We start from the raw sequence: 130,159 nt of genomic DNA on the forward strand, positions 1-130,159 counted from the left end.
GATGGGGAGCCTGCAGGAGAGGGCTGCTTTCTTTTACTTTGGGAGCCAGACAGCATGCCTGGATTAGGCCTGTTTAACCAACACCCAAGGGAAATGCACCTGAGAGGTAGCACAGCTGAATTTTTATTTATTTATGCCACTTGATTGCAATACAAAACAACATACAAAAGACAATAATGCTGGGGAAAACAGAAGGGAGCAGAAAAAGAGGAAGGCCAAAGAGATGGATTGATTCCATAAAGGGTGGTTCCGAACAGGTGGTTTACAACAGATGCTATTGGAGGTCGCTGATTCATAGGGTTGCTGTAAATCGAAATCGACTTGAAGGTGTTACAAAAGGGGCCAGGCCTGGATGGAGGCCACAGTCAAGTGGCTCTCTAGAATAGCTGACAGTCATCATATTTATAGGCTATAGATGCATCACATACATAATATCAGAAATGCATAGCTAATCAAGAATACATCATTTCGGTGCCTTCCCATCATTGTTTAATTTCTCAGCATCTGTCTATTCTGGTCCACTTCTCTGTTCTCATCCCAAACTTCCTCTATCCTTGACCTTTGGTCCTACAAGCTGGGAATAACATTTTTAATTGCTAAAGAAGCAGATAAGCGGAAAACTCCCGTACTTTTCACAAAGCAAGGAAAGCAAGCATATGTTTCATTTTGCATTATTTGATTTCATTTTAGTACAACATTTTAATTTTAACTCATTGCAACAAAGGCACATCACAACAAGGCACTTCATAGTCAGAAACTACTGAAGTGGCACAACAATATGATCAAAGACAAAGACTGCAATCCAATATGCATCTACTCAGAAAGAAGCTCCATTGGATTCACTGGGACTTACTCCAAGGTAAGTGTGTATTGGATTGCAGCCACAGACTCTCAAAAACAAGATGAAATAGAAATGATGATGTTGCTGTTATTGTTCCACGTGCTCCTTGGAGGAAAGTGGAGAGAAAATTTTATTATTATTTATTGCTAAAAGAATTTCTATTCTGCCCTCTGGTAAAACACGGGGCGAGAGGGATATAAGCGTTGGGGGGGGGAAGCTTTGAAAACAGTATAAAAGATGATGGCATCCCCGGGATAATACAACTACTACTACTACTACTAATAATGACTTTTAAATAGAGACCTTATCTTAGCCTGCATCTGTGCTGGAATTGCTTTTTAAGATGTTCTCGAAGCTTTTTTTAAAAAAGATGTTTTTAAGGTATTTTCGAGTGCAGTGAGTGTTTTCGTTTGCCGCCCTGGGCTCCTTCTGGGAGGGGCGGAGGGAGGGTGGGATATAAGTTTAATAAATAATCTTCTTCCCTGGGCTCCTTGGAAGAGGGATGATGATGCGCTGGGATCGTGCAGGTCTCTCTGGAAGGTAGAGGAGAATAATAGTAAACAACAACAATAAATATTATTGTTATTGGGCGGCGGGGCTGGCTTGGGCTGCCGCCCTCCGAGCGCTCCCAACCGGGCAGTCAGCCGCCCGGGAAGGGGTGTGTATGGGAGACAGGAATGGGGCTGTGTCTCCGCAGTGCCGCCCCCCCCGGGTTGGGCTCGCTCGGGATGGCACCCCCACAACTCAGGCGAGGCCAGGGCCCGATCCTGCGCGCGGAGGGGACGCGCCTCCCGGCGAGTAAGGAAGGAGGCGGAGGAAGAGGCGGGCCGGCAGAAGGGCTGGGCCGGCTCTGGGGTAGCTCCGCCCGCGGAGGAGGCCTCCTAGGCCCGCCCGCTTTCCTGCCTCCCTCCGTCCCGAAATGGCGGCGGCCGCCCCCCCGCAGCAACCCCCGCAGGACGCGGAGCTGGAGGAGCTGCTCGAGAGTAAGCAGCGGACGGGACGCCCCCCCGGCCTTCCCTGTTCACACGACCCGTGGGGGGGAGGGGGATCTCGTGATTGAGAGAGGGGGCAGTTCCCCCCAACCTCGCAGTTCACGGGGGTCGGGGAGTCTCTGCGTGTGGGGGCGGGGAGGAGGTCCCTCCCGTTGGGGGCGGGCAGACTCCCCCCTTTACCACCGCCCGCCCCCCAAAAGGGTCTGACAGCGAACTGGTTCCCCACCCCCTTCCCTTCTTACAACCCGAAAGGAGCCTCCTGCAATGGGGGGGGGCAGAGAAAGAGGCAGACCTCCCCCCACTCCCTAAAAGGGAGCTGGCCCTGATCCTGTTTCTTCCTTCTCCTGGTTGGAAGCCTCTATGTGTGCATGTGGGAGGGAGAGAAGCCTTGCAGTTGGGGGGTATTGCAGAGGCGGATCCCCCCCCCCAGCACCCCCTTGACAGAATGGACCATGCACCCAGCGCTGATGCACTGTGTGGGGCTGGCCCAATGGGGTGGCCTGTCCTCCCTGCTCGCCAGGCTGTGGGGACCAGTTGGGCTGACCCTTAGAGCCCAGCCGCTTTCCAGAGAGCCGTTCTCTGTGGCGCCAGGAGCTTCCTGCGTGCAGGCGCATCCCGACATTTCAGGAATGGCAACCCACCCTGGTGACCTGCTTGGACTGTGCCACTTGCTGCGGTGCCGTCCCCTGGTGAGGCGCGGCTGGTCTTCCTTGGAACGTTGAAGCTGATTCCACTCTAAGCGTCTCCTGCCCAGAGTGTCCAAGGCGGTGCCATCCCCTCTGCCCCTTCCCCTGGGGTGGGCCTGGCGCTGCTCCTCCTATGCCAAGGCCCTGGAAGGCCAGCCAAAAATGGCCGAGGCCCTGCTCCTGTGTGATATGGGCAGAGGTTGCATCTTGGTGTTGGGCTAAAGGTTTGTGCCCCACCCTAAGCTATAACATAAAGCAGCGTGCAGGCTTCTATTATTACTATTATTATTATTATTATTGGCAGTAGTAGTAGTCTTTCAATGTATTCTTATTACTATTGTTCTTGCTGTTTAACATATTTTTATCTTGCTCTCTAGCCAAAAAAGGGTCCCAGCGCATCTTACAACAACTGATAATAACATTTCAAACATAACAATATCAGGTTTCAAAACTGCAAACACACACACAGATATATATGTTTTTTGGAACAAATGCAACCTGGCAGCAGAGAGAAGGCACACCACTTGCAGTAACCAGCGATATTCCTTGAGGCAACAGTGCAGAGGCGGCACCCTTCCCTGTTCTGGCCCTTGCCTCACAGTTCCAAACTTAATTGCATTATTTCGGAATGGCTTGTGTGTGCTTGTATGTGTGGGATGGCCTTTTTTTTTTTTTTTTGAAATTGGCATATCTCTGTAGGAGCCCTGCTAAAATTTAATGTCTCTTTGTTTCTGTTTTCTAACTTTTGGCCGGCCAAATGACAGCCGGGAACACTCTGCAGTTCAGTGAGGGCAGGAGCCTTGTAATGTTGCTTCCTGTCTTTGCACTCCGTTCCATGTAGTGTTGCCCGAAAGGCTGCTGGTTCTTACAGGTTTCGTTCCTTCCAGGGTGGAGTGTGGGAAGAGAACTGGCTAGGAGCCACACGGGGTGTTGTAAGACCAGGTTGGAAGCAAATTGGGCCCTGCAGGTGCTGAAATGGGGCAGCATGCCCTCATTAGTGGGCTGAGAAACCCTGTTGGGGAAAGACACTTCCTGGCTCCCCAGCAAAGCAGCCCTTCTTTAGCCTTCTGGATTTAGGGGAGACACGCCTGCCTGTGTGTGTTTGTTGCCGATATTTCCCCCACTCCTGAGGCCAGCAAACACACTGAGTGTTCTGTACGTTCCCCTAAGTTGGAGGAGTTTCCTCATGGGGTTTGACAATGGCACCTCTCTGCAGGACCCGGTATCTCTCTCTCTCTTTTCAAGGTGCCCTTGATGACTTTGATAAGACCAAGCCAGCCCCAACGCTGCCCCCTTCAACTGCTGCCACCGCCGAGGACAGCAGCAGCTCTGAGAAATCACCTGGAGATGCTGCCAAGGTAGGGGAGGGAACGTGAGCACCCACCTTTGCATGCGGGTTGGGTGGGACAATCCCTTTGGAGACTCAGGGTATGTGGGTGGGGAGGGAGAAGAGAACCTCTTGCTTCCAAGGACACAGAAGCCTGCCTTCCGTGCCTTTTGCAGTGGCCTTGGCTGAGCAAGGGATGGGAGTCAGGTGTGGCTTCACAGATCAGCCTCTTTTCGGTAAGGATCTCTCTGGTTGTGAGTCCTCTGGCTGCTACTTGATGGTTTGATGGCTGGATTTTGCAGCTGGATTTTGAGAACAGTTTGTTGTCTCTGTGCTGGTAAAATTGTGTAGATGGCAGAGAGAGCCAAGTGCAACACTGGATGGGTTTGCAAATATTTCCTTGCCTCGCAAGTGAGTATTGTTCCCAGGCGAGCAGATAGGCAAGTTCTTCAGAACAGAATTTTTTCTTTCCCCAGCCACAAAAAATGGCTTTCATGCCCCAGCCTTGTGATGGCAGGCTGGCTAGTAAAATGTTTTGTGGGCTACTCAGGTTGTCCGGTGGCTGCATTGGCAAGGCTGGTGTTACTGTTGGGCATTTCTAAGGGCCGGCTCTTAGAATCGTAGAGTTGGAAGAGGCCTTTAAGGCCATCTAGCCTAAAGCGTTGGAAGCTGGCCCTGAGCCCAGGTGCTCGTATAATGTCGTTCCTTGTTTCCTTCCAGGATTCCCTGTTTGCCTCGCAGGAGAAGTTCTTCCAGGACCTCTTTGACAGTGAGCTGGCCTCTCAGGCCACCGCCGAGTTTGAGAAGGCCATGAAGGAGCTGGCAGAAGAGGAGCCTCACCTGGTGGAACAATTTCAGAAGCTCTCTGAAGCAGCAGGCAAAGTTGGTGAGGGGGCGAGGGAGGGGAAGGTTTTTGTAGGAGCTGGCTGCAATACTTGGATTCCTGCACCCTCTTCTGCCTTCAGCCCATTCTTGGGGGAAAGCCAGGCAGTGGCCAAACCTGTCTGGTGTTACAGGGCGAGAGGAGTTGGCTTCTGCAGCCCCATGTCTGCCTCCCGTGGGCTTCTTGGTTCCTCCTTCTGGCTTCCTTTTTGCCGAATTCCTGCCCTTCTCTTATCAGTGGGTGCTCAAAGCAGCTTGGTCAATAAGGATGTCCAGGGGAACGTGCCTTGCACTGAAACAGACCTTTGGTCCATCTAGCTCAGTATTGTCTGCACTGACTGGTAGCAACTCTCTTTCAGGGTTCCAGGCAGGGGTGTTGGGCAGATTTCTGTGGTGGGCAAAGGGTTGGGCTGGAGACCTCTCGACTCATCGCATTCTTATGATTTCAGTGAGTCGTGCTCCTAAGGGGAGTTGCAACCTCTAAGGATTGTTTATAGAGAGAGTGGAAATAGATCTTCATGGTGCAGCCAGGCAGAGAGAGGGAATGCAGACCCAGGACAGAGAAAAGAAGGTCCTTCTCACAACATGCTGTTTGAACGTTCACTATCACTTTTTAAATTTTTATCTTCTCCCCCTCACCCTCATACATACACACTTTGTAAACCACTCCAGGGTATGCTGCAAAGCAGCAGATACACTTTAAATATAAAATAATGTCGGGAATTTGGAGCCGCAAGATAGCTCCTGGCTTAGATGGCTCTAAAAGAAGGCAAATTCCTGGAAGAGGACAAGTCTGTGGAAAGTTAAGTGGAACCTCTCTGTTCAGGGGCAGTCTACCTCTAAATATCAGCTGCTAGGAAACAAACCAGAGGAGAAGGAAGCTCTTGCTTATGGGCTGTCCGGAGCCACGCATTTGAGCTCCGTGGGAAGAAAGAGTCCCTTGTAGGTGAATTTATCTCCCACTCTTCCTCTAAAAGGGAAGCCTTGGTTTTGGTTGCTAGATCAGGGGGCTCATCATCTAGCCCCGCCTCCTGTTCTCACAGTGGCCAACCACATCCCCAGTGGGGAAGCCCATAAGCAGGAACTCGGCACCACAGCAGCTCTCCCCATTTGCTGTTCCCAGCACCTGGTATTCGGAAGGCAATCTTGCTTCTGACAGGGCCTGCGTTTACAGGTATCGTGGGTCTGATTTGGATTTTTTGCGGCTGTAAAGGTCTTTTCTGATTTACACAAAAAACAGAAACGTTGTTTAAGCAAAACTAATTTCACCTGAGATGAATGCAGGCAAGGCTGCAGTTAGAAAATTCATGGGTTGCTTTGCGGTGTTAAAGCATATAACACCGCAAAGCAACCCATGAATATATATATAAATAATCAATAATTTAGTGGTTAGATCTGTCTCTGAACTAGATGAATGTAAGGCAGTGTGAAAGTCACTGGTTTTAATATTTATATGTCTTTTGTGCAGATGTCTTAACTCCGCTTGACTGCATTCATACTGCTTTCTAACACCACACATTTATTTTAAGAAGCTTTTTTTGAAATAGGGTGTGAGTGTGGGCCCCCAGAGACGGTGCATCATGGCAAGGTTTGGGGGCGGTGTCTCCTTGAGGGCATGCCAAGGACTGGGCTCTTGGAAGGCCTTTCATCCTGCAACTTCAAGCAAACCTGTTGGCTTCAGGGGTTTCAGTACAGTTCAGTGCAGAATCACTGTATTGGCCAAGACAGTTTGTTGATGTTTTGTGACAGATCCATGGTTGCTGCTGGTCTGGCCAGCCAGCTTCTTGAGTACCTGGGCCTCAGCCAGTTTTTGACCCTTGTTTGCTCTGTCACTTTGAGTGCTTTTCCCGGCCTTTTCAGGACAGTGGCAACAACAGAAGTCTGAAGAAGCCGCTCTTCTGCTCTGCGCTGGATTGTTGGGTTTTCTGGCCTGCAATTGCAGGAGGTTGTACACAGCTCGCTCCAAACGGCAGTCGTAGAATTTCTGGTGCCTCTCTTTCCTTTCGGAGTCTCTTAACCATCTTCTCCCTCACTTTTTTGCAGGAAGCGACTCCACATCACAGCAGGAGTTTACTTCCTGTTTGAAAGAGACACTCAGCGGCTTGGCAAAGAACGCTAATGACTTGCAGGTAAATCCCGCTGGTGAGAAAGTAGATCCAACCACTCAGGAGGAAAAGTTGCCTCCTTTTTCCCATCAAAGATGGCAGCAGTCATGCAACCCCAAACCTCTCCTTGCTCCCTGGCTCTGCCTTATCCCGAGCGCTGCCTCTGCACTCCCAGCAACTGGTATGTCATGGCCTTAGACTGACAAAGGAAAGCTAGCTATGAAGGCATGCTGGAGCTTTGGAAAAGGATGATTAACTAAAGAAGCTCTATGGGTACAGAAGTAAAGCCCTGACCTGCTGGATCAGGCCAAAGGGGGACCCATCATCTAGACCAGCCTTCTGTCCTCACAGTGGCCAACCGAATGCCCCAATGGGAAGCCCTTGAGAAGGACCCGAGTGCCGCAGCAACTCTCCCCTCCTCCAGTCTGCAGCAACTGGCATTAGTCAGATGCAGGCTGCCTTCGACAGTGGAGGCAGAATGTAGCCGCTGATGGCCTTTTCCTCCATGAAAAAGTTGGCTTCCATGCCCAGCCTTCCTAATGGGTGCCTCCCGTTTCTCCCTCTGCAGAACTCCAGTGTGTCCGAGGAGGAGTTAGCGAAGACCATGGAAGGCCTCAGCCTGGAGGAGGGAGATGGCGAAGGCAGCCTCTTGCCCATCATGCAGAGCATCATGCAGAACCTCCTCTCCAAAGATGTACTCTACCCGTCCCTCAAGGAGATCACGGAAAAAGTGAGCCAGCTGGGTCCTCTGTGGCGTGGAGGTGTGGGTGTGGGCTCGTGGAGCAATTCAGCCCACTCCCCCATTTCCCTCTCCGTGTCTCCCTTTTCTCCCCCAGTACCCAGAGTGGCTCCAGAGCCACTGTGACTCCCTGCCCAAGGACCAGTACGAGAAGTACCAGGAGCAGCATAGCATCATGGGTAAAATCTGCGCGCAGTTTGAGGCCGAGCAGCCCACGGACGGTGACGTGGAGCAGAAGGCCCGCTTCGAAATGGTCTTGGACCTCATGCAGCAGGTAAGCAGGTGGCGCTGGGCAGCCAACGGTGCTGGGGACTTGAGTCGGCCGTGGTTCTCTTGCTGATCGCGCTGCCTGTCTCGTCTGCCTTTCAGCTCCAAGACCTGGGGCACCCTCCCAAGGAACTCGCAGGAGAATCGGTGAGTGTGTGCATGAGGGTCAGCCAGTAGCCCTTCTCTTCCCTCCCTCTCCCACGTTATGTTCTTTTTAAATGCATTTGTTTGTCTCTGGTCAAAACAAAACATTTAGTTTAACAATACAAAAGTAAGACGAGGAAGCAAAAACGGAAGGTAACTTGGACGCAACTAAACTACAACAGGAACAAGCTTAGAATGCTGAATTTCCTTGGCAAAAATCACACCTTGGCTCTTAAAAAGGGAAAGATTATTACTCTTAACAAATAATAAAATAAATACTAAATTATGCCAATCTGAACTAAAAGCGTGCAAAGCCCCAGGGCAAACTTTAAAATTCCGAATCTCCCTGGCAAAGTGCAGCCTTCTCTCTGAACAATTTTCTTATTCCCCAAAAGAAGTGTCATTTGCTTGACTACTTGGGTTGCTTTGGAGCCATCTGAAATTCCTCTAGGTCAGGAGAGGGGAACTTGCAGCCCTCCAGATGTTCCCCAATTTCAACTCCCAATGACTGCTTTGCCTTTTAAAGGGCTCCAACTCCCATCCCCTTGGCCACTGGCCATCCTGGCTGCTGAGAGCTGGGCAACACTGGGAGGGGGCACAGGTTCCCCACTCCTGCAGTCAGGATGGGTGGCGCTTGGGGTGACATCTGCTCTGCCAGCAAGGACAGGTGTGTGCTGTGCTGCCGGCTGGCAGCTACAGATAAAAGCGGCCACCTGACAAGCAGCCACCTCACTGCAAATGTCCTGTGTTCCATCTTTCTGCTTCTATAGGCACTTTTCTGCTTGCAGATCGAGAGATAAGAAGCACTGCAGAAAGAAAAAAAGGAATGTTTGTGTTCCTGCGCCTCTCCTTCCTGCTAGCTAATATTCCTTTCCCGCTTCTCCTCTTCCAGCCACCCGGCCTGAACTTCGACCTGGAAGGGTTGAATCTGCCTGACGCAGCCAGCTCTGGAGGGGGTGACCAGTGCCAGATCATGTGACCGCTTCCACCCAGACCAAACAGACCGAGAAGTGCACGGCAGAGGCTTCCAGGAGGGAACTGTGGGGGTGGACTCTTTCCCCCTCCTTTATTTTGATTTTCCTCAAATCACCAGGTGCCTAAAAAGGGCCGGGCTGACTCTGTGTTAATAGGTATATATGTGTGTGTGTGTGTGTGTGACTTTATACAAATCCAGATAGGATGACTGAAGTCGGAGGCTTTCAAAAAGTCTAGGGGGGATGCCTGGAGGGTTTGGGCAGTGGGCGGCGGCTGCCTCCTGGATCTAGCGGCCAGGCCCCACTTCCCTTTCTTCTTGCACTGGACCAATGAAGAGACCAGGCTCAGCTTGGGGGGCGGAGGGGGCATTGATGCCAGTCTGGCTCTTGTGGGAGCAGCCGGGTGAGAGGGCTGCTGCTTTGCAAGCAGAAGGAGGGGAAGAAAATGGCTGCAGTTGAGCTCTCCCTCCCAGCGCCTGGTGCTAGGCTTGTAGTTTTGTGGTAATGATGGGTCTAAAGTTGTGACGGTTGCTCTGAGGCTTTCTCTCGGAACTTGCTAGCTCTGCTGCTTCTCAGGCATGCTCTGGCTGCGTATCTCAGTATTGAGGCCTGCAAATTGACAGGCACTACCCCAGGATCCCCTCCGTGCCTCACACCCAGGAGGTCTTTGAGCAGATGGCAAGCAAAGCCTCTGTGTGGAGCCAACGGCCACCTTGCTTGCAAGTTCCGTTCCACCTGAACCTTTGGCCATGTCAGGCCAAGCTGATGGTTAAAAGCACCGATTTAAATAGCTACATTCAAATGTTTCTGCCCTGGCCGCTTCCTCCTCAGTTCAGTACAAACTGCCATTCGAGCTGTTCCCCCCCACCCCTTCTCACCGCTGCTCTCCCCTCTCCCTGCCCTGTGGTCAACACTACTCTTTTCTTGGCACTGGCTGCACTGAGGTTGCTGCACAGGATGGGGGGAGATTCTGCTTCTCTCTGTTGTGGTATAGTGGGGAGCCTCGGAAACGTGCGCTTTGCGGTGGAGAGAGCTGTGACAGCAGAGCCCAGCGGGCATGTTTCTTATCCCTGCCAGGACTGTGGGAGGACAGAACCAGGTTTGGTGATGACGGATTTCTCTCTTCTTCCTCTGCTGAGACTGGTAGAACTTCACGGAGTTTTTGTATGTGTGTGTAAGGCTAATTATTAAAATAAAGGTGGAAGTTGATCCTTGAACTCTTTTTTTGTTTTTTTGCTTCTCTGCCTTTCCTTTGGCTGAAAGGGAGGGGGGAATATGTGTGTAGATTAGCCAGGCCTTCTCCAGGAGCCCCATTTTTGGGATAGAAGCGCCGCCTCCTTGCTTAAGAGCAGCAGAGCAGGATTACCACAGAGAACTAGCAAAGTGCACAGACAAAGAGGTCACCTCCAAGTCCCATTGGATATCCATTATATGCTGGGCAGGTATAGGAACACACAGGCCATTATTATTATTTATTAAACTTATATCCCACCCTTCCTTCCAAAAGTGTCCAGAGAGGCAAATAACAAATGATAAAACAATAGAAACATCTTGAAAACAATTCCAGCACAGATGCAATCAGCAGCGGGGATCCACTTGAAGGCCTGTCCGCTGGCATGAGAGGAAGAGGCAGAGCCACCCCTAAGCCCTCAAGAACCCAAGTACCAAAAGGTCTGGGCCCAGCCCAAAAAGTGACAGTCTGCAGCTTCCGGATCCAGAGTCGACATGTGGCTCTAGAGAAGGAGAATCAAGGGTCACCTTCATTAGCAGCAGCTGACGTTAGGGGTATTGCTGTATCTAGAGAAAGCAGGAGTTATTAGACAGGCCTCTCCCTCGAGCCTTTCCGTTGCTGGAAACAACACAGTTCTCTGGCTGCTTGAATCTTGCCTGGATTCCCTTTGGGATTGACCCTGGACTATGCCTGGCTTTGCCTCTGGCTGACATTTTTGGACCTGGACTCGTTCCCTGTGCTTGACCTTGGCTTGTTTCGGACACTGCTGCACCATAATTCCATTTCTCCTTGTATACTCTTGGGGAGAGGGCTTAGATCTCAGACTGGGGCCCTACCTCCGGAGGGCACCTGCTGGAACGTGACAACTTCAGCCTGTTTGGGGATGCAACTGGGAAACATCCATCACTTGCTCTCCCACCCTTAAGGACAGGGGTGGGTCTGGACACTCCCTGCTCACCTGTTTGTCAACATGGCTTCCTCTGAGTTTCCAACTACAGATTTCAATGGCAGCAGCTTAAATGGGATGAGAGGGTTACTTTGTGGTCTGCCTTTGGACCTCTGGCTGCCTTGAGAAATAGTCACACTTACCTTGGGGTGCAGGCAAGTAACTGGGAGAGCAGAGAGCTCCCCTTGACCAAGGAATTTATTTATTTATTTAATTTATATACCGCCCTAAGCCAAAAAGGCTTTCTGGGCGGTGTACATAAAAGATAAAACAAGCACACACTCATGCTCTCTGTCTCTCACACAGGCCTGGAGGTCAGTGAAAAGGCTAATTCATTTACCCTTTCCGTATTGCACAGCTCCTCACGTGAGGGGCTGCACCATCTACCATGTAATATTTATTTATTGTTTTATATACCCTGCCCATCCTCTCAGAGACCACCAATAAAAAACCCATATAAAAATATCTCCACATGATACAAAACCAAAAGCTGAAGAATTAAAATTACAGTAAAACAATACCCATGTTTGAAATAGCAGCAGTGCAAATACTCTCGTGCTGGGCTGTGGGGTAACCCACCAAATGCCTGGTGAAATAAGTATGTTTAAAGAGCCAGTGTGACGTAGTGGTTAGAGTGTTGGGCTACGACCTGGAAGACCAGGGATCAAATCCCTACACAGCCATGAAGCTCACTGGGTGACCTTGGGCCAGTCACTGCCTCTCAGCCTCAGAGGGAGGCAATGGTAACCCCCCTCTGAATACCGCTTACCATGAAAACCCTCTTCATAGGGTCGCCATAAGTTGGAATCGACTTGAAGGCAGTACATTTTTTAAAGGCAATGCTGAAACATTCTCAAATGGGGGCAATCTGATCTCATTTGGGAGGGAGTTCCATAGACAGAGTCACTACGGAGAAGGCCCCGCTCTACAGACCACACTCATTGGTGGCACCATGAGTAGGGCCTTCTCAGCAAATCCTGAAGCATGATCCAGGAAATAATACTTGGGTCTGAGGCCACTGGCACTAACAGATACTCAAAGAAACCTTCACACCTTCACACATATAACCAATTCACAATTGAGTACGCAATTCATACACGTCTATTTAAACAAAATCATTCCTAATACCACTCTTATTTCCCGGGAAAATGCTACAAACCTTACACACATTGGAGCCTGACAACTGACTCCATTCCTTAAGATTCCATTCCAACCACATCTTGTGCTCAACCACCATCCTCTTTCTCTTTTTCTTTCTAATTTTCTCTTTTTCTTGCAAGCACGTGACCATTTCCCCTGAGGCCCCTTCTCCTTTCCCCTTTTCCAGTTCATCATCTGAATCTGGAAAGGTATCCTCCTGCCTCGCCTGAGGAGTTCCAGCTCCGAGGTTGGGAGGTGGAGGCGGGGCAGAGGGTATTATGGAACGACTCAAAATTGTTCCCCTCTCTGATTCTTCATCAGCAAAATAACTGGGAGGAGGGTCCTCACTGGTCAAAGATCTTACTGCCATAACTGTGAATCCTTTCCATTTCTGCGCTCCTGCCTGCCACAGGAGCCAGAAATCCATTTGATCTGGGTGGTTTACCTCAATCCGTCTCCTTACTCTCCTTAATGGAACGGCTTCAAAGGAACCACCTCTCGGCCACCTCTCACTACGGGCCGAAACTGCAGTTGTCCACGGCCAAACCAACGCGCAGAGCTCAATCATCTTTTTTTTTTTTATGCCTTTTAACACCGGCAACTTTTTCTCCTCCCACAACTTACACATCACCCCGAGAGGGCCTTCCTCCACTGGAATACTCCCCCTCTGTCCCATGATATCTGGCAGAGATTTCTCAACTGCTACTTTACCCACGTGCTGTCGACTAGATCCTCATCTCTAGCAACCGAGAGAATAACTCTCGTGGCGCCTGTTGCCCAAGGAAGAGTGGTACCTCCAGCAGCACGAGGTTCGCACAGGAGATCCCGGACGAGCCCCCAATTGTTAGGTCCAAACCCAACACGCAAGCCGTCACTGTCTACTCAGCTCACATCCACCAGGGAAGGTGCGGAGTTGAGAGCAATAACCCACTGCCAGAGATCAGGAAATAAGTTGCCAAAATTACCTTTGCAAAGGGGTCCCAAAACCTGCCAGCAAGTTGCCTTTCAGAAGTGGGAACCCTGTTTATTGAAATACAGTAGATTATATAGATTCCCCAGTGGTTACAAAAATGGGGAGCAGACGTCATAAACTACAAGAAAAATAACTGTAGACAAAGTAACTTTTAGATATGTAAAGAGGGGTGCTTAAAGTAACAAAGCTAGGAACATCTTGCTTCTTTTGCAGACATTCACTTGCGCTAGGAGCCAAAAGAACAAAGTACAGATAGGAAAAGGGGAGTATTGAAACAAGAGAGGCCCTTCAGTGGGGGATACATTCAGGTTACATTTCTGCATTTACAAACAGATACGTGTAGAAATCTACAGACATGTTAAAAGAAACATTAGCTTTCTTTGTGCTCAGGGTCAGCAATATGATACAATCTATAGGGTGTTGATATTGAATGCATAAGGAAGGAAGGGAGTCATCTCCAGTTTATTCAGGCTTTTATTTACCCAGCCACCTGGAGTGTGGGGTCAGGTCAGGGGGAAATAAACCGATATCGTGTTTATATCAACCTTCATTTTCTTAACCCAACATTCTTAAAGATTAATTTTACTGGTGTTTTCTGCTACTCGGAGGCCCTATTGTCTTCTTCAGTGGGGTTTACTGCAGCCTAAGCAGGCCTTTGGGGCCCAGTTTTGGAGCCTGGTTTTTCTCATGATGATGATGATAACAACAACAATCATAATAGCACAGAGTGAATAGGGGAGCCGCTCTACATGCACATCTCTATGGCCCTAATTCTGTATACCAGCAGAAGTAACAATAATAATAAAAATGGCGGCGCTGGTGGTCAGTGAGTGGAGCCGCTCTACACGCCCATCTCTATGGGCCTCCCCACTGAAAACCGAAGGGCCTCTCTACACAAGCGTCTCCATGGCTCTCTGAGACCCTCCCCCGCTCCGGCCGTTCCGGAAGTGGCTGTGCGGCGCTCCTTTTCCCCGCCCTCCTCCGGTCATCCCGTGGGTAGGAGACAAGTCAGGAAGTGTCGCAAAGCGGCGGCGACCGTAAAGCGCGTCGGGCCGTAAGGCGCGGCTGCCGAGAAACAAACTCGGCCTCGGCGGCCGCAGGGTAAGCGGCTGGGCGGCCCAATGGCGGCGGCGCCGGCCCGGCCTGGAGGAAGCAGCAGCAGCGGTGGAGGCGCAGGCGGGGTGGGCGGAGGAGCGGCAGCGGCGGCCTTCAGAGGTAGGAGAGCCCGCGAGGGGGTGGCCGTTCCTCCCCCATCTGAAGGCCCCAAACTCCCCCGTCTCCTGAGGGAAAGTGGACCCGACCCGCCTCAGGCAGCAGCAGCAGGAGGGAGACGTGTGTGTTGGGGGGGTCCTCCCCCTCCCTCCTCCCTCCCTCCGAGGGGGGGTCAGGGGTGTTGCTACCTGTTTCGTAATTAGTCATCGGTTATGCAGTTCGCGCCCCTCCCCCTTCGCCGCCAGGTGGGCGGGCCACGGAAGTGTCGCTGTGAGGAGCAAAAATACACCATGTGTCAAAAGTCACGGATCGGGAGCCACGAAGCAGCCTTGGCGGTGGCCCCCTCCCGCTTTAAAGTTGCTCCTCTCTCACCGGGGGGGGGAGGTCGCTCCTCCGCGGGTGTTTCCTTCCTTCTCGCTCTTCCTCTTCTTGCTTTTTGCCTTATCTGTGGCTCTCTATCCCATCGGATGTCTTCTACCTTTGTCTGTGTTTATAGTTCATTTCTATTATTTATCTGCATCTATTTATTTGTATTTTTTTCTTGATATCTACCTTTGTTGTCCTGCTGTCTGCGTGTTTATGTGCCTGTGCATCTGCCTTCTAGAGGTTTATTTCTAATCCCTATCATTCATCTTTGTTTTTATACGTTGGTATCATGTATCTGTGTTGCATCTCTGTTATGTTATGTGTTTGTTTAACTCTGTCTCGGTTTATCTGTTCATTCAGCTACCAAAATGTATAAAAATGCCTATTTTAGATAAAATATGTTTAGAAATGTCTTTTAAATCTATTTAAATGCCTATTTTGTGATAAAGCAAACAAGCGCATTCGTTTAGGATGAACGCATGTGAAACTGACACACACTAAAAATGAGGAAGCCACAGACCTGAACTTACAAGATCTGAACAGTGTGGTTCATGACAGATGCTCTTGGAGGTCACTGATTCATAGGGTTGCCATAAGTCGTTGAAGGCACATAACAACAACAATATATAAGGGCGGGGGGAGGGAGCACGTGCACAGTCACGCACGAAATCTGCAGTCATTCTTTTTGACTCTGATTGTTTATTTAATAGCCTTACATCCCACCTTTCAGGAAAAGAAATTTTCTTGCAAGGTAGCTTACAAAACAAAGTTGGTAACACTAAATGGCGGCATCTGCTAGGAGGCGTCTGGCACATAAATAAATGTGCATCTCAAATGATGTGGAAAAATAAATCTGTACCATGTTTAGTGAGGCCTTTGGGTCATTTTAACTGAATCCTTTTATGCAGATGATACATGAGTGTGTGTTGATACCTAGATATGCATGTCTGTGCTTTCTCTCTGAGTGTATGCTACTGTTATACTTTTAAAAAGCAACATAAAAATAAAACCAAATATCAGGGAAGGGAAACTATTTGCTGCCCAAGGTCCTTAGCAGGAAAGCAAAATAAAACTGAACTAAAACATATTCTATAATAAATGTGTTTATCTTCAAGGTGCCACAAGAAATTGTCCTTATATTTATGAATTTCAGCAACATTTTGCTTGTTTGTTTTTTGCCTGGAGGCCAGTTTTGCTTGGCTTTTCAAGTTCTGTCTTCTCCTTTTCCTCCCTCAGTTTGACGGCAGTTCTACAGTGCCAGTTCCCAAATAACTCCTGGATCTACTCCTGCTCGAAAAGAGGGTTGGGGAAAGGTGAGTTGCCACCTCGGGCTCTATTAGAACCTGCTTAAGATGACAGCAGCAAGTAAAAGGATGACTGAGTAAACTTCTTGGTCAGGGAAGCAGCACCCTGCTAGGGGCGGGGGGGGGGCATGCTGGGGATTGTTCTGGCTTCACTTGCAAATAAATGGCTCTGAAGGGGAATGCAACTGGTTTTAAGTAACACACTGCATCGTTGCATCCTACACTTACATCTTGTGTTGAGATGTAAATATTACTTTAATAGATGTTGAAGCCTTTATCCAGTGATGAACGTGAATCATGCGTGTGTAGTGCTTGGGGGCAGGGGGGAACGGCAGGCTGTCTTCCGGGGGGGAGGAGTCTTGCCCACCAGGGCTGTTTGGCGTTTCACTGGTTATTCTGCTCCTATAAAACCCGACGTGGGTAGTGACGCCACGTGAGTGGCCAGGTTAACTCTCTGGAAGCAAACGGTGACTTATGTGTCTGGCTGGTTCTTGGGATTGCCCTTGGCCCCAGCTGTGACTTGAATGCCCCCCTCCCCATATTTCCTTTCTTATCAGATTTCTAAGCAACCTTGAAAAGGGATCTCTCCAGCCCTATCAGAGTCCTTTCAAGCTAGTTGAGATGACAGAATTGCTGTGGAACAACCCCAGAATGAGCTCTGCTCTTGAGGGAGAGTCATCTCAGTGGCAGATTTTCTACATCTTGTTAGCCACGTGCCTTTTGGGCTCTGTGTGTGCGTGTTTTCTGGGCTAAGGCTGCAGAGGGTGCAATTGATTCTGTCATGTGTTGAGGGGGTTTCAGTTTATTTAAAGTACAGTATTTATATGCCAGTGTGGTGTAGTGGTTAAGGTGTTGGACTATGACCTGGGAGACCAGGGTTCGAGTCCCCACACAGCCATAAAGCTCGCTGGGTGACCTTGGGCCAGTCACTGCCTCTCAGCCTCAGAGGAAGGCAATGGTAAACCACATCTGAATACCACTTATCATGAAAACCCTATCCGTAGGGTCGCCATAAGTCGGGATCAACTTGAAGGCAGTCCATTTCCATTTTTCCATTTATATGCTACTCTCTAGCTGCAAAAAAAAGGGGGGTGCTCACAGAATGACTTACAAATGTCAATAATAAGAGAGTTCCTTCCCTCAGGCATGACACAAAAGGAATTGCGGGGGAAGAGGAGAAAAAACAGGCTCTGGCCCTTACAGCAAGGGTGGGGGAGGGGGGAACCTCAGGCCCAGGAGCTGAATACGGCCCTCCAGGCCTCTCTCCCTGGCCCTCGGGACTCCCCCCAGGCCACCCCTCACCAGCTACTGCTTTGCACCCTGCTTGGGTGTTTTTGCGTGGCTGGAGTGTCTGTGAACTCTGAAAACCCCTCTTGTTTCCCTTGGTGTAGGGTAGAGAGCTGTGTGTGTGTGTGTAGAAACTCACCTACTCTTCAAAGGTAGCATTTACATTTATTGCCCCACCCACTTTTGCCTGTGGCCCTCAGGAGGTGGCCCAGAAGGGCATGTGGCCCTCCTCCTCAGGCTGAAAAACCTCCCTGCCTCTGCCTCAGAGCTCTTGTAATGACCAGCTGTGGAGGAGGAGGAGGAGGAGGAGGCGGGGCCAAACGTGGCTGGTCTTTCAGCAGAGCCAAAGGGAGGCCCTGCTGTCTCTCTCCTGGTTGCCCTATGGAACGGCTGCTGCAAGCGGCCGTGGAGGAGGGGTTTTTGGTGCTCTGTGCCCTGGGGCCTTCAGGACAGAGCAGGCTGTAAATCTCGGCTGCGCTTGACTCTGGGGTTGAGCATCTTCCCCGTGGCTCAGTGCAGCCCGCGAGGGGGAATCCACCTAGAAGCTATCCCTAGAGGGGAAGGGAGCTTTATTCTTTCTAGGTGCCCACTTCTGTGTTGTGCGGTGTTTCTCCCTTTCACCTAGGAAGGCTGTTTTGTTCCGCTCTTGCTGTGCTCAGGCGAGCGCTTTTGAGCCAGGCTTTTAATAACACATCCAGCAGCCCAAAGCCCTTGAGGTTGCTGGTGACCTTGCGTGGCCCTTCTCCTTGCCTCCTCCCTCCCTCATCTGCTTATGACCAGCTCTGGGCTGCAGCCAGGATGCCTCCTTGCCTGGGTTGTGCTGCTGCCACAGAGTTTTCTCATCACTTCCTGGGCAAGCTGTTGCTCCCCCTTCTCCCCCCCCCAACTTTCCTCCTGGGCTTTTCTGTGAGTCGTGAACTTCCTCTCCGCTTCAGGGTGAAACTGTCCAGGGCCCCAGATTGCCACTTTAACCGCTCAGGTGATTTGCTGATAGGGTTGTCAGGTCTGTTGACTCTGTTGCTTTGCAAACAAAAAGAGAACAGGACAAAAAACTAGTCACTCTCCTTCTTGCCATGACTTCAGATTAGTTTGACTCGAAACCCAGTAGGACAGTTCACTTTGTCGGTGACATGAATGCCTGCCAGGCATACACTCTGAAAAGCAGGAGTAGTGGTTTAAAAAACAATGTTTTGAGTTCCCCATGTGGCTCTGCCCCAGGGAAAGCAGACTGTTATCTATGATGTCCTCTGCTGTTGACTGTTTGGCCTTCCTAAAACATCTGTTTGTTTCCAGCCCATTCAGGCTTCAGTCTATAAAAGCCCTAAGTGGCCAGGGACTCAGGGATATTGGCAGAGCCTCCTGAGCCAGTTTAGTCTACCCAGTTGGCTCTTGGGCCCCCGGTTGCCTTTGGAGGTCAGGTGGGTGGTAACTGGGTGGGACTTGTGTGGTGTGTTGTTGGCGGATGTCCCGCCCCCTCAACTCTTTGCCAAGTGCCTCTATTATTGGCATTTGGGCGTCTGATCAAAACTGGCACTTAGAGATGCCTGACAGGTTGGAGCATCACGGAATGAAAGTGTGGGTGGTTTTAGAGGGCTGCATGTTTTAATTGATGAGTTGTAAAGCCATCTTGGGGGCCATATGGCCAAATGCAGGGTGTAAAAACACCTTAAATAAGCAAAATACTTAAACAGAAAAATAAAAAGCAGAGTGTGGAAGTGCAGGCGTCGATGCAGGAACTTGCCTTATGCTTTCAAGCAGATTGTTATTCCTTCTGGCCTGGGTGGGGGCATCTGTGTCCCTCCAGACATTGCTGGACTCCCAGGAGCCAGTATGGCAGGTGGCCAGGGATGGGGGCAGCAGGAGGTGTAGTCTAGCCCCATCTGGAGGGCCCCCTCTCCAAAGGCACCAGCGGAGTATCTTTCCCCTCATCTGCTCCCTGACATGGGAGATGTTGTTAGGGATTGAACCTGGGACCAGCCATGTGCCATGTAGGGCTGTACCACTGAGCTGTTGTCCTTCCCTAAAGGAGGAACATAAGACGAGCCTCCTGGATCAGGCCAGTGGTCCATCTAGACCAAAATCCTATTCACACAGTGGCCAACCAGATGCCTGTGGGAGCAGCTGGTTGCTAGCAGCTCACCCTCTGACGAAAATTAAAGACCCTCCCCCCCCCCCAAGAAATAAAGCAGGTCCAGCTAACTGAGGAAGAGCTCAGAGTCCCTGCCTGTAATTCGAGATCTATGCCCGAGATCCTGCTTCCGTGCATAACAGTGAAATCAGTTAGGTTGGCAAGCACAGGAAGCAGGGGCTTTTTGGTGTTGGTCCCACAGCTGCAGAACTACCTTCCAGTTAACATCTGTTTGGCCCCTTCAATTCTGGTATTCAAGAAGGCCTTAACAAGAACGTTTCCCCATGAAAATATTGGTGATCTAATTTAGTATCTCCCAGGCATCTATTTGTCTGTATCAGGGCTTTCTGCTCTGCTTATTTCTCTCTGTATGTTGCTTTGTGAGGGCTTGGGCCTGGGAAAATGGCTGATAAATAACTGGAATACATATAAAGATGCCCTTCCAAGCCAAGCGTAGAGCAACAGCCAGGAACAAAGTGGCATGGATTCCAAAGGGTCTTGCTTGATCCTGTTGGAATCCTCATTCTCTGCCTCCCCCCACCCCAATGATTTAGAGCAGAGCTGGGCAGAAATTTGCTGACTTCAAAGGCTTCACTGCGTGGCACTTCTCTCTTGGAATAAATGTGGCTTCCAGGCCCCGGATACGGGCATCCCACACAGCTTCGCCCAAGACAAATCAGGATTGGCAGGTGGGCTCCAAATTCAAAGACTCACACCTTCATTAGCAGTTGCCTCTCAGGAGCCCCCTACTCTGTGCCGTGAATGACCCACAGTGTCCACTTTGTGCGCCCAAGCCTGTGCCTCTTTGACCCCTTGGTTGTCCTGTCTTTTAGTCATCTCCCTGCTCAGTCTCTGCCCCAAGCAGCTTGCATCAGAAGCCCATCTTAATCTCATTCCAGTGCTGAAGATGCTTGTCACGGGGGTGAATCAGCAAGCGAATAGCTGCTTTCTTCGGCAATTGGAGGCCAGCAGAAGAAGCGTGTCCAGGCGCTGCTGCCTGTTCTTCAGATTCCCCTCAAGCCCAAACTGGTTTACTCAGCCCTCGCTTTGAACTACCCAGCACGAAAGAAATGGCTAAGTGGAGTGTCCCAGTTAATGGTGCCAGAGGAAACGCTTGATGGAGAGGCGGTGGGGAGTCGAGCTGTTGCCTCCCTCCGCTCTTGATCGCTGGCTGGCTGCTTCTTAGGAAAAACGCTTGTCAGCCACCTATAGATTTACTTAGCTGGCGAATTTATGAGCCGCTCTTTGTGTAAGAGTAGAACAAAATCCAGTGTAAAGCCAAAGTGAACAACACAGAACCAGCAGCCCTGCTGCCCCATGAACCAGGTAGGCAGCAAAGCTGTTAATGCCAGCTGTCGAGGGTGCGGAAATGCTTGGGGAAGTGACATTGGCACCTGGTGCCCCAAAACATATAGGAGAAGGTGCCAGGGAAGTGGCTTTGGGGGGGCATGGGAAGGAGCTGTGACCAAAAAGCCCCCGCCCCTCTGGCCACCACCTGTCCAGCTTCGGATGATGGTGTGACTCAGAGGAGGGTGCGCAGTGAAGGCTACACGGTTTGGTTGGCTCATGTGGTGGTCAAAGGCGGCCCTTTAGGTGGGGAAGGGGTTCTAAGCCATTTAGGACTCGCCAGGTAATAACTGGCACGCTGACTTGTGGCTGGCAGTAAAAAGCGACCGTCCACCTGCCCACGCTTGAGAGGCAAAATGAATACTTTTTTGGGGGGGGGGGGTTGTGTGGAGAGCAGAGAAGGGCCGTTTCCTTCAGGCCCTGTTTAGGGGCTTCCTGAAGGCGTCCGGACTTGGCATCACTGTAGAAAATCAGCTGCTGCTGTTGCCTGCGTTAGTCTCGCATGTTGCATGTCAAAATACTCTGTGTCTGAAGTAGGGAGGGAGGGAGGGGTCTGTTTTGGGCTCTGAAAATCAATAGTATACTTTGCTTGGGAGAGGGGTGTGATCTGTGGCCCTCCAGACCTTGCTGGACTCCCATCTCCCATCAGCCAGCCTGGTCCGTTGGCAGGATGGAGGTGGGGGGGCTCTAGTCCAGCAGCACCTGGAGCATCACAGATATCCCCCCACCCCGTCTTGCCTGAAGAAGCGCCAGAGTAGAAGGAAAGGGAGTGTGTTCCTTTGGGGAATGGGAGGGGCAGTGCAGAGGGAGGTGGCTGTCTGATTGCCCAGAGCCAACACCCCCATCCCTCCCCTCCTCAGGCCTGGGTTTCTGTGCTGGGACACTGCCACTCTGTGTTGCTTTCGGAACAGAAGGCACCAGGCACTCTCTGTGCCATCGGAGCATGTTTTGCAGGGGAGTCCTTGTGGGCCGGGGGGGGGGAAGAGCTGGGCCGCTGTGACTCATCCCCTGCCTGTTGGGAAGGGCTGCCTGTGGGGCTTGATAGCCCAGCGAGGAGGAGGCGGTGACGGTGGCACACTGTATGCCCTCCTTTGCTATGCTGTACGGCGGCTTTGCCCTTTCCGAGACACTCTCTTCCCTTGTTGTGCTTTGAAGATGGCCCTTGTGCTGATGCAAATGAGGCAGCTGAAGGGGTCTGAAGAGTCGCTTGGGAGGCGTGGGAGGCCCTCCGGAGCTGCGGAAGGGCCATCGTAGCTCAGTGCAGAGAGCGTTTGCCTTGCATGCAGAAGGGCCCAAGTTCAGTCCCCACAGGCATCTCCAGGGACAGCCGGGAAGGGAAAGCATCTGACGGAGACCTAGCAAAGCTGTCGCCAGTCAGCATTGACAGTACTGAGGCAGATTGACCCCAAAGGTCTGCCGCTTCCAATGTCCCATGAAGGCAGTTGCCCCCCAAAATACTGCCACCGTCACGAAGGAGGACGTCGGGTGAGGCTCTCTCTGGAAGGAATAAAGATGAAGGATATCTCCCCGCCACACACACATTGAATTTTTCCATTTTTCCCCCCTACCCCTTCACACCTCTAGGAAGGAAGCTCCAGAGCCTCAGTGGCGATCTTGCTGGCAAAACTGTGGCATGAAGATGCTTCTGGGACTGACAGTGTTGGCCAAGAGGCCCGGAGTGGCTGCCAACTGTGCCCGGACATGCAGGGCCAAGGAAGCCAAAGGCCTCAGAAGGTCACCCAAAGCCTTGAGCTCTGAGGGCCTCCCGGCGGAGTTGGGTGGAGGAGTGAGAAGGGGTGCGAATTAAAATAGCCAGGGAGGTGGCAACTTGAGTCTTTGCCAAGCTCTGTCCGGGCTGCAGCTGTGCCGGGTTCCTAGACAGCCCAAGGATGGACGTAATAAGAAGGAACCGTGTGCACGTGTGTGTTGGGGGGCTTGGGTGGGCCTCACCTGCGCTTAACATTCCATGCAGAACAGTGACCGTTGGGGGAGGGCAGTTGGGCCCTTGGACTTGGGGGGGTGGCACATTGGGGGCCTAAGGGGGGATGGCGATGATGTCAGAGCTGTTGCTTGCCTGGTTATGCTGAAAGGGATTCAAACAAGCACATACTTTTGTCCCCCCCCCCCCAAACCTTATCCCAGCCCTGATTCTGACCAGGCATACTCCAGGAGTGGTGGTGAGGTCGCAGACAGGAGGGCCTTGCTGATTATCTTAGTGGGTCAGTTTGTACAGAAAATAGCCTGGCCCCAAACTGCGTCAAAGGGCTTTCGGGGCCACCCTCTGTGCTTTGAGCTGGGCTCGGAAATCAATGGGAAGCTGGTCTGCTTGCTTCAGGTGGGGAGTCGCGGGGCTGCTGCCTTCCGCGGCCTCCAGCTGGAGGGGAAAGAGCAGCCAGGCCATCTTCCCTGCATGTTCTGCAAAACAGATGCGTGTTGGCTCCAGTGAAGGCCTGGCAAGGGGGAGTAGGCATTCTCTGCTCGGGCCCTCTTTGTGCCAAGGGGCCCCAGTGCTAGGGTCAGGCTGCCTCTGTAGTCCTCCTCTGTTAGGACTCTAGGAGGGGAAGGGATGTGGGCTTCAGGCTACATTTGGTGGCCGGCATCCTTTCCGTAAGCCCCACTCATTGAGAGCTGTGTTTGTGTGTGTGTTTCAGCAGCCTCTTTGCTCTCCTCGCCCCCCAGCAGAGCCTTAGCCCTGTGCAAAGAGAAGCTCAGTGGCTTCTTCTACACAGTTGGGTGGAATACTGGGGGTGGTGGTGGAGGTATGGGCGATGTAGGTGTGTGGTGGAGGATTTCAAGGTGCGAGGCCATATTAACTGGTTTTAAGCCAGTAATACAGGATCATCTGTTTGGGCCCCCACATTCCTTTCAGGGCTCCTGGACAGGATGCCTCTCCACTTGTTAGCTGTGTCTCCCTCCCTCCCTCCGCTTGGCTCCCCGCCCGTCTGCTTGCTGAGTGGTGGGTGCCTCTCCTCCGAGGAGTGGTGGTGGGGTTGGAGCTTTCCAGATGGCTCCTCGGGGGCTTGCTGTGTTAGGAAGCCGGGACCTCTTCTTTAACAGGGTAGGAAACTGCAAGCAGAACGGAGCATTCCACTCCTGCAGGATCAAGGACGAGGCCGCCACGTGTCCATAGAAACCTCAGATGGATTTGTGCGGACTGATGTTTATGGCCTTCTTTCTCTCTCTCCCTCTTTACAAAACCTCTCAGGGCGAATTCACAAGAAAACAAGATGTCAGACACGGGAAGTAGCACAGATGGGAAAACGGATATACCCAACGGTAAGAGGAGCAGGATGGAGGGAAGGGGGGGGGGAGAAGCAGCCTCCCCCACCTCTTAAATATGCTGTAGCTGTGCTTTGGCCATAGGCTTTCTGAGCAATAACGGGACATTCGTGGCGGGTGCAGGGGTGAGAAGTTTCTGTGGCTTCCCGCCAAACAGCTTTGGTTGTGTCTGGATTTGCACATCCCTGATATGCAGAATGAGATGCCCAACTTGCAAAAAGGGCTGAGTTCCTCTTTCTCTCTCTTTCACACACACCCCTCCTGCGCAAGCCTCTCTGATGCTCACTTCCTTGCACAGGAGAGCCCCTCGAAATACTCTGACCTTTTTGCCCAGGCTGTGTTGTTCAGGTTTTGTTGGGTCAAGTCATGTAGTTCAACGAGTTCTTGGTCCTCACAGCAGCTTGCCCAGAGAGATGCTGGGCTGTCTTTGGATGCAGCGACGCCGAGGGAAACGGGAGCTGTGAAGACTGGTGGAAAGCCTTCCTTCAACTCGGCAGGCCCAGAGTGCAACTGCCAGGCCTGGGGCTTTGTGGTTTCTGTCTCCGTATTGGCAGGCTCTGGTTTTTAAACCAAAGTCCTGTTGCAGCTCCACTGCCTTTCTGAGCCTGCAAAGGAGCCACCTACCTCCCTGGTTGCCACAGTGATGGTGGAATCCAGCAGATGCCTACTAAGGGAGCGTGGTCTCCCCCGCTGGCCGCAAAAGGGCTTTGTGCGGACTCAGTGGGTCCCCTTGTTCACACGCCCCAGGCCTGCACGTGCCCCAGAGCGGCTCTGCCGACCCTTGTTGTTACTCGAACAGATCTGAGGCGCAGTCTGGCCTTCGGGTTTGGTGCTTCACCCTCTGGATCATGGTGCACAGCACACCTCTCCTCCCAGTGCTCCATTGCCTGCAGCCGGAGTAAGCGCTGCAGGAGCTCCAGCAGACCCTAGCGCAGCTTTTCCTCTTGCCTTGGAAGGGGGAGCATCGCTCAGTGGCCAGAGCAGCTGTGTGGCATGCAGAAGGCCCAGGTCCATTCTCCAGTAGGGGGGGAGCGCCTCCTGCCTGAAACCCTGGAGAGCCACTGCTGGTCAGTGTGGACTGGATCCAGCATAACTCCTGTGCTCCTGTGGAGAACGGGAGGGCTTTGCTGCTAAGCCCATCTCCTGGGGATTTCACCTCCTCTTCCTCTGCGCTTCCCAATTAGGCAGAGTCGGCTGTGCCTGCAAAGGAGGTGCTACTGCCCCACAGTCCCAGAGCGTGGAAGGGCCGTCGCAGCTCAGTGGCTGAGCTGCTGCTTTGCAGTGCAGAAGTCCTGGGGTTCATCCCCGACGGCACCACCAGGCAGGGCTGCCCTGGAGAGTGTCTGGCTCAGCACCGTCAGCGATGGTTCTGAGCGCTGACCCAAACGAGGCCCGGCTTTTGTGCCAAGCAAGCTGCACCCGGTGCCGACAGTGAGCGGAGCTGCGTGACGAGTTTTGGCAGCTCCGTGGACCCAGCCGGGGACGAGGGAGCGGATAGTGCCTCTCTGTCTCGTGCACTGGCTCCACGTGCGGCTCTGCCCCGCAGCAAGAGGTCCTTCAGAGTGGAAGTGAATCATGGGGAGGGCTGCGTTTTTGATTCAGCACCTCGCAGTTCTTGTGTGCGTGTCGGGGACAGCTCACGGATCCAACCGCCTGCCTGGGAGTGTGTTGGGGCTGACCCCCCCTGACCCCCACCCACCCAGTAGCTGTTCCCTTGCACACTGCCTGCACTTTCCAGCTTGCTGTGGAGTGGACTCCCTCTTCTTCGCACATGCTGAAACAAAGAGAGCAGGAGGGGGTTACTCTGGGCAGAGTTAGAGAGGAAGGACGTCTGCTGCCGCCGCTGCTGCTGCTGCAGAGGGTCTGTGCAGGCGTCCCCTCGGGGGGGAGGGCCGCAGTCTTGTCCCCTGTGGAGAAGTCTAGCAATGGCTCTGATTGAGGTGGGATCCTCTCCCCGCCTGGGCCATGGCAGAGCTTTGCAGGGGTCTCACTGGCCGTTGCTTGTGCCGTGCAGGAAGCTTGTCCAGCAGCCCGGAGGAAATGTCTGGAGCCACAGAGGGGCGCGAGACTTCTTCTGGGGTGGAAGTGGAAGCTTCAGACCTGAGCATGAGCCTCACTGGCGATGAGGTGGAGCCCAGCCGCACCTACACGGAGAGCTCTGCAGAGGAGAAGGACTCTGACAGCATGGATGACACGGGCCACTACGCCATCAATGAGCTGAATCGGACCTACGACCGCTCCCACTCGGAGGAGGAAGAGGAGGAGGAGGAGGAGCTGGAAGTGGAGGCTCAGCGCTCTCGCCGTCGGGCCCAGCGCAAGCGCCCGAACCAGGACAAGGACTCCTCGGAAGACGAGCGGGCCCTAGAGGACTGGGTGGCCTCGGAGACGACTGTCTTGCCGCGGCCTCGCTGGCAGCCCGTCCAGGCCCTGCGGGAGAGAGCGCTCGGCTCCAGCGCCCGCTTCATCTACGAAGCCTGCGGGGCCCATGTCTTTGTGCAGCGCTTCTGCCTCCAGCACGGCCTCGAGGGCCACACCGGCTGTGTGAACACCTTGCACTTTAACCAGCGCGGCACGTGGCTGGCCAGCGGCAGCGACGACCTCAAGGTGGTGGTGTGGGACTGGGTGCGGCGGCAGCCAGTGCTGGAGTTCGAGAGCGGCCACAAGAGCAATGTCTTCCAGGTGAGGAGGGCGTGCTGGGGAGGGGAGCATCCATTGGGGGGGCAGGCTCCTGAGGGCTCCTCTCTTGCCGCTGGCCTTTGCTTTCCCCTGCTGTGGTAATGGGAGGAAGCGTCTCTTGTCAGGCCTGGGCCCTTTGCGGGGGCAGCGCTCCTTTTGACAGCAGGATGAGCTGGAGGGCGAGGGAGGCTGTGCGGCCTTTTCCGCTGCCCGGAATCTCCCCTGCCCAGGTGTGGGGGCCGCTGGTCGGTGGGGCGCCCCCAGGAACTGAGTCCAAGAGGGAGGCAGGCAGGCAGCCTGACAGCGAGGCGCCTCAGCGTCAGAGCCAGTGCTAGTCCTACTCAGAGTAGACCTGCTGAAATGCCTGGCCATGACTAATGAAGGCCCATTCATTAAAATGGGTCAGCTCCAAGGAGGACCTAGTTGGAGACGATCCTTCCTCGGCGTCTTCCCTGTAGCAGCTCCAGAGTGGAGACTTTCCTCTCCTCAGGCTTTTCTTGGGGCTGAGTGCTAAAGTGCACCCTTCTGCCTCTCCCCTCTCCTTCCTGGTGTCAGAAAGGCCCACAGCTGGCTTCTTAGTGGGCTCAAGCTGGGCTGGGTCAGTTTTTGCCCTGATGCTGTGGGGGGGGGGGGAGGTGTGCGGAGAGTGGCTCCTCCTCTGAGCCGCGCCTACGTCTCCCCTCCCCTCCTGGCAGGCCAAGTTCCTCCCCAACAGCGGTGACTCCACTCTCGCCATGTGCGCCCGCGACGGCCAAGTCCGCATAGCCGAACTCTCCGCCACCCAATGCTGCAAGACGACTAAGCGGGTGGCCCAGCACAAGGGGGCATCACACAAGGTGAGTTGGTTGGGGGGGGGGTTGCATTGCGGGTGGAGGTGGATGAAGGCACAGCGGTTTGCAATGGGCGGGGGACTTTCTCTTCCTCGGGGCGATGGTACAGGGTAGTTTGGGAAGCCCTCCTCTCGGGGGCGGTGGTGGGCCTGTTTCACCTCTTGCCTCAGGCACCCAAAGTTCTGAACCAGAATGCAAAGAGAGCCAGTGTCTCCACAGAGCACTCCAGTCCTAAAAATGCAGCCTGACTGTTCTCTTCTCCCACTTGTGCAATTGAGGAGCAAGCAGTGACATTCTCTTGCCCCTGAGAAATGTTCGGCTGGGTCAGGGGCATGCACCTGTGGCCTGCAGCCCTGGAAGGCTGCCCATGAGGAAATGTGACCCTCAGGCCGGAGAGAGTCCCCTACCCTTGTTGCAGAGCAGGGGGCACCAATCCTTTTTAGGCTCATGGGTACATTTGGATTTTTGAGTGAGTGCCACGAGCACCACCCCCTCTGGTCTCCTCTCTCCCACCCCAGAGGGATGGAAAAAGAGCACGCACCCCCTTCACTTTCCCAAGGGAATTAATCTGCGCCTTGAAAAGCACATTGAGCTGACAGGGGAAGTGGGAAGGAGCGTCACCTTTCAGACTTCCTTCTTCAGCTCTATTTCTTTTTCAAGGGAGAGGAAAGGTAACCACTCTCTCCGCTTCATGACCAAGGGGGCTGTGAGTGGGGGCTGAGAGGGTTTGTGGGTGCCAGAGGAAATTCTCAAGGGCACCGTTGCACCCACAAGCACCAAATTGGCACCTCTGGTGTAACAAGCCCTGAGCTAGGTGCAGCTGGGTTCTGGTTGGCAGCAAGGCAGCTTCCTGTATCCTGCGAAGGAATATTGTCTAGCCTTGCAAAAGAGGTGTTAGCAAAGCTTTACACACTTAGCTACCTAAAATTCCCTGTCTTGATCTGAAGCCTGTTCCGGTGCTCTGGGCGGCTGGCAGGTTCCTGGGTTTTGGCTTGGGAACTCTGGCCATGTGGGGGGTCCTGATGCCAGCAGCACTTGGACAAAAAAGGGGGTTCCATGCAGGTGTGCAGGTGTGATAAGGGAGGGGAGGGGAAGCTTTGTTGCAGGTTTCCCTGTGAACCGCTGCCTGCCTCTCTCTCTGTCTCTTCCAGCTGGCCCTTGAGCCAGATTCTCCCTGCACTTTCCTCTCGGCCGGTGAAGATGCTGTTGTCTTCACCATTGACTTGAGACAGGATCGGCCAGCTTCGTAAGTTGGGGGGCAGGAGGGTTGGAGCTGCTGGGGGAATCTCTCTTGCTGCTTGGCACTCTGTCCCCAGCTGCCTGCTTCAGCCACAGATAAGTCTTCCCTTTTGCGACTTGCCCAGCCCCAGCGTGTTTGGGTGAGAGGGCCCGGAACAGGCCTTCAAATCTCTGCCACGACCTGTGAGCCACAGTTTGTGCTGCTCTCCTCTGAAGGCGTGAGCTGGGTTGGTTTTATTTTGACCACTGGTCCAGGTAAGGCCCTCTCTCTCTCCCCCACCCCCCTCGTGCTTCTTTTGGTCTTGCAATTTAATGCTCCCACGACGTCAGACCATAGCCAAAGCTGCCTTGCACCATGTCTCTTCCGTTTCTGGAAAGTGTCTGAAGGGTTCCTCTTCCCCTTGGAGGCTTTGGATTCGGATTCTCTGCCACTGAATTTCAGAGCGTTTGGGGAGGTGGCTGTCGTCATTGTTGCCATCTCCCCCAGGTGCTCTTTTCGGCTTTGCTGTGGCCAGTGTCCAAGGGCTTGTGGCATCTCAAAATGCTGCTGCCCCCCACCTCCCTGCCCTCCACTTCTCTCCCACAGAGTCTGGAGCCTGGGCACTCTCCCTGGCACCTGAGTAGGAGAACGACCCATGAGTCCGTCCATGGAGCGCTTCGTTCTGGAGTCTGGAGGGGTGGAGGAGGGAGCTGGTTGTTTTTCTCCTGCAGTGATTAATAAAACTGTGGAATGAAGTAACTCTCCATCTGGCCACTGTTGTGAATTCAAGCCTTCTCTCTCTCTCTCTCTCTCTGTTTTTAGGAAACTGGTTGTTACAAAAGAGAAGGAGAAAAAAGTTGGCCTGTACACCATCTACGTAAACCCAGCCAACACCCACCAGTTTGCGGTGGGAGGCAGAGATGAATATGCCAGGTGAGCATGCGGGAGTAGGGCATGCTCCTGGCCAGGTGCCAGAAGACCCCTGCTGGTGGGTGCGTAGGGCAGCCGGATCCCCTCGGCAGCTTAGCTGCTGAGCCCCCTCAGGCTCTGTCGCCCAGGAATCCTCTGGGAGCGAAGGGAGCGGCTCGTGGCGTCTGTGGCCGGCTGGGGAATTTGCACACTCTGGCCGTGGAGTCCTGGATGGGTGCGGGAGGGAGGAAGCAGCCCCTTTGTGGTGGGAGGCCTTCCCATGGCTGCAGGCGGCTTGAGGCAATGGCTGTTGGCTTCTCTGTGCCACCCGCTTGGGCACCCACCTCCTCGCCCTGCCTGCCTGGTGGATGCTAGGCCTTGTGTCCTCTGCAGACATTCCTCTGAGAGGCGAATGGCGGACTCTACGGAAAGAGTTTTCAGGCTGTGGAGGATCCTCCCCTGCACTTGGATCACTCTCCTAGCGGGGGTGGACCAGACCAGCTGGCCGCCCTGCCCACCCATGTGCTGGCCTGCTCTAATAATCATCTGGTGCGGCAGAACCTCGGTGTGTGTTGAACTTGTGCTCTGCCTTTGCCTCGCCACGACTGGGCCTGCCTGGAGGGAGGGAGGGAGCAGAGCCCAGGGGCCCACTGGGTCAGCCAGCGTGCAGAGGGGCAAGATGCTCTCTCCTCTGTCCCCCACGTCTCCCTTGCCCTGTGCCTGGTGCTGCTGCTGCCGCCATCTTAGAAAACAAGCCGAAACACTGTGGAAATGGAGCTTGATCCAGGCAGGACTCAAAAGGGAGCCCTCTCCTCCCCACACCCCACTTTTCATCACACACCAGTCTCTGCAGCCTTATTGGGGAGACACTTTTCACAAAAAAAGTGTTCTGCCGCTTAGCTTCCAGCTCACCTTGGGAGGCCGAGAGTTTGGCTACTCCAAGGGGGTTATCGGTAAGCAAGACTTCTTTCCGAAGTGCCTTCGGGCTCAAAGCTGACCAGCTTTTTAAAATTCTTTGCCTAGGATCTACGATCAGCGGAAGATCAATGAGAACGAGAACAATGGCGTGCTGAAGAAGTTCTGCCCTCACCACCTGGTACAGAGCTGCATGTGTCGGGTGGGAACCGCCTCCCACCACTCCCCCTGGGCACCTGGGACTCCTCTTGGGTGCCCTGGAAGCCTGGATAGTGTGTGTGTGTGTGGGGATTAGGGTTCCCCCTTTGCTGCAGACGGTCACTGGTCGCTTCCTGCACTCCCCCCCCCCCAGTCGTACTGGGCAGCCGTTTCAGTCTCTCTTTTATTGGCTTGATGGTGGCAGAGACTGGTGATGAGAGCAAGTGGGAGATCTTCCCCCCCTTGCAGAAGGGAGAGAAAGGTCTGTTCAATGGGCTTCATGAGGCTGACATGAAATTTGGCCTGAGGGACACAGGAGGGCAGAGAAGTGCTCTCCTCCTCCTCCCCCCCCCCGCATCTCTGCAGGTGCTTGGTTAGGAAGGGCTTGTCCTGTGGCTGAGCAAGCCCTTTGCAGGCTGAAGGCCCTGAGTCTTCGGGCATCTCCAGGTGGAAAGTGGGATCCCGGGAGCAGAGCTGGGGGAGGACCCGGAGAGGAGCTCTGCCAGGCACATGGAGCGATGTGTCTGTTACTGGACGGGCCGTCCTGCATTCATGCCAGCCTGCCCATACTTGGCGGCCTGCCTTGAAGGTCCCACTGGTGGGGGGGGGTGTCCCACTTGTGAGAGCTATTGGGGGGGTGAGGCCTTCTCAGGAGTGTGTCCAGTTTGCTCTGTGTGAGATCAGCCCAAGTCCCTGTGCCCACAAGTCTGCAGGCAGGCTCTGGAGGTGCGTCTGTTCTCTGCCGCTTCTAGAGTGGTTTTTTAGAGGGCTGTTCTCAGGGTTGTGTTCGGGTAAAGTGCTGCCTAAAGGCAGCAGTGGAAATCCTCCGGCCCTCTAGGCCTCTCTGTCTGGCCCTTGGGACTCTCCCCATGCCGCTGCCCCCATCCTGGCCCTACTTCATGTCCTCCTTGGGTGTTTCTTCTGCCCTGAACATGTCTTGGACTCTGATAATGTTCCTTGGGTTGGAGGACAGGGAGGCAGATGTGAGGAGAAACTGGCCTCGGGTTCCAAGGCACAATTCACTGTTGTTGCTCTGCCGACGCCTCGAAAGGGGATGTGACCTCAAGGCTGAAAAGGGCCCCCCACCCCTGTCTGATTTTTAATTTTTAATTTGGACATTTTACAAAGAAAGGAAAGAAAACAAAAAATTAATGAAAAAATGAAATAAAAATATTAACAGTACAAAAAAGAAAAGAAAAAAGAAAACGTATGAATACTACTAATCAATAAATCGCCATCAGTTTACATTACGGATGCAGTGCCTATCTTGAGTTCGGCGTGTAAGTTAATATAAGCCCTCCAGATGTCCAGCTGAATTGCTGTCATACGTTTATGTTTACTGCTTTGTGACAAGATTCCCCTTAAAAAGCAAGATCGACCCACACGGTGGGCCTGGGGACCTTTTGGAAGAAGCTAGTGTGAGTTGGACTCTGTCTCCTGATTCCTCCCTAGGTGAACAGCGAGTCGAAAGCCAACATCACTTGCTTGGTCTATAGCCACGACGGGTCAGGTATGTGAGTGGCTCTTTGAGGGGGTGGGGGCGGTTGGTTTCCCAGCTCGGGTGTCTCTTCCCCTGTCTCGGGGTGCCAGAGCAGCCCTTGAAAGGAATCTTCCGGGTTGGTGGTGCGCCCAGAATGGTCTTCCTCACTCTGGTGGCCTTGAGCCAGGGTAGTCTTTGGGTCCATTTGCTTTGTCTTCCCCAACTATCTCCCCCCTTTTTAAGCCAAAAATTATACCCCCCAGTGCTTGTGTGATGCTGCTGTATGTTACAATAAATGTGGTGAGCTCTGGAGGTTTTGTGTGAGAGACATAGCCAAGCTGCTTCACTCCAGAGGCCTTTGGACTCCAACACCCACCAGCCCCACAGCCAGCATGGCCAGTGGTCGGGGATGGTGGCGGGAGCCAAGGAGCCCAGCAACCTCTGCCTCTGTGGCCCCTTCTGCCTGTGAGCATTTCTAGGAAAAAGTGGGGCACGGGGAGGCTGTAGTACATTCTTGCTCTGGAGGCACCGCTGAACCATGAGTGTATTTTACGCAAACTGCGTAGAGGTTTTTACGATGAAGTGATATACCAACTAATTTAACAGAGTTGGTATATCACTTCATATTAGAAATATGTGGAAGCAGAGATGCCTGTGCCCGTCTAAAGTTCTTGTGTATTCTTGTAGACCTCCTGGCCAGCTACAACGATGAAGATATCTATCTCTTCAATGCATCCCACAGCGATGGAGCCGAATACGTAAAGAGATACAAGGGGCATCGGAACAATGCCACAGGTGCAGGCGCACCCCCTCCGGGCCTGTCCTCTCAATACGACGGCGTGGGGTTGACTTTCATTCTGAGAATAGGGGGCTGGCCGAGTGCCCAGCCCTTACTTACTGTGCTAATGTTTAAAACTCCCAAAGCTAGATTATATATATAATATAACTTTGGTAGAACAGTAAAAACCACTGCTTTGTTAATTACAGTTACGTGCATATGTACATGATAGGGTGCAATGCAGAGCTCATAGGGGAGGGAATGCCAGAGCTGTGGCCACCACTGTGTGGTCCTGTCTCTGGTCTTCACCCATGTGATACTTGGGGGGGGGGAGCCTGGATTAAGGGCTTCCATAAAATAAGGGAGACTTGCTATCTGAATGGGTGGGGAAGCCGGGCTGCTGAGGCCCTGGTCTTTTTTTTCTCAGGACCTTAATTTCCAAAGCGCTTTTCAGTACTCCAAACATTAAACAATTCTGAGGTTGGCTGAGAGTGCAGGCTGGCCTTGAGCTATTAGGGAGCTTCATCGCTGGGGGGATTTCATGCTGGCCTTGATGCCTATAGCCCATGTGGTTGGAGTGCCTGTGTACGTATGCACTAAAGTAGCCCCTTCCCCAACCTGGTGCCCTCCAGATATTTGAGTAGAACTTCCGTCAGTCCCTCTCAGTATGGCCGTATGATGCTGGGGCTGATGGGAGTTGTAGTCCAGCAACATCAGGAGACCCACGCCAGGGAAGGGTGCTTGAGAGGAGCGCTCTTTGGCCCTTGTGTCATTGCCAGGGTGGCAGCTGCTTATGTGGCGCTTTGGGAATGACGCATCAAGTACTGGCCCGGCCTGAGGACCTTTTCTTTCCTCCAGTGAAGGGCGTCAACTTTTACGGCCCCAAGAGTGAGTTTGTGGTGAGCGGCAGCGACTGTGGACACATCTTCTTGTGGGAGAAATCGTCCTGCCAAGTGGTGCAGTTCATGGAAGGCGACCGAGGCGGCGTGGTGAGAGGGAACGTGGCCAGCAAGCATCGTGGTTGGGCTTCTTGGTGTCCTGGGGGAGGAGGCACAGCGGGGAGGATGCCATGCAGAGCTTATGAACAGAAGGGGGAAGGGGATAGAATTCAAGGTTCTGTCAGCCAAAAGAGTTGCCCCTCCAGACCCCACTTCCCTGCAGTGATGGCCCCTAAACCGAACCAAAGTGGCGAAAGATGAATTCACAGGAACCCAACTGACAATGGAACAACATAAACAATGGCTATTTAAGCATAGAGAGCTAGACATGTAAATAGGTATGTATAAAATAGAGTCCTCCATGCTGTAGCCACAATGTAAGAAACAATGAAGTTCCCCAAACAATATAGATATTAACGAACGAGATCGCCAGCATTCTCTCTCTTCAGAATCGAACTGGACAATTTGTTGTGGATGACAGCGATTAGTTCCCTTATCGCCTCAGGCAGGAGGTGGCAGCAGAAGACGCCCGTTCCTCCCCCGGCATGTTGTCCTTCTGTCCTCTCACCTGTGCAGCTTAGCTGGGGGTGGCAGCAAGCAAGGGGTGCAAATGTTTTCAGCAAATTCCCCCCTGCAAGTGTTTCCAGCAGTCTTATGCTGCCATTTCAGGTCAACTGCTTGGAGCCCCACCCTCATCTCCCTGTCTTGGCCACCAGCGGTTTGGATCACGATGTCAAGATCTGGGCCCCGACTGACGATGTGCCCACCGAGCTCACCGGGTTAAAGGAGGTGAGGGCAGGATCTTGGGCACCACCGAGGCGCAGGGTCTCCAGTCTGTCCCAGGCCACCTTGTCGTCCAGGGGAGCCTTCTGGCATTGTTGGACTCCCAGCTGGTCAGGGGTGATGGGTGGGAGTTGGGGCCCCTAACTTCAGGAGGGTGTGTCATCACGTGGGCTTCCCACTGGAGGGTGTCCCCGAGTGACAGTGCCCACACTGAAGCGTGGGCACGTGCGCACAAATGTACGAACGGAAGAAAAGCTGTGTGGCCGCACTGGAGGGATGCCCCATTCTCATAGCCTTCCACCTGGAAAGCCCTGGGGGGCTGGGATGGGCTCATGACTGCTGAGCTGACCGGCTTCTTGTTTCCTCCTCAGGTGATCAAGAAGAACAAGCGGGAGCGTGATGACGACAGCCTTCACCACACGGACATGTACGAGAGCCACATGCTGTGGTTCCTCATGCACCACTTCCGACAGAGGCGGCACCACCGGGTAGGATGCCCTTCCTCCTAAGGGGGTGGGTGGGCAGGGGAGTGCTCAGCCCCCGCCGTGCCCAGGTAGTTGTCCTGTGGGAGGGCAGGGTCAGTGTGGGGCTGCAGGCAGTTGGGTTTTCTCCCCACTCCTCCCCTTTGGCTCTGGGTCAGCCAAAGGTGGGTCCATCTTCTCAAGCGGCCTGCTTTCCGCTGCAGCTGGGGAGCTCACAAGCAGGGCATTGGGGGCCACAGCAAGTGGTCCCACTCCTGGCTGACCTTGGATGCCCTGGTCTCAGCTGCTCTTTATCTCCTCCCCCACCCCCCAGCGCCGCAGAGATCCGGGCACAGGAGCAGCGGACAGCGACTCAGACGAATGCCCGAGCTCCTCAGACACGTCGGATGATGATGAAGAAGGCCCGGACCGGGTGCAGTGCATGCCTTCTTGAGGCCCCGCCTCCCTCCCTCCCTCCCAGCTGAGGATGAGGAAAAGGTGGGGGTCAAGCGTGCAGACTTGAAGCCACAAAGCCCACCACTGCTAATTAACAACTCTTATTCCCTGCCCCCTGCTTTTTACTGAAACACCAGGGGAAGGCTCTGCCCCTCCCCACCCCCAGCAGCCCCTCTCACTCGCCTGGGGCAGCCACTTGGTCTGAATTGCACTTGACTTCTGCTTTAGCAGCAGGGTGGGGAGACACGATACCCTGCACTGACATGCTGGACTTCGCTTCTCCCCTCTTTCCCCACCCTATTTTCCCAGAGGCACCGGGGGGAGGGGCTTGGTTTTCACCCTTGCCCCATTCCCTGTGCAGCTTCTTTTGAGTGGGCTGAGTCCAGCTTCTCCCTCCTTTCTTTAAGACGTTGGTGTGAGTCCAAAAGGAGCGTTTTGTGCTTTTCCTGCCTCTTCCTTTCCTCCCCCCTTCCACCCTCTGCATGCTGCTTCCAGGATGAGCAAACTTGGACCCTTTGCTTTTTTTTGATTGTTTTTTGGGGGGCTTCGTTTCTCCTCCCTCCAGTTTCTAGCTTTTTCTTCAGCAGCAGAGACTTCTAGGGCACAAAGAACCTCCCTTTGCAATCTAGAGCTTGCCTTTGTCTAGGGTGCCCCCTCAGCTGAGCTTTTTGGAGCGTAAAGTTTTTTTAAGTTTAAATGCGGAGAGAAGGGTTGGAACTGGTCCCCCTTTCTGACCTGAAGTGGGGTGGGTGGGAACAGGGGCCTCGTTGCCACCCTGGGAAGAGGGCGGGGGGCTGTGGGATCCCATCATTTGCCAGAAGGTTCTTTGTGTTCGCCCCTTCCCTTCCCTCTTAATAATCTTATTGTTTTTGAAAACAATTTCTCTCCCCCCCATTGCTGTTTAGAGGCCTAATTTTATATGTATTAAAACAAGAACCAAATTAAACTTGGATGTTATCAAGTTATAATTATTGTAAAAGTTTAAATATATATATTATATAAATGCAATAAAAGAATTGAGAGACAGGCCTTGTCTTGTGAGAAAGCGTCATGCAATGATTCCGGAATTCCAGCACCTCTTACTTTTTAGGGGTCTCCTAATTTTTCTTCCTCTTTGCCTTGATGGGGCTGGATGCCTTCCCTAGGGGAGGAGCCATCGCTCAGTGGCAGAGCACCTGCTGTGCATGCAGAAGGTCTGGGGTTCAGTCCCTGAAGGCACCTCCAGGTAGGGCTGGGGAAAAGCTTCCCTGTCTGAGACCCTGAAGGGCAGCTGCTGCCAGCCAGTGTAGGCAATACTGAGCTAGACGGAGCAATGTTCTGACTTTGTGTGAGGCAGTTTCCTCTGTTCCTTCTAGGGCCAGGTGATGGGATCCTAGCTCTCTTTCCCAATAGCCAGCTGAGGCCTAGATGGAGGTGGCTTCCTTGCCTCTCATCCTAGCCTCTGTTTTCTCTTGACTTCCGTATCTTGCCTTTGTCCAATCGTCTTTTTGCTTTGCTAGCTGTTCTTTGCTCTATGTGTGTGTCCATATGTGTGTGTCCATGCAGTTCTCCATTTAGCTGAATTGCTGAAGCATTTTCTGGAAGAGCACCTTCATAAGGCCACCTTTGACATCAACAATATTGGGCTGATGCGAGAGGCCAGCTCTTCTTTCCAGCGAAGGCGGCCAGGGCTGCCTGCCTTGAGGGCTGAACTTTACTGGGATCCTGTTTTGGAACAACTGCAGCCTGTAAGGTAGTAGTGAGGTGATGATTTAGAACGGTGGGAGGGTGGCCCACGGCTGTGGGACTCCCCTTTGCACTAAATGAGAGTCAGCAGCTCTCATAGCCCTCAGTTTAAAAAGAGCCTGAATCTGGGTTGCTTATCAGAGCAGAAAGTCTTTAACTTTGGCTACACCCAGCAGCAAGACTGATTTTCAAAAAATGCAAACAGGTGTAGTTACATAAATAAAGAGTTCAGTGAGTGACCTCAAGCAGACACATCCCCCCGCCCTGGTTCTCTTTAGCACTGGGCAGCATGGCCTGGCCGGTTGTGCGAACTTATCTTCCTTCTGCATGGGGGGGGGGGAAAGCAAGTTGCCCCTTTGCCGCCCTCCCTCCTCCTCAACCCGCCAGTGGAGAAATAATTTTTTACAAGACAGGCACTTTGTACACAATACCTTTTGACTTTTATTTCCATTATCAGCACAATGACTTTTCATTACATTTTGGAGTGAAAATGGGGGGGGGGGGAGAGTAAGCAAAGCAGGAGACAACTTCCATTTGTTTTACTGAATCCTAAGAAATTGCTTTCTAGTTTTGACACATTTTGATTAAAGAAACATTTAAAAAAAATGAAATTAACTACTTAAAGAAGAGGGTAGGAACGAGCACGACAAGTGCTAATAAAATCCACTTTGAGAAGGATACAAATTTGGGTGCAAGCTCAAGAGCTGGCAGTGGGAGCTGCAGAGACCCCCTCCTGTTCACTTCGGTGGGTGGGTTGCAGGCAGCCTAAGCCAGCCTCTCGATTCCAGGCAGGGCCTGCGCTCTACTGAAGAGCTGCTTGCTTCTGCAGGGCAGAGAGCGGCACTTTGCTATCCATAACTGGCACCTGACACAACCCATTTGCTTGGAAAAAAGCACCAGGGACTTTGGGTCTGCATAGTGCCCACAGTCCAGCATGGCTGCACCCACTGATTTCAGCGGGGACACGTAGCCAGCCAATATTTATTCAGGACACGACTCCTGCTTGGAATCAGCAATCCTGATGGCTGCTGTCTTTGTTTTTGAATGTACGTTTATGACTATTTAAGCTAGCAGTGTTTGGTTCCATTTGGAAAGAGGGAGAAATGAGTGACAGGCTGGAACAGATTTAAGGTAGGCTCTGCATCTCGCCTGCATGGCTGAGGTGGGGTGGGGGGAGAGGGAAGGCTTGTTGACTGAGGCAAAGAAAATAAATTAAGTGGCATAATAGTACAGCATGATCCTGAGATTCAACTGGGACATCCTTCATTCTCGGGGGATAGCCCAGAAGTAACCCCCCCTTGCAACAACCAAGTTAATTTGCTTGTGGGATGGGGGGCAGGCAGTAAGTGTTTCCCATAGGCCTTGAACCTCCCCACTCACTTGTGGTGAATACAGGATGGGACTGCTTTTTTGTCTAGACTTTTTCCATTGATCCTCACAACAACCCTTCAAGGTACTCTGTTGTGTCTCTGTTGGGAGGGGTGCGTGTGTAGGCTTAACTAAATTGTGTACAGCTAGTTCTATAATCAGCAATCCGCTACTTGCTATACTGACGTATGCGGTTTTGTAATTTTAAAAAATACTTCTTTAATCAAAAATTGTGATACTTTGTTACATTTCCTGTTTGCCTTTTTTTTTTTGGTCCACATGACAAAAAAAGAGAATAAGTTAACACTAAAACACTTAATATTATATTTAATATACATATATTTATAATATATATGTACACACAGTTAGCACGGTCTGAGCATTGGGGATTGGGAGGAGCTGGAGGGAGGGAGAAAGGGCAGAGAGCTGGCAGAGAGAAGGGACAGGATTTGTGCCGTGATGTGTTTCCCTCTTTTGGCTGTCCAACCACAACAGCCCACAATTCACACATCTGAACTTAAACTGAGGATCTGTTTACCAAAAGGACCTTTTATACTGACGTTGGATAATAATATGCTGAAATCTGGGAAAACCAGAAGCAAGGAAAGTTGTCTAGGACCTAGTCTTTTAAAAACTTGCTTCCCTTTCAACATGCCCCATTTCTAAAGGCCTAAGAGGGCCAAGTGTATTAATGCACCGAAAACTGACCATGTGATGCCATTTTGAAACAGGGATGGTAAAAGTGGTTCTGTTGGTAATACTTATGTTGCTCAGAAATTGCCGTTTTGTGCTCATATTGGGGTAAGGAAGTTTTGTGGCAGAGTTAATTGTAGCATATGTTGAAATCTGCTTTGTTCTTTGTTTTATAAAGAGGCTTGTCACGTTTAAGCAGCACAGAGTCTTGCTATCCATAGGTCGGTGGTGGAGCACCTGCTTTGCATGCAGAAGGCCCCAGCATCAACCCCTGGAATCTCCAGGTAGGACTGGGGATGTCCCGTCTGAAATCCTGGAAAGCCCCTGCCAGTCAGTGAAGACAATACTGAGCTAGATAGACCTGATCCACCAGTTTCATCAGCTGTGCTCGCCACTGGAGCGTGTAAATGGATTCCTAAGAGTGCCTTGCTCAGGGCAGCCTGCACCTGTCTGGGATTTGGTGGTGGTGGCTTGTCTCCAGCAGCAAAAAGTCTGATGCCATGTCCAGAGTTCTGATACTTGTTGAATTTTTGAACAGGGGCGAGTCACGTGGTGGGCATGGCCATTTATTGTGAGGCTCAGCACAGGCCAGCCCGTCAGCACAAGCAGCCTGAACGACTGCAGGGGTATGTGTCTGTTGTACATTGTGGCCCCAATGAAGCATGCAGCGTGATCCAAAAGGTGCGCCTTTGCAATGCTGCAGCAGCAGCATACAGCCCCTCCTGCCTGCTACTTGCCACAGACTATTCACCTCCTGCAGGGCAGGGGAACATCTATGGCCTTCCAGGTGTTGTTGGATTCTCAAGCAGCTGTAGGAGCCAGCATGTCCAATGGTCAGGGATGATAGGAGCTGGAGTCTGGCAACATCTGGAGGCCCAGAGATGTTCCCCAGCCCTGACCTATCAGCCAATAGGTTAATTGGGAGCTTCTGTCTGGACATGTCTCATCAGGCTTGCTGCGGATTTAGACTCAGTGACTGCACATAAGCTGTGAACCCACAGCAAAAAGGGTTTTACACGCCCTGCGAGTCTGAGATGCTCCCCATCGGCTGCTTTGCTATTCATTTCGTTCCGAGTTGTTTGTTCGCTTCAAATTCCAGCCTCCCCCCCCCCACTTTCCTTTCTGACACTATTTTTACCCTGTGCCAATTTGCTAATTTGCAGTGACATCACCACCAACTGTTCAGCTGTAAACATCAGAAGAGAGAAGAATACTTTTAAGGCCAGTTGAAATAATGATCAGCCTTCTGTCTCAGTCCCTGGGTGACTGATGCCTTGGTTTTGCTTTGGGCCTTGTGGAACAAGAAGTGGCAGTGAGGGTTTGGACTGGCAGAAAGCAGTCGGGGAGGGAGGGCAGTGGTGAGCGAGGCCAGTGGCTTCCCCAGGGCTGGATTCTGCTACTACCAAGAACTTGGAAGGGGAGGAAGGGGCTGCCAAAGGCAGCAACAGCCCATCCACCGACCCCTTTCTCTCTCCCTGTGGGGGCTTTGTGCAGTTCTTGGCACCTGCGGCATTTGCTGAAGCTCTTCTACCTGTTAAGATTGCTTTCAGGCATTAGAAAGAGGGTCCTTTAGAGAGCACCTTGGAGCCAACAGAAGTCTGGTGGAGGTTGCTGCCCTGTGGGCCCAGATCCCTTCACGGCCCTGGCCACTCAGTTGAGAGCAAGCAGTGTCTTGTTTTGCTGCTCCCTGCTGCACCCCACGGACTTCCCCCAGGTGCAAGATGCTTCCTTCCCAGTGAATGGCTGTGTGTGCATGGCTACAGCAGCAGGCCTCGGCTCTTGTTTCATGCTCTGTATGGGCCACTTGATCAGGCTTGACCCCATCCAGAAGAATTTTATGCAGTGGTTAGAACCCAGCTGGGTGCACTGTAGTCCTTGGCGCTGCCCCACGCCCTTCAAACTCTGGCTCGCTGCATTTCCAGTTCAGAAAGAAGGAAGTCAATCTGTTCAGATTTCTTTGCTATGCCATTCTGTGCCTGTTTACTCTTAAGCTCCTCTGTGCTGAATAGGGGGATGACTACTCTTGAACCTGGTTGTAGGGACTGTAGCCTAGTCAACTTGGAACCGGAGCATTGTGTTGTTGACATCCCCCACACACCCCCAAGCACACAGCCATTTCTGTCAGCTCTCTGGACTTCCGAACAGTCACGGCACACAGAGTTTTGTATCCAGACGTGCTGCCGGGCGAATCTCCTTGGTCCCCAGTCAAGGTGGGGCAAGAGCTTCCAGTGCAGCCAAGATGCTGACCCAGGGGGACTGAATCCTTGCAAGGCAAGGCCCGGGCTGCGTGTGGCAGATGGAGGTTCTGAGAAAATTGGGGAGGGGCAGAGAGGAGGAAAGCATTTAGGGGGGAGGGGGGTACAGACCTCAACGAGATGCCTCATCAGAAAGAAACACAGACCTAGCCCAGCTGCTGATACATAACAAAAGAACACCACACTACTGCAAGGGGGGGGGAAGAGGAGAAGAAATACCTGTCTAACAAAACCAAGATGGACAGCGCAGATTCCAGCATTAATTAAATTATATATATATATATATTAAAACAGCAAATTTCTTTTGCAGTCTGATGCAATAGAAATGAGTTCTACTGTTTGGTGGGTTTTTTTAAAAAAAAACTAGAAGCTTTCTCTCTCTCTCTTTCCACCCCCCCCCCACCAGAACAGGTGCCGTTAGTCTAATGTGCAAGGGAAGCTGCGGCAGAGACAGACGTAACAGCCAGACTCACAGCGTTAGGCATCCAGAAACAGTCATGTGCCTCCTCCACTCACCCCCCAAAAAGCAGCCATTTGGGACAGTGGGACCGTCTACATATAACTCCATCTGCAGCACCTTGCACAGAGGAAATAAACTGTGTGTGGAGAGAGGATTGTGGATTTATTTATTTAAACAATTTCTGTCCTGCTTTTCTACAGAGAGGCGGCTCCTTAGCCCCCGTGGGCCACAGAGGGAGGCAACGTGTATCGCTCTCTAAGTGTAAACAGGCCCCTGTCAGGGGTTCCCTGGTTTACTCAAGACATGCATGTCTCTACGGTTTGAAGAGGGTGATGGAAGGGGGCCTGGCTGGCCTTGTAACATATGAAGCAGCCTCAGGTCCGGGCATGGCGCAGGCTACAGCAGTCTCTGTGGGGTGCTGATAGCCGCGGCATCATTGGGGCATCAACGCGTCACGTTAAAGCCATCCACGTTGAAATCTGGGTGTTGTAAGAGTGAGTCCTGTCTCCATGCTGGGTTCTGCATCCTGGGTGGGGGCGTGGGAGGCAGGCACTTCCACAGGAAGTCACAAAGTCCTACCCCCATGGATGGTGTTGATGCCAATGGGCGCGTCAAGAATAGGGGGCAAGGGACAGCCCCTGCCGGCTGGACAGAAGGGGACACAGGTGCCCCCATCTGCCTATCCACCCACCCACCCCCAAATATGGCATGGAACTGAGTGCTAATGCCGCCACTGGGCACAGCAAGGTGGTCCACCAGCTGAATAGGAAATCACGGCAAGCCCCCAACAAACGTAAAGCATTGAGAGCTGGCTGGACACACCTTACCCCAATGATGGAAGGCGGCAGCCCACACGGTCAATGAACCATGGTGCCCGTGTGGAAATGTCCAGTGGGGGGTGGGGTGCGCGTGGCTAAGCAGGGGCAGAAGTGGCACCATGTCAGCCCCCTGAGGAAGAAGAGTCAATGGGAGAAGAGGAGGGTCAGCGTTTCTGGCGACAACAGGGAAGGCAGAGGCACCAACGGAGCAAGTCGAAGGAGAGGCGACGGCGGTACAAACGACACAGAGGAAAGGCACAAAGTTGACCGCGGGTGGGCACGTAGGCTGGCAGACCAGTGGGAATCAATTGGCACTCCTCCCCCCTCCCTCCCCCCGGTGTTAGCAGAAGTGACGGGGAAGGAGGAGACCCCCCTGAATCAAACGGCCTTTGCAACAAGGTTTTGTTCTCAATCCACCTCTCTTCAGCTGCACCCACCCAGCGCCTGCCCTCTGCTTGACCCCCTCCACGCTCAGATACGTTCTCCCACCACCCTGCAGTGGTGCTCCCCAGCCCTCCATCTGTTCAAAACCAACACTCTTGGGGAGAAGGGATATGCCCCCTCCCCATTTTGCTGTGCATCCAGTTGGGCCCAACCCTTTCAGAACGGCTGGTCCAGCTAAAATATCTATTTGCAGTTTGCACGGCTGAAGAGAAGAGCATCTCCCACTGCCTGGGATGTACAAATTCCCAGCTCCCCGTGTGCTTGCACGCGTGCACACACACTTTTTGGGGAGGGGGTGTCAGGAAATTCTTAAGAGCCTGCAGTGACACCAGAAGCCACTGACTATTGCCCAGGGAGTGGGGGTGGGAGGAAGGTCTCTCGGGCAGCTACAGGAGCAACACGGTGCAGTCAGAATGACCACCTGGAAGGGAGACGGTGCAGGCCAGAGGCGGGAGGGAGGGGACTGCGAGGAGCATGGCTCAGCGGCAACAGAGTCATCGGGGTGACTGAAGGCTGGCAAGCCCTCCTGTCCTGCTCCTAGGAGTGACAGCCTGCAGCCTGCGCCCCCCCGCCCCTGCACATCTCAGCAAAAGGGTGTGATGTTCACACTGCACTCCTGAGGCACCCCTTTCTCACTGCTGCCAGCTGAGGAGACCTTTGCTTGCCAGGATTCTTTTCTCTCCTGACACCTGGGCTGAGTTCCTCCCCGCAGCCTCCCCACCATCACAACCCTATTGCTTGCAGCAGAGGGGCAAACGCTCCCTCAGCCGTCTACTCCTCCAAGTGCGTACGTGCCCCTCTTCTCTCCCCTGCAAACTGCAGCCTTCATTGAGGCCAGCTCCACCCCAGAAGTGGGGAGGGCTCCCAGTGCCACTTTTGAAAACCCACCAACTTGCTTTCATCTCCTTCTATCCAACTTCACTGGCTCATCCTCACCTCTTGCTTAACAACAACAGCAAAAGTTCAAGGCTTTTGATTTTGGGAGTGTTCAATTTGGGGGGGGTCTGCCCCTTCCCTGTGGGTGCGTGGGGGTGGAACCCATGTTTGCGTAGCAACAGTCTTCCAGCCTCCTGGCCACCAACCCACCCATCCTGGGCAGGTGTCTGCAGCCCTCTGAGAGGGCTGCTCCGTACCTGTCAGCGACAATGTGGGGCAAGTGAAGAGTATCTGGGGGGAGTGGGGCAGATTAAGACTCCCTTCGTGGCCAAGGCTGCTCCCCAACCCCACCCTCGCACAAGAGACATGGATCGTGACAGAGAAAGGGAAGGGCACCCTCTGAGGAGGAGGAGGAGAGAGCGGGCAGCTGAAGCTGTACAGGACACAGGGCAGGAAAGGTGCGCGACCATCGCCCTCCTCCCGACTGTTCCCCTCCTCCTCCCCCCCCTACTTTTAAGCTTTTTTGGGTGGTGGAGCCAATTTGATGATCTCTTCTTCAGAGGGCTGCCGGATTATGTCTGTGGGGAGAAAAAGGAGAGAATGTGATAACGTAAGTGCTGCTTGGCTGGGTCAGACCAAAGGTAACTGCCCCCTCCCAAGCCCAGCACCTTGTTCCCAGAATGGGAGGCCCACAGGCAGGGTGTGAAGGCAGCAGCAGCCCTCACCTGCTGTTCAGCTAGCAGTACACAGAGGTAGACTGCCACTGCACATGGAGGAAATCAACAGCCATCAGACTAGTGGCCATTGGTTGTCTTTTTCTCCAGGAATCCATCTAATCCCCCTTCAAAGACATCTGGCTTGCTGGCTGTCGACACATGTTTTGGCAGCGAGTCCCGTAAGTTGGTTACAAATTGTGCGAAGGAGCCCCTGGCCTGAAACTACTGCCCCGTTTCATATTTTTCCCTCCGTCCGCTTCACCACACATTGCAAAATGCTATACATCTCTATCATTGGCCCCTTTAGCAACGGAAGAAACAGACGCAGAAAATGCGTAAGGCGCCTGCGTTTGCCTGCTTGCCCATCTTCAACCTCAGGGCAGCAAGAACTGACTCTCGAAGGGGTCCCTGTGCCATAAACAATTTATCTCCCCCTTTTGCCAGTTGTGTGAGTTAGAGAGGCCCTGGGATGGTGTTTCTGGCTGACGCCAGTTAAACCAGCTCTCCTCCTAACTTTGCTGGATGTGGGGGCACAGCCCATTCCCTGGTCTTTGGACTGGAGATTTCAAGCTGGGTGTCTCCAGATTCCGAAAATGGGTCTGAATCAAGCTCTCCACCCTCAAGGATGGATGGAAAAGGTGGGCCTTCCCACTTCTTAAAAATCACTCAAACACCCTGAGGAGAAGGGGGATATCCCACACCCAGCCAAATGACTAATTAATGACCCAACCAGCAAGCACCCCACCCCCAGGCTTCCAGGCAGGAAAATGGTGGGGTGGGGTGCAGGCAAGGTGGCTAGGTTCAGCTGGCCATGGGGAGGGGATGAAATAGATCATGCTGACCCTGGGCCTGAACAGGACAAGCCCCTGACCTTTGTATTTCTTGGCACTGGGGATCCGGGTCAGCTTTGTGTCCACTTCATCCTCCTCAGAGATCTTCAGCACTTGGGTGCGGTACTCAACCACCATGGTGAGCAAGTCAGGGCGGCGCGAGATCTCAAAGATGTGCTCGATGTAGGAGAGGTTGTCTGCACAGGGAGGCAGGTTAGATGCAGATGCCCACAGAGAGAGAGAGAGAAAGAGAAGCCTCTTGTCAAATTGGATGGATTGTGTCTGCCTTACTCCGTCAGCGGAGATGGAGTTTGGTTGTCCTTCTTTTGCTTTTGAAAGAGGAGATATTCAAGACAGTAAGCACGGGGACTTTTTTCTCTCAGCTTAGAAACAGCTCACTGTTTCATGCAGATAGTTGCCTGAATCCCACACCTGTTCCACCCTTTTATGTGTGAGATTAGCAGACTCTTTGCGTCTTTAACAGACCAGCTCTGTGTGTGTGGTGGTGCTGCTGCTGCAAGGTGTGACTGACGACTGTGAACCCCTCTGGAAGCACGTGACTGTCTTGTGTGGGTGTTGCGTGGTGGTGTGAGTCTGTTCATGATGATGCTGGCGCGTGGGTGGATGGACCAGTGCAGAGGGTGTGTGTGTGTGTGTTTATAGGAGATGAAGAGAACCTGCCAACCAACCAACAGCAGGTTGCATTGCCCTGAGAAAACAGCTTTCTTAAAAAAAAAACCCACACAAAATAAAATGACATCACCCAGCTCCGCAGTACCATCTGTAGCCTTCCCCTGATCTCAGGGAGGGGAAGGCAGTGACTAGAGAAAGCCAGGGATGGGCTCAGTCGCCTTGAGCTCATGCGTGCGGGCGGCCTCAGCTCAAGAACCCGGAAGGCTAAAGTGAGGGGAGGCGAGATCAGCAGATCTGCCCAGGAGAAGCAGAGCAGCAAGATAAGGGGCACTGCAGGCTGGGTCTGGGTGTGAAGAGGCTCTAGAGTGGTGGAACCTGTTCTTTGGCAGATGGTGTCTATGTGTCACACCTGCCTTAAATCCCTTGGAAGAGGCGTTTGTTTGACTGGCATCCCACAATCACATTGAGCTCCCACCCCCCCACCCCCCAAAAAAGGCACTGCTGTATATGCAAAGATGTGGAGTTTTGGGCTCTTGCTTCTGCTGCAAAACCTTTTTGTGAAAACATGCCATCCACACTTTGTCACCTACTCGTGCTCTATCACCTCTTGCCGGATGCCAGATATTAATTCCTCTCCCCTCTTGAAGACAGGAGGAAGAGTCGGTAGAGCGGTCATCCTTGATGGTGGGTCTGGAAGCGTCAAGAACTCAAATGGGATCTGGATTCTGAGCCAAACTGCCTTGATGGTGTCTGTTTGCTGAGTCACTGGTTCTCCCAGGAGCCTGTCCATCCGTTCCCCTTGCCTGGAGCTGTTACAGCCAGGCAGGCTGACTCCTCTACCCCCCCCCCGCGCTCAACCCCAACCCTGCCAACTCTGAGTCACTCAGCTTGGTTTAGCTGCACTCACCTTCCTTCCTTAGGAAGGAAAGCGGGGCGGGGAAGGGTGGTGGAGGAGAGCACTTAGCTGCATGTTTACATGTTTGGGTATATAGATCCTCCCTCTGCTCTTTGCCATGTTTATTTATCCTACTTATCCTATTTATTTATCAGACCAAAGAATATCCTGTCCCAGAGCAGGATGCCTGTTCATCAGGTGCTGCTCCACTGGATTCTGAACCTCTCATGCTGTGGGAGCATTTTCTGCACCCCCACAGGAAACACAGGAAGCTGCCTTAGACCGTTGGTCCATCTAGCTCTGTGCTGTCTACACTGGCTGGCAGCAGCACTCCAGGATTTCAGGCAGGGGGCATTCCCAGACTTACCTGGAGATTATGCCGCAGAGTGGACCTGGGGCATGCAAGGCATGCTGAGGCAGCCTCAGCAGTAAAGCACCACATGCCGGTAAACAGTCGCTTGTGAGGCAGAGACAGCAAGCAGCTGGCAGTAAAGCCCCTGACTTTGATACAGAGCTGGCGTCGACCTCTTTACAATGCTTCTGTTCTGAATAATGCCATGTTTGAGAGGGAAAATAAAAATGACAGCGCCTGAGAACTTCTCTTCCCTCCCCCCCCCTTGTCATACATGCACAGAGCTCCTTCGCACATGGCGGCTGTGTGAATGGGCTGGGCAGCATGACGCTGCAGTAGCATTTGAGTGACCCCCCTCCCCACCACCTGTAGACTTAAGACAGTCTCTCAAACTTGCAACCAGAACCACTCCCCAAGCTGGTTCCTATGAGCCCCTGAAGGGATACAGAGTTGTATCCACCTAAGTTAGAGTAAACCCATTTAAATTAATGGGCCTAAGTTAGTCATGTCCATTAATTTTAATGTGTCTGCTCTTGAGTACAACGAACATTGTTCCCTATTCTCACCCTTAAGAGATATTCCACGCTAGCTACATTCAGGTGCAAGTTAAACATGTATTTATTTGCCTGGGCCTTAGGTGATGATGGTTCTGGAGCAGGTGACGTGGACTGTCTGTTGCCGCTGCTTTGTGTTTAAAGTGATTTTTATTTTAGGTTGTATACATAGCATACATTTTCTTCCCCCCCCCCCAAGAAGTCTGGGAACTGTAGTTTACCCCTTACATGGCCATAGTTCAAAGAATCATAGAATGGTAGGAGTTGGAAGGGGCCTATAAGGCCATTAAGTCCAACCCCCTGCTCAATGCAGGAATACAAGTGAAAGTATACCTGACAGGTATCTGATTAACAGACATCCTGCTCTAGGACAGCACTCTTAACAAGCTACAGTTCTCAGGATTTGGGGGGGGGCGTGGAAATGAGCTGTAAATGTATGGTGTGTACACAGTCCTCACGGTGATTTTATTGCATCTTGTATATGTGATGTTGTGAGCAGCGCCCTGTGCTATTCTGGAGGGAAGGGTGGGGCCTAAGACGTAAGAACATATACAAGAGCCCTTCAGTAGCTGGATCAGGCCAAAGGGGGCCCATCTAGTCCAGCCTCCTGTCCTCACAGTGCACAACCAGATGCTCCAATGGGAAGCCCACAAGCAGGACCCTGAGTGTAACAGCAACTGTCCCGTCCTGCAGTTTCCAGCACCCTGTATTCAGAAGACTCATGTGATAAGCAAACTGACACACCCACACCAGCCCACCTATTTCCTCCACCGATGGCAGCTGTGGGCTGGCTCAGCTGGTGCCGGGAATTAGGATGGTCACTGAGTGCAGGGAGGCCTGTCCCTCCCAGCCTTTGAACTCTCCAAAGTTTTGGGCAAGGGGTGTGAATGGGTGGGTTGGTGTGGAAGAGCCCAGGGCTGAGCACACTCCCTCTCACCTTTGTCTAGTTTCTTGTGCTTTTCAAGGAAGCTGAACCAGTCCTTGGTAGTGGTGATTTCCTCGTTCTTCTCGCTGGGGATGTCCTCCTTGCAGGCTGACTTCAGCTGGTCCAGGTCTTCGTTGGTGATGTTCTCAGCCAGCTCTTTCAGCAGACTGCTGTATTCTGCCATCTCTGTGTAAGGAAGGGTGAGTCAGAGCGAGGGGGTGGGCAGGCTTCTACTAGAACCCCAATGCCCACCACCCGGAGCCAGGTGCAAAAGACCCCTTAATTAAAGGACTCTGACGAATTGGTTTGGACTGCCAGAACATTTAAAGCACATTATTTTCCTAAAGAATCCTAGGAACTGTCATTTGTTAAGGTTGCTGGGAATTGTAGCTGGGTGAGGGGTAAACTTTTTGGGGGTGGCAAGGGGGAGTAATGTGCTTTAAATGAATGCAGCCTGAACTGAGCTCATGGTCCTAAGAAAAAAAGGCCACTCCTGGTTACATTGCCCCCCAACTTTCTTAAGTTCAGCAAATTTATCATCATTATTGCCCACCTCTGAATAGCTGGCTTGGCCCATGTTATTATTTCATTTATATCTCACTTTCCCTCCAAGAAGCTCAAGGTGATGTACATGGTTCTTCCCCATCTTATCCTCACAACAACCCTGTGAGGTAGGTTATGCTGAGACACTGTGACTGGCCTAAGGTCACACCCAGTGACCTTTGTGGCTGAGCAAGGATTTAAACTCTGGTCTGCCAGGTCCTACTGTGACACTCAAGGTAGTAGGGGGTCCTGGAATGGCCAGTGATGGACTCATGTGCTCCAGCCTGGAATCCTGCCTTCTGTCATAAAATGCTGTATTTGCCAGTGATGACCACCAACCTGGATGGCTTTAAAGGGTGATTAGACAAATCCATGGAGGATAAGGCTATCAGTGGCTACTAACGCTCTGCCTCTACTGTTGGAGTTATCTGAATACTTCCACCTGCTGGGAATCCCAAGTGGTGAGAGCACTGCTATTGCACTCAGGTTCTGCTTATGGGCTTCCCAGTGGGGCCTCTGGTCGGCCACTGTGGGAACAAGACCCTGGACTAGATGTCCCCCCTCAGTCGCTGAAGGGCTCTCATTCAGTTCTGATGTTTCTATGTCCTCTCCCCAACTATGCCTTGTAAAGCAGGTATGATGCTTTTCCGTCCTATTTTGTGTGCCAGTTGTTAATATATATAATATTTATGAAATAATATATTGTGAGCTTACCTTCCTTTGTTAGGAAGATTGAGTGTTTGCAGCCCAAGATCACTGGGTTACGTTTTGGCTGGCAATCTCTCCCTTCCAAGTTTCAGGGTGTGGGGTGAGAGCACACATACCCTACCCCCTCCCTGCAAGCTCAAGGGAGAGAGGGCAGATGTGTGGGTGTGCGAAGAAACAGCCATTTGCAAAAGACAGAGCATGAGGTTGGCAGGGACAGCACAAGGCAAAAAGGTGGCAGCGTTCGTGGGTGGGGGTGAAAGGGTCTGTAATGTAGGCCAGTGTATCAGCTGCCTTGTAAGAGGGCCTGTTTATGTTCTGTGTCTGCATTTGTAAAGAAACCAAATATTACGAAGAGTCTCTCTTGGAATTACACTCTTGCCCAAAGGAAACTAGACTCAGGTTGTCCTGCCCTAGGACATCTCTCCTGCCTCGGGAACAGGAGGGAGCTCACAACAATATCCTCCCAAAGGATCTTGCACTCAGGTCCTGCTTGCGGGCTTCCCCCAGGCACCTGGTTGGCCACTGTGAGAACAGGCTGCTGGACTAGATGGGCCACTGGCCTGATCCAGCAGGCTGTTCTTATGTTAACTATTTTGTCAGACAGAACCCTGCAAGGTGTGTTTCTAGGGTGGGGTGCAAGAAAAAGTCCCAGTTTGGAGTGATGGTTTCCAGAAGTCTTTAGATTGGTACATACAAGCCGTCAGACTCCACACAGAAATGCCAGCACCCTCCCACCTCACCCCATGCATTTGCTACTCTTACACATAATGTAAAACAACAACATATACTTCCTTTGACAAATATTGGGAAATTGTGAGAGTTTTAATATAGTGGGACCCACAAACCCCCAAACCCACAGCCCAACAGCAGACGACCTGAAGACAATCAATAAAATAACACAGAAATATGCAACTGTTTTCATAGGATCCTGAAATCGTAGTTGGAAGGGGCTTCTCAGGCCACCGAGTCCAACCCCCACTCAGTGCAGGAGTCCAGCTTAAAGCCTACCTGACAGGTGGCTGTCCAGCTGCCTCTTAAATGTCTCCAGTGTTGGAGAGCCCACCACCACCCTAGGTCATTGGCTCCATTGTCATACCACTCTAACAGTTGGGACGTTTTTCCTGATGTTCACCCAAAATCTGGCTTCCTGCAACTTGAGCCCATTATTGCAGGTTCTGCACTTTGGGATGATCATAGATTCTAATCCGGGCTGCTCCAAGACATTTTGCTGCTTGACATAAAGGTGGCCCCCTTAGTAGCTGACCAGAGTGGCAACTGAGTCTTGCTTCAGCATTTATGACCGGATAGTGCTCTCCATCACACGCCTCTGAGGGGGAGAAGGGCAGGCTACGTGGAGCAACACAGCTCTACATGGTGGCAATATACAGCCCCAGGGAACTATTGAGCTGCTGTGTTTTGTACTAGCTGCAGTTTCTGGACCAACCTCAAAGGCAGCCCCACGCAGAACGCATTGCAGCAATCCAAACTGGTGGTTATCAATGCTTAGATGACAGTGATCAGGCTGTCCCAGTAAAGAAATGGCTGCAGCTATCTTACCAGCAGCAGATGGTAAAAGGTATTCCTAGCCACTGAGGTCACCTGGGCCTCTAGTGACAGAGATTCATCCAGGAGCACTCCCAGACCATAAACCCGCTCTTTCAGGGGGAGTATGGTCCCATCCAAAGCAGGCAATTGACCAATGATCCGAACCCAGGAACTGCTCATCCACCCACAGTGCCTCCATCTTGCCAGGATTCAGTTAGTTTGCTAATGGCAGGCCCAATTCTGCTGCCTGCTTTATTTAACAACTTACAGCCCCTGGCATGCCTTTGACTGTTTAATACAGAATAACTCTACAGGAAACAACAGCACAGAGTTTTAAAATGTTTGCTGGGGCATCAAGATCTTCCCAGCTAGAGACAGACGCATTTCTGCATCCGTATAAAAAGAGAGAATGCCGGCAGCACTTCTGCGGCTTGTTTGCATAGATGGCTTGGTAATGGTGATTAGAGATTTTTTAATTTATTTTAAAATGAGGGCACTGGGAAATATAATTCCCAGACAGAGACATCATTCCCCAGCTTTGTAGGGCTTTCCAGAATCCCTGACATTTCAGGGACAATGTGCGATTTGGCCTTGGATTGGAGAGATGGGCTCATCTGTGGTTAATAAGAACTTATTTTGGAAAGAGGAGGAGGCGAGGAGGTATTAGTGCATCAACAGCTGGGTCCCTGGTAGGGCACTCCAGCCCAGGCTCAGAATGCAAGGAGCTGAAAGGAGAGAAATTAACTTCTAGTGACTACCTCCCTACACCAGGTATGCAGGTAACCCTTCAAAATCCTTGTGCGCCACAAATGTTGAACACGTCAACAGGTACCGTGAAGTGTTTTCTCGCGGCATCTGAAAAGAAGAACTCTTCCAAGCACCCCCACCCTCCAACTTCCTTAGCTTGTGAGTTCCTAATTTCATCTATGCTCTCCACACCCAGGTCCCAAAAAGTACTGACACATTTTGAAGGGGAAACTAAACCACTGTTCCCCAAACGGCTGTTGACTTGGGAGCTGACAGGTGAGGCTGCAGAAACCAAGAGAATATTCTCCATGGGTTGACTGGTCAGGAGTTAAAAATCAGCTGGTGGAACTGTACAGCAGAAATGAAATGGGTTTTTTGGGGGGGGGTTCCCCCAAGAGAGAGAAAAACACAGTATCTTAACAGTCAGGGTTGTCATTGCCTGCTTTTTAAGGGAGATATTTCCAGCAGGTTTTGCTGCATGTGTGAGAGTGTGGTCTGGATCACCGCTGGTGCAAAAGCAGCCAGAGAAGCAGGGTACAAATGTATTTGTAATTCTAGGAGGAGAAGAGGCTACCATAAGGACACAATATGGAGAAACCGAATGCTTCCCAATCGGAAAGGGTGTGAGACAGGGGTGTATTTTATCACCCTATTTGTTTAATCTATACGCAGAACATATATGGAAAGCAGGATTGGACCAAGATGAAGGAGGTGTGAAAATTAAAGGGAGAAATATCAATAATTTAAGATGATACCATACCACTAGCAGAAACCAGTAATGATAGGAAACGAATGCTGATGAAAGTTAAATGGGGAGGGCAGCTATGAGAGAACTAGAAAAGGTCCTCAAATGCAAAGCTGTATCACTGAACACTAAAGTCAGGATCACTCAGACCATAGTATTCCCGATCTCATCAAGGCCATCATGTCCAACCCCCTGCTCAGTGCAGGAATCCAAATCAAAGCATTCCCGACAGATGGCTGTCGAGCTGCCTCTTGAATGCCTCCAGTGTCAGAGAACCCACTACCTCTCTAGGTAATTGGTTCCATTGTCGTATGTCTCTAACAGTTAGTTTTTCCTGATGTTCGGTCGAATGTATGGATGTGAAAGCTGGGACAGTGAAAAAAGGGGATAAGAGAAAAATCAACTGATTTGAAATGTGGTGTTGGAGGAGAGCTCTGCAGATACCATGAACTGTGAAAAAGACAAATAATTGGGTGTTAGAACAAATTAAACCAGAACTATCATTAGAAGCTAAAATGATGAAACTGAGGTTATCCTACTTTGGACACATAATGAGAAGTCATGATTCACTAGAAAAGACAACAATGCTGGGAAAAACAGAAGGGAGTAGAAAAAGAGGAAGGCAAAACAAGAGATGGATTGATTCCATAAAGGAAGCAACAGACCTGAACTTACAAGATCTGAACAAGGTGGTTTATAACAGATGCTATTGGAGGTCACCGATTCATAGGGGCGCCATAAGTCGTAATAGACTTGAATCGACATAACAACAACAAAAGATAACAAATGGGAAGAACTCGATCCAGTCATGCCTTCAACTCCCCCCCCCAATTTGTTGTTTACTGTCACTTGTTTATTCTGCTCAAATCCAGTGGTTAATTATCATTCTAGGGATTTGGGAAATATGACAGCTGGGTTTCAAGACAGTGTTTGTCAGATTAAAGCTGAAGCTCTCAATCCATTGACCTCAATGCTCAATTGCTGGTTGTTAACAAACATTTGAGGGTGAGTTTTTTAAAAAGACCACCACCACTTGCTTAGAGAGCCTCTTGTTTGGCAGAAGAAAGGTCTGGAGTGGAAAGAAAAGTGGATTATCACACCTAAAGAGTCTTGCTGTAACAGGCACATCACATCGCAGGGAACAAATTCAATTACATGAGCTCTTGTACCCCAATGGAGAGCCTTGTTTTCAAACAACCAGGGAATAAAGCCACATACGTGTTAACGTCTCGTAAAACTTCAGCATTGCTACACTCATGTGCACAATGAAACACAGGATCATATCATCACACCCTTATAAAAATAGTCATGTGCACATATGTACACAGTCCATGACACAAAAGCCCAAATTCGTTGGTCTTCTCCCTGACCATTTACACAAATTAATGTATCTCTTCTAGCTGGGCAGCACCACATACACTGGTCTACTTAGGGGCAATTAGAATGTACGTATCAAGAAATGACCCAAATCCAAACCAATTCCAAGAGATGATGCTGGCTGGGGAGCCCCAAATTTCAAGCATCCGCACAGCATCACAATATGCACCATCAATCTCCTGCATCTTCAGAGCCCTTCCCAACCAGAACATGCTAATTAATTAATTCTCTCCTGTGCAATTAAACGCATGCCCAGGCATAGCTAATCATTCTACACGTACAAAATTATACAAATGTTATCCCTATGTATACACAGCATCCACGTTATTGTTTCCTCAGGGCCGCCCTCAGTTAACGTTACTCACAAACCTACCCAAATGGCACATTCTGTACTCAGTTCCACGCATCCTCTTAAGAGCATAAGCACATAAGAAGAGCCTGGCTGCCAGATCCAACCAAAGGAGGAGGCAATGTGTACAGAGTAAGACGATTGGGATTTGTGCAAAGCAGGCGCTCTACCACTGAGCTATGGACCTTCCTTCCCCCCCCTGCAACAGCAACAAGAAAGGTCTCGCCTTTCTTTGCCATTGCCTGGGAAACAGCCATTTTCCACCACAATGCTAATGGTGTCTACCAAGGCAACCACCATATCCTTCCCTTAATACTCTCAACTCCATCCTCACCCATCCTTTTCTCCATGTTCAAAGTGCCAACTCTGTGTAAGCAGGGCCAGTCAGGGTCTACTGGTCTGTCTGTGCACCATGGTCTTTTCTGTGGGTGAATTTTAAGAAGCTGGCTCTTCTGTCCCGTGGGCCTGCCAATGTCTAGGATGGCCAAAACAGCCTGACGGAAACAGCTTGGCCTGCTCTTGTTTTTGATATCATGGGCAGAGAGGGATATAAACACGATCACCTAATAATTTTCCACTTATCTGGCTGATAGCAAACTATTGGCAATCCTGTCCCCTTAGGCTTCCTGTTGCTACACACAGACACAGAGTCCTGTTTTTGTGGTGTTCTCGCCGGTCCTTTAGGAAGGGGAAATTCCGGCTCTGTCCATTTAAAGCAAAACCTTCCCAGATGGCTGGCCTTCCTGAAACAATGAATCACTGGTGGGGAGAGATGCTGGCTCCAGCAGTTCAAATGATTTTTCCACCTCACTCGAAGCTACTTATTTATTTCTTCCCCTTTGCACTCAGTATTCTGGGCGGCACACAGCAAGCAAGCAGGCGCTGTGGCATGGAGCCCGCTCTTTTCTCTGCCTGTCTGCCCTACTCACTCGCCCGCTCATTCTTCCATCCTCTTTTGGAACTTGCTCACTCTTTCCAAGTTGGGAAAGGGGGTAGGCTTGTGTCCTGTCTATTCCTCTTGCTTATTCATGCCTTTTACTCCGTTTCTTGTTTCCCTCTTTTTCTCTTGCTTTCCATGCATCGGCATTCTGCAGCCCTTCAAGAAAAACAAACTGCCCACACTGGGCCTGTTGCCCATTTCCCAGGCCCGCTGGGTGGCGGTGAAGAAAGGAGAAGCAAGCAGCGAATAATGGTGGAAGTGAGTAAAGGCCTGGGGCTGCCAACCGGCCAGTAAACAAACTGATGTGGACAGCTCCTGTGGCTATAAGCGGCTGCTGGAATCAGCAAGTGAATCTTTTTAACTGCACAGAGATAAAAACAACGTTGTTAAAAGCACGGGAGCTAAGGGCCAGTCAAGGGAAAAAACATTTGGCAACCTAGCCTGGTGCCCAAAGCCTTGGGGAAAGAGAATGTTAAGAGTTTAAGTACCTAAGAAAAGCCCTTCAGCACCTGAATCAGGCCAAAGGGGGCCCATCTAGTCCAGCCTCCTGTTCTCACAGATGCCCCAAAGGGATGCTGGCCAACAGTGGAAACATCTTGGCTAGTATCCATTTGATAGCTTTATCCTTGATGAAAAATGATACGTGCTTGTTCTATTGTAGACTTTAGCACATGGAGGGAGGGGACTGGGGGAATGTATACTCTTGTTATTGTGAGGAATCGCCCCACTCTGTCTCACCTTCTCATGTAGGCAAGCAAACCTTACAGGGTTGTTACAGGGAACAGCTTAATCCTGTAACAATGAACTCTGGTGTGGGGTGGTGGCAGCTGAAGATCTGGACTTCAGAATGAGGAGATCCAGAAGCCCACTCAGCCAGAAATCTCTCAGGATCTGGGCTCATCAGCCTAACTTAACTCACAGGGTAGTTGTGAGGATAAGAGAGGGCAGACTGTGAATACCACCCTGAGCAAATTTGCAGGCAAGGGAGGTTTTTTTTGTAAAAATAAAAAAATGTAATCAGCAATTAAAACAAATGATATATTTGTGCATGTGACATTCCAAGAGGTCCTCAGAGAGATGACCCTGTTGCTGTTGTTTATTTATGCCGGATATTTTCTGAGTCGCCTCTTTGCCCCAAAGCAACACAACGATGATTAAAATTCAACACAATCCTACCATACAAATGTTCACATACTGGTTTCTGGTGCATGCTGGATTTGTACATAATACTGATGTACCCTATCCAAATCTCCCTGTTTGGCTCTTAGGATTCTCATTGACATGATTTGCTGATCTGTGTGGAAGAGGATTTGTGCCCTAGATTTGTAAAGAAAGAGAGAGATTGATTTGTGGCATTGTGGGTATAAAAAACCATACATTTTCTAGGGCAGTCGAAGACTTATTTTATCAGACCTAAGGCCCACTTTTTAATCCTAACTTGCAACATGAGGACCCAGTTCAAATTATTTTGTGCACACACCAACTTTTCTACTTTTCTCTGTAAGGCAGGGAGTGGCTAACCTGTAGTCCTCTGGATATTGCTGGACTTCATCCCCATCATACCTGACCATTGGGCATGCTGTGTGGGGCTGATGGAAGATGAAATCCAGCAACATCTGGAGGGATGCAGATTTCCCACCACTCCTCTGAGGTGTCCAGATACAGAGGCAGGAAAAGCTCCTGCAATTTTGTGAGGAAAGAGGAATCCTCAACACAAAGTGTGTCATGTCAAGATGAGATGAAAAGTTGCACCTGATAAAATCAAGCCTAGCAGTGGACCGGGACCAAGGTGGGTCCATCTAATTCAGCATCCATTTTCTCATAGATGCCACCAGGAATCCCACTACAAGAAGACAAATAGTCCTCTCCTGTTGCATGTCTGGGATGTAAAGGTACACTGCCTCTGAACATGGAGAATCCATCAAGCATTTGTGGACTATGTTCACTGGTAGATTACAGTACTGATGAATTAATTTTTTTCTCCATTAATTGGATGAATGTTGTTAACTAAGAAGGTGTTGCCACTGGTGCAGCCCACCTACAGTCACATTGCTTGTCCCAAATCACTGAAGCCAAACAATCTAAATAATATAAGCCAGAGAGCTGGGTTTGAATCCTCGCTCAACTGAAGGTGTTCTTGTGCTAGTCGCTATTTCTCAACATGTCCTACCTCACATGGTTGTTGCAAGGATAAAATACGGGTGGTGTTGAGAACTCATGTACTGTACACTACCTTGAGCTTCTTGGAGGAAAAAATAAATAGGCAAACACAGTAAACAGACCAACCCAGAAGCTAAGTTCCCCAGAATTTCATCACAGCGTTGTCCCCTGAGCCACCCGATGGGGATGGCCGTTTCTTTGCTACAGTTGTAGGTCCCATCCCCAAGGCACTTACAACCTGTAAATACTTTTAGTGGGGTAAGCAACAGTGGTTTCATCATGAGGAAACCTTTGTTAGGGGGCTACCTGAAGGTATGAAGGGAGGCGTGAGGGGCAGGGAGGGGATGAAATCATCTCCCTCTGTTGCTTCCTGTGTCCAGTTTCAGATTTGCAATCTCTTCAGGGCAGGGACATGTCAGTCTCCTCTCTCTTTGCAGCATGCACGCTTGGACAGTGCTATATGAAATAATAAACTTACTAAATGGAGGGCTACTGGGATGACACAGGTGTGGGTCAGATACAAGTCTGTGAGAACAGCAATTGCTGAAAGGAATAACCTGGGAAGGCTTGAAGAGGAGAATGAGAAGGCATTTATAGGGAGGGAAACTGTCAGGAAGGGGCCATTTTTAAAGATGGCCTTTCTTAGGAAACAAGCAGCATCCTAGCCTCGTATATCTGCATGGTACTCTGAGGAGAGGCTAATTTCTAGGCAGAAAGCATCAGGTTTTTCTATTCAGTTTCTCCCTCTCTCACACACATAGATGAGGGGATGCTGAGGAATGTTTTGTTAGAATGAGGAGGGGAGGAAATACTATTCAAATAGGGAGAATGTCTCAGGAAATAAGAAGCAGGGGTCAGCCTGCTTTCAATATGGCTCCTGTTTGTTGTTTGGTGGGTCCAAAACGCCTTCTGAGGGAAGGCCAGTTAAGTTTCTAGTCACAGTGCTATTCAGCCTCTCTCTCTCTCTGACCCACACCCCTGCCTTGGTGAGAGGATTTTTTTTCCTCTTGACTTGGATGGAGTAAAATGATTAGAAGAAGGGGAATAAAGGATTTTCTCAGGAAACAACAAGCAAGAGTTGTAAAGTCTTGCTTTATCTTCCTGTAGCTAATAGGGCGACTTCAGCATGGATTCTGAGAGGGGATGATTTCCAGTCACAAGGCTTGAGGCTCTGTTGCCTACTTTTTCTTTTCCATTGCACACAACATGAGAGACAGCTGAGGGAAGTGTTGTTAGAATGAGGGAAGAGAGATTTTTCTTTTTTAAAAAAATAGGGGCCGTGTAGATAGGGTGTTGTCACTGGAAGGGACTAAATTTAGTTGTACCTGGTCCAGTCTTGCCTCTTCTGGTTAGAAAGATAAAAAAATATTTTTCTAGAGGGGTAACACAGTTAGTCTATTGCAACAAAAACAACGGGCCTTATTTATTTATATTTATTCAAAACATTTCAAGCCAACTCTTTGTTGCAGAGAGCAATTCCTTAGTGGACTAGGTGGTTTTTTTTAATACAAGGAGTCTTAAAGGCTAACAAATGCACTGTAGCTTAAAATTCTGTGAGCTAGAGGCCATCAGATGCAGAAAGTGCTATTATCCTGACCATACACCAAAGCAATGTTGGTGTAAATCAGTGTTTGCATTAATGAGCTAAAGTGTCAATGTGATGATAAAAAACACCACACACACCATGTTTCTCTGTCCAAGCCAGAGGCGTTGTGATAAAGTTCTTGTCTAGTTCCTGACTGGTGTGTCCTCTGTGCCTTCCATGACAGGGGCAATTTTTGGAATTAAGAATACGCAAGGAGCAACAACCTATTTTCAAGATGGCTGCTGGTCTTATACCAAGACTGGGCTGCTAAAATGCCTTCTGAGGGGAGACCAGTTAGCTTCTTACCACAATTTAGTAGGGGTTTCTCCCTCACACACACCATATCATGTTTGCCATGGGAAGAGGCCATTTTACTCCCCTCAGCTTAGGAAAAATATTCAGAAAGAAGGGGACAATGCAGCCAAATTCATTTCAGACCTGCATGATCATTCTCCATGTTCTTTGTATCTAGTATGGCTCCAAAATGGATGCTGAAGGGAAGCAAATTCCAGTCACAAGGCACTGGGCTTTACTGTTCATTCTCTCCCTCATGCATGGATGAAAGGCAGCTGAGGGATGTTTTGTTTAGAATGAGGGGAAGAAAAAATTTTCTCCAGAAAGGAGGCAGTCTCTCAGGAAACAAGCTGCATGCAGCACCCAGCTTATTTTCAAGATGTGTCCTGTTTGTAGATGAAAGGGCCAAAATGCCTTCTGGGGAAACGTTATACAGTCCCTAGGAACTATTTATATATCTATTTTAAAGATTTTTAATCTGCCTTTCAGACACGCTGCCCTCACAAGGTGGCTTTCAAGGCTAAGGTACATGCAAATACAATTATAACTCATTCTCACTCACCCCAGCATCTAAAGATTTTTTTTAAAGTACAGCACAATTTAAACACAGACTTGAATAAATGTGTCTTCAGAGGGTGTTTTAAAAAAAGCAAAAAAACAGCAGTGTGATGAGACTGTACTATATATATATCTCCTGGGGTGGGAATTTCAAAGGTGTGGGGCACTGCTGAGAAATGCGAATGGCTCTCGTTGGCAGGCCAAAGATCCTCAAATGCTGATCTTGATTGCTGGGCAAGCTCATACAAGTGCAGGCAATGGTCCTTCAAACAACCTGGCCCCCCAAACCATTTAGGGCTTTAAAGGCTACAACCTTGAATTGGGTCCAAAAATGAACAGGCAGCCATGGTAACTGATACAGAATAGATCTGGGTCCCAGCAATTCCAAGCGTCCTAGCTGCTACATTTGGCACCAGTTGCCACTCCCAAACTGTCTTCAAGGGCAGCCCCATAAAGAGTGCATTACAGTACTCTAACCTGGGCATACCCAAGGCATACATCCCTCTGGCTAGGCCACTTTTCCCTGGATGCCAAATAAGCCTGGCAACTGCATCTGCAACTCCATGGATAGGGCCAAGTCCAGGAGCATTCCCAGACTATCTACCTGGCCCTTCAGGAGGAGAGTAACTCCCAGCCAGAGTCAAATCTAAGCCTCCATCCAGATTAGCTAAGTTCTTCCGTTTTATAAATTTCATTTAATTAGGCTTTTCTCCATCCAGTCCCTCTTGGACACACACTCCTGCCTTGGGGACCATTTTACTTCCCTCAATTTAGGGAAACAGTTGGAAGAAAGAAGGGAATGAGGGAATCCTTCAAGAAACAGCAAGAAAGTACTGGAGGGATCATTTGAATTTCTAGTTTATTTTTTGTTTCCAATTTATTTCATTTATTTATATTCCTATTTATTTATTGAATCGTGTGTCTACAAAATGGGGGGGGTATTTTCCAGCCACAGTGCATTAGTCTTTGTTATTCAGTCTCTTCCACACACTCTTTAATGAGACCGAAGAGGAGAAACTTTGCCTTCCATCTACAAACAATAGTTTCCCCTCAGTGTTTCTAGACTTTCTTCAGCCACTTCCCCTCTGTAAGCATATAAGAATTATTCTTCCTGGAACAATTTCCTTCAGCTTTGGGACACTTTGTAATAAGCAAAAGAGGAAATGTTGCTTTTAAAAAGGGGATATTTCCTCAGGAAAGGAGAAAGAGTGGCTGGGTGGGACAGACAACACAACAGCCTAACTTTACTTCATCTTCCTGTATCTGCAGAGCAGCTTCAACATGGATCCTGAGAGAAGGCTAATTTCCAGTCACAAGGCATCAGGCTTTGCTATTCAGGCTCTCTCACACAATAGAGATGGGAGAGACTGCTGAGAGGAATTTTGTCAGAATGAGGGGAAGACAGAAATTTGTTTGGGGGGAAAAAGAAAAGAGGGCAATTCCTCAGAGAACAAAAAGTAGCAGCAGTCTACCCATTGCCGTTTCCAAGATGGTTTTATTTCATGTTCTTTGATCTACACTGTTTTCTCTTTAAGGAATAGTGCAAATTTTTAGGGCACCATCTGAGCCTTAATGAATATGGCCTAATTGCTGGAAGGAATAAGCTGGGGAGGCTTGAAGAGATGGAGACTGAGAAGGCATTTATAGAGGGAGAACTTGGTCAGAAGAAAAGGGAATTTTATTTGTAAAATAATGCAATTTCTTAAGAAACGGAGCAATGATAGTCCTTGTTTTTTTATCTAAAGAATGGCTCCAAAATGTATTCTGAGGGGGTGGGTGGGGGTATTTTCCAGTCAGAAGGTATCAAACATCACTATTTAGTTCTCTCTCACACCAATGTGAGGTAGCTGAAGGAAATTTATTTTTGTTAGAAGAGAGGAAAGAAGTGTTTTCTTTTTAAAGAGAGGGAAATTTCTCAGAAAGCAAGAAGCAAGAGGCACCTTAGTTTCTGGGGGTAATATAGTTCCCTGTCCTTGGAGGAAAAGCAGGACAGTAAATATATAAAGCATCTGCAGAGTGGCTCCAAGATGTATTCTGAGTGAAGGCTAGTTTCCACCACTTATTCAATTTCTCTCTCACTTCATGATCTGTGGAGAGGTCATTTTCCTTAAATGCAACTTTGCTCCAGAGGGCAAAATTCTTATGTTTCTAGAATCTGGAGGATAACAATTTATTTCATTTTGTTTTCATTATTCACCTAAGATTTTCTAAGTGCAGCACAAACGTTTTTTTTAAAATGACATGCAGGCCCTGCCCTCAAACTTATGCTCTAAACAAGAATACCCACGAATGCTGAGGGAAGCCACTACTTGTAGATGTGGATGACATTTTCTCTTGGCTTAGAGACATTTTGCAAGGAGTGAATTTTCTTTATATAAAAAGATGGTAACTCCCCAGAAGGCAGCCTTTTTCTCGAGGGTGGCTACACAGCTCGTTCTGGTATCTCTAAAGTGGCTCCACAATGCAGTCTGAGGCAAGGCAGCCTTGAGGATACAGGAAATACGAGGAGCCTGAATAGTGACAATGCCTGAGGGATGCATTTGGTGTTTTCTTGTTTGCATTTTTTCACCACATAAAAACTTGTTCCAGTAACCTTGCAGTATGTCTGGGTGGAAATACTGTGTGCCAGAAAAGAAAATGTTTTGCTTTATTTACTCAATGAACCAGAAATGCATGAGGAGGGGAAATGCTGATGAAGAAATAACTCCAAAACCCTGTAGGAGGCTGATTTGTGGTGACCCCTTCCTGGGTTACTGAGAGGGACAAATTGAAATGGCCCAACATATGCCCGCCCTCCTATCATTATGGCTGCATGGAGGTAGACAAAGAGGCAGGTCTGAATCAGGGCAGTAGAAAAGTGAAGCCCTCTGAAAGGATGGCAGGGACAAGATCTCCAGCATCTCTAGGTAGAGCTGGGAATATCCCCTGAAGTACTACTGCCAGCCAGTGTAGACAATACTGAGCTAGATAGACCAAAGCTCAAACTCAGTATAAGGCAACGTCCTTTGCTTCTATTTGGGGAGACAATTATGAGCTACATGGGCCAGTGGTCTGGTTCAGTATGAAGCAAGTAATTTTAATGATTGTTCTGTATTGTTTTTAATGGCTCTAAACATGTTTTTATATTGCTGTGCACCACCTTGATATTTTGGGAGAGGATGGTATATGAATACTTTCATAAATGAAATAAGTAGAAGTGGCTTATGCTTCCACTCCCTCCCCCTTTTAAGTTCAGGTTTTCAGATCCTGTGTATAGGACAGGATGTTCGTATAGAAATAAAATCTACACTTAGATATCTACGCCTGCAGAAACAGTCATGATCTGGCTAACACATGCTTACTTGCTGTGTTCACCATGGAGCCAATTATTCTGTGTGTTTAAACATGCGTTTTTAACAGTTCTGATATCCATTAACACATCACAGTTGAGGCGTGCACAGTGAAAGCTACAACTTGAGGCCTGGCACTTCATATGTTACCAATAACATGATGATGCTGGGTGCTCTTGGACAAGCGATGTGTTGTTTTGGTTGCTGTTTTGGATCCCACCTTTACTCCTCAAAAGCCCATCCCTGAGCAGATAGCAGAAATAGGTCAGGACAGACAGCAGTCCGAAATGCAGTCATGGGCCAACAGCAACAGCCCCAGCAGGGCAATGAGAAGTCTAATGAGTGGCCTGAAGAACATAAGAAGAGCTCTCCTAGGCCAGACCAAAGGCCCATCTAGTCCAACATCCTGTTTTCCAAAGTGCCCAACCAGATATCTCAAAGGGGACGCCCACAAGCAGGACATGGGTGCAACAGCAGTGTTCTCTCCACTTGTGATTCCCAGCAACTGGCACTCATTGGCATACTGCCTCCGATATTGAAGGTGGTACACAACCATTTTGACTAGTAGCCACTGATATGTCTAATACCTTTATTTAAGGCTGTTCAAGATGGTGGCTGCCATTACATCCTGTGGCAGCAAATTCCACAGTTTTAATTATGCTCCGTTTGAAGAAGTATTTCCTGTTGTCCTAAATCTTCCAGTATTCACCTTCACTGGATGATCCCTTTGGCCTCTAAGCCCAGAGGCTGATGCGCACAGATGCGAAAGGAGAGTCTGGAGTTGTATGACGCACACAATAGGAACATGGAATGTGAGAAGCATGAACCAGGGAAAGTTAGAAATGCTTTAATAGTGAAAAGTGATGTAGCAAGAGCAATTAGAAGCTACAATGCAATGTCTGAGCGAATTCTATCAATGAGATTAAACGGGAAACCTATCAACACAACCATCATCCAAGTCTATGGTCCAACAGCAAACGCAGAAGAAGAGGAATTGGAGAGATTTTGCGCAGAAGTACAGGAAGAAACTGATCACACACCAAAACAAGATGTGATGATAATCATGGGGGACTGGAATGCAAAAGTAGGGAACAGAGAAGAATTAGGAATTGTGGGGAAATGGGGCCTAGGAGACAGAAATGAAGCAGGAGAAAGACTTAATGAATTCTGTGAAGCCAAGAATTTGTTTCTTGCAAACACATTTTTTGAGCAACTGAAAATACGACTGTACACATGGACATCACCAAATGGTCAATATAGGAATGAAATTGATTATATAATTGGTAGCAGAAGATGGAGAAGTTCCATACTTTTTGCAAAAACAAGACCAGGAGCAGACTGCAGTACAGATCATGAACTGGTCATATCGAAAATTAGAGAAAAGCTAAAGAAGACCAACAAAGTAATCATAATGCCAAAATACAATTTAAATAACATCCCAGAAGCATATAAATATCAAATAAGGAACAGGTTTGAGGCTTTAAACTTAGTTGACAGAGAACCAGAAGAACTATGGAATGAAGTCAGAGATGTTATCAGGCAAGAATGCAAAAAGACAATACCTCTCATTAAAAAGAGAGAAAGACCTCAATGGATGACTTAAGCAACTCTTAATATGATTAAAGAGAGAAGGAAAGCAAAAGCAAAAGTAGATAGAAACACAGTCAGAACCCTAAATGCAACAATACAGCGACTAGTACATAGGGACAAAGAGAACTATTACAATAGTTACTGTGCAGAAATAGAAGAGGACAAAAAAAAGTGTAGAACGAGAGCCCTGTTCCAAAAGATTAGAAAAATGAAAGGGAAATTTAAACCAAGAGTAGGGATGTTGAATAATCAACAGGGGAACACACTGACTGACCGAGATGAAATAAAAGGAAGATGGAAGCAATACACTGAAGAACTCTATAAAAGAGATGCCAGGATGACAGATTCATTAACGGAGGAACTGTATGAAGAACCAGAAATTTTAGAAGCCGAGGTGAAAGCTGCTCTTAAAATACTTGGAAGAAACAGATCACCAGCAATAGATGGCATACCAATAGAGTTGTTACAAGCTACTGAGACTGAATCTGTCCAAATTCTGACTAAAATCTGTCAACAAATATGGAAAACTAAACAATGGCCCACAGACTGGAAGCGTTCTATATACATCCCAATTCCAAAGAAAGGGGATCCCAGGGCATGCAGTAATTATCAAACTATTGCCTTATTATCCCATGCAAGTAAAGTAATGCTCAAGATTCTACAACAAAGGCTCTTAGCATACATGGAGCAAGAAATACCAGACGTCCAAGCTGGATTTAGAAAGGGAAGAGGCACCAGAGATCATATTGCAAACATACGTTGGATAAGGGAACGGAGCAAGGAATTTCAGTAGGAAATCACCCTGTGCTTTATAGACTACAGCAAAGCCTTTGACTGTGTAGATCATGAAAAACTATGGAATGCTTTAAAAGAAATGGGGGTACCACCGCATCTGATTGTCCTGATGCGCAACCTATACTCTGGACAAGAGGCTACTGTAAGGACAGAATATGGAGAAACCGATTGGTTCCCCGTCGGAAAGGGTGTGAGACAGGGATGTATTTTATCGCCCTATTTATTTAATCTATATGCAGAACATATCATACAGAAAGCAGGATTGGACCAAGATGGAGGTGTGAAAACTGGAGGGAGAAATGTCAATAATTTAAGATATGCAGACGATACCATACTACTAGCAGAAACCAGTAATGATTTGAAATGAATGCTGATGAAAGTTAAAGAGGAAAGCACAAAAGCAGGACTACAGCTGAATGTCAAGAAGACTAAAGTAATGACAACAGAAGATTTATGTAACTTTATAGTTGACAATGAGGACATTGAACTTGTCAAGGATTATCAATACCTCGGCACAGTCATTAACCAAAATGGAGACACAGTCAAGAAATCAGAAGAAGGCTAGGACTGGGGAGGGCAGCTATGAGAGAACCAGAAAAGGTCCTCAAATGCAAAGATGTATCACTTAACACTAAAGTCAGGATCATTCAGACCATGGTATTCCCGATCTCTATGTATGGATGTGAAAGTTGAACAGTGAAAAAAGTGGATAAGAAAAATCAACTCATTTGAAATGTGGTGTTGGAGGAGAGCTTTGCGGATACCATGGACTGTGAAAAAGACCACTAATTGGGTGTTAGAACAAATTAAACCAGAACTATCACTAGAAGCTAAAATGATGAAACTGAGGTTATCATACTTTGGACACATAATGAGAAGACCTGATTCACTAGAAAAGATAATAATGCTGGGAAAACCAGAAGGGAGTAGAAAAAGAGGAAGGCCAAACAAGAGATGGATTGATTCCACAAAGGAATCCACAGACCTGAACTTACAAGATCTGAACAGGGTGGTTCTTGGAGGTCACTGATTCATAGGGTCACCATAAGTCGTAGTCGACTTGGAGGCACATAACAACAACAACATTATATACAAGGGAGAAAAACATCTATCCATTTTCTCCATACCATACATAACTGTATTCACCCTGATAAATTTATGATGTGTTTGTATAAATTCATGATCACCCTGCAAACATGGCGAATCCTTACAAACATAAAGAACCCTGTTGCCACTATTGCCTTGTGAATTAACCCTACAGGCTAAGGGAGGTTCATTCTAACAAATATCACAGAGGAGCTCTGAATAGCAGACAAAGTGTTTGCACTTCTGGCAATCCTGGGCCCCACACTGGTTCCAGATAAGTTGGTGGCTGCTGGCCTTCCTCTGGATCTGGCCTGTGGTGTCAGGAGGGGAATTCTGATGATATTGGGCAAGTATAAAGTCTCTATGGCACTGCTGAGGCCCTTCCATCCAGCCTCAGAATTAAAAACACAAAGGAAGGTGGAAAACTTACTGTCTTACGAAGATAGGCCATTGACAGAAATAACTTGTAGGATGTGTGTGATTGCGGATGAGGTACACAAAGGCTGTTCTTTGTGAAATGCATCTCTGTGCCAGTATCCACATTCAATGTAACATATGGCAAACTGCAGCCCTATCTAGGTTTCCAGTTATGTTGATAAGAAATCTGGTTGTTATTGCTGCTTGCTGTTGAAGCAAATTACATAATTATTACCCGCTGTCATCAGAATGAGATTCTTTTTATGATGTTACCTGCAGGATAAATTGAAGAGTGTGTTGTTATCTTAGCTGACTTTCTTTCTCTCTCTCTGTCTTTCTTTCTTTCCTATTACATATCTTTTAAATGGTTTTGCATACTGACGCCCAAGTGTGTTTGAGTCACTTTGCCAGCCTCATTACAACTCTTTTTAAAATTGGTTTTCTTGAACAAAATTCCAGAGAACATAGTCCTCATTAGGGACAGGGATACGCTGTTAACAAAGCAGCATTATTAATATTTCCAGGCTCTTTCTTCCTTCTTGTTCCTCAGATTCCCTGCCTGGCTTTTACACCTCCCCTTTCGTCCACTACTATCTCCATCTCTCCTCAGCGTGTTCCTATGGAATTGTTCAGACACAGCCAATTTCTGAATGAGAGAATTTCCTAATGCTTTTGAGCTGCCCTCCCTCAACTCCTGTAAAAGATCCCGTAGCACTGTGGATGGCATTAATTAATGGAGACGCCATCCATTCCCCATGGGAGGGAATGTCAGTGGAGGAGACACCAGCAAAACCCGTATATAAACAGACATCAGCGCTCACATTGGGGGACAGTCTGTAATTGCTCTCAGGAGCTCAAACAGAGTCACAAAACGGGATGCCGTGATGCAACTCACTTAATTCCAGCAATACTGATGCTTCCTAGTCATAAGAGACTCTGTACATTCCTCTCGATGTGGAACAAATTCTTGCTTTCTCAATTACTTACATCCATTTAGCTAACTTGGCCTATAGCCAGAAATATTGTGGGTGTGGAGGGGACATTTTGAGTCAACAGAAAACAGCAAACTCAGATACAATCTACATGACTGAATAATTTAATTGTAAATAAACTTATTTAATTTGTTTGAGAGTTTTAAGTCATTTGCTAGTGAATTTTACAGGCTCAGAGTAAGATAGTGATAACTAATAACAACAACAACAGTGATAACAATCTCAGTAGGAACATTTTGAATTGGGGTTTTCCCCACATGAAAACTCTCCCTAAGAATGCATTTTTATCATTTACCAAGCTCCCACTGAGTAACAGACTTCCAAACGGGTTATTCAATAAATATGTTTAACCCTTGCAGGAGAGATTACTAGACGAATGACACATCAAATGATGATGTCCACCTTCTACAGATAATTTTGTACCCAACATAAATCCACAAGCTTAATTTGAGTAAGGAATTGTTACTAACTTTGGGTGTGGCTTCTTGTGATGATACATTGGCAGATCTTGTATTAAGACCAAGGCAATCAAACGACATCCTTACAAGGACCTGATAGGGCCCATTTAGCCTATTCAGTTACAAAATAAGTGTGAACTAGCTTTTTTTCTAATTTGGTGACCTCAATTTCATTGTAAAGTACAGCAGCCACTAAGAGGATCTGGAATAATTAAACTATTCTCTCTCTGCTGGTCTGTACCTGAAGGGGTAGTCAGAAGAGGGCATTTAACTCCCGTTTCATTTCCCACCAACTGGGGGGGTCTATGAAAAGGATACAAATACAGCCTTCAAGGATTTTGGTGACAAATTTGGCACTTTACAATTTGCATCCTCCAAAACAGTCCACGAGAAAGATTCTGTCACAATAAATCAATTAGTTTTAAAATGCTACATGATTCTTTCTCTCGTAATAAAGAATATGGTGAGTTTCTAAACTTAGAATTCTGCTAAGGAAAAATGTGATGCATTAAACCCATCCCACACACACTTTTGGGAGCAAAACAAGCTGCTTGCGTGACTTGCAAAGTCCCAGAGGGAACAAGTGAAACTCAGCTGAAGTATCTCCTTCTCTCTATACATGAAGTTTTTTGTGGTCAGTCGCTGCATATTCTAATTCTCACAGATGCATGTCACCACTTACAAGCCCATCCACATTGCTGGCTATGCTTCTGAGTGACAAAGGAAATGCTGTAACTACCAAGCAGGATGTACAAGGCTGGATGAATTGCTTGCAATGTCACAGAAGGTGCTGAGAACTGACGCTTTGTTATGGGCAAGTTTTGTGCCAGCCTTGACTTACAAAGAGCTATAATTCCCAGCTCCCTTAACAAACTACAGTTCCTGGAATTCTTTGAGGGAACCAGGGTGCTTTAAATGCATGGTGTGGATGTGACCCAAGTCCCTTTATTATGGGGTGGGTGGAGAGGCAACCCTAATCAGCTCGACACAAAGGCAACAGTGACATCAAGGAGTTGCCAGCAAATGTAGGACTCTGCCAGGCAATTTTGTTTTTTAATTTGGCCTCCATTCATGGCTCATATGCAAAGTGGCTCATCAATATGTATGAGGGGGTTCATTCATGAAAAGTAGTTGTTTTGCATACACAGCAGCTGGGCTCCAGTGTGGGGAGAGAGTGAAACATGGGGAGGTGAGGGAGAATTGTGATGAGAGCAATTATTTTTCCTGTCCTGCCAAGAATATTTTCTCACAGACTGAAGAGAGAAGAAAGCTGGAGTTGGGGGTAGGGAAAGGGGAGGTTTGTTTCATAGTTTGGGTACAATATAATATTCTTTCCTTCCTGAAATTATAATTGCCACCATAATTAAAATATAATAGAGAAAGCAAAGAAGGTTTTGGGGGGTTTTTTACATGCTATCTTCTGTGAAAGGGATGTCTTTAGCCAGAGTCTGTATGTTGGTCTTTGGGGGTGTGTGTCTTGTGTTTAAAGAAGGCAAATGAGTAAGCACTGGAAGTCTAAAGTGTGCAAATAGATTGGGGTGAGTGAATCTGACTCTCAGACATCAGCAATTTCCTTGGAGAGAGGGGAGTCAATGTGATTAAATGAGGTGGTGGCAGCAAGGAAACTTCCATGTCCGGGGCAAGTCTACCCTTTTGAGTACCAGAGACTAGCATGTGGTCATCATAATCTCCACACCCTGCAAGGAGAAGGGAGGGAAGTTTGGAGATCAATCGCCAAGCAGGTTTCTTTGTGGGCATGTGAGCATGTGTGCGAGAGACAGAGACAGAGAGACAAAGATGGGAATTTTGCAGATGCGAGGGTAGATAATAGACTCTATTAAACAGGGTGATGAGTTGAAATGAATCTGGGGATTTAACTGACACATGAACAATGTTGTGGGATGGAGGGAGAGGTAAAAGCAAGCATATAATATGGGTACTGAGAAGCACCAATTGGTAGCTCTGCAGCAGTAGGCAGTCATCTGTAGAAACGAGGCAGGATCTCTGTTCCACTTGCACAAATGCACAGAGTCTGTGGAAACTAGGGATGTAACTAACCAACATTTTTCTGTTCTGCCTTGCATTCCACCAGAAGCTATGGTATTTGTGCCCCTGTGGCAAAAATACATAACTTACGCAATTTACATAAATTGCATTGTCATTATGTTATTTCACCCCATTCATTTCAATGCAAAGGAAATGCAATGCAAATATCAAGAAAAACATCGTCAGTTCTGTATTGTTTGCAGACTGAAAGCAAGAACAGCGCTGGATTGATTTCCATTCCGGACACAAGTTGGATAAGCAAACATTGGCAATTTTGGCTCCTGTTTCTGATTTCGCCTGAATTTTCCGACATCCCTGGTGGACACACATTCTCTCACATTCTCTGACGCTGCCTGGGACCTCTTTCCCACTTCGGCAATTAACGGGATAGTTGAAAATCATCGGGCCCAAATTGCACATGGAAAGGACTGAGCATGCCCATAAATTATAAGTGTGCACAAATTGGGGGGGGGAGGATCAGTGCAGCCACAGCAGCAGAAGCAGGGAAGTGGGGGGAATGAAAGTGATACAGCTTGAGTTTGTAAGAGCAAGAGAAATCACCATGGCAACTGCTAAGCTTGACATGGTTATAACTCTCACTTCCTATCCCCCATCTCCAGCTCTCTCTCTCTCAGCTAAAACACATCTCCTTTCTAATTAAATCTGAAAAATCCTGAGGGGTCATTTCAACAAAATATTTCAGCCAGCAGGTGCCTGCCTTCAGCCTGCATGATGATCCAAAGAGCTGAGTCGTATTGCCAGAGCGATCTAAGCCCACCCCCACATGTGTGCCACAGTTTTGTGGCAGGGATGGGGGAACATCTGTGGCCCTCCTGATGTTTCTGGACCACAACTCCCATCATTACCCCTGATCCAGTGTACATACTGGCGGGAGCAACATCTGGAGGGTCACATTTTGGAGGGTCACATTTGTTCCCCATCCTTGTTTCTTCCTCCCTGGCTGCATGATAGGCAGGAGAAGTTTTAAGTGCTGCAGAGTAAAAGCTGTAGACACAGCAAAGCATTGGGACTTTTACATGTAGGAAGAACTAAGCAGATCCTACTGGCCTGTTATGTGCGTACCAAGCCCACCCTCTCCAACCAATTTTCTGCTGAGGATGGCATAGACAAAATAGCTTGGTTGTAGTGACAACTCATCCAGCCATGGAGCAAAATGTTGGCTCTCTGCAGCAGGTGCACCTTAAGGAAAAAACCAGTCTGTATATATATATATTTTAAAAACACCCTACATTCAAGCCACAGGTGTTTGGGGGTGGTGGACTAAAGCCGAGGAGGTAAAGGGGAATTAAGAGCTCCTGATCTTCCCAGAGTTCTGTTTTTCAGCTCACTCCAATCTTCACCCCCTCTAGGATGCACACCTTAATGTGTTTTAGAGTGTTGAAGAAGCTGAGAGCAATGTCATCAGGAGTCTAGACCAAGAGGCTAGACTACCACAAGGGGCACGCAAGGTGGAATGGTCAAAGCTGAGACACCAGACTAAGATGCATCCAAACTCAGAGGAAGGCAATGGTAGACCACCTCTGAATATCTCTTACCACGAAAGCCCTATTAACAGAGTATCCAAAATGCAACACGAGATAATGCTGGAAGATGAGACCCCCAGGTCAGAAGGCACTCACCGAGCTACTGGGGAAGAACAAAGGACAAGTACAAGTAGCGCTGTGACTAATGATGCAGCTGGGTCAAAGCTGAAAGGAAGCCCAGAGGCTGATGCGCTCAGGTGCGAAAGGAGAGTCCGGAGTTGTGTGATGCACACAATAGAACATGGAATGTGAGAAGCATGAACCAGGGAAAGTTAAAAATTGTCAAGCAAGAAATGGAATGTATCAACATTACAATACTTGGCGTGAGTGAAGTAAAATGGACGGGAATGGGACATTTCCAATCAGGCAACTATAAAATATTTTATGCAGGAAATGAGAAATTAAGAAATGGAGTTGCTTTAATAGGGAGAAGTGATGTAGCAAAAGCAATTAGGAGCTACAACACAAGGTCTGAGCGAGTTATATCAATGAGATTAAATGGGAAACCTATTAACATAACCATAATCCAAGTCTATGCTCCAACAGCAAACGCAGAAGAGGAATTGGAGTGATTTTACACAGAAGTACAGGAAGAAATTGATCACACACCAAAACAAGATGTGATGATAATCATGGGGGACTGGAATGCAAAAGCAGGGAACAGAGAAGAACTAGGAGTTGTGGGGAATTGGGGCTTAGGAGACAGAAACGAAGCAGGAGAAAAACTTATTGAATTCTGTGAAGCCAAGAATTTGTTTCTTGCAAACACTTTTTTGAGCAACCGAAAAGGTGACTGTACATGTGGACATCACCAAATGGTCAATATAGGAATGAAATTGATTATATAATTGGTAGCAGAAGATGGAGAAGCCCCATACTTCCTGCAAAAACAAGACCAGGAGCAGACTGCAGTATAGATAATGAACTGGTCGTATCAAAAATGAGAGAAAAGCTAAAGAAGACCAACAAAGCAATCATAGTGCCAAAATACAATTTAAATAACATCCCAGAAGAATATAAAGATCAAATAAGGAACAGGTTTGAGGCTTTAAACTTAGTTGACTGAGAACCAGAAGAACTGTGAAGTCAGAGACATTATCAGGGAACAATGCAAAAAGATAATACCTCTCGTTAAAAAGATGGATGACTGGATCAATGGATAACTGAAGAAACCCTTAAAATGGTTAAAGAGAGAAGGAAAGCAAAAGCAAAAGGAGATAGAAATAAGGTCAGAACCCTAAATGCAACAATACAGTGACAAGTACGTGGGGACAAAGAGAACTATTACAATAGTTATTGTATAGAAATAGAAGAGGACAACCAAAAGGGAAGAACAAGAGCCCTATTTCAAAATATTAGAGAAATGAAAGGGAAATTTAAACCAAGAGTAGGGATGTTGAATAATCAACAGGGGAACACACTTACTGACCGAGATGAAATATAAGGAAGATGGAAGCAATACACTGAAGAGATGCCAGGACGACAGACTGATTCATGGAGGAACCGTATGATGAAGAACCAGAAATTCTAGAATGTGAGGTGAAAGCTGCTCTTAAAATACTTGGAAGAAACAAAGCACCAGGAACAGATGGCATACCAATAGAGTTGCTACAAGCTACTGAGACTGAATCTGTCCAAATTCTGACTAAAATCTGTCACTGATTCATAGCGTCGCCATAAGTCGTGGTTAACTTGAAGGCACATAACAACGAAAACCAATCCAAGCCCTCCACTGCCCAAATGTGTAAGCAAATCATGAGTTTATGTTGAATTATGTGGGGTCTTTAGATTACGTTGCAAGAACACAGGCTTCCTCCTAGCCTTGTGGCTGTGCAAGGATTTTAACCTCATCTTCCATCACTACCTGCATGGTCTAGTAGTCGCTCTGGCCCATTTCAATCTGATAAAAACTGCCACATGATCAACTGGATGCTGACTGCTTCTGTCCTGAAGCAAAGTCCCCTCTCCTCTCACTGGCCCACCCCTGTGGCTGAGTCCTTGGGCACCATCCCAGGGGCAGGGGTCTCTCCTTGGTTTTATCTGGATGGCTGCAACCTCTGCCCCTCTGCTGTGAAGCAATAATTTAATGTGAGAGACAATATGATTGTTAAACAAGCTGACCTTTGCCCCCCCCCCGGACAACAATCCCCCTCCAGGCTTTTCCAAACAGTGGCCTCTCTATCTGTCAAAGTGCAGCATGGTGAGTTTTGCTAACCCTTTGGCTGCTGTAAGCTTGCCAGGGCTTTGGACTTTAAAAATTGCCTGCCTTTTTATAGAAACAACACAGTGCTAAGGCAGAAGCTAGCTTGAAAGCAAAGAAAATCACAAAACATGTTGCAGAACAAAGCAGTTATAATTTAAACAACAATGAGCCCGAAAGACTAATAAATCGATTTTACAGTGAGCTTCCCTAAAAAAGAGCTGATTTCATCCAATGCAAGAACAGTTAAACTTAGTGCACCACCGAGGAATGGTGGCAGTAAGGATGGAGAACGAAGGCCTGGTGACCATCACGAGGGTGGGACATTTCAGCAAGAAAAGGCAAGGGGGTCTAGCATAGCCAGAAGGCCAGAACTGACTGGCCCTTGCTGCTGCTTCCGTCCCACTCTAGAACCAAAATACAAAGGGGTCAACTTTGCTCTTCAAACTCAGGGTTGGAGCTTGTCTTTCCTTTCCATCAGGCGTTGAATGCCACAGTTGTTAGAGCCTGCTGGTGCTCAGCTTTACCCTCCATCGTGGGGCTGCTCAGATGCAAAAGCCAACCCTCCAGCTGACATCCATGCATGTTGCTATGTTTGGGGAATGGCAGTAGCTCTGCAGTAATAAAGGTCATGCTTTGCATGCAGAAAGTCCCAGGTAGAGCCGGGAAAGACCCCTGTCTGGAACCCTAGACAGCTGCTGTCAGAGAGTGAGGGCAGCCACTGTGGAGCCCTCCACACATTGTTGGACTACAGCTCTCATCCCATAGACGACGACAGGAAGGAGCCTGTCGCTCAGTGGTAGAGCACCTGCTTTGAATGCAGAAGGTCCCAGTTTAATCTGCAACATCTCCAGGTAGGGCTGGGAACACCCCTGCCTGAAACCATGGAGAGCTGCTGCCAGTCAGTGTGGATAATACTGATCTAGATGGACCCATGGCCTGATTTAGCATAAGGCAGCTTCCTACATCGCTATCAGCTGCAGCCATGTAGCCAATGGTCAGGGATGATGGGAATTGTAATCCAGCAACATTGAGAGGCCACCATGTTGGCTACCCTGGTGTAGAGACTAGTATGCAATACTGAGACAGAGCCAAGCTCTGCTCTGAAGGCTCCTTCCTAGTTCCTAATCCCTCAGAGATGCCACCCAGCTGGCAAAAGAGGGAAGCAAGGGTGGGCCCTCTTTCCATGCAATAAGCATTCCTCCATTCCCTTTCTCTCCCAGCCATCCCTCACTCTGTTAGTCAATCTGATTACCAGCATGTATCACATGAGAGTTGCCAATCACTCCACATAAAGATAAGCCCATTTGAGGCAGATTGGAACGCTTTTTTCATTTTATGTTTGTGGTTGCCACGGTGGATGGGAGCGGGAGACAGTGCAAGCTTCCCAGGCTGGGTTGGGGCCACCACTCCCCCCTCTTGCCCAGACCCACCAACCCACATAAACATAGTCTACTCCAGGATGTCAGTGCAGGCACTGGGAATCAGGAAACTGGACTGTAGCACAAGGAAAGCCTAACTGACAAGCTTTGGTCTTGTTACCTCTCCAGCTTCCTTACTCCTTTCCTCTGGCCTCATCCTGTCTTTGTCCATCTCTCTTTCTCTCTCTGCATCACTGAGTCCACAGGTGTCAGGTGGGATAAGAACTAGAGAGACTGGTGCAAGGGGATGTAAGTTGAGACCCCCCCCCATTTAAACACACACAAACACCCCTAAGTGCAGAAGGCAGGAGGCCAGCCTTGTTTGTGTATTTAATCTCATGGCTGTAAATCACTCTAATGAACTTGCGAGGCCTTGTTTTTAAAGCATTTTTAAATTCCTGGGATTAGCTGTACTTATCAGTATCTTGTCTCCGAGGAAATCTGGGGCTACATTGATGGCAGCACATTTCTTGCTGCCCAAAACGTTTGTGTCTCATTCACAGACCATTTTCACAAATGCACACAGTTCTATGCCGTATTCTGTTTGGTACCAAGGCAAATATGTTGGCACACTCGGATTTCCAGTCTGGCAATCTTCCCTGTGATAGTATGCAGGCATTTTTAGTCCACTTCCTATCTCTTCTTTGTTGCATTCTACCTGTGCTGTGTTGTCCTGTTTATACTCACTATGACCTTGTGAAGTAAGCCAGGCCAAGAGAGACCAACCAAGGCATCATAGCTGGCTTCCCTGCATCCAAAACCATTATAGTCCTGGAAGGGAGCAGCCAGGAGGTAACTCCAAGGAATGACAGGCGGGGCTGCCAGAGTTTTTGATTCAGACCAGAGGTGGACCCCAGTGCAAGCAGACAGGGACCCAGAATCCCCTGTGTCGGCCAAGATCTTGAGTCTAGGATCAGAACGTGCATGTTTTCTCTGTGAAACCAACATTAGCTTTCTTTGGCCTCACCCCATTCCCAGCTAACCCATGATTTTCCTTAATAAGCTTCACACTTCCTTTTTATCATTAAAATTAGAACTCAGGAAAAGCCATGCAGTTTAAAGGACACTGAGCTACAGTGGAACCGGCTTCTGCATCTTCCTCAGAGCAGCCTTGTGTGCAAAATAGGCAGTGGCTGGCTTTGGGATTTGAAGAAAGGGGTCTTGGGCAGCTCTGTGTGCAGGGCTTCTTACCAGGTGGAGGAAACAGGGCATACAAAACAACTGAAAGAATTCACATACCTTGCCTTCCAGTCCTTTTCTGTGTCCCTTCCTGATCTATGTTGTTAAGACACCATCACCCCAACATCTCTTCACAGGCCATAAAGGAACTGAGAGAAAAGTTGAGCTCTCTGGTAAACTCCCAAAGTTGGATTATTTCTGCAATATGTTGTCCGTGCGGCTGCCTTTGTTTAGAAGCTTCAATTAGTACAGGATACAGCTGCCAGGATTTTGACTGGTACGGCTTATTTTGATCCCCATATTACACCTGTTTGGAAATGGCTTCATTGGCTGTGCCTGTTCACTTCTAAGTCCAATGCAAAGGGCACTTCCAGATTGTGGTGCTTTTCGGTTGGGACTAAATCCCTTACCAGCAAATTCAGCTTGTGCCGTTATAATTGAGAGGTCTTGCACATCAAACTCACTTAAACAAAAAGATCTGACGTTCTTTTCCATAAGGCAAGTGACGGGAAAGTGTACTGCAGAGTGTGGAATAACACTCAAGAGAGGGTCTCTTCAGCTGTGATGCTCAGTTATGGGATGCAGCTTCCCAAAGAGGCCTGCCTAGCACCAATGCTGCTATCATTAAGGGTGGGGAAACCCTTTTACTTACCCAGATATTTTAAAATTCTGTTGGCAATGCATCTTAGTTTTGTACCAGCTTCTATCATTCTATAGGTTTTACGCCATTGCTCCGTTTCTGTCTTGTGAAAGCTGCCTCGGAATTTAGACGGACAGAGAGAGAAAGATTGTATATAGTCAAGTTTACGTAAAACACTTGCTTTTCTTCTTTTTTGCACTGAACTGTCCAGGAGGTTCAGAAAAATGGCAGCACAATTGCCTCAATGGTCATTCAGAGGTCTCCTGATCCCCAGCAGCAGTTGCCCCCCACCCCTTGGCTGGGCTCTGGCATTGGCCACTCCCCCACTAGGTATATTGCCCCTGATTGAGGGAACAACTGCTGTTTTGTTGCTCTTGGCTGGCTACTCTTTTTCAACACCTCCCTCCTCAGTAATTAAGTTTCCTTTGGAGGAGAGCTTTGCACATACCATGGACTGCGAAAAAGACAAATGATTGGGTGTTAGAACAAATTAAACCAGAACTATCATTAGAAGCTCAAATGATGAAACTGAGGTTATCATACTTTGGACACATCATGAGAAGACACGATTTACTAGGAAAGACAATAATGCTGGGAAAAACAGAAGGGAGTAGAAAAAGAGGAAGGCCGAACAAGAGATGGATTGATTCCACAAAGGAAGCCACAGACCTGAACTTACAAGATCTTAACAGGGTGGTTCATGACAGATGCTCTTGGAGGTCACTGATTCATAGGGTCGCCATATGTCGTAGTCGACTTGGAGGCACATAACAACAACAACAATATACAGATGCTGAAGCTGCCTGGCCTTTTCTCTGAACTGAAAAGCACCTCCAGTGGGGTGATGGGAGGTGACACAATTGTCATCCAGATGTGCAAAACAAAAAAAATCCCAAACTAAATGTTTTTTTTTCCTGGCAGTAAACTTTGCACCCACATCTTAAGCCAGCTAAGCCACTTGGAAGTAAGTTCTGGTGGAACTAGTGCAGAAAAATGCAAAGCAGGAATATTTTTAAAATGTGAGGCAGCACTAGGATTGCGTGGGGCAAGGTTTAGGCAGGGGAGAGACAACCCTGTATATACCCCCAAGTCCTACACCCTCTTAATGTAGCCCTAAATTTCAACCAAAAGACAGGCAAGGCATTCTTCTTTGCCTGTCCTGTTTGTGGACTCTAAAAGACTGCGTCCTCAGCAAAACCAGTTCCCTAGACACAGCTGTGCAGAGATTTGATGGAAAGCTGTGCCCACTGAGTGCCACACTTCCTCTTTTGAGGGATGGCTGAGCGCCAGGCGGAGCCTTTTAGTTTCACACAGCTGGGCTGTTAAGAGATGAGCTCCTTCCAAACAGAAAAAAAGCTCCCCCCCCCCGTTAGAATTCCTTTCCCAACAGATGTGGAGGGTTTTAGCCCAACCCCAGCATGAGATTCCAGCATTCTGCAGAGAGAGCAAGGACTGGCAAGTTCAGGTTTCCTTTGCGCAGATGGGGATCGCATCAGGCTTTAAACAAAGCAATGGAGTTTGTGCTGCAACAGTCTCCTTTTTCCAGCATTTATCCTATTTTTATTTTTTAAATTTCTGCATTCTTAATGCTCCTTGGTTTTACAGCAGCAAGTCTTTCTCTTGCTTCTTAGCACAGCAGTTTCCTTCTGTCCTCTTGTAACCCTCCTGCCTCCCCTCACCCCCACCCCCGGAAATGAAATGGAATGTCCGGTTGGCTGCTAAAGCCATTTGGGGGGGTGGAGTTGCAAAAAAGAGGGGGGGGAATATTCAGGGACATGAAACAAAGGCGAGGCAGGACAGGAGGATACCAATGTAAGTGCCCAAACAATAGCTCTTTTGTTCAACTCGCCCCAGCACCCAAATCCTGAGACAATGGCAAGCGGCTAGCTGATGATGCTGACACCCAGAGACAGACACAATTCAGAAGATATGCTGAATGGTCCAGCTGTTTTCCATCCTGGCTATTGGATGTAGAGAGGTGGTGGGGGGAGAGGGGGAAGGAGAACGTGTACAGGCTGGCTCAAACATGAGACACGCAGCTAGACAGTTGGGCTGCGAGTCAGACTGACAGTTCTGGATACCCTAGGGCAGACTTCAGGCTTGCACAATCTATTCTGCTGTTGTTGTTTTCCACTAGAACCTCAAGATGCACCATCCCACGGCCAGGTGCAAAAGACATGCACACTATAAAACATTAATGAAACCTGAGACGAGACCAGGAAATCATTTTGAGCCCCAGAATATAAACAGAACTCATAGCCCTTGCAAACAAAAAAACACTCCTGGCTATCCTCTCCCAACACACACCCCAACTTCTTCATTTTCAGCAGAAGAATTTGACGATGGCCATGAGGGGCATGGGGAGGAACAGTTGTTTTATTGTTGCTATTATTAAACATGAGTCTTGCCGGTCGGTCGACTTCAAATCACGCAGAGATTAACTAGTAGATCCCGATCTAGCTTCTGCCCATCTCTGCAAGTAGGGGCATTCTGCAATTTCCAAGGGGTGGGAAGGTACTCTTGAAAGCAGGCCATGACCTGCAGGATTGCAGATCCTTGAATTTAACATGCAAGCTTGCACCTCTCCCCCACCCCACATGCAGGCGAAATCACCTCTGCTACTGCCTTCAAATAATGAGTAACTGTTAAATACTTTATTTTGGAAGGCAATCTTACTTGGTCATGAATGATCGCCAATGAACGAATGAAGTCCTACTGAACCCAATGGAGCTTACTTCTGAGTAATGTACTGGATTGCAGCCTTAACCACTGAAGCTGAGCCACCGGTTCTCTCTCTCTTAGCTGCCCTCACGGGGTTGTTGTTAAAACAAAACAGGGAGGGAGAACTCATTGTCTGCCACCTGAGCTCCTTGGAGGAGGAGCAGAAAGGGGGACAGAAATGCAATTCTGGATGGAGAAAGAAGACAGACATTTGAGAGTCCATAAAAAACAAAAAAGGAGCTGCTTTTTGCATGGATTAAAATCCAAGGAACGCTCCACAGAAAGATAGTTGAGGCAGGAGGTTGGGATGGCAAGCCGCCAGAGCCCTTGAGGGCACAGCCACTGTCCAAGCAGCCAGCTGCTGTTTGGTGAAACTAGCACAGACCCTAGAATGACAGACATCCCTGCTAAGGTTCAGGGACAGCTGGGTCTCCAAGCCAAGGAGGGAAGTGAACAGATGTGGATGGAGAGAGGTGACATTAGCTTGAAGGGAAGAGAGCGAGAGCGAGAGAACTAATGTGTACAGGAGTTGGGGGGTGGAAGAGAAGAAGTCTGGTGAAGTTTTTCAGCCTGTGGTGGAGAGAAGGGTGCTTTGCACGAGAGGAGTTGGGAAGCAGCAGCAGTAACTGGAGTTGTTATGAACTCTGGATCACACACACACACACACCCTGCAAAAAAGAAATATCAAAAGCAGATTCTGCTACTACGCAAGAATGTTATGGAGGAAGAAAATAGATGCAAAGCAAGACAAGATAGGAATGCACAGCCACACTCAGACCATTGCAAAGTCTACCTAGATTTCCTCCGAGACTGTCAGGCTAATCTCGATGGCCACAGGAGTCAGAAGCTGTTTATTTAAAGAGGAAAATATGCATGCACATGAAACAGAAATTGTCCCAGAATGCTGGATACAACTTACATGCAGGTATTGTATAACAGCAATGTGGAATGGTAGCTGAAGGAGCAGCATGGATAAGAGCAATGAGCTCAAAGTCCTAGTTTCAAGCTCAAGCTCTGAAGTCCTGTAGCAGCCTCAGACAATTTGTCCAGTCTCCTCCAGCTGTAATGGGAACCCAGGTAGCTCCCTTGTACCAAGTCAGACCATTGGTCCATCTAGGTCAGTATTGTCTACACTGACTGGCAGAGGTTCCCAGCCCTAACTGGAGATGCCAGGGATTGAACCTGGGACCCTCTGCATACAAAGCAGATGCCCTATGGCTGAGCTACGGTAGCCCTTTGGGGCCCATTTTGGAGTGTCCTTGTAATGTATGTATGTCAAGGACTTTTGAATATGTATAAAGTAAGGCTCAGCATTATTAACTGGAGTTAGATAAGCAGCTGACTTTTAAATGGAAGAGCTAAGTTCAAACAATCTGGCACATTCTAATTAAAAAAGAAAGAAAAGCTCTAATGTGCAGCTTGTGAATGAAGAGACATTTGCAGCATGACAGGACGGACACTTCGGCCCAAGATGGCTCGAGTTTGACCCTTCAAGCTAGCTTAAGTTGCAGGGCAGAAATCAGGCTGCTGCTGTAGCAGCTAAAGTTTCATTCTTCCTCTCATTTTGCATGATTTTATTCTGGTTTCCCCAGGCAAAGGGATATTGCAAAGATGCTGAGGTCCTCCCAGCCCCTGACACTCTTATTCATCACCTCTGTGGGTTCTTGAGGATACCTGGCAATCATAAGGGATGGGGACTTTTTAAAATGAAAACCAAGATTCTCAAGAAGGTGAACATCTTGTAGGCTTTGAGCACTAGGAATCTGTGCTTTTCAGAAGGAAAGCTGAGCGCCTCTCCAGATAATTGAGTATTCATTGTGATAAGTGATCGTTATGCTATCGGGGCAGCCACACGCAATCTCGCTTTCAACACTGCTTGTGCCTGCAAAGGTTTTCAGGCAGTCACACTGCATCATTTCCACTCAGTGCATATCCTGCAACATATCCTGCTGAAATCCTGTAACTTTTTATATCACAAATGTTCTGGTTTATTTTTGTTCTACGTTTGTTGCATTATCACCCTTCTGGACAGCAATAATGCACTGGCATTGGGGAAACACTGTAGAACAAATCAAAGCAGAATAAATCCACCACTGATCCACTATTTTGGTGTCAAGAACATGTTGTAGAATACACCCACAATAACACACTAGTCTGGAGGGGCCTGAGATTCTACACCCACTGCCCCACGGTTTATACCTTTTTCTCTAGCATAACACACTGGCTTATTTTCACTCTGTCTTCTTCCGGGTGCTTGACTCCCCCTCTGCAATGTTGGAGCAGAAACACCTGAATCTCATATCCAGTCAGAAATTTGGGGATGAACCGGGGTTAGGAGGAATGATAACATTCTCCTTCATATTTTGTCAGGGTGATACAAGCAGCTTACTAGTTAAGGGTGGTGGAAGCCAACACACATTTTGTAAAACCATGTCTCCTTTTAAGGCTTCTGCAAGCACAACAATTAACTGTGATTTTGTCTTTTTGATGGTGCCTGATCTAGAGACGGATGCACACAGATCTATGGGTGCCCCCCAGCTTTCTTCCTTCTACATGACGCTGATCTGCACTGTATTGTAAATCACAACTTAATTTCAAAGAGAGTGAGAGGATTCAGTGTGCTTGTGTACACAGGGGTCTTGGAATTAGCTGCACCACCCTCTTCCCAGTGCACATGGGGATAGCACAGAGTGTGTGGGAGATCTTTGAAAACCAAGAAGGCACAAAACATCCTGCGCACTACTGGAACCCCAAGGAGGGTCAATGTGTGCAAGGGCCCTGGAAGCTATCAAATTAACAGGGAGCCTTTTAAAGGGCAAAAGACTACCCAAGGGGGAACAAGGGGGCAAAAGTGAGCAATAGGCTGTGTTTCCACTTTAGAGAGCAGCAAGCAGCAGCACTGTGACATGACCACCTTGCGCCTCTCAGCGTATCCACCGATGATCGGAACGAAGGCTGCTGAAATGCTACAGAAAGAAAAACAGGACTGTCACAAGGTGTAAAACTGTGCAAGTCAAAAGCAGAACAGAAAAAAGGGTTTCAGAAGTATTAATGAGGATGTGGGTAAAATTGAAGAGCGGGTGTGTGTGAATAATTGCCAAAAGACCCCGGGGGAAAATAACACGTTCTTTATTTACGTCCGATTGGATGTGTTCTGCATTGGCTGCTGTCAGATTTCATGGGTTTTTTCAACAGATTCCCTGGAAGCAACAACTCAAGATGCTAGAACTGCTGAACAAGAGAAAGAAAGTGGAGCAGGAGGCAGGAAATAGCCCTAACCTGTCCTTTACATGTCAGTGGGGAAGTGTCTGTGTCTTGAGTAGGGTCAGCTCTGGTTGCCCTATGGCCAAGCTCAGGAACCTTTCTCAGCCCCAAAGGCCACATTCCCTTCTGGGCAGCCTTCCGAGTGCCAAGTGCCAGTGATGGGCAGGTAGAACAACAAAAGTAAATGTTTACCTTTGTCTAGTAGTCTGTTTTCTACACACCCTCACACACCCCTCTCTCTATCCTCCATCCAGGAAAGCAGGACTCATCATCAGAGTTCAAGGACACATTTCCAGCCAGGCAAAAATATTTGGGGTGCGAAGCAGGGCTAGTGAGGGGTGTGACCTGAGTAGAACTCTGAGAGCCAGTTTAGAGAGGCCTTATTGCAGAAGAGATCTAGAGTGCTCATTCCAAATTGTCAGAAGCATAGGGAGAGGCTAAACAACTTGGCTTAGAAGGGCACAATATTTGTGGGAATGATATAATGACAAGCCTTAAAAGCACAAACTCTTTGAGGGAACGGCAGCTAAGAACATGAGCTCTGAGCCCCAAGACATTCCTAGTTCAAACCTCACCTCTGACTCTCTCATCCTTATCTGTTATACAGGGATTATAACTTTGCCCCACCTTACAGGATTGTTGTAAAGGTTAACTGGTCTACTCTCTAGGGATATTGTTTTGTAGAAATTTAGTGCATATGTGAAGTGCTTTAAACAAGCCATTAAAGTCCTACAAGAACATAAGAAGAACTCCGCAGGATGAGATCAAAGTTCCCCCCCTTCCAGCATCCTGCATCCAACAGTGGACACTCAGGTGACCCAATGGGAGACCAGCAGGAGGAGGTTGTGATGGCAACAGCCCTCCCTCAAGCAACCGGTGTTTGGAGGAAAGCTACCTGCAAACTTACACAAAGACCAAGTAATTCAAAACTATGTCCTGCAAGCAGAAGGCAGAAACGAATGCAAGATCTTAAGAAGAGCCGTGCTCCGCTGGATCAGGCCAAAGGGGGCCCATCCAGTCCAGCCTCTTCTTCTCCCAGTGGCCAAGCAGATGGCCCAAAGGCAAGACCTGAGCGCAAAGAGCAACTGTCCCCACTTGCCATTCCCAGAAACTGGTATCATTCAGAGGCACACTGCCTCCAAGAGTGGAGGGAGAAGATAGCTATCATGGACATGGGGCTGAGGAGCCTACAATGGTAACTGATCCCAGATGGCAACGAAGACAAAGTGTGCCACGCTCTGGAGGGCCCAGATGACAGCAGTCCCGGCCCCTCCCCCCCTACATGTTCAGCAATGACGTTGCAGCAACAGCGTTCTCATGGGACTGGGTTGTCTGAAGAGACCTATTGTCTCGCAGACTCCAACGCCCCTGTCCGAAGTGTGATGGTATCTGAACTCAGTGCACAATGGGCTCCTTCACTCAGTCAGCCCAGTTTCCATGTGGATTTTACAGCACGGAGATTTGCAAAAGTCAGAAGTCACAGAGGAGAGGGACGGGTCGGTGGGTGGGGAAGAGGCAAAGCCAGCCTGACTTCACAAATAACCCACATGGGGTGGTGGGACTTTGGGGGGTGCCAGTGAGGCAGCACAAGACCCCTGAGAGACCACTTGCAAGTCCACCTGCTCTGCTCATGTCCTTCCGGGTGCATACTGTGCTGTCTAGCCATGATGGCCAAACAGTGAACTTCCTCTTTTTGCTGCAACATCCCACCTTCACGATGGGTTCCAAGACATCACTCCCCATCCTCGCCGTCACTGTCCCTAGGACATGGGGCATTAAGAACACAAGGAGAGCCCTGGTGCTGCATCAGGCCAAGGCGTCATCTAATCCAGCAGGTCATCCTCACAGTTCCCACCTAGATTCCCCAGTGGGGAAAATGCCAAATACCATAGCATGCCGGCTGTCAAACACAGCCAGATCACTGAATGCTGTTTCATGTTAAATATCAATAATACCACGTCAAGGACCCTATATAATATAATTAGGTGTCAATACAAATAAGAACCTAAGAAGAGGCCCCGCTGCTGGATCAGGCCAAATGGGGCTGATCATCTAGTCCAGCTTCCTGTCCTCACAGTGGCCAACCAGGTGCCCGTTGTGGGAAGCCCACAAGCAGGACCTGAGTGCAACAGGAGTGCTCTCCTCTCCTGTGGTTTCCAGCAACTGGTACTTAATTTACTGCCCCTGACAGTGGAGGGAGAACATAGCCATCAGGGTTAGTAGCCACTGATAGCCTGTTTGTCCTGCAGGAATATGTCAAATCTTCTGTTAAAGCCGTCCAAGCTGGTGGCCATCATTACCTCTTGTGGAAGCGAATTCCATAGCTGTAGCAGTATTAATAATACTTCCAGCTGAGCATTATTAGAGGAGCACTTTCCAGCTAGCGTAAGGTGCATTTCTTCAACGTTATTTATTCTATGTAGACAGCACAAATCATATGCTGCTTTTCCACCTCCAAGCGAGGGAGATGTCCAAAAGTGCCTCACAAAATTGCAATGAATGTCCAGTACAACAGTATCCACCATATCTGTCAATCAATCAACCAGTCACCAATAGGAAGTAACAAGTCTGCAAAACTAAAACACTGAAAAAACAAACAAACCAGCCAAAGAGCAGCTAAAACATAAAAGAAACACATGAACAATTAAAAACTAGTTGGAGAAGAACAATCCAACCTCCCAGGGCAGCCTGGGGTTTCTGTCTAAAAATTGGGCATCAAAACGGCAAAGGTCCTTTCATGTGTTTCCACCAGTTAGTAACTCAGGAGGGCCTCAGATGCATTGGGGGTGCAGAGGGGATCTGGGAGAAGTTCCAAAAACGCTGGGGGAGGGGGGAAGAAGCGTGTGCCAGAAAAAATGGAAATGGACTGCCTTCAAATTGATCCAGACTTGATCCTCAGAGAAGGACTGAAATTTGACTTGAATGAACAACTTGAGGACTAGAACTTTGATTACTCTGAAACCAGGGGTTTTAGTGGTGGCCGTTTGATCTGCCATTTCTCTTGATTTAGGGATAACTAAGCCAAACAGACCCTCAGCTCCATTGTGAGCCGAGAAAGTGGGGTAAAAATGGGGGAGAGTGTGCTCCCTGGCAGGGGCATGATAGAAAGCCACAAGCTGGAAGCTGCCATGGAGTGTCTTTGCTGGTGATTTATCAGAGTTGGGAACGAAGAGCTCCTAAATGCAAATCCCCACACGCAGCTGAGATGGCTGGTGGCCACTTTTTGTTGTTGCTGTTGTTGCTGCAAACTGTTTCCATCCAGGGCTGCACATCCTGTTGCTGGAGGCCAGCTGGATTTGTGGGGAAAGCAGGAAAAGAGGCAGGAGACCCACCCCACCACACCCTACTCACCTACCACTTGGTTCCCCCTGGATTTCTGGGGGGTGCCAGAACACCTTAGACAGGCTGGGAGGAAGTCTGGCTGGTCAGGGCAGAGTTGGGGAAGAAATGGAGGGCAGAGCTAAGGGGATAGACCGGGAAGAGGGTTTAACTGGGGGGGGGGTTCCACCAGCGGGATCTCACGGCTGCTTGTACTCTCAGGTTTAGAAGCACTCCACCCATTGAGACTTTGGAGGTCCATCTCACTCAGCACTGTCTACACCGACTGGCAGCCGCTCTCCAGGATTTCGGGCAGGGGGTACATTCACATCCCTACCTGGAGATGGGATTGAACCTGGCACCTTCTGCATGCAAAGCAGGTCCTCTCCCAACAGTGGTACATCCTGCTTGGAGCTAGGGCAGATTTGTTTTTGATTTGGTGGTGGTAATCAAGAAGGAGAGAGGGCTGGTGGGTTGGGTGGCGGGGGGAGGAAGCTGCCCCCCCATGCCTGGCAAGAGAGCAACATCAGCGGGGCAGGCAGGGTGGGGTGGGTCGGTGGCATTTGAAGAGGAAGCTGGTGGTGCCGATGGTGGCGAAAGGCCACAGCTCAGTGGCAGAACATCTGCTCTGCATGCAGAAGGTCCCACGTTCAATCCCTGAAGGTGGCTCCAGGCAGGGCTGGAGAGCACCTGCTCTTGCAGCCCTGGCGAGGTACTGCCAGCCAGCATAGGCAACACTGAGCTGGGTAGACCAAGGGTCTGCGTCAGTTCAAGGCGGCTTCCGATGTTCTCCTGTGACGGGGGACTCTCCAGAAATCTGCCAGGGCAGAAGTCCAAAGAGGAAGCAGCCATGATTCAGCCCGGGCTCTGTGTTTGAGTCACCAGCACTAGCAGCACCGCCCGCCCGGCCAGCGCGCGCGCGCAAGGGGTGCTCTCTCTCCCTCTCCCGCCCCGGCCGCGCCTCGGAGATGGGACCAAAAGACTCTCCGTCTCGCCCTGCTCGGCGGGAATGGAGGTTAAGCAGCAGCAGCAACAACTCAGCTCTCTACAAAACAGACACCCTCGCCACTTAAAAAATAAATAAAAATAAATAAAATAAAAATAAATAAAACCTCTCCGGCCCTTCCGGTCCTGACCGTGCCTCTGACCACGTGCAGAACGCACGGAGCACGGGCAGCCTCGGCCAGCTCCGACGTCCCTTTGGAAAGGAACCTCTGTCCCCCCCCGGTTTCGGGATGGGGATGGAGGCAATCGCTTTCCCGCCCTGTCTGCGAAGGATGGAGAGGGGATGGCACGGGACGAAGCTGCCCGCCTTGGGCTGGGCTGGGCGCCGGACTTACCCGCGGCGAGAGGTGGAAAGCGCCGGAGGAGGCTCGGTCTCCTTGGGCACCGCCGGCCGGCCCTTCTCTCTCTGGCCGGGACACGCCGCGGCTGTCGAGCGGCGACTCCTTTGGCGCTGGTTGGCGAGGCTCTCCTGCCCGGGCGGCCACCCCACCCTCCAGCTCCGGCTGCTTTCGCTCTCGCTCTGCCCTCCTCGCTCGTCTCGTCTCGACTCCTGCGCGCCGAGTGATGTCAGCAGGGGAAGCTGGAGCGAGTGCAAGGCGCGGCGGCGAGAAAGGAGGGACGGAGGGAGGGAGAGAGGAGGGACAGACAGAGGCTGCCTGCCTGCCTGCCTGCCTGGCTTTTGTGCTGATGTGCGCGGCTTGAATCGCCTCTGAAAAGCAGGAACCCGAACAGAGCGCTTTCACACATGACGCCCCCAAAAAGGAGAAGTAGGAGCACGCCTCTCTCTCTCTCTCTCTCTCGGCCCGGGAGCCGAAAGTGCCCCTTGGAGAGGCGAGGGACATCTCGCCGGGCCGGGACACAGTTGAGGAATTCAGCGGCATCTGCGCGGTGCGGCGCGTGGGCCGTCACTCTCTCCTCTCCTCCGTTTTGTGCCCTGCTGGGGCCATATTCACACAGGTACAGAAGAACGGAGGGAAGCTGCCATTTACGGAGTCAGACCCTTGGGGGCCGTCTACACTGACTGGCAGCAGCGGCTCTCGAGGTTTTTAGGCGGGGGTCTCTCCTAGAAGTGCCTGGGGATGCCGCCATTGGGGGCTGAACTTGGGACCTTCTGCTCCCCTTGCCAAGGTGGAGTCGGGTTTGCCATGAGGGCTGCCTGCCCGGGGGGTGACGATGCCTCCTGGCGGGCGCCGCCATGCACAAATCCACTAGCCCACACTGAGGGGGTGTTAGGGGGGGCAGGCGCTGTGACGCGCAAAAGGGCTGCCGGCCACATGCAGGGAAGCCGTGCCCAGTGCCAGCTTCGGAGAGCTCCTCAGCCTCCTGGTGCTGCCTGTTGTTGTTAGGCTCGGGCACAGACGGGCGCTGCGGATGGGCACGATTATAAAGAGCGATTCCGCTAGGCATGGTGATAGAAAGCAATTTCTCTAGCTCATCCTCAAAACATCCCGTCTGTGAGGTGATAGCCCAGAGGTGGGGAGTCTTTTTTGGCCCGAGGAGGGCCACATTCCCTTCTGGAAACCTCCTGGGGTCCACATGCCCATGGTGGGTGGGGCCAGAGGCAAAAGTGGGCGGGGCGACAAATGCAAAGTTTGCTATTTATGCAGTAGTTTAGTTGCTGCTCCACTCTCTCTCTCTCTGTCTCTCTCTCACACACACAGCTACCTCTCTATCCAGGCAGGCAAGAGGCCTTGCCAGAGATCGAGCACACATTCCAGCTAGACAAAAAATATTTGAGGTGCCATGCAAGGCCAGTTGGGGAGCGCTCCTAGCACCAGATAGAGAAGCCGAGAGGACTGCATTTGGCCCCTGGCGCTGAGGTTCCCCACCCCGGTGGTAGAGCATCACCACTCCCACACATAGACATGGGGAACACAGAACAATGGGGACGCTCTAGAGAGGCAGTGCAGCGTAGAGGTCAGGGTGTCAGACTAGGGCCAGTGGTCAGGGATGATGGTGCCACAAGCAACATCTGGAGCACCACAGATGTTCCCCATCTCTGGTAAAAAGGGACATTTGACACTAAATTCTTGGGAACACATTTCACTTTGGCTGCTGTTTGGCTGCCAGCTGGGCTTGGAGGAAGCCGTGACCATTAAACACACATCTTCACCTTGGCTTTTGACACTGGAGATGGATATTTTTGGACCCTTTTTAGTTGTGAGTGTAATTTGTTCTAAACTGTTTTTATAATGTATATTATACTGTTGTGACCTGCCCTGGGATCTACTGGTGAAGGGCAAGTTGTAGTAGTTGTAGTAGTAATCCCAATTGTGGACATATCTCAGATTTACCTTCCCCGACCCCACGGATGCCAAATGCTCATAGCTAAAGCTGTGTGTTAATTTGCTGTCCTAGATCAAAATAATTAGATGGGCCTCATTCTGACCTTTGAATGCAACTGGATCCCACTTCTTCAGGCCTATGGGCTCCCAACACAATTTACAAATAAGTTAAAATGATAAACTTTGGAAATCTATAAGAAGCACATGAGAGCAGGCAGAGTTAAATAACATTATACACCAAAAGCATAAAAATTTTTAAAAATGGTTTCGTCTTGAGCCTGTAACAGAGAGCTATTTCCTTCTCTCATCAGCTGATGCCACTATATGCAGCTGGGTGGGTGGGCGAAAACCTTTCCCATATTAAGTTTTTCCTCTGCTCCTGTCTCCAGCCTTGCCAGCAATTTAGCAAGAAACCTTTTTTGAGTTGAGAACGAAAGGAGGAAGTCATGTTTTCAGCAAGTTTGCAACCCACCGCCTCACACACATACACTGTGGCTGGACATGAGATTAAGATGAGCTCAATCCTTATATCTGCAAACAGCAAAGAAGAAAGTGAGGGGGTGGGAATGGAAGCTAAAGTTTGGGTTCCAGGAAGTTGCAGTTCTTTGACCTGGGTGGGATGGAGAAGGGACACTGTAGAAATTTTATTTATTTATTTATTTAACCAAATTTATATACCACTTAATTGTTAAAAAAAAACCAACCTCCAAGCACTTTACAAAACAACATTAAAATTATCAGAAAAAATACTTTAAAAAGTAATTTAAAACATTAAAAAAACTAAAAAGAGATTAAAATACATCAGCATAGAATCATAGAATAGTAGAGCTGGAAGGGGCCTATGAGGCCATTGAGTCCAACCCCCTGTTCAATGCAGGAATCCAGCTTAAAGCATCCCTGAGAGGTGCCTGTCCAGCTGCCTCTTGAATGCCTCCAGGGTTGGAGAGCCCACCACCTCCCTAGATCAGTGATGCTCAAACGGTGCATCCAGGCACACTGGTGCGCCTCAAATATTATGAAAGTATATTTTAAAAATGAGAAGAAACCCATTTGTATAGGGTAATAGTTTTCTATAGTTTAAGTTATTTTTATTCATAGTTTAAAATATATTAATATATTTTTAATTTTGTACACAAAGTGCGCCAGAAAATTGTAATATGTTTTACAGTGTGCCACGAACCAAAAAAGTTTGAGAACCACTGGCCTAGATCATTGGTTCCATTGTCGTACTGGTCTGATGGTTAGGAAGTTTTTCCTGATGTTCAGCTGAAATCTGGCTTCCTGTAACTTGAGCCCATTATTCCGTGTCCTGCATGCCGGGACAATCCTCTGTGTGGCAACCTTTCAAGTCCTTGAAGAGTGATGTCCTACCTCCCCTCAGTCTTCTCTTCTCAAGGCTAAACATGCCCAGTTCTTTCAGTCTCTCCTCATAAGGCTTTGTTTCCAGTCCCCTGATCATCCTTGTTGCCCTCCTCTGAACTTGTTCCATCTATGTGTCTGGATAGGCTTGCCTAAGCAGAAATGTTTTAGGCAGGCACCCAAAAAGAATACAGAGAAGGCGCTTGCTGTCGATAGGTTGGTACTGTCCCACTAAAAGAACGATTTCGTACAAGTAAAGAATGAGTATTATATGACACCTGTGCCAGGGCCAACATCTGTTCTACAACAATGGCTGGATTTCTATGTGTTGTAACTCTGAAGACAACAGCACTGTCCTTGGAAGGTATGGCTATTTTCAGCATGGCTCAAGGTCACCCAGCGTGCTTCAGTGCTGAGAAGATTTAAACCTGGATCTCCCAAGTCCCACACTCTAGCCCCCTGGTATACATAAATTGGTATTGTTATTAATGAGTGGGGGCCTGCAGCAAGATGTTGCAGACCCAGGTAGCCTCTCCTCCTAACAGGAGTGCTCCTGTCCATGGTTCTAGCAGCCACTCCTTCCAAACAGAGCACTTCTCTTCCACCATCTTCTACTTCTAACTTTGGGTTTCTCACAGGCTCGGAGATACCTCTCTTTTTGTTCTCCCTCAGTGGCCTTTGTTTTGTCAATTCAATTTGTTTATTACGGTCATAGACCCAAACCTTTGTTTTGTCTCTTCTGCAGCCGGCGCTCCCCCGAGTTTGCTGTTAGATGTGCTATTTTGTGCTGCTTGCGTTTTTGTCACTGGCTCTCATTGTGGCAAAATACCTGCTCCCACTTCCCACCTGAGTTTTCTGTTTGAAGCGGTGACAGGTTGCCACGCTTTTTTTTTTCCCAGACAGAGCCTTGCAGACCAAGTGTCAGAGCATCAAAGGCATACGGAGCTGCCCACTGGCTCAGATCGCTCAGCTTCTTTCCCTCAGTTGAAGGCGGCATTGGGGGTGTGGCATGACACAGGAGCCTTTTCAGTGGTGGCACCAAATTTAAGGGAGTTTCTCCCCAGGGAGACATATCCTCTTCTTCTCTGTGCATCTTCAGATGTCACTGTGAAGACTGTTTTACTTCAGTGGCGAGTGTAAAAATTACATCAATTTATGGGGCTTCCCTTAGAGAGGCTTTGGGTTTCAGGTCCGGGGGCCAAATGAAGGCCCTCCAAGCCTCTCTATCTGGCCCTTGGAACTCTTTGCACCCCACCGCTCCCTCTCACCTGGCCTCACCGTTCACCAGCCCTGGCTTACACCTTCCTTGTCTGTTTTTGCCTGGCTGGAAAGTGCCCTTGAACTCTGACCATGCCTGGATGGAGGGCAGAGAGGGGTCTGCATGTGCAGAGGTAAAATAATATTACGTTTGTTGCTCCACCCACTTTTGCCTATAGCCACACTCACCACTGGCGTTTGGCCGTTAGAAGTTTTCACAGAATGGACTGTGGCCCTAGGGCTGGAGAAGTTTCCTCATCCGTGGCCTATTGGATTATTTATTTATTTATTTATTGCTACATAACTATCCCACCTTCCCTACAAGGAGCTCAAGGTGGTGTGCACACATGGTTTTCCCTCTCCTGATTTTATCTTCACAAGAACCCTGTGAGGTAGGTTAGGCTTGAGAGACAGTGAGCTTCACGGCTGAGAAGGGATTTGAACCCTGGTCTCCGAGGGCCCAATCTGACTAACCACTGCACCACACTGGGTGTTGTGTTATTATGTGGTTAATTGTGTTGTTTATTTCCTAGCCCCCCCCTCACATCTTTGGGCATTGAGAGGACAGGGGCTGGGTGGATGGATGGATGAAGAGACAGACCACCTCCAAACCATTAGAAGTACCGCCTCCTCCAAAGCCGTGTAAATTAGTTTGGTGAATAATCGTTTGGCAGGTGATGATGTTTCATCATACAAAGGGAACAAATGGCTTTTGCTTGAAGCTTTCAGCTTTTTGTGTATGTGGCTTGGTCCTTAGGGGGAGACAATGGGCACTCATGGGCGATCACCCACAGCAAGAAACATTTTGTTCCAAATCTCTGAAAAGGTACGCCTTGAGTCACTCTCCCCACCTGCCAGGCAGCCTCTCAGCGCCATACCAGCTCTGTGCCAAGGGACCCTCTTTTCTGCCTGGTAGCAGACTCCAAGTTTAAGTAGAAAGAGAAAAGGAAGGCAGAATCCAGACAGCCCACCTTCCATGCACCTGTCCACATGCGGGAGTAGATCTCTGGTACGGGGGGGGGATCTTTCTGGCCCTCTCCTGTCTGGCTGTCACACACCACAAGACTCAGTGCATAAAAAGCTTTTACAAGGCCTGATATTAATAGACTGGCAATGTTTCTCATGCATTTTTAATGCAAAGCAGGGGGGGAGAGAAAAGAAAAATCCCCAAATTTTAAACCACTGGTCTCGCTTTGTGGCTCTGCAGCCAGGGCAGCCTTTGCTGCTATGCTTTGGGGTTTTTCAGACCTTCTGTGATTATATGCTCCTTTGTAGCTACAGTTGGGGCAAAGAGATGGTTGCATCGCAGGAGCTGAGAGTGGCAATGAAAGGTTGTGTGTGTGTGATCTCCAAAGATCTCAATCGGGGGTAGTCAACGTGGTGTCCTCCAGATATTGATGGACTCCAAGCAAGCACGGCCGACACTCAGGGATGATGATAATGGGTATTGGAGACCAACACCTTCTTGATTTGTTTGCAGGGAAGTTATATAATTTTGTGTCAAGCAAGAGTTATTCTTCACTTTCCAGTGCATTTCGCACACGACGGAATGCTTCTGAATGCCAGTTGCACTCAGGTTCTCCTTGCAGGCTTCTTCCATTTGGGGCATCTGGCTGGCCGCTGAGAGAACAGGATGCTGGACTAGATGGGACCCCTTTGGCCGGATCCATCAGGTTCTTCTTAGATTTTTATGCCACTTTCCTTATTGCAAAAAAGTCTGGTGGGGGGAGTGAGTTTGTTGTGCAAGAGTGCCAAATCCACTTTAATTGTGGAACTTGAATTTGCCAGTATGTGACTGAATCCCACCTGAAAACAGCAGCAGCCTGGAAGTGGCCGTTGTCACCTGGCTGTGAGTTTCAGGCAGAAAGAGAGGCCGTCTCCATCATCTGTTACTGGAGCTTAACCTGGGCAGAAGCTCTACCATTGAGATGCCCCCCTCCACCCTATCCCCAAGCTGTCCTAAGTCAGTATGAAACAGCAGAAGCCTAAATGGTTAAGTCTGATATGTTTTAATGTTATTTGGTTTATTAATTTAATTCAGAGGGAGCTGATCCCCCACAGAGCTGCATCTGGCACCTTTGTGTAGTTTTCAGCCAATGCTGAAGACTCACCTCTTTCCCCTGGTCTTTGGCACTGGCGAGTCCTGAAATCAGACATCTCCCTATTCTTGTGATTGTAATTTGTTTTCGTGGTTTTTAATATTGAATTTAAAATTGCTACAACCTGCCCTATGACGTGATGGTGAAGGGCAGGTAATAAGAATAAGGGTAATGTTTCCTTATGGGGGTAGGGTCGTCCTTCAGGAGCCCCATGCACATGTGAGTGCCCCACATAATATTCCAGTGAGCCTTGGCAGCCTTTTGGCGAGATGATTCTGGCCATTTTGCAAAGCTGTCGCTATGCGCTTTTACCCCAGAGCACCAAAAGGAAGACACCTTGTCATATGTCAAATGCTTCCTTTCTTTTTGCCTTATTTTTGCTGTCTATAAAATGGAGATACCAGCGGCCTGCCTTGCAGAGTGGTGGGGAAGGCCGTTTCCACAACAATTGCATAGCATATTGCAACGACAATGAGAGAGAGAGAGAATTTTTAATGTGCTGTAGAAATGATGAATAGTCACTGCATTTCCAGGGAGCATGTGATGCAAACTTGGACTCAAAGTCTGAATATTATGTTCTTTTAACATATATTATTCATACAGACTTATCAATGCACACACAACGCCGGCCCTGCTGATGCTGGATATACCTCTGGTTTTATTTTTTGGAAGCATCAGCTGGTGCAGAATGCAGTAGGGGCACTTAAACCTGCACTCCAGGACCTGCATGGGCTCCCTTTCGCAGAGGTGGTGAACCTGTCATGACGTTGGATTCCAACTCCTGTCAACTCCAAACTGTGTGGTCAGGGATTAGGATGATGGGAATTGGAGCCCAGCAACATCTGGAGGGATGCAGTTGCTCTCCATCCTTGACCTAGGCAAAGGGCTGTGGCTCGTCAGCTGACCCCCTGTGTTGCCTACAGAAAGCGCCAGGTTCAATCCCTGCTGGCATCTGCTGGTACAGCCGAGAAAGACTCCCTGCCGAAACCCTGGAGGGCCCCCTGCTGCCAGTCTGTGTAGACAATACTGAGCTAGATGGGTCATTGGTCTGACTCATAGAATCATAGAACAGTAGAGTTGGAAGGGGCCTATAAGGTCATCAAGTCCAACCCCCTGCTCAATCCGTATAAGGCAGGTTCCTGTTTAAATCTTTATTCTGAATCAACGGGGGCGTTATTTTACGGAGAAGAACTATAGTTCAGAGGCAGAGCAGCTGCTTTGAATGCAGAAGGTCTAGACTAATATATATATCTGTCTCTCTCTATCTCTTGCACTGTTGTGTGTGGAGTATAACAATGGGAGACTTCCTGGAGAGTAGGGTGTGTGTGTGCACATTACAAAACTGAAGATCCCCACCCGGCCCTGGGATGGGCCATAAGATCTCACAGGCGGATGGCCCACACCGTCTGCTTGTGCTGCTGTGATCAACATCACTCAGCATTTGCAATTTGATGACTGGTGTGTGTGTGTTTCGGAACAGCTGTGACACTTGCACCTGCAGAGCATTTATGTCTGTGACTCGGAGCCTCAGTGGTGCAGTTAGCAGGATCAATGCTCAGCTCACAGGAGTTCTCGTTCATCTTCTGACAGAGGTCACAGCTCAGGCTCCCACGCTCTACAGAAGGAAGGTGCCAGTTTCAATACCTGGCAGTCGAGGCTGGCCCATTGGGGTGAAGGGGGCCCTGCCCCACCAAGCTCAACCTGCCCTCAGCCAGCCCCACCTGCATGCTTTCTTACTTGCAGACACTCCAGAGTGGTGGTGGTGCTGGCTGTCCACTTCTTCCCCCTCAGTCTGTGTTGCCCTTGCTGAACTCAGCAGGGGTGAGGATGGGGGCAACATTAGTTGGCTCTGCCTGTCATTGGCTCTGGATCCACTTGCTGTTTGGGCTCCCAGCCATCTGCTCCACCAGTCCCAATGGGCACCAGCGGCCACCACAGTTCTCGGGCATCTCCAGGAGAAGAAGGGCCAGGTAACAGGTGAGGGGGAAAGGCCTCTCCCTACCCGAGGCCTCAGAGAACCACCCCCAGTGAGACAATTCAGGGCTAGGTGGCACCTGGCTTACAGGAGGATCTGGGCCATGTGGGTGCAGGAGCTCCTGGCTAGCCCTGGTGGCGGGAGCAGGGTGCGCAGGAAGGGCCGTGGCTTCATGGTATAGAGCCCCTGCTTTGCGTGCAGAAGGTCCAAGGTGCAATCCCCAACGGCATCTCCAAGTAGGGCTGGGAATGCCCCCTGGTTCGAATCCTGGAGATTTGCTGCCAGTCAAGCAGTCCTGAGCTAGATGGACTCCAGTGGTCTGACTTGGTACAAGGCATCTTCCTCTGTTCCTACATATGAACTCCCTGTTTGGTCTGATCCAGCAGGTCTCTTGTTGTGTTCTTATGAGGAATCATTCCTTTAGTGTGGCCACACCTTCACTTTGGAACTCCCTGCCCGTTGATGCCAGGCAGGCGCCTTCGCTATACTCTTTTCGGTGCCTTCTTAGAAAACTTCTGTTTGGCCAAGCCTATCCAGATACGTAGATGCAGATGTGATTTAATCTTTTTTTTTAGTTTACTGCTCTTTTGGCTGTCTTTTAAATGTTTTTAACTGTTTCTATTGATAATGTTAATGTTCCTGTAAATTGCTTAGAGGTAATACAAATTTTGCTAAAGAAATGAATATGCAGAAGGCCTTAGAAAAAGACAGGCTGCAGGAGCTGGCCAAATCCCTCACCTGAAGCCTAGGGGAGGCTCCCGACTCCTGCCCGCCTACCCCGTTGGAGCAGAGCTAGCAGTGGTCTCTGTGCACCCTTTCTAAAGCAGCGTCATGTATTCAGACATGCATGGGGCACTAGTGTGTCTGCCTTGGCAGCCTCCTCCCCACCCCACAGCAACACATAAGCGCCCAGAGGTGCCCCCTCACCTTGCCCCACAGCCCAGGCTGACTTGCCCCTTTGTAGCATCTCACGGCAGAGACTCTTCAGGCGTGCCGTTTCTATGCTGGAGTTGCCGTCTCCCTGGTAACTGGAAGCACAAAGGAGCAAACTGAGAGTCTTGGGATGGATCAGGTTCCCTCTGACAGACCTCAAAAATCTGTCTCTCTCTCTGCTTCCTGCCCCACAACAATCTCCCATCAGCCACCTAACCAGCCCATGGTCAAAGGGACTGTTGCATTTTCTAGTGTTCCCCCCCTCTGCCCCCCAACCCCCTCACAATGAAATATTCGTGGAAACGAAACTGAATGTTTCCTTTCGATCCAAAGAAGAGGGATTAAATCATTTATTTAGTTCTTTCTGCTTCTAGACATGTAGTTCCTGCTTCCCATAATAATTGGCGCCCACAATGTTCCACCATTATGGGCTATTTTGAAAAAGGGCAGAAAAATAATGCCTCAACAGTCTCATTATTTGTTATTTGAAATTTCTTTTTAATCGCTTTGGTTGATCTGTACAAAGTTGTTGAAAAATATACAAATTGTACATTGACTCCCCACCGGGTGCTGAGCTGCTTGCCTCTCCCCCCTCCCCCAAATTTCCTTCTCCCCTCACTCCAGAAAATGTAAAAAGACAGTTTTAGCCCAAATATATTTACTCCAAAGCTCAGGAGTTAAATTTGCATCTAATTTTTTTTAAATTATTGGCTGATCTCTTTACTCCTTCAGTTTTATTGAACAAATGATTCAGGGAGGCATTTTACTGACAAGTTGAATGTGTGATAAGTGCAAGAGAGATGTTAGCACAAACTCGGCAACCATTTTTGTGTGTGTGTCGTGGTGGGAAGGAGGAAGTCATTTGGGGGAATGGAGGGGATTTGGGGGAGAGCCATGGCTCAATGGGATGAAGCACCTATGTTGCATGTAGAAGGTCCCCAGTTCAACCCCAGGCATCTCCAGGTAGGGCTGACCTAGATGGACCAGTGGCCAGACTCAGCATAGCGCAGTTTCCCATGTTTCTAACCATCTCATGTTTGCTGTGGCTTGCTATCAGGAGGCCGCCGGAACTCCCTCCCTCACAAGCCACTGAGGCTGGGAGGCCCCTTCTCCAAGGGAGACCCGCCTTAGTTCATAATAGCACCCATGTGGTTAAGGCTGCTAGAAGGCCAAATGTGTGGAAACCTGGAAAATACTTTTCACATAGATGGCAAGGCACGGGTAAGGAGAGGCATGATGGGAAATTCACTGGGCTGCCTTCACTTAGGGTTTAATTGCATCTCTGCCTGTGCTGAGTTGGGATCCATCACGTGCCCTGTTCCTGGTATCCCAATATGTTGAAAGTTGGGAATGGGCAAAGAGACTCCAGTGACTCAAAAAAAGGAAAGTTTCCAGTTGCTAGGTGGACAACCTGGGTTAGGCTTCCCTAAAATGAACATTTATGGTCCAGGGACACCATTCTCAGAACCAGAGTCCAAATAACATCTGGCAAGTCTACCCAGGAGAGGGGAAGGATGGGGAAGGGGGTGCCCCTTGGTGAAACCCCATTCTCCCTTTGCACTGGCAGAGGGCAGAATGGGGTGCCCAGAGGTGTACGTGTGTGTGTGTGTGTGTGTGTGTGTGTACAAGGTGGGGGCCTTTGACTTAAACAGGATCGATATAAAAATACGTTCTCGTTAGGGTCTGGTGGCAATGCGTCGCTTTCGTGGAGGCCCAGCGCACTGCTGTCGTGGTCGTCTAAGTGACACAGGTTGAGGACGGGAGGCGCACCCTCTAGTCGTCGTCCTCGTCGTCGTCGTCTTCTGTGTTTATCTCTCCTTCCAGCACATCCTCAATCCAGTCTTCCAGCTCTTCCGCAGACGGAAGGTCCTCTTCGTCGTCCATCTCCATCCACACACTGTCGGCCTGGGGGTGGGGGGAGGGAACGCCAGGGTTGTGAGGGACTTATATTAGGATGCCAGCTGAGGAGCCCTCCTCCAATGACAACCTTGTGAAGGAAGCAAAGCTTGGCTGGCCCTACCATGAGGTAAAGGGAGGCAGCGGCCACGCAGGCAGCAAATGCTGGGAGCAGGGAGGAGATGCCCCTGTGTGGACTGCACAGCCTGCCCTCAGCCCCCAAAGTGAGTGAAGGATGCTGTCCTGTCACGAGGGTTGAAGTAGCGTTCAGCTGCCAGTCTTGGCTGGCTTTTGTACACATAGAGCGGTGGGGGGGGGGAGGCACCATCTTGTCCTTTGCCTCAGGCTGCAAAATGACTTGGACCGGCTCTGTGCCTGGCCTTTGCAGACCCTTCCCATGCAAGGCGAGGGCGGCAAGATGGGAGTTAAGTCAGCAACTGGTCATTATGGTTTAAACTGGTTGAGATCACCTTAGAAGAACAGCCTGTCCGCTGGGTCAGACCAAAGGGGGCTCATTTAAACCCACCATCCTGTCCTCACAGCAGCCAACCAGATGCCCCAATCTTTGGTCTTTCCCACTTGCCTTCCCCAGCCCAAAGCTGGCTTAGAACACAAGAAGGGTCCTAATGCTGAATCCCACCATAAAACCTATCTACTCCGGCACCCTATTCTCATGGTGGCCAACAGAGCTATTTAAAGAGGAGGTGAGGGGGGCACCCAGAAAGAACGTCACAGCCTTGAAGACAGGAGCCTTATAATGTTGCCTCACTGGGTGCAGTTTTTTGGGGGGGGCATGGGCTTCCAGAAATTGTGTTTTTTTTGCCTGGAACTGCTGATCCCCCCCCCATCTTGCAGTTTGGAAAAGCGTTCATGGAAACTTCGAAAAGGTTTCTCAGTGTACACGACAGGGTTGGCTTTGCAGTAGCAGGAGACGTATCCTGTTGTGCTCCTGCAAGTACTTACATCTGTTACGTTGACGACGCCAATCTGAGGCCGAGAGAGGTCAATGCTGAAAGTCTTCTCCCAGTATGGGATCAGCTGAGACGGAGAGAAAAAAGGGAGTGAGGCCCGCATGCTCGCTTGCATGCACAGCTTCTGGTTTTGTTGAGGGTGGCTGCGTGTGGTGGTGGGTGGGCGGGCACACAGGGCTGTGGAGTGGTTATATAAACAGCACTCCCCCAATACCCACTGTGGGGAAGAGGAGGAAGAAGGTGCTTACTTATCAGAAGCACAGCCAGCAATCAGCTTGAAGAAAGTGCAGATAGGACTGGTGGGATTTCTTTGGTTTCCCAGCCTGCCAGAGAGTTCTGGAGAACTCGAAAGCTTGCTCACTGCCTTGCAGTATTTGTTGGCCCTAATTATAGTGATGCTCAAGCCACTGATACTCTTATCCTCCGTGAAATTTGTCTAACCTGCTTCAGTGTGGAGCAGTGGTTAGAGTTTCAGACTGGGACCTGGGAGACCAGGGTTCAAACCCCCACTCAGCCATGAAGCTCACTGGGTGTGACTTTGGGCCAGTCACGGCCTTTCAGCCTAACCTACTTCACAGGATGGTTGTGGGGATTAAATGAGGAGGCGGGAAACCATGTACGCCACCTTGAGCTTCTTGGAGGAAAAATGGGACATAGATGGAAATAATAATAATATAATATCTGGCAGTATTTGGTGGAGTTGCCCCATATCAGACTGTCCGTATGCGTGCACACATGCCTAGCAGTCAAATTCAGGAGTGCAGGGTCCCTTCATGTTAGTCACAGCCATGTCCCCTCCCCCCTTTTTGCTGCTGAGTTGGGAATGAGATCCTTGTTAATGTCTTATCCCATAACAGACATCCCTAGAAGCCAATAACCATGAAGGGGGAGAGTGTTAGCTGCTGAGAAGAGTCTTCTCAGTGGCTGACTCACCTTTCACTCTGATTGGCTCCAATCTGCAGGAAAGGTCAAGGAAGCACGTTAGAAGACTCTTATCAGTGGCTAACACACTCCCCCTTCATGCTGACTGGCTCGCAGGATGCTGGAGACATAGGGACTCTGCTGGGACCATGCTCCAAAAAAGTAAAGGGTCTAAGACCCCCTGAGACCCTGGATGACTACACCCCTGCACGTGCCTCCCGGCTGTAGCCTGCCTGGACAAGACTACTCCCAACCCCACACCCACCCCTGGCTCTGCCTGTTCACCAGTGGGAAGTCCTCAGGGTCGATCCAGATGATACTGAGATCTGGGTTGTCTGTGTTCTCTTGGGCAACTGTCTTCAGGATCTCCAGGAACTCATAACCATCTGTGGCCAGAAAGAGTGCAAGACAATGTGAGGGCAGCCAGAGTCTCCTTCGCTTTGGCACTTCATGGCCATCTTTCTTGTGCAAGACTCCCTATGTGAAAGCACATCCCATCAATCACCTGCCCTCCTAAACAGACCCACGTTTCAGCCCAGTCTAAGGCAACCAGGAAGGTGTGGCACTAGGCGTGGGCGGATCTGTCAGTTTTAGTTTCTAATTTTCCCAGTCTTAAGTTGAGCTCTCTGCATTTTCACATCACTTTGAGACTTTTTCTTTTAAAAAGGGCTCATGAAAATTCATCAGCCTTTTCCTGCAAGTCTATCCTAATATACATATCTTTGCATGCAGTTTTGCCTTATACACATTTTTCCAAAGCAATTTCCCTCTAATATAATGAAATTTGTATGTTATTTCAATATTATATGCATTTATATGTACACTTTATCCTAGTTATATGCATTTTTGTAGGCATTACTTGGCTGGAGAACCACATTGCAAAATTTGGAGAAGTGCAAATTTTGCAAGGGGGAGGAGAGGACCCTATGTTTCGGTTCATGTATTGTTTTGGAAAGTGTGAATTAACACCTTGAAATGTGAAAGGAATCAAATTTCTCCCCCTTCCCTAGACTGCACCTTCCTCCTTGCATGACATCCATGGTACTTCACTTTGAACCTCCAATAACATGGTAAAATCTGCTCCAGGATGGACTGGAGGATCACTTGATGGATTTTTCAAACTTCTCCGCAAGAAGATTTTCCTCTTCTCTTAAGGCTGCAGCAATTTCCTTCTGCAGTGTTGGATGAGTGTTACTTTCACGTTTTGAAAGAACTAGTTTTGTGTTGGTGAAGATATGGCTATGGAAACTGATTTGTTTGGGCAAGCTGTTAAATAAAGCTTAAATCTAATCTTTTTAATTATCCTGCTTTGAGGGATCGTGATGCAAAACATGTCAAGCCAGCACAAATTGGAATGACTATTGGCAAATAATAACAGTAAATATATTATCTCTATCCGAGGTGCATTTTCACTGGCAGCTAAGGAATGTTGGCAAACATTCCGATGTTTGTTGATTGTAAGACTTCTATTAAGACTGTATTGTTTCAAATGGCATGAAGGACCATGAGCTCTTTTTTTCTGTTATGTCAGTTCTGCTTCAGTTTGTGTCATTTGTTATTTTGTATATATTTCTGAATGCCCTTTTCTGATGTAATATATATCACATTCCTTTTGTTGCACCTTGGTTTTTAGTTATTCTTGATTTGAAAACATGAAAAACAACAATCGGGGAAGAAAATGGATATGATGTCATGCTTGCATGCAAGCAAACCTTTCGTGGCCACAGAACTCCTCTTTCAGGTCTGTCGTGGCAACTTACCAGGGTCATCTTCCTCTGCGAAAGCAACAATGTGTATGCCATCTATATCATCCTCCTGGAGGAAGAAGCACAGAGTGAGAAAAAAGATGTTACTCACTAGTTGCCCCTATCATGCTGCCAATGATTAAGACAGTGGCCATGATCCCCTGGGAAATTTTCCCATGCAAGTCCCATTGCAACAAATGGGAGTTGGGCAAGAGCAGGTAGTAACTGGTGATGCCCTAGGCACTAGCCACCTGGAGCTCATCATAGTAGCGTTCAGCTCTCCTTTATTTCTCTGGGGCTTGCATGGGAGAACCTCTTGGTGAATTCTGCTTTCCTGCACCAACATGCAACTTAGAACAAGGCAGGAAGTTTTTCAAGGGGCATGCCTGCAATCTGGTGGTGACCTTCACGAAGGTTTTGTAATCTACATCTGTAGGGCGAAAGGAGAGTTTTTAATGAACGTCCACGAGTTCAAGGCAAAACAAAGGAAGTTGCCCATTTATAATTTATTAAGCTGGCCATCACAGAGTATTGGTTTGCACAAGAACTGCTGCTTTTGTCCTGTTTGCATCAGGATACGTTATTTATGAGGAAGCCGTTTGTGAAAAGCTCGTGTGTGTGACTGTTTGTACATTTTTTTCTGAATGAATGAGAGCGAGGGCCCGTGGACTTTGGGTCCAAATTTTGCTAAGCTGTGAGTCTCGCTGGGTGGCCCTCTCGCCCCTCTCTGCCTGGGCTGAGTGTGTCCTCAGCCAGCGCTCTAGGAAATTTAAAACTCCAAAATCCAGGGACAGATCTGGACGCAGAGAATTTCAGAGGCATTCATCTTTCCCCACCTCACCCCAAATTAACCTCTGTCTGCTTCCCCTTGGACATACCCAAGTTTCATACATGCTTTCTGGCTTCAGTTTCCTCAGGGTTGGCCTGTAAGAGATGGACAGAGGAGTTTGAGGAAAAATACACACATGCAAGCACACACACCCCTTTAAGGTTCCATGCAAACAGGGCAGTTTCAGGGATACAAAGAATCTGCAATTAGGTTTCTGTTGAAATTCCAGAAGCTCACTCTCAAATGCAGCCGTTGCAAAATCTTTTAATCATGGGAAAGGACCCTGTGATGACCCCAATCTTTCAAATCTGCAGGTGGAAGCAGAAATCTTCACCAAAGCTGGGTGGGAAATATCTTTGCGCTGGAAAGCACCTTGGGAAGGCCATGCATGCAAGTTTGGGAAAGGCCAAAAACTAGACACAAGAGGAAAGGCCACTGTTCAGTGGCGGCAGACATCTGCCTGGCACACAAGATCCCAGGTTCAAATCCACATCATCTCCAGTTTGGACTGGGGGAAAAACCCTGCCTGAAACCTTGGGAAGTACCTGCCAAGCAGTGAAGAGACAATACTCAGCTGGACGGACCAAGGGTTTGATTCGGTGTAGAACAGCTTCCTGTGTTCCTGTTTAAATCATCCTTTTGTTCAGAACCATGAGGACTGGAGTCTTGTTTTACTTTGAAAGGAAGAGCTATAATTCTGTGGCAGAGCACCCCAGGCAGGACAGGGAAATGCCCCTGGGAGTAATGCTGGTGCCAGTCCATCTGCTCCAGTAGTGTCCACTCTGACTGGCAGCAGCTCTTAGCTCAGTCTGCCTCCAGACAGGTCCTTTATTCTAATACAGTGGGACCCGCTTTTCGACGTTCTGCTTCTCGGCGTTCCACTAATACGGCATTTTTTAATTACAGTAGGGCCCACTCATACGGTGCTTGTTCCGCCTTTGCGGCATTTTTTGACATGACGCGCTCCAAGAAGGGCGTTGGGCGCCATTTTATTGTCAGTGTTCTACTTTTCAGCGCGTTTCGCTTTTCGGCAGGGATCTGGAACCTAACCCACCGTACGAGTGGGGCCCTACTGTAATCAGTTAAACAGATCTATATATCATATATTCAGAATCCTGATTATATTCCTTTCTGGAGCAACACCATGATCTCAGGTGAAGCCACAGGTTCCACTCACTGGCTGTTATAAATAGTTAAAACCCTGTCAGTGTTTGAGTTGGCTAGGTCAGTATATTACATGTGCAAGTCAACAGCTTGGGTGTTTTGCCAAGAATGAAAAGGCGAGATATACTTCTACAAAATTAAGTAATGAAATGCACGAATCCCACTGCTTAGAAAGAAAGGGAAGGAGGAAAGAAAGGGGAATTGTCTGGCCTGTGCTGAAATAAGCCGATATGCTCTTAAAATACATGACTTTTCAACAATTTGTCCTTGAACTTCTCCAGCAGATGTCTAGCATGTCCCAAGGGAGCCGGCCCTATCATTAGGCAAAGTGAGGCAGCTCCCACAGGCAGTGTGTCTGGGCATTGTGAAAGGGTGGCAAAATAACAACAACAATATTTTTACTGTGAGAGGGGAGGGAAGTGCTTGTGGGATTCAAAATACTTGACCAACCTTGGATGCTGTGCACCTTGACTTGGGGTTAGATGGGGGTGAGGTGAGCATCATTTGCTGCTCCACCTCAGGCTGGCCTTGGGACCAGTCCTTTGCACCCTCTGCGGAAACCTGAATATGGCCCCTTGGCGGGAACAGGAAGAATTCTCCGTGCCCGAAAACATAGGGATTTTGTCACAGCATCTGTGGGCATGCACACCACACATTTAAAGCACATGGCTTCCCCAAAAGAATCCTGGGAGCTGAGGTTTGTTAAGGGTGCTGGGAATCATAGCTCTGTGATGGGTGAACTACAGTTCCCAGGATTCTTTTTTTGGGGGGGGAACGTGCTTTAAAGATGCTTTAGGGGTATGGTGCGTATGCAGCCTTAGAAGTCTCAGTGAATCCTTTTGACGCAAGTTGCCACGGGAGGGAGAGAGGGAGGCAGCTCTGGGGTCAAAGGGAGGTCCACGGATAATGCCATGGACAACAGAAGCATCCTTGTGCAAAACAGAGCTAATCTGGTCCTCTAAAAGAATCGCGCAGTGGAGTTAAAAGGCAGGCTGCCATAGCAACCGCTGCTGCCCAATGCTAAAAGTGTCTGATTGGAGATGCTGTGGTGTGTGTGTGCGCACTTTGAGAAACAGCCACATTAAATATATCACCATAATGTGTATAATATCACAAGGAAGAAAAGATAAAGAGGGGGGGTTGCCAGGATCACAAAATCAGTGGGAAAACAAGATTGGGGGGTGGGATTAACTTCCCAGATGATTTATGCTCCCAAACGTATGTCCTAGACTCGAGGTCCCCTGCAGAGACAAGGGAGCAGGATTGGGGTTAGGAAGCCTCCCAGTTAATCCCAAGGGATTAGGGTCAGTGTGCGCCCAAGGAAAGAGATTGGTGTCACATCTGTAGGACTGCTGAGAGGAGGTTGGGTGGGGTAGGGCGTGGATGGGCCCCCAACAGCTGACTGGGGGGGGCACAAGTAGGCGAGAGAGAGGGTTTTTCTGTCTGATTGCTGTGGGTCTAACTGGTGTTCCTAACACACATCCAGTATGACTGATGGGTATTTTGTGATTTTGCTGTTTCATGTTGTTGTGATTGCTTTATTGTATATTTCTTTTGTGCTAACATGCTGTTCATCACTTTTGGGGATGTAGAAGAGGCATATAAATAAAGCATGATATAAGGTTAGGTGAGCGGCTGACTCTTTGGTTCCCAAAAGACTGCCCTCTGGGGCTCTCTCTTAGCCACGTCGGGCAAAGTAGGTTGAAGGGAAACTGAGGCAGCAATCCTCCTTCCCCCCCCCCCCGCCAAGACATCTGTGTCCTTTTGTTCAAAATTGTCCTCTGCAACCCTGACAAAGACACCATTTGTTGCTGGTGAGAGATTCTTTCAGTGACCATGGACAGGACACTCACTTGGATGCTTGATTTAATGGCCTTTGATGGCTGATGGGTACTAGCTACTACAAGGCACGCTGGTGGAGAGGGAGAAACAATGGGAGAGCATAGATGCTCCCCTCACTATATAACCCCCCCAACCTATTTTGCACACGTATGGGCAACTTCTGTGGCCCTACAACTCCCTACAACTCCCATCATCCCTGGGGAGAGCTGTGGCTCAGCGGCCAAGTATCTGCTCTGCATGCAGAAGTTCCCAGGTCCGGTCCCTGACGGTACCTCCAAGCAGGGATGGGAACGCCCTGTTTCTGACACCCCAGAGAGCCGCTGCTCGATGGGCCAACAGGTCTGGCTGGGAATGGCCTAACAGAGGCAAAGACTCCTCCGCTGGGGTGTGGAGTCTCAGCCAATAGATGTGCCGTTGCCATGACAGCAGGGAAGAAGGACTTTGGTGCTGTTGCTGTTGCCACGGAAAGCGGATTACTCTCCTCCCCATCCACAGCAGCCAGCCCGGAGAGCAAGATGCAGGGGGAGGGGGTTGGGAGGGATGGAGGGAGGAGGGAATGTCTCTTGAGTTGGGAAGCCCACTTCATGGGCCCACTTTGGAAGGCCATGGGGGCACCTCCCTGGGGGGTCTCCTCTTCCTCCCCCTCCTTGTCCTCCAGCCCCCCAAGCTGTTCACCTCTTGTGCTCTTCCACGAACTGGACGATTTCTTCCTCGCTGTTTGGCTTGTCTGGGATGGTGACCGGCTCCTCCATGAAGGGTTCATAATAGTCAATCTCGTTCAGTTTCAGGGACAATTTCTTTGCAACCTGCAGAAGACAGAGGAACACCACCATTATGGAGTGCCTCTGTGTTGTCCTGCAGCTGGCCTAATCCCCCTAAAACATATTAATTATTATTATTATAGTCACAGAAGACTTAACACCTTTTCATTGAGGGCAACTAATACATCGCTAATCAGTGAGCAAGCTTCTCAGTTCCACAGAGCTGTTCTGCCGGCTGCAAAGAAGATCTTGGGTTACACCAAAGATCTTCTGGAGGAAGAAGTAAACAAGAGCTGCTCTTCCATTGGAAATAGGAAGGCCAACAGTTTGGTGGGACCTGAGAACTGTTTTGCCCCAAGCTCAGCATAGCCTAAAGAAGGTTGTGGTCATACACACACTTACTAAGGAGTGAGCCCCCTTCGACTCAGTGGGGTTTACTTCTGGGTAAATGTACATAGAGTTGCACTGCATTGTATGCCGTTACTCTGTGGGCCTTTTGTCCTGATGGACCAGCATAGCTACCTGGCAATTTTTTTAAAAAAACTTTTTTTAAAGAAAATAAGTCCCCAGTTACTTACAGAAATATCCAGGGGGAAAAGTACAGGCAAGATTTGACCCAGCTGTCCACCAGCTCTTCCAACCAGTTGGGCTCATATAGCCAAACTTTAGCATAAGATGAGGTCACATCCAACCATACATTTAAAGCACATTTAACTCGCATTTAAATCACATTCTCCCCTCCCCCAAGAATCCTGGGAACTGTAGTTTGTTAAGGGTGCTGGGAATTACAGTCCTGTGAGGGGTCAGTTACAGTTCCCAGAATTCTTTGGGGATGCCACGCTCTTTAAAGGTGTGGCTATGACCTATTATAATATTAAGCACATCAGATGATGTGCATTTTTCAGGTTGGTTGCTGTAATGTTTTGACTTCCACAGCCTCCACTTCCTACACTGCCAAATCTCCACCAGCAAACTTCCTTTCAACACAAGTCTCCTGCCTCATCATTGAATCCCATCCCTTCAGCCCAGCCCTGCCCTCTGCAAGAGCATCCCTCTGGCAGGCCACGTACCTTGCTGTCAAAGGTCGCAAAGAACGAGATGTATGGGTGGAATTCTTCAGCTGCATCTTCATAGGCCTTGAAATCTGAAAAGGGGAATAGGCTGAGCACCAGCACCTTGTACCTGTGGTCCCAAAGTCCTGCAGTGTGTGCGCGCGCGTGCATGTTTTTTTTATATTATTATTATTATTATTATTATTATTATTATTATATTTTGAAAAGCTTTTTGTCTGTCTGCTATGTATCTGGACATCTCTTCAGATATCTTAACCAACCTTTGCATGCTGGTTCCTCTGATCAAGGAGCAGGTTATCGCCTATGTTTGGATACAATTGGACACCCCACTTTGAAAAAAAAAGCCAGTCTGGAAATTTCTCCTTTTTGGGGGGGGTGGCTGAAAAGTGGGATAAAAATTCTCTAAATAAGTCCCCTTCCCCATTCTGTGCCTCTTGCATCTGCTGCACAGAGGGTACTGTGCTTCATGTTCCCTGCAAAAGGAACTGCATTCACACACAACGGACGTTGCCCAAACAAGGAAACTGCTTCTGCCACTGAGCTGTGATGGGTCACAGGGCTGTCATGGTAAGCTGGTTTAATGCTGGTGTCAGCGGGCTGGGGCTACTGGCCCTGAGGCAGGGGCTAATGGGAGAGGGTGGCTGACAAGAGCGCTGTCTGAGCACACGACATCGCCAGTTCACGGTGTCACCAAGAAAGGGAAACTTTGAACTCCAGGCTGCTGTTTGCTTGAAACTCACACCCACACCCACACACAGAGCGCAAGGCGATCTGCATTATGCTCCTTGGCTGTGGCGGCTGTCCCAGGGAACGCCACAGATGCAAACTCATGGAGAATAAGGCTATTGGTGGCGACTGGTCATGATTGCTGAATGCTACCCTCCAGGACTAGACGCAGTCTACCTTTCAATATCAGTTACAGGAACACAAAGAAGGAGAGTGCTGCTGTTACACTCAAGTCCTGCTTGCAGGCTTCTCTTTGGAGCATCTGGCTGGCGAGCGTGACGCTGGACTACATGTGCACCTTTTGGTCTGATCTGGCAGCCCAGCTCATCTTATTTTCTTAGTTTTTCTGGAATGGCTGACTTTCTGTGCAATTGGTAGGGCAGAAATGACATGATTGGGCTGAGCTTTGAGAGCCTTGATCTATCAGCAGCGACTGGTCGTGATGGCTGCTGTGTGCTGCCTCCAGGACCAGCTGCAGTCTACCTGTTAAAATGGCAAACTCACATACCTGCAGCCTGAAGTGGCACAGTCCATTCTACTCCTGCAGGGCTCTACCACCTTGTCCTGCCACTATCAGGCCCAAGACTGGCTGCCTCTGTGATGCATCTGACTGAGCTGCCCAGTGCTGGCGGGGGTGCATTTTGCCAGCCTCTTGTGAGGAACAGTGGGTCCTCCGTCCCCCTACCCCCATCGAGGCACTTACGTTCCGAGTCTTCATTCTTGAAGTAACCGATGAGTTTGGGTTCATCTTCTATATTCTCAAAGGCTTGAAGCTCGTGATCTCCGTCAATGAACTCGATGGGGTCTTCCAGCACCTAGAGGGAAGAGGCAAAGGGACAGAGCCAGCCGTTGGCATCACAAACCAGCCAAGGCTTCGCCGTTCTCTCGGAGGCCGTTTGCCAGATTTGGAGATCTGGGCATTTGTATCCAAGAATCCGTGCTCTTTGGCTTCCGCGATGGAATGAGCATTGTGTCGGCAGAGTGTCCCACAGTGAAAAAGCCCCATCCCTTCCACATCCCCAGTGCCCACAGCTGCCTGCCCCGAGGGTGATGGCACATGGGAAGCAGCCCCCCCATGTCAGTTTCACCACTTGGGTTAGTTCCTATGGGAGGATGTGGTGGCTCAGTTACCTTCATCTCAGGTCATGTTAGGCTTTACAGTGGAGCAAGGAACCTGTTTTGAGGGCCACACGATTTCATGGCCAACCTTCTGGGGGCCACATGCCAGTTCTGTGGGGGGGTCAGAGGCAAAAGTGGGTGGAGCCAGACATGCGTAACTCTTACCTGTACACAGTTAAGCTCCACTCCAGCCCCACAAAAGCTAGAGGTCTCTCGCATAAGCACATGATCTCTCTTCCTCCACCCAGGCACGCAGGAGGCAGGATCCCAGTGCAAGAGCACACACAAGCCAGTCAAAAGTATTTGGAGAGCGGGTGGAGGAGGAGGAGGGCCAGTGAGAGGCCTGGCGTGGGGACAGAGGCCCTGGGGCCTGAGCTCTCCCCCCCCCCCCGCCGCCACCACTTCACAGCTCGAAGCAGCACTCTGGAAGCAGAGCAGGCAATCGGCAAATGTGAAATAATGCCGGGGGAGTTAAGATTCACTCCCAAAGAGCCAGTTAGCAATCTGGGAGCCGCCTTGTGAGGCAGTTGTCCTTTCTGAGCCACCGTCCAAAATGCATTTGGGGTCATTCAGTTGGAGTGTGAGTGTCTGGGGCCAGAGCGAACTTCTCCAAGTTGGAGCACAGACCTTCTCCAGCTGGATCTTGGAGTGGCACTCCGCGTTATCGCTGACCGCTGCAGAGCCAGACCAGACAGGAAACTGGCTGCCCTTATGCAGAGTCTGACCATTGATCCTCCAAACTCAGTGTTGTCCACACGGACTGGCAGTGGCTCTCCAGGGCTCCAGGTGGGGCTGTTTCCCAGCCATACCTGGTGGCGCCTTCAGGGATTGCATCCAGGATCTCCCTCATGCAAAGCAGGTGCTCTGCCACTTAGCTACGACCCTCCCCTTAACATAAAGTGAGACTCCAGTTCTCATGGGTCTGAATAAAGGGCTGGTTTCAACAGGAACATAATATAATGAGTTGGGTCATTGGTTCATCTAGCTCAGTGCTGCCTATACTGGCGGGCAGGGGCTGTCCGGGGATTTCGGGCAGGGGACAGTCTCAGCCCTACCTGGGGATGCCGCTGGGGACTGGGTCGGGGACCTTTCCATGTGCAAAGTGGAGGCTCAGCCGCTGAGCTGCAGTGGCCCTTTCCCTCAGCTGCGACCTGCTTTTTAAAAGGGAGTGTCATAGAATCATAGAATAGCAGAGTTGGAAGGGGCAGAGCTTGGAAAAGTTACTTTTTTGAACTATAACTCCCATCAGCCTAATCCACTGGCCATGCTGGCTGGGGCTGACGGGAGTTGTAGTTTAAAAAAAGTAACTTTTCCAAGCTCTGGGAAGGGGCCTACAAGGCCATCAAGTCCAACCCCCTGCTCAATGCAGGAATCCAAATCAAAACATTCCCGACAGATGGCTGTCCAGCTGCCTCTTGAATGCCTCCAGTGTCGGAGAGCCCACTACCTCTCTAGGTCATTGGTGCCATTGTCGTATGGCTCTAACAGTTAGGAAGTTTTTTTCTGATGTCCAGTTGAAATCTGGCTTCCTACAACTTGAGCCCATTATTCTGTGTCACAAATGGTCTATATAGCCTCACCCTGGAGTCCACAAGCCGGCAGCGCTTCTGCCTTGTCTGGAAATGTGTGGGGTGGGGTTTTGGTGCGATGACGGGATGCTGTGAGTCCTGGCCTTGGCACAGGTTAGGGCATTCCCAAGACCACCCACTAAGGAGATGGGCCTGCAGGGCAAAGCGGTGTCCCCCTGGGATCTTGGGGTGCATGCACTTCTGCTTGGAGGTGCCTTGGGCCAGCTCCTGCATGCAGTGGGCAAATTTCTCCTCCCACTGAACAGACCCCAATGGCTGAGAAACAGGGGGACATTGTAGGCAAAGTGGACAAGGAGGGCTGGGTGGGAGGAGACTCAGGAAGACTTACATCGAGGAGAAACTCCACCAAGGTGTCCGCAGCAAATTCCCCGTCGTACTCTATGACTTCGTCGCCTTTGAACACATACACGCTGTCTTCTTCCGTCAGCCCTACGCATGAGGAGAGACAGAGAGCAGAAAGGGGGGGCTCTCAGAGAATGCCTCACCCACTGGATTTCTGACCTCAAAAGTCAGGCGTTTAGTGAGGCCGGTGGAACACTCTTCCAGCAGAGATGCAACAGGCACCCTCTCGCTTTTGGCTTTCAGGTGTCTCTTGAAGACCTTTCTTTATGATGGCAGGCCTCTGAGTCACCCGTCACCTTAATGACTGGTTTGGATTGCTTTTAACTGTTTTTATATTGCTTTATGCTGCCCTGAGGTTTTGCGAGAGGGCGGAATAGGAATGCTTTTGTAAATAAATAATCAAAGGCACAGGAGCAAAAGCCACACCACAAAAGGAAAGACAGTGGCAGCCATCCTGCTGTTTTGAACTGGACAGCACCGCTGCCCTCACAATGGTCGGCCTCCTTTCACGAGGAGAGTGACTGGCCCTCAGGGGAGTGTTAAAAGGGCCCCAAGTCCCCATGTGTGGTTTTCTCCCCACATCAGGGTAGAGATTGTGTGGAAGAGACAGAGAGGGAGAGAGATGGCCAAATGTCAAAGGGGTTTATTGCACTCTCTCAAGATCCTGCCACTTCTAAAACACACACTTTCACTTGCGGGGCGGTGATCCCCCCAGTTCCTGCTGACCCCATAAAGCACCCCAGGGCATAAACTAAATGCAGCAAGACTATAAAGGATTGCTTGGCCCTTGAGGGTATTCCTCAGGGATCTGTGAGCTTCCACTGCCCTCTGGTGGTAGAGGCCACTGTTACACTTCACAGGAACACAGCAGGAACCAATATTAAGAGAGCCAGACCCTTGGCCCATCTAGCTCAGTATGGTCTACACTGACTGGCAGCATCTCTTTCTGTTGCCAGAACTGGAATCTTGCCCAGCTCTGCCTGGAGATGCTATCAGGGACTGAGCCTCAAACCTTCTGCACGAAAAGCAAATGCTCCGCCACTGCGCCATGGACCTCCCTTTCAAATTCAAGCATGTTTCCAGTCCTCATGATTTAAACAGGAAGCTGCCTTATAGCAAGAGCCAGGCCATTTGCCCTACCTAGCTCAGTATTGTCTACCCTGACTGGCAGTGGCTTTCCAGCTGGGATCGCTCACAGTTCTACTGGGAGATCTTTGGGGGTTGAACCTGGGACCTTCTGCCTGCACAGTAGGGGCTCATGCACTGAGCTACGCTGGCCCTTTCCCACTCAACCCCCTTTTGTCACCCACCCTTTCTGCTCTGCACTGGGCAGAGGTGGCATGCATGTGTTAGCCTCTGCCATTGGAAAAGGCAGCCAGCCACCCTGCGGGCCAGCAGCAACCCTAGCCCACCACCCCGCCCAGATCTAGCTTCCAGGTGAGAAGGACCTGCCGCCCGAGCCCAGCAGCCCCTTGTGTTTCCAGAAAGCTTATTGATGCTGTCCCACAGAAGTAGCCAGGCCCCCACTCCCACCCCGCCCCGTGCACTTGCCTAGTTTTTTGGCCACGGCGGCATCCTTCTCTGAGTCTACCAAACCAAATCCGACCCCTTTATCTTCCAGGACTTGGGCTGCTAACTAGGAAAAAGAGTCAACAGGAGGGCAGACAGACGAGAGAGGAGAGAGAGAAAAGAAGGGAATGAACAAGTTTTGGAGTGATTCTTTACTGGGATTGCTGGGAAAGCAGTGGGGGGGGGCACCAGGATGCTCACATAACTGCCCACCCCATCTGAGTGGCAGCAGGGAAAGTTTGCCACCTTTTTTTCAAACCTCCCCCCCACACTTTCTGCACCTTTAATAGCAGCTTGATCTGTAAAGGCTAGCTGGTGAATATCAGAACTGAGGAACAGACCTTCAGCCTCTGGATCAGGCCAAGCGGGGGCATCGTCTCGTCCACCTCCTGTTCTCAGAAGCATCCCGCCTCCAACTATGGATGCAGAGCATAGCCATCGTGGCTAGTGGCCACTGATATCCTTATCCTCTACGGATTTGTCTAATCCTCTTTCAAAGCCATCCAAGTTGGTGGCCCATCAATCCATCTTATGGGAGCGAATTCCATTGTTTGACTATATGCTACATGAAGAAATACTTTCTTTTGTCTGCCTGGGGACTTGCAATGTTCAGCTTCTTTGGATGGCCCCGTTAGGTTCAATAGCGCAGAGGCAAATTCAGAAGTGCAGAATCCCTTCATGATAGTCACAGCCATGCTCCCTCCCCCTTATTTGCTGCTGGGTTGAGAATGAGATGTTAATGCCTTCTCCCACACCGACAGACGTACCAAGGAGCCAATCAGCACGAAAGGGAAGAGTGTTAACTATTGAGAAGAGTCTTCTCAGAGGATGACTCACTTTCTTTCCCTCTGATTGGCTCCAAAGGACAAAGAAGCATCTTAGAAGACTCTTCTCCATGGCTAACACGTTCCCCTTTCATACCCATTGGCTCGAAGGATTCTGGAGACATAGGGAACCTGTTCCCCCCCAAAGTAAGGGGTCTAAGACCCCCTGAGACCCTGGACGACTACAGCTCTGGTTAGGGTCCAGTGTTATGCCAGGAAACGCTTCACTTGCTGATTTTGCACATCAAACATATGTTAAAAGCACATGCTCAGCAAGGGCATCTTAGGCTCCTTTGACCTGGAACTGGAATCAGGTGGGTGAGATTTACAGCGTGACCCCTTCCTGTTTCCCTAGTTTACCAGAGACAACCGGACAGGTGGCAGCCCGGGTCAGTGTCAGCTGGAGACCTGGCAACTTTGCTCTTAAACCTGAATGAGATTTTTCACCTAAGTTAGCAAAATCTTTTATATGAATATAGGAACATGCCTTCTACCAGGTCAGGCCTTTGGCAGCTCTCCAGGGCTTCAGGCTAGGACTTTTCCCAGCCCTGTCCGGAGACGCCATTGAGACTGGGACCTTCTGCATCCCAAGCAAGTAGTCTGCCAGCTGAGCTAGGATGGCCCTCCTCTTCTGCGTGTGGCTGCAGGCTTGCCTTTTAGTGTGGAGAACAGCCGTGCTCCGGTATGCGTTTCAAGAGCTGTAGCACCAGGCATTTTGCCGAAAGCTTGTCACCCATTTGTAGTTTTGCCATCCTTGCTTAGTTGTGAAAACTGTTCAGTTTAGAGGCTTTAGGCGAATTAAACAAACAAAAACAACCAGCCGTTTTAAAAAAAATAATCCACCACTGCCAAGTTGTAAAAGTACCGATATTTTGGCGAGTTAACGCTGAACATGATTCCCTTGTTTATCAGTAGACAATTTCAGAAAGAGAGGTTGGGGCCTTTGCTGTGAAACTCCATTTGAGGTCTGCTAAAGCAGGTGGCAGCTTTTCAAGCAGAAGAGCCTTCCAACCAGCGGGTCCGGCTTGGCCATCCCACCATTCACCGGATGCCGCTACAGGGGGCTTCAACTCAGAACAGATTCTGGGGCTCCAGGAGGTCTGGAAGTCACATGCCAACTGACTTGAAAGGTTTGCTGCCTACCCCAGAGGTGTGCTTTGGCTGGAGGTGTTCGCTATTCAGGGATGCAAGAAATGCACTCTGTACTTGGTTAGAGGCACTCTAACCACGAGGCTTTTTGATATTATGTGCTATGGCTGTGCTCTAGCCCTGTGGCACGTGTGTGTGTTTAAAAAATCACAACAGAACTAGGATTTGTCTTTATAAAAAGTTCTGAACTTTTTCTAAAATTCAAAATGTTGGCTTCCATTCAGAATTTGATGCCTCTTTTTAAAAAGGGGCAGGAATATTTCCTATCAAACACTGTCAGATACCAAATCTCCGGTGTCAGGTATCAATTGGCAAAACCATCATGGACTGCCTTCAAGTCCATCCCAACTTATGGTGACCCTGTGAATAGTAATGCACGCAGGAACGCTTCAGGAAATCAAACACTGGCAGGCATTTCTGGGCCAGGAGAGGAATCGTTGTTGCTGCAGCTCCTGAATATCTCAGCCCTGTTCAGAGCCCAAAGGTGTGGCATCTCTGCTTGCAGGACTCTCGCTGAGCCTTTTAAAGGTGACTCCAATAACTAGGTTGGTATTAATATCTTTCTGCCGCTTTGAAGGTTACTGCCAGAGAACAGAGGATATTTAAGGACGGAAGCAGTGACGACCCTCTAAAGTCAGCTTGGAATTTCTCTCTGTGGGGAGAAGCCTTGACGGTGGGCGCTGGAGGGGAATGCTTGTCATTTTCAGCAGTCCTGAAAGAGCTCAGCACAGCCCAACGGGACGAAACTGCCATGTATCTCTGAGGCTCCGTTGGGATGGAAGAGTGGGCACCAGTGCCAGTCAAATGGGATTAGGCGTCAGCTCTTGCTGCCTCTGGGTGATTTTATTATTATTATTATTATTATTAATTACCCGCCCTTCAGCTTAGAGCTCCCAGCGAAGGTTACAATAACCTTAAAATACAAAATGTTACTACTCTAAAAGTCTGGAGCTGGCAGAGATGTCAGCCAGAGGCATCTCTTGATCTGTGGAAGACCCACTTAGCCCTCTGTTTGATCCACAAGCCTTCAGTAGAAGGCTCGCACCCTTCTTTACACTCTTAGCAGCAACAATGAGGACTAGAAGCATAAGGTGTTCTTGTGTTTTCATTTCTGGCTTGCCTTAGGCCTCCCCCCCCCCAACACTCATTGGACTCGCTTCCTTGGCTCCCTGGCAATGAGGCCCAACCCTTAACAACACAGTTTGTTGGCAAAATTATGCTGCACAAGCCAGACCCTGTTGAAGCGAGGTAGGCTGAGGCACGCTTGACCATTCTTCCCCAGAGTAGCCCATTTCCCTGCCTCGATCTGCAAATCTCTGGATTCTCACCAACAAAGAGAAACAGCACAAACCTTTCTCTGTGACTTTTCCTTAATCCTCAGGTTTCTGTTGCTCAGAATTTGCACCAGTTTTAGTTCAAACTTTCAAGGTGCACTTCAGCACCTTGGACAGCTGCTTGAAAGCTCAGTCGAAAACCTGGAGCAGATTCCATTGCTCTGCTGACATGGAGCCGCTGATTTGCACTGCGTTCCTCCCTGATGACCATACAGGGGCCTTGGCCTGGGGGCCCAGGAAGGCTTTGAACAGTCTGTTCCCGTCAGTGGGCCTTTCTGGCCTGAGAAACCATTCCATAGGAGAACTGTACTCTCTCTTGTCTCCCTGCAGGGTTTTGCAGGGCTTTGGAAACCCTCAAAATATATTTGGCCACATATTATTACACGGAGACAAAAAAGAGTTGGATTTATCTATACACTGTGGCAAACTATGTCTCCATGCAACTGCCATTCATATCCAGCTGGAAGTCCCTTGGCCAAAGAAGGCTGCCTAGGTGTCCTGCTTTGCTGAGGGCAGTCCTCTACAGGAAAGCCTGTTTAAAGAACCCAGTTTAAAGAAGAGACAGCAGGAGCGGCCTTCATGTTGCTCGTCTGACTGAGCAGACTGAACAAGGGTCTCCTGGTCACCAGAGTGAGATGCACTGCATTTCTGTTTAAATTATAGCAACATTGGCCTATGCAGATTGCACGCCTGGAGCCAGCCCTGGTATGCAAATCTGTGTAGTCTTTTTTTTTGGGGGGGGGGAGTGATGATGTGTACTGTGTGGCCACCTTTGGAAAGTTGTGCTTTGTAGGTCCAAAATGGCACATTCTAAAGCATGGAGCAAAGTCATAGAAATCATAGAATCGTAGAGTCAGAAGGGGCCTCTAAGGCCATTGAGTCCAACCCCCTGCTCATCCAAATGAAAGTATCCCTGAGAGGCGGCTGTCCAGCTGCCTCTTGGATGCCTCTAGTGCAGGAGAGCCCACCACCTCCCTAGGTAGTCAGACCCTTTGAATCCCTCCCAGTTAAATGACAGGCCAGATTGCCCTCCAATTTCCTGCTCCCAAGTCTCCTCCCCCTTTCACCTTGGGCCGTCTAATCCCTCTGAAATAGCCTTTCCCGAATGGAGACCATCTCTGAAACATACCCCCTTTCTCCTCCCCGGGTCAATTTTTAGAAGGCTCCCCTGAGCTGCCCTCAAGGGCCCTTGCCAGGCCACCCCTCCCTCCCTCTGCACTCTCGGCTCCCCAGGCAAGATTCCTAAGGAAACTATTCCAAGGCTGCCTTTCTGACAGCATGAGGGTGACTCTTGCTCCCATCTCATCAAGGGCTCCAATTATGGAGATGGCAGTTTTAGCTTGCTTGCTGCTCTCATCTCCTGGGAGCAGTCCTTGACTCTCTGCCTGGGAAAGGGGGATCAGCTCCCTGCAGCTGGTCAATCAGGCAGCTTTTGCAAATATTGGGCTGGGGAGAGAAACTCTCCCTCCAGTTCAGTTGCCGACTTTGCCCCTTGCTGTGCCACAGATTGCAGGGAGATGATTTCTGTGCAATTGTGGAAAGATTTGTGGCACACAGCCCTACGCTGCAGCATATCGGGCACGTGTAGTAAGGTAGTCCTGCCCGTCAGCCCCGCTGCAGAAGGCCCCTCATCACGGCTGTCTCCTCTCCATGCCCCCTGCCTTCCTTCCCTGCGCACGGCAGACTTGAAGTCACTCAAGGAGAGCTTCCCTGCTGGGTCAAGCCAGATTTCCCTCGAGTCCAACATTATAGCGCCAGCAACTGCCAACCAGAAAGGGTTAGCCAAGTCTCCTTCCCAATTTTTCGGTTTGAGGGTTCCTTTGCTGTCCAGCCACCCTTCCACGCTCCTCCCCAGGGATGGGTGCATTGCAACAATGAGAGGAGGGTTTGCATTGTATCCTGAAGCAGCATTTCAGGGAAGGGTGGATGAAAAAGAGGAGGGTGGGTTCTGTGGCAGCAGAAATTCCTGCTATTTGTGGCAGCCGGTGCAGAATTCCTACAGAAACCAGCTGGGGAGTTACTGGTGCCTACAGGCAATTTGACAGTAAAAACATGCCTTTGCTTTGGGGTACTTTCCCCCCAACACAGTCCATCTCCCAATGACCCCCCCCAAACACCTACACTCCAGGACGTCTGCCCCTTTGCGCCCTCCTCCCCCAGCACCTGCACTGCCACAGTCCTTCCTTGACACCCACCCAGCCCCGGTCCTGGGGGTCCACCTGTGTCCACAACCCGAGGGGCCCGGCCCACCTTTATGGACAGGGGGCCTCTCTTGCCGCAGCAGCCTGCCACTCATGGCTGTTTGGGGCCAGAGCCTCCCCTGGGGCACCGCTGTGCACGCGCGAGCCATCGAAGGCACCTGCCCTCCAGAATGCCCTGGTTGTTACCTCCAAAATCAGCTCTTCCAGCTCAAACTGCTTCTGCGAGGCCTTGTCATCCCCCACCGGCTCATGGTAGAGTAGGGCCAGAGTCTCATACTTCTTCAAGACGGCCTTGTAGTTCTTGGCGTTGACGTCGATGACCCGGTCGATGCCGTCGTATTTGGGGAAATCCAGCCCCTCTTCACCCCACGCCACGGGGCTGACCATGGCCAGCAGCAGAGCCGTGGACACCAGTGCCATCCACTTCATCCTGATCTCTGCTGGGTTGAGGTTTCACGAGAGGATGCCCAGAACTGACGCAGAGACAGTGAGACCAAGAGGGGTGTCCCCGTGGCCCTTGGGTGATGGTCCTTGGTCAACCTGGCCCCCAAAAGATAGCTGCGGAAGGAGAGGTGGCCCTCTTCTCCTCCTCCTCTTTCTCCTCCTCCCTCTCTGTCTCTCTCTCCTGCTTCACCTGGTCCCTGCCTCCCTTTAAGGTGGCTGGCAGGGCAGGGGCACCAGAGAGGGATGCCTTGGCTCTTGGCTGACACAGGCAGCCTGGGGAGTTGGCGGAGGGAGCCCCCTGCCTTCTTCAGGGTGGTGGCAACCACGCTGACGGGCGCAAAGTGTCAAAAGCAAAGGCAAAAAATGACAGGCAGCCCATAAAAGCGGCTGGAAGGGGAGGGGCCGGAGGGCCGTCCTATCCCCCAGGCATGTGGCTATGCCCACACGACACGACACCCCTCCGCCCCCTGCCTATATATGTATATGGGAGATGTATGGGGGCCCCTGCCTGCCTGCCTGCCTGCCTCCTTGGCAGTGAGTATCCCTCAGAGGGGCCTGCCTCGAAGCCTGCCCTGCCCAACGGTGCCCACGTGTGGGCCCGTGGGGTTGCTATTCTCGGGGAGGAGTGAGTTTCGCCTTCCCGGAGATTTCACCACTTCCTCTGCCTCCCTGTTCTTCCTCGGGGCCTGCACTGGATGGCATTTTCTTATCGCCATATTAAGGAAGGAGTCAAGGAGGGGAGAGGTCTGCGAGGCTGGGGGTGGGTGGGAAGGAGGGCGGGAGGGCTAAAAATAAGACGAGATGAGTTGGAGGTAAATCAAGACGGACTTCTGCGGATGGTGGGTAATTAGAGAGCTGGCCGGCCGGCCATGGGGGGGAGGCATGGAGATACTGTACGGCTCCGCTGGTAGATTCTTTGGGAGCTCTTGAATTACACCAGGGGGTGGGTGGGGGTTAGATAAGGATGTGCGTCTGTGTGTGTGGGGGCACTGGGCATGGTGACAGGCTTGGAGAATGGTCTCCTTGCACCACTTGGTCCCTTTCAGCCATCCTCTTGCTTGCTTTTCTCCAGCTGACCGACCGACCGACGTCACGGAGATGCCTACAGCGTGGCTGGTGCCAGTTTTCTGACACAAGAGCCTCAACCAGGGGCGTAAAGGGATCCGGTCCACAGGAAAGAGAGAGAGAGAGAGAGTGCCTCTCGCATGCATTTTGGGGCAGGGGGTGTTATTGTATGGACTCTGTCCATATAGAGCCGTCCATGCAGGGGACTCGAGAGCTGCTGCAGCAGAAGCCATTTTGTGCTTAGGTCTGTATGGTCAGGAGGCCTGGGCCTTCGAGAGGTCTAGCCACTTGGCTCAGAATCTGACGGTTTTCAGGTGGCATTATAGTGTGTGTGTGTAATAGAGAAACGTTGGCTGCTGGAAAAGTCCCAGGCATTTCTGTGTCAGCCTCTGTGGGCAAGAAACAAGTCTTGATATCACCCAGCTGATTAAGCCTTTGCTGTCCATGTTGAAGTAATCCGTATGGATTGCAAGGAAAAACATCTTTTTTTTTTTGCAAACAGCTCTTTAAAAAATTTCAAAGTTGGCCTGACAGCTACTTTCCCCTCACTGCTTTTTTATTTTCCTATTTCATTAATTATGTTTTTATATCCTGCTTACCATATTTATAAAGATTTCCTTCATATCGTTGTAAGGCTGCAATCCATGGGGCTTAATTCATGGGACTGCACTATAAAACACAGCTTCCCTCCTTTTTTTTTTTTTTAGAAAAAAAAATAGAAGTCCACAAATTTGAGGGAGTTTGCATTTAAAGGTGAACCTCCTTAATGCACACTTTCCAAAATTACTCAAGAACCGAAATGCAGCCGTCCTTCGAAATGTGCACTTTTCCGAATTTTGCACTGTAGTTCTTCAGACAGGTAATGGGTGCAAAAATGCATCAAGTATGGTTGTGTCTATCAAATGCATCTATTAGTGGAAAATGTACATTGGAAAAATGATAAATTGAGGGAAACTGAAATGGAGAGATTAGCCCCTCCCTGTCAGAGGCTCACCTGCCTCGAGGAAGGAGGGGCTGTTCTTAAAACTGACCAACACCTGCTAAAGATGTGTGCGAAGGACCTTTTAGCTGGGCATCCTCAGAAGACAGAACTAGGGGGTGAGGACTGACCAGCGCCAGGTAAATGTGCCTGGTAAATGTGGATGGTTGGAATGGAGGGCATCTCTCATGGGGGGCATGTGGCCGGGATGCAGTTTAGGTATTCTGCTTCAAGTGCCCAAATGTCTTCAGCTGGTTCTAGACAGGCTTTGATACCCAGCAATCTTTGCTCCTGGAAATGATGCCCCCTTGACTGAGTGCCTCGCTGGGCCTTGAGTCTAAAATGGCTCATATCTGTAAGGTGAATATTTGGGTATGTGCCACCTTGTAGAGTCAGTAGGTTCAGCCACCTTGAATTTTGGGAATGGAGATGACCAGATTCGGCTGGAGCTATTTGCCCAAATAGCTGGTTTTCCATCTTGCACTGAGGTGCTGAGATTCTCTCTCTCTCAATAAAAGCAAACATTTCTTTCCATTTGACGTGCATGCATGCAAAAGAATGGTGTCCCTTTCTTCCAGTTCAACAGGGGATGGCGTTTAGAGTGGAAAATTAATCTCTCTTTGGCTCCTCCCCCCTCCAGTCTCCAAGGCAGAACCCTGCATGTCAGCAGATGCCAAAGTAACAGATCTCCCTGCGGATTACAGAGCGATGAGGCATTCTCTCCTCCTGAAGAAACTGCAGGCCAAATTGAAGAGGGGGCCTGCTGGGTGCTCGGCGTTGGGGATGATGTGAGAGGGGAAGAGTGTGCTGAGTGCCAGCACCCTCTTTCCTTTCTCTCTTGCTCTCCCATTTCACAGCTGTGAAAGTCGACTTCACCGCCAGAGAAACTTGCAGTCCCTAGGGCCTGATTTTGTTTTAGGGTACACACCATACATTTAAAGCACTTTGAAAGTACGCTCCTGCCCCCACCAAGAATCCTGGGAACTGTAGTTTACCCCTCACAGATCTACAGTTTCCAGCGCTCTTGTCAAACGATAGATCCCAGGATTCTGTGGAGGGGAGAGGGTGCTTTAAATGTATGGTATGTACACAGCCTCATTTTTTGCAAAGCAGAGATGACTCTGGAGCTTTTGGGTACCAGTTTTAAAGCCTGACTGTAACTCTGAGCAACAGGCAGATTTTAAACAGATGGGCATGCACACCAGGGGCATTCCTTCAACTGGCACATGCAACTGACCGTTTGGGTTCTCTAATATTTCTTCTATGCAAAGCGGGACCTTGACATCCCAGGAAGTGAGGCTTGGGTGATCTTGTCCGTGGCTTTGGTTTTTCACGAAGATCCTCTGTGGAGGCCTCCTGGCGGCTGCGTGTGAGATGGAGCAGGCTCTCGTGTGACTTCAGGTCTCCATTCACAGTCATGCCTTGTGGGCCAAAGGAGGAGCAGCTCAAGGATGGACACACTCGGCCTGGAAATCCAGAGCCCCATAAAACAGAGGTCTAAACACGGGACCTGCCTGAGTCTGGGCCCCTCACTCTTTGACAATGAGCAGCGGCGTTGACCGATGCCTGGCTCCAGGTGGGGCTGGAACGTCCCTTGCCTGAAACCCTGTGGGAAGGTGGATGCCAGGGGTGGCCAACATCGTGCTCTCCAAGTGTTGCTGGACATCAACCCCAGTGCACATGGCCAGGTGTCAGGGATGATGATGGAGCTGGAGGGGCACAAGTGAGCCAGCCCTGACCGAGGTTCAACATTTATTGCAGGGTCGGACTTGAACTCCCCCCCCCGACCATTGGCTGCAGCTGATGGAAGTTGGAGTCCAACAACATCTAGAGGGCACCATGTTGCCTAGCCGCCCTCCCGCCCTCCATCCGTGAGGGCCCCTCTGCTGCTATTGTCCTGACGCGTGTGCTCCAGAGAAGGAACATGGGGAGGGGGCTTTGGGGGTGTTTCTGCCACAAAGTGGGCCTTTAGCCAATGGCACCAAGCAGCCCATGACTCTACTGCCTGGACCTCCTTGGAGGAAAGTAAGTCAAGAAGTGAGAAATAGTCCTCCTTTTTTTTTTTTTCAATAATTTTTATTCAGATTTTCATAAAACATACAAGACAAAATCATAAAACATTCAAAGACAAAAAACAAAATCAAAAATAGTTAAACAAAAAGAAAAAAAGAAAAAAAAAAATAAAAAATAAAGAGTAAAATATTGACTTCCCATTTGTCAAAGATCAAATCAGTTATAAGTCTATAATATATAACAATCCTGTCTCTTAAGTCATATTATAAAATCACTTTCCTCCAGTAGTTATCTTACTTAATCATCAAATCTCATAAACATTACTTTATTCTTTCCACAAAAAGTCAAAGAGAGGTTTCAATTCTTTAAGAAATATATCTATCAATTTTTTTTTCCAGATAAGCATATCGATTAATCCATCTCATTACTAATTATGATAATCTTATTGTCATAACCATAGTCAAAATAAACATTTCAATTAATCCATCACATCAGAATCTGTTAGGTTCAATAATTTCAGTAGCCATTGTTCTATTATCTCTATTAGTTCCATTTTCCATCTTCCATCTTCAGTAGTCTTGTTAAGTCCAGTAATTTCAATATCCAATCTTCCATTATCAGTATTCCATAATAATCTTGCTGTCAAAGCCATAGTCATATAGTAAGAGTCTGATGGGGATTACCTCTATCCCAAATATTTTCTTGCCATCCATTCTGAATAGGTTGCTGAAATACTGCTGTAAAATCATATCTCTGTTCTTTTTTTCAAAATACACTGGGTCATCTCTTAAAAGTTTTTCCATTGTCACATGGCTGCAGTTAATTCCATAGATTTTCTCTATATTGGGCTCCATCACATCATTCCAGTCCAGAAGATTATCCATGCCATTGATAACTTTATCTCTAGAATCTTCATTCATTTCTTCAGAGATAACATTGAGTTCCAAACAATAGATTTTATTTCTAAAGTCCATAGACTCCAAATCTTGTTCCTGTTCCACGTTGGTTCCAATCTCCGGGATCTCCTCTCTCACAGGGACCCCTATTCCAGTCTCCAGGGTCACCTCTCTCACAGGGACCCCTGTTCCAATCTCTGGGGTCTCCTCTCTCACAGGGACCCCTTCCAGGGTCACCTCTCTCACAGGGACCCTTATATCTTTAATCTCCTGCTTCATTTTACTCAATTCAATTTTCATTATCTCAATCTCATCCATTATTTTCTGAAACATAGTTATTTCCAGATTTTCAGCCACTTTCTTAATTGCCATTTTAAAAGAAAAATATAGGAAAACCACTTCTTATTTCAGCAACAATTGGGTTAATACTCCAAACTTGGTGACATCACAGTATAAACAGAGCAGACAGCCTTATCTCTCCAATAGTTAAGTAAACAAAATGCAGTTCCCAGGATCGAAACAATTAATGGCAATCGTCAAGAAACAGATTCGTCAAAATAAAATAGACCAAAAAGAGAGTAGTCTCAAAACAGTATAATATTTTTCAAAATAAAAATCTGGAATAGAAATCCCTCTTCTGTGTGTATCTTTAGAATGCAAATCCAGGACAGCTTTTTGCAACAAAAACAGAGATAAGCTATTAATTAGTGCGTAGCAGAGAGAAGTTACGGCTCCCCAGTGAGATGTCAAAAACCGATCAATCTGGCAAATCTCTTTTAAACAGCAACAATTTAAGTCAAGTAAAAGAAAAATATAGAAAGAAGGGTGCTTGCCTGTTAGTGCGTTCTCTCTTAGAAGATAAGGTGAACGTTCGCTTTATCAGATAGAGCTTGCTGTTAAAAATCCGTCCCACCTTCGTCGGCTGGACCTCGTCCCATAAATTAATGAGATCTGGTCGTCCCAACAAAAATAGGCTTTGAGGTTAATCTCTTCGTTTCTCCCTACCCGGGAGAAGTTTAATCAGTCAAAAAAAAAAGAAAAAACTGACTGATATATCTGAATAAGCTTCTTTTGAGGCAGGAGCCCGTCTCAAAAGCAGGCACAGGCTAAGTCACCCTTCCCGGAAGTCAGAGAAATAGTCCTCCTGAAGTCTCCAGCGCCCACCCTGCGGGGCCCGGGGCCATTTCTTCTGAACCCCACCCCCACCCCACCCCTGGCTCTGGGGCCAAGGCTGGTGTCATATGACCTCATCTGAGCATCCATATTTTTAACCCCAGGGGAATAGTTAAGCACCCTGCAGTGAAGGAAACCTGAGCAAGCTTCCTGCCCATCCGGCTCCTTCGGCCCCCTGTCTGCTGCCCCTCCGTGCACGCTGTTTTTGGGCTCACTTGAGTCAGCACCTCCAAGGCTGCTGGCTCCAGAAGACCAGCCCCCATCGCCACCCTCCCTGCGCAGAGGGCACACGTTGTACCCAAAGGGAGTTGTGTTGGGGGGATAGAGGGCTTGAGGGAGTGGGCTGCGTGTGGCTTTTCCATGCTGAGGGCCACAGGGCTGGTCTCCGCCTGGCAGCATCTCCAGGTAGGGCTGGGAGTGCCCCCTGTCTGAAACCCTGGAGAGAGCTGCTGCCAGTCACAGTAGGCAATATTGAGCTAGCATTATCCTGGCCTATGACATCTGAGATATATATTTCAGGACCCGTCCTATTTTCATCATTGTAATCTGTTTTAACTCTTTTAAGTCATGGATGTTGAAAGTATTGTAACCCGCTCTGGGACCTCTTGGTGAAGAATAGGTAAGAAATCTCTTTCCTGTGTGGTGACAAAATTTAGCATCTCTTCTGGGCAAAGATGGCAGCAGCAGCATGACTGGATTGTGCAAGACCGGCATGTGGTCATAAAGGAATGGGTTGGCAGAACACCAGACCTGCAGGGGGTTGGAGCCTACCTGGCCTCAGGATACTTTTAAAGCAGGATTAACATTTTGGCTGCAAGCCTGTCACAGCTTGTTCCTGACCAGATTGCAACTGCTGTTTGAGCCAAACCTGCCTCTCAGTTAACCACCTCCACCCCCTGCTCTTCTGTCTAGTCTGGTAATTAGCCTGTTGGTGAGCGAACTCCCCTTCCATGTGTTAGCGAGGTGAAGCATTTGCACCCTTGCCATGTGGTGCAAAGATAGGCTTGCCATCCTTGAATTATAGCCTCCTTTGCAAGGTGCTCTGGGGATGTGTGAAACAAAAGCTGTTTTGAATTTCAGCCTCTCCTCATCTCTCGGTGGACGCCACCAGCTTCCGCACTACCTTTTCCCATTGTGGGGAAAGCAGGTGCATTTTAGTCAGTCTCTCTGTGTGTAATCAACAAAGGCCTGGGTTCAAATTAAATTACTTGCGAGTTTGTTTTCCACATTGCAAACCTACATGAGCAACACTTAATGCAGTATCCAGAGAGTTTCTGCTTTTATTGAAAACCCATCAAGCATGTTCCTAGTCCTCATTGTCATGGACTGTATTATTTTCGGTGACGCGTTGGCTCGTGTTAGCTGTGCAGCCTTGCTGTGTCTTTGGTGGGCTTGCAAGATGCCATTCATTGCCACCTTTGCAGGGGCAGGTCCCCAACCTCTCCCAGTTGCCTGAACATCTCTTCTTCCTTTTGCCACATGGCAAGTGTGCAATCCTCCTGTATCTTATTGTCAGGGTTTTATTATTTCACCGGGAGCGGTGTGGAGTACTTTGGAGCACAAGCGAAGAAACAAGAGATTTCTCATTGTGGGTGTCCCTTGTTTAAGGGAGCCAGATGGTTTGCCCGAGACCTTGAACCACGGTCCCAGGCTGTTGCTTGCAGTAGCCTTTAAGGCAAGCTATGCCCTGGGAAGCTATTTTTAAGCCTCGCTGCAGCCCTTGGCCAGGGACAGCTGCTGTCATTTTAATGAGTGCGAAATGCCGCGTGAGTTGGGCCCTGCAGCCTAAGTGAGCTCCGGCGCTATTTCGGCCCTTTCTGCTGACCCAGCGTCTTATTTTTAAACCGCCTCCCCAGATCTCCTTTCTGTCATTAGCACCTGGGGCAACCAAAAAGGGTTTGGTGGGATGGGCCGGACGTGCCCAAGGAAGGGAAGTCAGGCTGGCAACATGGAGTGGGTCTGAGCGTGTGGAGGGCAGTGAGAGGGGAGTAAGGAGGGCATAAAAATGTGGCTGCTCTTCAGCTCCCTGAGGCTGCCCCAGGCCTCACCTGCAGTGGAAACCGTCCAGCGGGAGCCTCGTTCTAGTTCTGCGGGACGTTGCTCAGCCCTGTGGCCAGATATGAGACCTGCCCAGCAGCCACGTGGCACGGCTGGCCCCATTCCGTTGCCCGTCCACATGGCAAATGGGTGGCGATCCGCAGGCTGGGCAGGGAAATCCCCAAATGGAGGAAGGCAGCGAGAGGAACCAACAGGTCCCTTCCCTTGAGGAATCTTTTTGCAGACTGTTCAGCTGCACGTTAGAGCGTTGATAAGCAGCAAAGAGCGTATGTATGGACAGATGGAGCCTCTTGGTTTTGCGGGGCTTAATCTCTCCCCCCACCCCCTCCACCTCAACTTCATCTTTATAGAAAGTCCCAGGCTGCGCACTTACCATGCATTTAAAGCATATTTAAAGCATGTGGCTTCCCCCCAGAGAATACTGGGAGGATCATTCGGACCATGGTATTGCCAATCTCTATGTATGGATGTGAGAGTTGGACAGTGAAAAAAGCGGATAGGAGAAAAATCAACTCATTTGAAATGTGGTGCTGGAGGAGAGCTTTGCACATACCATGGATTGTGAAAAAGACAAATAATTGGGTGTCAGAACAAATTAAACCAGAACTGTCACTAGAAGCTAAAATGATGAAGCTGAGGTTATCATACTTTGGAC

General features: G+C 49.3%; 3 protein-coding genes across 5 annotated transcripts; 1 reads left to right on the forward strand and 2 right to left on the reverse strand.

The window, feature by feature from the left end:
• Nucleotides 1-1,681: 1,681 nt before the first annotated feature.
• DCAF8 (DDB1 and CUL4 associated factor 8) lies at nt 1,682-36,858 on the forward strand. Of its 3 annotated transcripts, XM_061605566.1 has the most exons (22): nt 1,682-1,824; nt 3,765-3,877; nt 4,567-4,732; nt 6,772-6,857; nt 7,402-7,563; nt 7,670-7,846; nt 7,942-7,990; nt 9,337-9,346; nt 10,117-10,127; nt 23,599-23,641; nt 24,097-24,167; nt 26,185-26,849; nt 27,542-27,682; nt 28,828-28,922; nt 29,718-29,828; nt 30,828-30,900; nt 32,370-32,427; nt 33,085-33,192; nt 34,034-34,164; nt 34,783-34,902; nt 35,268-35,384; nt 35,692-36,858. In XM_061605566.1, the coding sequence occupies exons 1-22, from the start codon at nt 1,761-1,763 to the stop codon at nt 35,809-35,811; spliced, it is 2,691 nt and encodes an 896-aa protein (XP_061461550.1). In that variant the 5' UTR covers nt 1,682-1,760; the 3' UTR covers nt 35,812-36,858. The 3 variants fall into 3 exon arrangements, with proteins under 3 accessions (XP_061461550.1, XP_061461549.1, XP_061461548.1); XM_061605564.1 differs by lacking the exons at nt 1,682-1,824; nt 3,765-3,877; nt 4,567-4,732; ... (5 more) ...; nt 10,117-10,127; nt 23,599-23,641 and adding exons at nt 14,227-14,462; nt 16,062-16,138; XM_061605565.1 differs by lacking the exons at nt 23,599-23,641; nt 24,097-24,167; nt 26,185-26,849; ... (8 more) ...; nt 35,268-35,384; nt 35,692-36,858 and having other exon boundaries at nt 1,683-1,824; nt 7,942-7,986; nt 8,876-10,174.
• A 1,097-nt stretch (nt 36,859-37,955) lies between these two features.
• On the reverse strand, nt 37,956-89,601 carry PEA15 (proliferation and apoptosis adaptor protein 15). The gene is made up of 4 exons (XM_061605568.1): nt 89,249-89,601; nt 49,370-49,543; nt 46,040-46,195; nt 37,956-45,030 (listed from the first exon to the last, which is right to left on the reverse strand). The coding sequence occupies exons 2-4, from the start codon at nt 49,539-49,541 to the stop codon at nt 44,966-44,968; spliced, it is 393 nt and encodes a 130-aa protein (XP_061461552.1). The 5' UTR covers nt 49,542-49,543; nt 89,249-89,601; the 3' UTR covers nt 37,956-44,965.
• A 9,694-nt stretch (nt 89,602-99,295) lies between these two features.
• CASQ1 (calsequestrin 1) lies at nt 99,296-121,776 on the reverse strand. Its single transcript, XM_061605567.1, has 11 exons — nt 121,063-121,776; nt 115,351-115,435; nt 113,786-113,886; nt 111,453-111,564; nt 110,021-110,094; nt 108,865-108,995; nt 105,233-105,278; nt 104,370-104,424; nt 102,895-102,995; nt 101,681-101,755; nt 99,296-100,726 (listed from the first exon to the last, which is right to left on the reverse strand). The coding sequence occupies exons 1-11, from the start codon at nt 121,303-121,305 to the stop codon at nt 100,595-100,597; spliced, it is 1,155 nt and encodes a 384-aa protein (XP_061461551.1). The 5' UTR covers nt 121,306-121,776; the 3' UTR covers nt 99,296-100,594.
• Nucleotides 121,777-130,159: the final 8,383 nt, after the last annotated feature.

Source organism: Rhineura floridana, chromosome 22 (genome assembly GCF_030035675.1).
Source record: "Rhineura floridana isolate rRhiFlo1 chromosome 22, rRhiFlo1.hap2, whole genome shotgun sequence".
Lineage (NCBI taxonomy): Eukaryota > Metazoa > Chordata > Lepidosauria > Squamata > Rhineuridae > Rhineura > Rhineura floridana.

What these genes read in the sequence shown, in the direction of transcription:
- DCAF8 (XM_061605566.1), top strand. Translation starts at nt 1,761, where the DNA reads ATGGCGGCGGCCGCCCCCCCGCAGCAACCCCCGCAGGACGCGGAGCTG. An exon ending in AGAACGCTAATGACTTGCAG is followed by an intron (nt 6,858 to 7,401) that starts GTAAATCCCGCT and finishes CTCCCTCTGCAG; the next exon opens with AACTCCAGTGTGTCCGAGGA. An exon ending in AGTTCTGCCCTCACCACCTG is followed by an intron (nt 30,901 to 32,369) that starts GTACAGAGCTGC and finishes ATTCCTCCCTAG; the next exon opens with GTGAACAGCGAGTCGAAAGC.
- PEA15 (XM_061605568.1), bottom strand. Translation starts at nt 49,541, where the DNA reads ATGGCAGAATACAGCAGTCTGCTGAAAGAGCTGGCTGAGAACATCACC. An exon ending in GCACAAGAAACTAGACAAAG is followed by an intron (nt 46,196 to 49,369) that starts GTGAGAGGGAGT and finishes CTCCCTGTGCAG; the next exon opens with ACAACCTCTCCTACATCGAG. An exon ending in CAGTGCCAAGAAATACAAAG is followed by an intron (nt 45,031 to 46,039) that starts GTCAGGGGCTTG and finishes TTCTCCCCACAG; the next exon opens with ACATAATCCGGCAGCCCTCT.
- CASQ1 (XM_061605567.1), bottom strand. Translation starts at nt 121,305, where the DNA reads ATGAAGTGGATGGCACTGGTGTCCACGGCTCTGCTGCTGGCCATGGTC. An exon ending in CGCCGTGGCCAAAAAACTAG is followed by an intron (nt 113,887 to 115,350) that starts GCAAGTGCACGG and finishes CCTCATGCGTAG; the next exon opens with GGCTGACGGAAGAAGACAGC. An exon ending in AAAGCATGTATGAAACTTGG is followed by an intron (nt 104,425 to 105,232) that starts GTATGTCCAAGG and finishes TTCTTCCTCCAG; the next exon opens with GAGGATGATATAGATGGCAT.